Genomic DNA, 130144 nt, shown 5'->3' with positions numbered 1-130144 from the left:
AAACACAGCAGAATAGTTATATAACAAATAATAACACTACAATAGAAACAACCATGTAGTGATGCTAATTCCAACTATTCTTAGGTACCTCCTGAGTGACAAGCACAGCACATTAAATACATCATTGACCTAATTTAATATTTACTACAGCCCTGTAACTACTGTTATTTCCCACTATGGAATGAGGAAACTAATATTCAGTGAAATTAAATAAATTAGCCAGTCATATGGCTGTTAAATAACAGAGTTGGGATTCAAAATCTCATCTGTCTGAATTCAAAGCCCATCTTCTTTCTGTAATGCTCAGCTGAATTTCTCAGAAATAAATCACTTGTATAGTTGTATTTTAATATTGTATATTCAAAGGAAAAGAAGGGTGCAAGATAAGAATTCCACAATTTTAAATGATGAACATTGAAATTATATATTTTTTCCTGCTTGGAGGGCACTGTCTACTGCTATTGATTCTTTTTTCAGAAGAATGAATTTCCTTTCCTTCATTGTTAACAAACCTAATTCAGCCATGACAGGTAAGTGACTTAGCCCCAGTTAAAGTGAGAAATGCAATTGAAACATTTAACAATGAAAAGAGAAAAAAAAAAAAGAAAATGTGGTTTCTTCTCACAATGATCATCAGTCTCTACCATCTAAGGATCTATGTCAAGCTGAGAAAATTCTCCCAGTCAGTTCAGATATAGGACTGCATAATGAATTTCAGCACAACCCCATGATAATGAGATTGATGCCTTCTTTACAAAGCAATTTACAAACTTTCAGAGATAATTTTGGTTTCTGGATGTTGAGGTTACCATAAACTGAAGGCAAGTATACTTTTCAGGTGACACTCCACAATGTTCCATCAGAATGATGTAAATTTATTTTTTAGAGATGATCAATCCCTAAATTGTCAAAAGTTGTTTTCTAACAAGTTTTCTGTAGAATCAAGCACTGTAGAATGCAAGCAGGTGGGGAGTAAGCGGCACTATATGTAAGGGCACTGGGAACTAGATTTCATGGTACATATTTCTCTGCTTCCTTTTCTGAGACATATCTAAGAGGTTTCATCATTTTTGTCCAGGAAAAGGAAAAGAGAAAAATGTTCTGGTTTTCTTTTTTCCTATTGAATGTGGCAAACTCATGTTCCCTCAACACTGAACTCAGATGCCTCCTGGAATAACGTTTTATGATAGGCATAACAACTCATATTAGGTAGCAACAGGGACAGTGCTAACATGCTTTATACCAGGAATGAAAAGAGGCATAATGGTGGCAACATGATGAGTAGTCTTGCAACACAAACCTAAGAAACAAAGGTACTAGGAGTCACTTTCCTTCAACCTTTATGTTGTTTCACATGCTCATTGAAGGGTGACACTAAAATGGATAAAACACTGATATCTCTCTAAAACAGGAGCTGCAGTCTCTCGTGGTGATGATAGAATGTTTATTCATTGAAATTTGTTTCTTCATGTATCTCTAATTCAGTTTTACTCAGCCACCTGCACATTAACCACTGTTTATAGGATAACTAGGAAACATGACACTCAGAGATACACAGAAAGTAATTCTCAATTCATAGAAGTCATTTCAATAAAATTAAATAACAATAAAATAATGATAGTTAGATTTCCTAATATAAAATCTGTGTTCTAAATATATTTTAAAGCCATATTCTCTTACTCTACACATTGCTATAGTCTGTTCTCTAATCTCTCACTAACAACACCATCTATAGCAGATGGGGGCCGATCTTGAAGCATTATTTATTTAACTCATTCATAATTTTTACTGTTGCTGTTTCTAAAAATAAAGAGCTGAGGAAACTTAAAGAACATTTATATATAATATGATACGAAAAAATTTTAAATAATGTAGAAAAGACTTCCATTTCTGGCAGCATGTTTGATTAGGTATACTGAACAACCCTCCTTATCAAAACAAATAAAATATAAAATATAAATATATTGCTGAGTTGGAAAGAAAGAATGGAACCGATAGATTTATAAACCCAAGTAGAAGCAAGACCTCTAACAAGGGAGTGAATGCTAACAGCAGCTTTGCCCTGAGTGTTTCTTCTTACACTGTGATGACTATGGGCAGAAGGGCAATGGATATAAAGCCCAGGACCAGCCCAGGTGAGGATTCCAATAGAAGACCCCTGCAAAAAACTGGGATCCCCAAAGTCTACTCTCACTATAAAAGTAAATGACAGACAAAGAGTAAACTTTAATGCATACAAATTTTTAAAAAGTGATTTAGGGGGTTGAAGGATCCCAGGATGGAATGCAAAATGTGACATTCTAACTGTATTATAAATGTATGAAAGAGGTAAGGGGAAAAGGTACTGATCTAAGTAACTTTGGGTATGAATAGAAAAAGGCAAAATTAACTGTACATAAGTACTGTACTCTAATTGATAAAGTTGTTTTTCAGAGGATACAGGTTAATGCTTCCAATACTGTGATACCTGTATACTTATGCAGTTGAGTAATTAAGTAAATAGATGGTGGATGGTGGGAGCCAGTTTTTTCCTGTTGGAGTAGGAGTTTACACATAAGCAAGGAGAGGAGGTTAGAATGATCCACATAATAGGTTAGTTGGAGATTACAATGGGAACTCATGTTTAGCCTAATAAAGAAACAAATGGTTACATACAGAAGCATTCATAGATACTTGTAGATATAGACATTTATAGATATAGATGAGCCTGGAACATCTTATAATGCCAGAAAGTCATGAAGTGCTTCAAAAAAACCCAAAACTAAACTAAACTAAAACCCACAATGATGAGAGTATGTCAAAGGGACATAGAAGTTAACTGAAAGAATTCCCAATGGCCAAAGCTGGAACAATTTGAGAAACAAACTAAATAAAAAAGCTTTGAATTATAATTCAAAGTATACAATAAATATCCATGAGTCCATACAGATATAAATAAATGATAGAGATGAGACAAAACTTCCATGCAGAGGAATTTCAAATAATTTATATAGAGACCCTACCCTTAAGGAGGTGATGGAGCAAAACTCCTTACTCCTTAAGTGTGAGCTCTACATAATAACTTCCATCCAAAGAGCACAGAGTGGAAAGGGAGGGGAGAGTAACTTTACAGTGGGGAGACCTGACAAACACTATCTCAATCAGGTGACCAAGATCAACACCCACAATCATAAACCATGTTGACAGTAGGTACCCTTGATACAACGTGATGAAAATGGCAGTTTACTTCTGTGATCTTCTTCCCCCAAACCCATAATCCCAGTCTAATCATGAGAAAAACACAAGACAAATGCCAATTGAAGGACATTCTACAAAATACCTGACCAGCACTTCTCAAAACTGTCAAGATCATCAAAAACAAGGAAATTCTTAGAAGCTGTCACAGCCAAGAGATGCCTAAGCAGACATGATAACTAAAGGTAATGTGTTATCCTGGGTGGGATCTTGCAACAGAAAAAAGGATGTTAGGTTACAACTAAGGAAATCTGAGTAAAGTACAAACTGTAGTTAATAATAATACATCAGCATTTGTTTATTAATTGTAACAAATGGACCATACTAATAAAAGATGTCAATAATAAGGGCTATTGGATGTGGGGTATATGGGAACTCTCTGTATTATCTTCATAATTTTTCTGTAAATCTAAAACTATTCTAAAATAAAAGACACTTATTTTTGGTCACAAAAATGGAACAGCAGAACACATACCTATCTTAACTTTGACCCTAAGTGAAGGAAAATTCTTTCTCTGGAAATTTATATCATAAGTTGTCCCTACACTTATTTTTCATTCATTTATATTACCTGTGTTGTCTTAAAAATCTCCTGTCAAGGGCTTCCCTGGTGGCGCAGTGGTTGAGAGTCTGCCTGCCAATGCAGGGGACACGGGTTCGTGCCCCGGTCTGGGAAGATCCCACATGCCGCGGAGCGGCTAGGCCCGTGAGCCATGGCCACTGAGCCTGCGCATCCGGAGCCTGTGCTCCGCAATGGGAGAGGCCACAACAGTGAGAGGCCCGTGTACCGCAAAAGAAAATCTCCCGTCAAAAATTTAATATAAAATAATTTGGGGTTGGTTATGCCGTAAGGCAACTCTCAAAAGCAAATGCAAATCCTCTGGAAGAATTTAACCTCAATTCTAGCCTCAAAGATGTCCCAGAAATAAATGCCCCCCCAAATTATCTTATAGTCAAAACTCATAAAACATACAAGAAAATAAGATAACATGATAAGAAATAGCAGTAATAGATCCCAACATTTCAGAGATTGGAATTATAAGACACAGAATAGAAAATGACTATGATTAATATGTTTAAAAATTAAAAGAGAAACCTGAATACTTTGACAAAGAAATGGAACTTATAAAAAGTGACAAAGATGATTTGTGAAATAACCAAATTTCAAATTCAACAAATACTTCTTGAGTACCCACTAAATGCAAGGGCATGTACTAGATACTTTCATATATAGTATCTATTTTTATTTTCGTAACAACAAATAATTCTACTAATAAGTACTAAAGTTGTAAACCTTCATCTTAAAATATTTTCCAATATTTTGTCTTTTCCCTATAATCTGGAAAATTTCTTCTGATCTATTTTCCAGTTCACAAATTCTCTCTGTGCCTGTATCAAATCTACTATTACACGCATCTGCTGTGTTCTTAATTTTTGTTATTAGTAATTTTTTTAGCTTTAGAATTTCTATTTGGTTCCTTTTCAAATACGCCAAGTTGCTTTTTATATTTAGCACTCCTTACAGATTTTTCAATCTTATTTTTATTTCTTTAATCATATTATCCATATTTTTATAATCTTTGTCTGATTCCAATTATAAATCTTCTGTGGTTCTGTTTCTGTGGTCTGTACTTTCTACCAGTTTTCCCTGATGGTATCTTGTTTCCTGGTCCTAGATTATATTTGCGTCTGTTCTGCTATTTGGGAAATTATTCTTAGGAAGAATTTGAGGCCTAGAATGATTTTAATCTTCACCAGAGAATATTTTTGCTAACTTTCTCCAGGTGTTTTAATCTACCAGTCCAACACTGCCTTATCCATGCTCAGAGACTGAGATTGTCCTGAATTACTTAGGTGATCCAAAGCTGGGCTGCAGGTTAGTGAGAGGACTGATTTATTTCCACTTCCCATTTTCCTGAGGGCCAAGCTCTTTGGGATTCCAGCTTAAAGGCAGAGGGTATTTATTGACTCCTTATCTGGGGTGAGCCCAGGCTTTGTCTTTTGGCCGCTTTGCTTCCCAAGACTACCAGAACTGCTGCTCAGTTTTGTGGTTATTCCTTCCAGAACATCGAATGCCTTCCAGGCAAAAGCAGCATTGAGCTCTGGACTCACTTCTCTAGGTCCTTGCCTTTCTTCGATTTTGACCCAATAATTTCTCACTATCATATTAGCTCGAGACCTGAAAGGTTTTAACAGAGATGAGCTTTTGGAAAGAGTTGACCCCTGGCTCCAAATTTGTCTTCCCCGTTGGGAAACTTTCACTTCAGTATTAACCCTGCCATGCCTGATTCCAGGAAATAAGCTATTCCACCCATGAAACTTTAGCTCAAGACTGTAAAAAATCTTTGCTTCCCTTTAATATCCAAGAGAGGGTTACATTTTCAAAACCACAAAGCAAAACACTAAGGACCTCTAAGAAGGAAAACTATAGGAAAAAATCATGGTAGCCATTTTCCAAAAAATTTAGTTTTGTTTTCTGAACCTAAAATGAGATCCGGTGTTCCTAATTCCCATCAGGAGGACGTGCTTCTGTGGCACCTGGGCCCCTGGCCAGCCCACACAAAGAGGCCCTCCCATCAAACCTGAATTGTCTGAATTCTCTTTGGAGAAGCAGCCCTGATGAGGAGAATTGACAGGACTGTGAGTCATGATGCAGTGAAAGGCCTCACCCTGCCTGGCTAAGGGGCCTAGTTATGCTTTGCTCCAATCCCTCTCCCAATGCAGAGAAGGTTAATGAGGATTTTGAGGGAGGAGACTTTCATAGTCCCTCTCAAATCACACCCAAATTACTTAGAATCTCTCTCATTGTATGACCCTTCACACTTAACAAAGGGCTTTAGTACATTGACCAGGCACCCGTATTCCAGGGATATGCTGTCCAATGTGGTAGCCACCAGTCATGTGTGGCTATTGAGCACTTGAATATGGCTCTAGGAACTGATCGTGCTGGAAGTAAAAACTACACACCAGATTTTGAAGACTAAGTATAGAAAAAAAGAATGTAAAATATCTCAATTTTTTATACTGACTCTATGTTGAAAACATATTTTGGATATGTTGGGTTAAATAAATATGCTTTTCAAATTAACTTCACCTGTTTCTTTTTACTTTTTAAGTTTGACTACTAGAATATTTTAAATTACATGGGTGGATAGGTGGTATGCATTATATTTCTATGGGCCAGTGCTGTCTCTAGGGTGGCCTTGGTTCTAAAGACCGAATCTCCTTTTCCTGAATGGCTATTTTCTCAACTGGAATATGCATTGAAGCATCTCCAGAAAACTCCCTCAACCTGCTTCCACTTATAGAAGTGGCAAGATACCATAAGGAAAAAACCTGGACTCTAATCTCTATTTTTGTCATTAACTAGAAATAAAACTAGTCAAATCATTTTAATTCTTTGGGTCTGAGTTTCTTTATATAAAATGAAGGGTTGGACTAGGTGCCCTTAATGAATTCTTCCAATTCTATGGTTATTTCATAATTATTATTATTAAAATTTTTTTCTAAAATATTTTCCATGCATAAGGTAGTCATAACTTTTCATTGTAATATATATATATAATTTTTTAGCCTTCTTTTGAAAATGATATAAAAATAAATATTCCCATGTTGATAAAAAGACAGACATAAAGATAATTTATATAACCTTCCATATATTAAAGTTGTATGTTTGTTTTCTGTACTACTATTATAAATTTTGGCATGAAAACTGTTTTGTTAATGAAGGTTTTTCAATGTTTAAGGTTCAGTCTATAATGATTATTATGTATTCTACATAATTCATCCCTTAGTTTTTCTTCCAAACACCATCCTCGATCCTCTCCTCATCCCTTTCCAAACAATTTCACCTGAAAAGATCTAATAATAGGTACATTTCTGGGTAAATTCAAGGCTTTGCAGTTCTTACTTGATGGCGGGGAGTCATGGAGCAGTGAGGAGGGGGGGAGGGTAGGTCTTTGCATTTTAAGTTTTAAGTCTCACCCTGAAATGAAACCTTTATTCCTATTAAATTGAATGGGGTATTTCTATTCTGTATTGAAATTTTCTTTAAATCTGTCATAGTATGTGAACTCTCACATACCTATGCTTTGCAAGCCCTGCTCACATTCATTCTTTCTTGTGAAAATATGGCTTTAAATACATCTACAGTTACCTGTGCAAGATTCTGACTGCTAAAGAAACCTGCTCAACCTTAATTTTAGGACAGAGTTTGAAGAGCACTGGATTTGAAGTAAGATGATCTTGGTTCATATCTTAGCTGCACTTGAACTAGATGAATCCTCTTGGACAAAATTTTTTTATTCTCCCTAAACCTTAGGTTCCTAACATGCTAAAAAGAGCTACAATAACACCTGTCACACTTGTGTTGCATGGTACATTTTGAGCATATAAGGAACTAATGAACATAAAAGTACTTACCAATGGTAAAGAGCTACACAGCAAGAGTGATGTTGGGCATCCTGAAACTTCATTAAATTTCATTCCTAGTTCCATTTTCCCTTCCTGGGGTCAGAATAAATACATTGATCCATTCAGTTTAGACAAGAATAGAGAATATGACTAAGGTTTACAGAATAATGGAAGGTCTCAAGTTAAGATAAAATGATCACTTTCTTCATTCAAACATAATGAGAACTATGAAACACTTATTAGCACTAATGACCTGAGTTACTTGACACAATTCATCTATGAAACTCAATTTGTCGAGAAACAGCAAATGTTATTTTGGAATTTGGATGGAGGAATTGAGGTCAGTATTAAATTGATAGCCATATTAATGTAGCAAATTAATGTTAATATTATGAAAGTGGAGTGCAAATAAAAGATTTTAAGAATTAGGAATTAATCGACTGAATGTATTGCAAGGAATTCTGTCCCTAAAATAGATGCTAGAATATTTTCCAAACACAAAATCTAAGTGCTTAAAATATCACTCGTGGTATCAGTAGAAAAAAAATGGGTATATATATATGTGTGTGTGTGTGTGTGTGTGTGTGTGTGTGTGTGTGTGTGTGTACGTACAAGTATTTATGCATATATTCTTTCCTATCATTTCTTTGAAATCAGAACCATGAAACAGAGCTTCTGTCATCAGTTATACTTGGAATTTGGTGAAAAAAAGAAAGAATTTGGAATCAATCACTCTGAGTTCCGTCCGTGTTCCCCCACTTAGGAGGTATTTCCTTCTCCCTAAAAGGGAAGCAACACTATCTGCTCCGTCTAACTCGCAGAGTTGCTCTAAGGACCCAATGCGCTGGATGGGAAAGACAGGTACAGTTGCTGCTGAAAGTAAAGCTCTTCCTAGCTGGGGCCACTTTGGTGACTCGAAAGGCAGCTCTCTTTGCCGTAAGTCTATTTCTTTTTCGTATCATTTCAAATGTGGGTAAGAGGAGGGGGAAGCCAGGGGGATTTAAGGAACCTGGATGCAGAACCCTCCCTCCCCCCAGCTGTTTACACTTTGTTCCCTTGTTATTTCGTTCATTCATTCGACAAATATTTCTCGGATCCCCGTCGAGTGCCGGACACTCTGCTAAGCGGTGGGAGCCACAAAGTGGACAGCACCCAGAATGTGGTCTCGGGGAGCCCTCCGTCTGCTGAGCAGACCCCACACGCAGAACTGCAGGGCGGCGAGGTCCCGGGTAGCCCGGCAAGGCGCGGCAGCCGCGGCCTCCCGCGGGTCAGCCCGCCGCGCCGCCGAGCCCATCCCCCGCCTCACCCCACGCAGCAGCGAGTTCGGCCGCGTCCCCATGGCAGCCAGCGGCGGCTCTGTGGAGGCGGCGGGCCGGGAGCGAGAGGCCGTAACGGCCTCGGAGGCCGCGCGGCGGGCTGGCGGGCCCGGGCGGCGGGGCCCCTCGGGGCGGGCCGGGCTGGCGGTGGCCCCGGCGTTCCTACTCTCGGGGCTTCAGACCTCTCGGGAGAGCGCGGCGCGGCGCAGGTAACCCTCCTCGGACCCTCGACCTTTAGCCCAGCTTGCCCAAGAGGGGCGGGGGACCCCCAACAGACAGGCTGTTCCGCGGAGGCTGGCCTTGAACCCTCCCGGGGGGCGCGGGCTGTGGGACGGGTGGAGAGAGGCTCGGACTGACCCTGTAGAATTCAGAACAGAGATCTCCCTAAACTGGAAGGTCTGTGTTCTAGTTGTGTGGCTTTGGGCAAGTCACTTGGCTCGTCTGTGCCTCAGTTTCCCTGATGTTAAAGTGAGGGATTTGAGAACCTACAAAATGAAATTATTCATCTGAACGTACTGGTCAAGTTTTCATTGCCCATTCCTGCTCCTCGCCCTTCTGCTCCACTCGCAATTCCAGGGTCTCTCTTTAATCCCTTTGATTTGAGAGGGACTTGAGCCCGCCTGTCTTCCTCCTCTTTCTACCATCTTGAATGCTGTTTAACTTTTATTCAGAGGAGTCAAAGTCCTTTTCAATATTTGTCCATTTATCCTCATAGATTTTTTTCTTTTTAATTAAAACTACGTTGCTGGGAAAACCATTTTTTTTTTTACTTTAGGAAGTACTAACATCCCTATATTGTCAAAAGGGTGAGCAGGTGCCCACAGAGCCACTGAGGAATTGTTAAGATTTCTATTTTTCTATTTTTATTTTCTTTTTCTATTTTTATTTTCTATTTCTATTTTTCTATTTTTAGGCAATTTTACGTTTTTTGTCCTAAATCTCGTGGTATATTCATTCTAACTAAATCCAGACAGGACCAAAGAAAGAATCTACTCAAATAAAGGCAGACCTTTAAGGGAACCACCAGGAAGGAAAGCTTGAGTCCCTTCAGCTGGGACCCATCTGGAGTAGGAATTCTGTTTTACTCATCTCATGTGTTGGCACTTTGCAAAGTACCTGGCACCAAGCTGTTGTTCATTAGATAGTGAATGAATGTTCACTTCAGTCAGTAGCATCTATTTCAACCCATCACTAAGCCAGTAAATGCATGGGGCACACACACTCATGCAAGTTTCTACGTTTTGTGGAACCAAGAGTACTACACTCAGAAAAACTCATATAACAACATGGTTTGCCAGTAGCAAAATTTTCTTGTTTTATAGGTTAATAAATGTAAGCATTTTAGGAATCTAGATCATTTTTTTCCTCCTCACAGATTAAAAATCAAGAAATACAAACCAGATGCAGCAGTTTCTTGACATGGAGAACCAAGCCCATAATACAGTGGAGTAAGTGCTGAGACATTGCTTTTTAATTACGTTGGTACTTAATTATGCCAAAATCTCCCTGATGATATGTGAATTTTGAAATTTAGTATTAATAGAGGATGTACCAGTTATTTTTGGTGAGGAGGTTGGGAGAAACTCAAGTGACTTTAATTAAGAATCTATAGTTTGAGTCTTTCCAGTTTTAACTATGGATCTGTAGTCAAAAATCACCATTTTCCAACTTTTAGTGAAATTTTCCAGTTTTCTAGGGTGATGGATGCCCACATAGGCCTCATGTGCTCTTGGGTTTCCACAGTGCAGCAGCTCCTGGCCAGCTTGCTCCTTTCCTGCTGCATTGAGTGTCCAAGCATCCCTCCAGGCTTGCCCTTAAGGCTGAACTCAAAACGTAAACATAGCCTCAAAACAGATTTAGCTCCTCAAAACTGCAGCAAGAACTGGATATTTTACCAAACGTTTCAGGAAGAGATAAGGAATAGAGTTTGTATGGCATTTGCCAGTGTAAAAAATTAAATTCTTTTTGACAAATGTCTGTCCTGTCCTGCCACCAGCACCATAAAGGTTTCTCTTCCTACTGTTTCATTAGCCAACTGGCCACTGGCTCACCCTAGAACTTAGGGAGTTGAGAGGGAGTGGAGGAAGTGGGAGAGGGATTGGGGATAGGGGTGATACTATAGTGCCTGATCTTGACTGTGACTCACTTTGGCACTAGTCAAACTCTCCAGATATCTTACTTTCAGTTATTCTGCTCAGACTGTGACTTTGACATCAGGCTAAAAGCTGCACAATTCTTAAACTTCTGCATACTCCTTAGAACAGCCCTGCTAGGTATCATTCTCATTTTACCTGCTAGGTATCATTCTCATTTTACAACTAACAAAATGGAGCATATTAGTTAGAGTATAGTCTAAGCTCTTGTGACAAAGAGACCCCCAAATACAGAGGTTTAAAAAAGATTGAAGTGTATTTCTGTTTCGTCCACAAGACCAGAGATGAGCAGACCAGGGCTGGTAGGGCAGCTCCACCATTCTCACTACATGGTTTCCAGCTCTGGGCCTGAAGTGATTGCTTTAGCTCCCACCGTCATGACTGTGCTCCTGCCAGAGGGAAGGGGGAAGGGCAAGAGGAGAGAGTAAGACCCGTTCCTCTTAGGAGTATGACCTGGAAGTGACAAGCCTTGCTTCTGTTCACTCCGCATTGGCCAGAACTTAGCCCCAGGGCAAGAGCTAGCTGCAAGGAAGGCTGAGAAATGCAGTCTCTAACTGGGCAGCCATATGGCCAGTTAAAGCTTAGAGGTACTATAATAAAAGGACAAAGAATGGATATTGGTGAACAACTAGCAGTCTCTGTCACAGTGAGTTCAGAAAGGTAGAAAGAAAGAGAAATAAAGCAGGAACTTGGCCCAGAATACACAGCTGGTTTCTGGAGAAGGTAGGATTTGAATTCAGCAGATATGTCTGGCTCCAATCCCAGCATTTTGCTACATTAGAAATGGATGGCAAAAAGATGTGGGGAGCATCCTGCCTGGAACCCATAGCAGAGCCAGGGTAGGGTTCTGAATTGAGCAGGTGGTAAGTCCCTGGTGTGAAGATGGCACTAAGGGCTATGATGCAGATTGAAGGTCTTGAAGCTAAGGTTGGGTACCAGATATCACTTCACTCCTGCAAATCTGAGGCATGGAGACTGCTGTTTCTCTTCATTCTTTTGGAAAAAAGTATGGAGGACTGAATGTATGCCAGGCAAAACACTAAGCTCTCTGACTCATACAAAGACCGTTAAGGAACAAACCTTAAAGAACTTAGTATTTAGTAGGGAGCCATAGAGCTCATTTGGGTACAATGTGATTACAAACCAGAAGTGAATGAGAATTACTGGAGGTTTCCATGAGAAAGCCACCACTTACAACAGCAGACATGGGACCAGACCTTGTCGACCTTGGTCTCCAAAGAATGGAGAGCCGGGTTGGCTTTGCCTCTGTCCCATGCACTATTGAGAAATATGTAAAAATTTAGATCATGAAGATGATAAAACCTCACTCATCACGGATTTGTTATATGCTTATCAAACTATGTCACCTATATACACAGTAGTGATTTGTGGAGCAACCTTCATTTGACGAAGATTTCATTTATCTAAAGTCTACAATGAGCCATTCATTGGTCTAAGCACCAGGAAGACAGCAGTGAACACACTAGAGCCCGCTCCTCCAAGGGATTTTTACATTAGTGGGAGAGACAGTGGGAGATATCAACATGTTTCATATGTGATATGAAGAAGAATAAAGCAGGCTGAGGATGAAAATGGGGTGGTCAAGCAAAGATTCCTGGTAAGGCAGCATTTGAGCAGAGCTTATGTCTGGGAGAAGACGGTTCCAGACACGAAGAACAGAAAACACAAAGGCCTGAGGTGGGAGCATTTACACAGAACATTTATGATGTGGGTGAGTCATGATTCTCTGACATCTAGGTTATAACAGGGTCTGATTTTTATTTATCCAAGATTTCTCCCAATAATAGGTGTTTGTGCCATAATTATCAACCTAAACTTCTAAATGAAACATTTATTTATTTATTTTTGTCATGGGGGTTTTTTGTTGTTGTTTTTTATACATCTTTATTGGAGTATAACTGCTTCACAATGCTGTGCTAGTTTCTGTTATACAACAAAGCGAATCAGACAAGTTTGTCCTTTTTGTTTTCAGAGTGTATGCCCAGAACATAAATAACTATAGAATGAATAAATAATCTACTTTTATTAGACTTTTTAAGAGAACCATGTCTACATTTTACTTTGTTTTTGTTATTCATGAATTACTGCTCTTTGTCCTTTTATGTTTTATTTTACTTATCCTGTCCTGATTTTTGAGTTGAAAAATATGATTCAGTTATTTTCATGATTTCTGGATTTCATGATTTCTTTAAATAATACAAGCATTTAAAGCTAAAGTTCCTCTTGGGCTCAACTTTGCTGCAGGCCATAGAATTAGTGTTCACACTCTCATTTTCTAAATTGTCTATTATTTCAGCTTTGATTTCCTCTTTGACTCGAGAGATATTTGGGAGATGTAACTTCTGGGGGTGGGGTTTAATTATCTTTTTATTATTACTTTCTAATCCACCTACATCCATGGTCATAGAATATGACCTATATGATAGTTCAGTTTCATTAAGATTATTCTTATGATTTATTACATGATCAACTTTTATTAATGTCCTTTAGGCATTGAAAACAAATGTATATTCTCTTTTGCTTAAGAAAAAAGGTTAAAAAGTTATACATATATAGCCAAACTGTTTAATTGTTATTATTATTATGTTTAAATTATGCTTTTCAAATCCATTATTACCTTTTCGTCTATTTGATCTGTCACATTTTAAGACAGATCTTTACTATAATTGTAATTTTTATCCAATTCTTCTTTTATTTCAGGCAGTTTTAATTTTATATGTCCAGTGTTCTGTTGCTCAATATATTGAGGTTCATGGATGTTATATCTTCATGGTATATTATATGGTTTAGCTTCATAGAATGTCTCACAAGTATAAGTGAGTGATTTTTATTTGAATCCTACTTTGCCTGATATTGATATTGCCATCTCTGCTTTCTTCTTAATTTGCATTAGTCTGTAATAGCCTTCTTCATCCCTTTTATAAAGGAAAAAATTCAGTCTTCTCATTCCTTTGTAGGGAAAAACCCATTTCTTCCCTACTGTGTCTTTCTTCCCTGTGTGTCTCCTTTACCTTCACAGAGAACACTTCACTTCTGGTCACCAAATGTGTGGAGGTTTTTTCCCCCACCAAGCAATTCTCTGGGACACCAGCTGGGTGTCCTGCAATTCAGCTCAGTTCTGACACTGTCTACCTAGAGACAGCACCAGATCCCACGGGTTGAGGGTTTAGTCCCACAAGACTGCTCACCACCCTCTTCAGCTCCAGTTGCAAGCCCAGGTTGTCACCTGTGCTTCTGACCAACCAGTTACAGATCGGAGGTTCCAATAGCCCCTCCTCGGATTTGATTAATTTGCTAGAGTAGCTCACAGACTAGGGGAAACACTTAACCTTTAAACTCTTACTTTCATCCAGCTTGTTAAAGGATACAGATGAGCATCCAGATGGAAAGGATGCATAGTGCAAGGTATATGGGGAGCGGCATGCCACTCTCCCAGCACCTCCACCTGATCACCAACCCAGAAGCTCTCCAAACCCCATATTCTGGGGATTTTTATGGAGGCTTCATCACGTAGGCATGATGGATCACTAACTCCATTTTCAGACCATCTCCCTACACAAGGGAATGGAGGGGGGAGAGGCGGGGCTGAAAATTCCAAGTTTCTAGTCATGACTTGGTCTTTCTGGTGACCAGCCCTCATCCAGGAGTCATCTAGGAACCTGCCCAAAGTTGCCTCATTAGAACAAAAGACACTCCTATCACCCAGGAAATTACTAAGGTTTCAGGAACCAAGGTCTAAGACCAATATTAGAGCAAGAGATGCCCCTAGAGTTCTTATCACTTAGGAAATGACAAGGGTTTTAGGAACTTTGTGCCAAGAACCAGGGGCAGAGACCAATACATATTTTCTATTCTCCCATACCCTTGTTTGCAATATTTTTTAATATCATATTGTGTCTCTTATAAGTAGCATATGGTTAGATTAATGTATATATATACCTCAATTGGAATGTCTTTGCCACTAAAAAGAGGATTTTATGATCATTAATATATTAACATTTGACCCTTTGCTTTGCCAGCATTTGCTAGGCTTATCTAGTTTTCTTTTTTTCTTAGAAGTTCTACATCCTATTTTATAAGTTTTTAATTTACATTTTTTACAAATTTTTTTTTTTTTTTTGCGGTACGCGGGCTTCTCACTGTTGTGGCCTCACCCACTGCGGAGCACAGGCTCCGGACGCGCAGGCCCAGCGGCCATGGCTCACAGGACCAGCCGCTCCGCGGCATATGGGATCTTCCCGGACCGGGGCACGAACCCGTGTCCCCTGCATTGGCAGGCGGACCCTCAACCACTGCGCCACCAGGGAAGCCCAACAAATATTTAAAATTTGGATTTCTAGTCTGGCTTCCCGAATTTTTAGTGTAACTTTGACCTCCCTCAATCCTATGTAAGACTTCACCTTTAGTACTGTTTTTGCTTCCGCATTCCCTTACTTCACCTCCAAGAAATAATCTGGATTTCTAGTCCTGATTTCTATTAATTTATATATAAATGATTATATATAGGATAATGTTATCTATTTTATTCCTCTTTTAAGAATCCTCTTTAACAGCTGTAAATTTTATTGCATCGCTTATTACTATTATATAAAATTTTCCCTGTTCTTAATTTAATTTATTTAAAATTCATTTTTAATTTGACTGAAGTACTGCCTTAGGTAATCTTTTCATAAAAATGAACATAGGTAGTGTACTTCTTAACTTCTTTCGTGTCCAAATGTCTTATTTTTACCCTTACACAGGAACTCTGTAACAGTCATTACTCCCATGGTCTTGAAGTGTAGTGTTGAAGATGGAAAGTCCAATGCCAGTCTCATTCTCTCCTCCAGGTTTTGTTATCCCTTTCTTTTTCTTTTTTTCATATCTGGAGGCTTATGGGATTTCTTTTTATCCTTGAAATTTACAAATTTACCAAGATAACTTTCTAGGTATAGATCCTTTCTCAATAATCCTTCACAGCATTTGGTGAACACTTTTATTACTGAAGATTCAAATCTCTTCAGCTCAGTGAAATTTTCTTCTATTCCTTTGATTAGTAATTTTCCACCATCTTGTTCCAATCTACTAGAATGCCTACATCTTTTTCTTTTTTTCTCATAATTTCCATCATTGTCTTTTTTGTTCTGTGTTCTGGAGGAATTCCTTGCATTTTGTCACTTTTATTTCAGCAATGATTACATTCTGGTTTTTTATTGCTTCTCTTGAGATCTTTAGTATTTACAACCATGTTTTTATTTCCAATACTTCTTTTTTGTATGTTTATTTCCTTGTTCCTTTTACATAGTAAATTGCTTTTCTGTATCAATGCAATACACCCTTTGACTCATTAAAAATATGAATAAGAAGTGTTTGAAATTATCTCTTGCTTCTTATATTAACTCCTTTATAGTCAGTCATTCTGTGGGTGTGGCTCCAGTATATTTCTCCACATCCTTCAATTTGTGCCTCTTTCCAAACCCCAACAATTACTCCACGGTGCTGCCTTTCTCCCAGCCTCTGCTACTCTAGAAGAGAAATCAATTACGTTTCCAGAGAAATCATTCCACCAACTACAGTGCAGCTACAGCTCCCTAAGGGCTCAGTATAACCACCATCCAATGTGCTGTGCAGTCTAATATATTTAAGATTATTAAAGCTTATGTTTAATAAACTTATCTCTGAAGGTCATTTCTAAATAGGAATTCCACAAATGCACTGAGCAATGCTAAGGTCAATAAAACACAGAGAGTCCCAAAATTTCTGAATTCTGGAGTGATGTTTTGAAAAATGTCATTTTCCTTGTACAATATAAGTGGATGCACATATGATGGATTTTTTTCTTTAAAATATCTTTTCTAACTGAAAAACAATATTTATCCAGATTTTCCTTTACTTAGTTACTCATGTATGTAATTTAAAAAGTCATTTGGTTCTTTGTCACTGTTACCAAAAAACAGCAATCTCCTATTCCTGCTCCAGTTTTCCACTCCCGAAAGGCAACCACTTTCATTTCTTTTGGCTAATCCTTTGATATTTATCTCCATATCTCTAAAGAACATGCTTACATTGCTACTTCTTGATTTTTCAGTTTTGGTCACCTCGTCATCCCTGCTACACACACACACACACACACACACATACACACACACACACACACACACACACACACCATTCCTCCGTTCTCTCAATACACTATAATTTTGGTTGGATCAATATTCTGTTTGCCTTGTTATGACTTTATAAATACCTCTACCTTTATAAATACTCTTCACCTCTGAGCCATATAGTATACTGTGATTACTCTTCCTTTCCTGCATGTTTTGTTTTTCCTGGAGCTAATACCTCTAGTATCTTAATCATAAATTTTTTGACGTTTTCTTCTTTCTGCGTAATTTTCTTCAAACAATGTCTTTCTGTGTGTATTTGACCTCGCTGTGTGAACTGCTTCCCTCAGATGTCTGTGATCTCTGACTGCTTGCTCCTATTTGAGAGTAATGGCATTGGAAGCTGATGGGAAGATCCAGTGTACAGGGGTAGGGCTTGTTAATAGTGGTCTTCACTGTCTGATTATCAGGGTAGTCTCTTTCCTTTGTCTCAGGCTGATCAGTTTCCAGAGAACGTGATTCGAAATCCTCCTGCTTACAGGGTATAAGTTGGGCAGCCAGCGTTCACCTCCTACTTCCAGAAATATCTAATGGGTTGCTTCTTGGCTTTTTCCAATACCAGCTCCCATTTTTTTGTCCTGTAGGTTTAACCTTGTAGGTTAAAAATATTCCTTTGCTTTATTTTAGTAGGATTTGGGAAGGGAGCAAAATTTGCATGTTCATCCACCTTCAACCAAAAGTCTCATTTTCTCTACTGAATCATTTACTCTTTATTCTGTGACTTATATCTGAGTCATTGATCTCACTCATAGAATCTTGTAAAATCCTTCCTAAAATCTAGGTACTGCTACATGATCTACCAAAATGTTTTTATCTGCTGTGAAAGTCATATTTTCAAAGATCAAGGCAGATGAATATAAAGCACATTCTCACATCTGAATTCAGAAAACTCCTTTAAAGGAGTACTCTTCTATGTATACAACTTTCTTTTTTTTTTAACGTTTTTATTGGTGTATAATTACTTTACAATGGTGTGTTAGTTTCTGCTTTATAACGAAGTGAATCAGTTATATATATATACATATATCCCCATATCTCTTCCCTCTTGCATCTCCCTCCCTCCAACCTCCCTATCCCACCCTTCTAGCTGGTCACAAAGCAACAAGCTGATCTCCTTGTGCTATAGGACTGCTTCCCACTAGCTATCTGTTTTACATTTGATAGTGTGTATATGTCCATATATACACTACCACTCTCTCACTTTGTCCCAGCTTACCCTTCCCCCTCCCTGTGTCCGCAAGTCCGTTCTCTAGTAGGTCTGCGTCTTTATTCTCATCTTGCTCCTAGGTTCTTCATGACCATTTATTTATTTAGATTCCATGTATATATGTTAGCATACGGTATTTGTTTTTCTCTTTCTGACTTATTTCACTCTGTATGACAGACTCTAGGTTCATCCACCTCACTACAAATAACTCAATTTCGTTCCTTTTTATGGTTGAGTAGTATTCCATTGTATATATGTTCCACATCTTCTTTTTCCATTCATCTGTCGATGGACACTTGGTTTGCTTCCATGTCCTGGCTATTGTAAATAGAGCTGCAATGAACATTGGGGTACATGACTCTTTTTGAATTATGGTTTTCTCAGGGTATATACCAAGTAGTGGAATTGCTGGGTCGTATGGTAGTTCTATTTTTAGTTTTTTAAGGAACCTCCATGCTGTTCTCCATAGTGCCTGTATCAGTTTACATTCCTACCAACAGTGCAAGAGGGTTCCCTTTTCTCCACACCCTCTCCAGCATTTATTGTTTGTAGATTTTTTTTTTTTTTTTTTTTTTTTGCAGTAAGCAGGCCCCTCACTGTTGTGGCCTCTCCCATTGCGGAGCACAGGCTCTGGATGTGCAGGCTCAGCGGCCATGGCTCACGGGCTTAGCCGCTCCGTGGCATGTGGCATCTTCCCTGACCGGGGCACGAACCCGTGTCCCCTGCATCTGCAGGCGGACTCTTAACCACTGCACCACCAGGGAAGCCCTGTTTGTAGATTTTTGATGATGGCCATTCTGACCGGTGTGAGATGATATCGCATTGTAGTTTTGACTTGCATTTCTCTAATTATTAATGATGTTGACCATTCTTTGATGTGTTTGTTGGCAATCTGTATATCTTCTCTAGTGAAATGTCTGTTTAGGTCTTCTGCCCATTTTTGGATTGCGTTGTTTGTTTTTTTGATATTGAGCTGCATGAGCTGCTTGTAAATTTTGGAGATTAATCCTTTGTCAGTTGCTTCATTTGCAAATATTTTCTCCCATTCTGAGGGTTGTCTTTTCATCTTGTTTATGGTTTCCTTTGCTGTGCAAATTTTTTTTAAGTTTCATTAGGTCCCTTTTGTTTGTTTTTGCTTTTACTTTCATTTCTCTAGGAGGTGAGTCAAAAAGGATCTTGCTGTGATTTATGTCACAGAGTGTTCTGCCTATGTTTTCCTCTAAGAGTTTTATAGTGTCTGGCCTTACATTTAGATCTTTAATCCACTTTGAGTTTATGTTTGTGTATGGTGTTAGGGAGTGTTCTAATTTCATTCTTTTACATGTAGCTGTCCAGTTTTCCCAGCACCACTTACTGAAGAGGCTGTCTTTTCTCCATTGTATATTCTTGCCTCCTTTATCAAAGATAAGGTGACCATATGTGCATGGGTTTATCTCTGGGCTTTCTATCCTGTTCCATTGATCTATATTTCTGTTTTTGTGCCAGTACTGTATTGTCTTGATTCCTGTAGCTTTGTAGTATAGTCTGAAGTCTAGGAGCCTGATTCCTCCAGAATCCAACAGCACATTAAAAGGATCGTACACCATGATCAAGTGGGGTTTATCCCAGGAATGCAAGGATTCTTCAATATACGCAAATCAATCAGTGTGATACACCATATTAACAAATTGAAGGAGAAAAACCATATGGTCATCTCAATAGATGCAGAGAAAGCTTTTGACAAAATTCAACACCCATTTATGATAAAAACCCTCCAGAAAGTAGGCATAGAGGGAACTTTCCTCAACATGATAAAGGCCATATATGACAAACCCACAGCCAACATCGTCCTCAATGGTGAAAAACTGAAACCATTTCCACTAAGATCAGGAACAAGACAAGGCTGCCCACTCGCACCACTCTTATTCAACATAGTTTCGGAAGTTTTAGCCACAGCAATCAGAGAAGAAAAAGAAATAAAAGGAATCCAAATCGGAAAAGAAGAAGTAAAGCTGTCACTGTTTGCAGATGACATGATACTATACATAGAGAATCCTAAAGATGCCACCAGAAAACTACTAGAGCTAATCAATGAATTAGTTAAAGTAGCAGGATACAAAATTAATGCACAGAAATCTCTTGCATTCCTATACACTAATGATGAAAAATCTGAAAGTGAAATCAAGAAAACACTCCCGTTTACCATTGCAACAAAAAGAATAAAATACCTAGGAATAAATCTACCTAAGGAGACAAAAGACCTGTATTCAGAAAATTATAAGACACTAATGAAAGAAATTAAAAATGATACAAATAGATGGAGAGATATACCATGTTCTTGGATTGGAAGAGTCTACATTGTGAAAATGACTCTACTACCCAAAGCAATCTACGGATTCAGTGCAATCGTATCAAATTACCACTGGCATTTTTCACAGAACTAGAACAAAAAATTCACAATTTGGGCTTTCCTGGTGGCGCAGTGGTTGAGAGTCCACCTGCTGATGCAGGGGACACGGGTTTGTGCCCCGGTCCGGGAAGATCCCACATGCCTTGGAGCAGCTAGGCCCGTGAGCCATGACTGCTGAGCCTGCACGTCCGGAATGGGAGAGGCCACAACAGTGGGAGTTCACGTACCGCAAAAAAAAAAAAAAATTCACAATTTTTATGGAAAGACAAAAGACCCCGAGTATACAACTTTCTTAACCTTTAGAGTGTCCTTTCCCTCTGAGGCCTATTCATAATCACAACTTTATTTACCTGTTTCTTATGAGTTAAATACAGTTTTAATTATAATTTGTAAATAATTCTAATATAAGTCAATATATGTTTGTAGTTTAATAAATTGTCATGTATTATTTTTGCACATTGAAAATTATTTTTAATTTGATTGATTCTCGTATCTGAGTGGCCCAGACTATACCCCATTATTCTCCCTCCCTCATAATTTATCCCCCACAAAATACACATATTCCTCTCCAGAGTAATCAAATTTAACAAGTTCTAGTTTCTTGTTTCTCTGAGGAAGCAAAGTGAAGTGGACCTAGGGTAGAATTCTGATCTCTCAGACTTTGAAGTTAGACCCTGAAGTGTTAGCACAATGCTAAGTGGTTGTAGGAATTCACTGAGTGACTTTGAAAGGAGGGAAAGACCCTTAGGAAGAAAGGGGAGGGAGTGAGATAGAGGGGAGGAGGGAGTGAGGGAAGAAAGAAGGGAAGAGAAAGATTCCTTTGAAAGACTCGTTAAGCTGCTATTAAGTTAAGGCAAAGATTAAAGATTACCTCTGTGTAGGATAGATTTGCACGTAATTTTTACAGGACAATGTTTACAAAAGGTTGGTTGTATTAGTTACATTTTTTAAAAAATGAAAAAGAAATAAGCCATGATATGTGTAAACCTAGGCATGTACATCAGGATCCAGGCACACTCACCCTGACCTGACATTGCAGATGCTCCGTGGTCTGGCACTTTAGAACCACTTGGAGCAGTTGCAAGCCTCTTGTCAGAGCATTGGTGAAACAGAGAGGTGTTAAAACATGAAAATGATAGAAACAGGAGGAGCTCGTTAGTTCTCTCCCCTGCGGCGGAAAAAGCAGTTTCACTGGACCGTAGCTCATGTAAAAGCTATGTACAAAAAGAGCATAACAGAGCCAGGTGCACTATAGAATCATGCAGTGAAATGGCTTCCAAATTTTCTCTAAAAAAGAGAAAAGCAGAAATGCAAATATCTTGTGATAATCTTATTTTCAAATTATGAAAATACTTTTAAAAAGTTCAAGAATAGGAAAAAATGGGTGGATCAGCAAAACAGCTGACTCATGAAGGACAGCTGGTCAGAGTACAGATGAAGTCTGTACCATTCATATAAGAAACTGAAGTGGGATATGAGGCACATTTGGTACTGTGGCCCAGGGACCCTGGAATACGCAAATCTTGCCTCAGATCACAGACAGTCTCAGGGAGATACATACATACTTACGATGGCAAAGAAAAACAGACACTTTGAGCAGTGAATGATAACGAGGCCACCCACTTCCCACAGTGTCCATGGGGGCCATGAGGACACCCCTGCCCCTCTCAGCCATGGTGGTATTGGCAAAGGACTAGTGGGGAGCCTGAACCCCTCCCCTGGCCACCCAGCAGTAATGAGGAGTCCCTTCTCCCAAGTAGCAACAGATGCTTAGTCAAGAACGTGGATTCCACCATGGCCTGGCAGGAGTGAGACAGCGCCCCATCTCTCTGATGGTGCATTCTCAGAAAAGGCCTGTTGAGCACAAATTTTATAAAGGACCCAGAGTCTCATAACACAATACCCAAACAGATTAGGGTTTTTATTTTTCTGCAGGTTGGCAGTTCAGAGCTGACACTGGCTCTACCATACCATCAGGGATTCATGGAGCTTACAGTGCAGTGGGGGGACAGATTTTAACAGATAAATGAGGGTATATTCTGTCAGAGGGATGGTAGTGACTGCTTTGAAGGAAAATTAATCAGGTTATGGTAGTAGAGAGTTACAAAGTACATCTGATAAGGTGACATCTGAAGAAAGACCTACAGAAAGTGAGGATTCTCTTCATATGTATTCATATATATGAATATATATATGAAATATATATATTCATATATATGAAAATATATAATTCATATATATATATTCAATATGGCCTGGGGAATGGCATTCCAGGCAGAGGAGACAACAAAAGCAAAGGTTCTGGGGCAGGAACATGCTTAGTATTTTCAAGGAACAAAAAAAAGGCCAGTGTGTTTAGAGAGGAGCAAGCCGGGAGGAAGGTGGTAGGTGGTGACCTGAGAGAGACAAATAGAACCAAGTCCTGTAGGGCCTTCCAGACCCTGGTAAAGACTTTAGGTTTCACTTTGTACAATGGGAAGTCACTGGAAGGCTTTGAGCAAAACAGTGACATTTTCTGACCTAAAGTTTTGAAAGGCTCATTCTGGTTGCTATGTGAAGACTAGACCATAGCAAAGCAAGGGTAGAAAAGACAGACAAGTTGAACTCTAATTCAGTGGGAGATGGCAGTGGTTTGGATCAGGTTGGTAGAAATAGTGACAAATGGGGATGTTGTGACAGAAAAGCTGATAATATTTAGAAATCATAGATTGAATGTGGAGTGTGCAGGAAGGAGATGCGATGGTGGGCTTTTGTCCCACCAATTGGAAAGATAAGATTGTCATTTATTAAAATAAAGAAGACTGGAGAAAATGCAAGCTTGGTTTGAGATGCCTGTTAGCCATCCAAGTAAAGATCAAATAATTAGCTGTATATCCAAGTCTACATGTATCTTTCTGCTTTATCACCCTCAGTGTGTGGCTTTATTGTTTGGCCCCAACTAATGATTGCAAGATGGCAGAACCATCTCCAGCATCGCATCTGCCTTCCAGGAACGGAGCAGAGGAAGGGCAATGGGTAAAAACAAAAGAGAGCGTGCCAGCATTTTATTTGGGATTCCTACAGAAGCCAAAGCCCTGAAACAAGGATTTGGATACAAATAGTTTATTTGGGAGATGAAAGTATGGTCTATTATTTTCCTATGACTGCTGTATAACAAACTCAGTGGCTTAAAACAACTAAAATGCATTTACTCACAGTTCTGTGGTCTGGAAGTCCAAAATCAGTGTCACTGGCCAAAATCAAGGTGTCAGCAGGGCTGCATTCCCTCCAGATGCTCTAGGGGAGAATCCATTCCTTCCTTCTTCAGGCTTTTGGTGACTGCCAGCATTCCTTGGCTTGTGGCTACATCACTCTGATCCTTAAGGCCAGCATCTTCACATCTGTGTCTGATTCATCTTCATATCCCCTTTTCTTGTGTGTGTCAAATTTCCCTCTGCCTCTTTCTTAGGGCCCACCCAGATAATGTAGGATAATCTCCCCATCTCAAGACACTTAATTTATACAAAGAACTTTCTTCCAAATAAAATAACATGAACAGGTTCTGGGGACTCAGACCTTACATCTTTGGTGGCCATTTTTCAGCCTATCACCTGTAGGGTTGGGGAAGTAAAACAAGGAAAGGCAGGTTATCAAACCAAGTACCATTGAGGGTGACTGGAGCAAAATCCTGATGGGGAAACTCTGGAACCCTGTATAAATCACACTCCTCAGAGTTCTTCCATCCAAGAAGCAAATGAATGTTTATACACCAGTAACCGACAGTTATTGGTTGAAGGTTGCTCCTGGGACGGCTTCAATTCCCTGTCACTGCTGGCCTATCACACAGGAGGCAAAGAGGACTCCAGTAGCAAGAGAAGACACTTAGGCAAAGAAATGCAGGTTCTGTCCACTGGAAGTCAGGCTGAGTGCCCTGAAGTGGTAAGTGTGAGAGATGTGTGGGACACCAGCAGCAACTGCTGTGGCCTTCTTTTCAACAGCTTCACGGCAACTTCCGCTTACATTTCATAGGCCAGATTTTGTTACATGGCCTTGCCTAGCTCCAGGGGAGACTGGGAAATGTAGTTGTTTTTTTCACTGGACACATTTCCACACTGAATAACATCAGAGCTCTGTTGGTATGGAAGAAAGTAAAGCTGGATGTTGAGTAGGCAACTAGCCACATAGGAGATAAGGATGGAAGCAGACAAGAGATAAGGATGACTCAGACTAGGGTTTTATCACTGGATATGGTGAGAAGTAGTCAGAATTTAGTATACTGGAGGCAGTGCCAATAGGACTATGGTTCTGGGGTTTGAGGAAAACCCAAATCTAGAATCATGAAGAGTTTTTTATCTTGAGTAACTGTAACTATGGTGCCAATTAAAGAAATGGAGTGGACTGGAGTGGGAGCAGGTTTGTGGCACAGGGAGTCTAGCATTCTGCTTTGAACTTGTGAAGATTGAGATGCCTATAGACACCTATGGGAATGTCAGTGTTGAATAGGTAGTTGGTTAGAGAAGTCCGGAGCTCAGCAGCTCAGGCTGCAGATACAGATTTGGAAGTTATCAGAACAAGCTGGCATTAGAAGTTTCATTAGAAATTTCTAACATTTAGGGAACAGTATATTTCTTAGTTTTCTAGCATTGGAAAAACAGATTTTATCAGTGTTTGCCTGATTCTTCACTGTTAGGATCCAGTGAAATAGCCGGCTGTAGTTTTAAATAGAAAAAGGGTAAAGTGACTGTCCTCACATGTACTAACACTGCAGTCTCTCATCAGATAGACCTTTTGGCAGGAGGGAATTTTAATTGTCTTAAGAGATTGGCTTATAGAATCCATACTTATGGTTATTAGTGGAAGTCAATAATTAAACATTTAAATGTTTAAATAGTCAAAAAAATTACAAAGGGTAATTATAGATGTTGAAAATGGGATAGCAATATACGTCAGATACAAATTTGATTTTGGGTTCATACTTTTTCAGTGGCTTTATAATATGTCCAGATTTGCTTTAGTTTCAACCTCTCCCATAGGCTTAAGAAAAGAAATATAAAAAAACAAACAAAAAAATCTAAGCTAATGCGTGTGTAAATATTTATTTACTATTAATTGTATCCTATGTTTGTATGTATTAATATGGAATCATTTTTCAGATAATTATTTATGCTTCTAGATGATTGTAGAAATCACCCTGAAGAAAGAGGGTTAGTGCTTGCTAACATTTCACTGTCTCCTTACCTCATTCGATCTGTGAACCAAGATGTTACTCAGAATGTGAATAATTATCATAGAAAAGTTTCAAGAAAAAGTTTATCTGTAATGTAGATCTTTAAACAGAATTTCCATTCCCTTTAGAACATAAAAAAAATGAGATTTTAAATTTGTATGTACCTAGAATTCTTATAAAACATTGATAGAGACTTGAAAGCTATGACATTGCATTTTCTTTCTATAAACATCTTTTTTTGATGATTATAATGAAGGCTTTAGAATAAGGCCTTTATAAGTACAGTTAAGCATGCTTTATTGGAATAGTGGGATTTACACCTCCTCCACATCCTAACATTAAGCTTATCACAAATGAGAGCAAAGAATGGACTGAATATGAGCCACCATCTCAAATATGCAATAAGAATAGGCATTGCAATGCTAGTATGTCAGCAAACACTCATGGTGACAGTAAATAACATTTTTTGGACAACAAAAAAAAGTGCTTGAGAAAAAGCTACTTTTAACTATAATTCAATAATTAATTTTGAACAAGGACAACCATGAAACTATGACCTAAAAATCATAAAGTGATAAATCTTTCATTTACTGTTTTAGGAGAGACAGTTGACTAAAGAGCAGGCTGACACCACAGACATGTCTACAAAAGTGAGTTCTAGGAGTTCTGCTGGAGTCTCTCTCATTTGATTCTAATTATGTTTCAGGTGTAGTACAGAATGTGACGTGCAAATAGGATTTGTGAGCCACCACAGAAATGTTCAATTCTATTTATTTATTATTATTTTTGAAACTGAAAAAACAGTTTATCCATTTCTCCTACCTCCACCTCTTGCCTCTGGCCACCACCAATCTGTCACCTGTATCTATGAGTTTGGTTTATATATACATATATCTTATATATATATATATATCTTAGACTCCACATATAAGAGAGTACATATGGTATTTGTCTTTCAGTGTCTGACTTATTTCACTTAGCATAATACCCTCAGGGTTCATCCATGTTATTGCAAATGGCAAGATATCACTCTTTTATGTGGCTGAATAATATTCCATTGTGTGTGTGTGTGTCTATACACACACACACATATACATACATGTACCACATCTTCATCCATTTATCCATCAATGGACGTTTACTTTGTTTCCATAACTTGGCTATTGTTAAATAATGCTGTAATGAACATGGGGATGCATATATCTTTTCAAGTTAGTGTTTTCATTTTCTTCAGATAAATGCCCAGAGGTGTAATTGCTAGATTGTATGGTAGTTCTAGTTTTAATTTTTTGAGGAAACTTCATACTTTTTTCCATAAAAACTGTACCAATTTACATTCCCACCAACAGTGTACAAGTGTTCTCTCTTCTCCACATCCTTGCCAACACTTTATATTTCTAGTCATTTTGTTAATAGCCATTCTGACAGGTGTGAGGTGATATCTCATTGTGGGGTTTTTTTGCATTATGTTTAATGATTAGTGATGTAGATTAATGATAAAGAGCATTTTTCATGTGTCTTTTGGACATGTGTATGTCTTTTTTGGAAAAATGTTTATTCAGATCTGCTTTTTTTTTTGCGGTATGGGGGCCTCTCACTGTTGTGGCCTCTCCCGTTGTGGAGCACAGGCTCCAGACGTGCAGGCTCAGTGGCCATGGCTCACGGGCCCAGCCGCTCCGTGGCATGTGGGATCTTCCCGGACCGGGGCACGAACCCGTGTCCCCTGCATCGGCAGGCGGACTCTCAACCAATGCACCACCAGGGAAGCCCCAGATCTGCTCATTTATTAATCATATTTTTTTGTATTGAGTTGTATTAGTTGTTTATATATTTTGGATATTTGCAAATGTTTTCTCCATTTTCATTTTGTCAATGATTTCCTTTGCTATGCAGAAACTTTTTAGTTTGATGTAGTCCCACTGGTTTATTTTTGCTTTTGTTCCTTGTACTTTTGGTGTGAGAATCAAAAAATCATCGTCAAGGCATAATGTCAAAGAGCTTTACCACCTGTTTTCTTCTAGGAATTTTATAATTTCGGGTCTTACACTCCAGTCTTTAATCCATTCTGAATTAATATTTGTGTATAGTGTAAAAGTATTAGTCCAGTTTCAATCTTCTGCATGTGGCTGTCCAATTTTCCCAAAACCATTTATAGAAAAGACTGTCCTTTCCCCACTGTGTATTCTTGGCTTCTTTGTCATCAATTATTTAGCCATATATGCTTGGGTTTATTTCTGGGCTCTTTATTTTGTTCCTTTGATCTGTGTGTCTGCTTTTCTCTGAATATCATACTGTTTAAATTACTATAGCTTGTAATGTAGTTTGAAATTAGAGAGTGTGATACCTTCAGCTTTGTTCTTTCTCAAGATTGCTTTGGCTATTTGGGGTCTTCTATGGTTTCATACAAATTTTAGGATTATTTGTTCTATTTCTGTGAAAAATTCCATTGGGATAGGGATTTTGATAGGGATTGCATTGAATCTGTAGATTGATTTGGGTGGTATGGACATTTTAACAATATTAATTCTTCCAATCCATGAGCATGGAATATCTGTCTATTTATTTGTATTGTTTTCAATTTCTTTAATGTCTTGTAGTTTTCAATATACAGGTCTTCCAACTCCTTGGTTAAATTTATTGCTAGGTATTTTATTCTTTTTTGATGCAATTGTAAATGGGATTGTTTGCTTAATTTCTCTTTCTGATAGTTCATTATTAGTTTATTTAAATACAACAGATTTTTGTATATTGATGTTGTATCCTACAACTTTACTGAATTTATTTATTAGTTTTTAACAGTTTTTTGATGGAGTCTTTATACTATATATATATATATATATATATATATATATACACATATATTGACAGTTTTACTTCTTCCTTTCCAATTTGGATGCCTTTTATTTCTTTTTCTTGCCCAATTACTCTGGCTAGGACTTCCAATGCTAAATTTAATAAAAGTGGTAAGAGTAGGTATCCTTTTCTTGTTCCTGATCTTAGAAGAAAAACTCAGCTTTTCACCATTCAGTATGATGTAGGCGTGTCACATATGGCCTTTATTATGTTGAAGTACTTTTGTATGTCCCCTCTGTACCCACTTTATTGAGGGGTTTTGTCATAATGGATGTTGAATTTTGTCAAATGCTTTTTCTGCATCTATTGATATGATCATATGATTTTTATCCTTTATTTTATCTATGTGACATATCACAGTGACTGATTTGTGGTTGTTGAATCATCCTTGCATCCCTAGAATAAATCCCACTTGATCGTAGTGTATGCCTGTTGAATTTGGTTTGCTAATATTTTGTTGAGGATTTTGCATTTGTGTTCACCAGGTAATTTTCTTTTCTTGTGACATTCTCGTCCGGGTTCAGTATCAAGGTAATGCTGGCCTCATAAAATGAGTTTGGAAGAGTTCCCTTCTCCTTTTTTTTGGAAGAGTTTGAAAAGGATTGGTATTAATTCTTTGAATGTTTGGTAAAATTCACCAGTGAAGCCATCTGGTTCTGGACTTTTGTTTGTTGAGAGGTTTTTGATTATTGATTCAATCTCTTTACTAGCAGTCAGTCTGTTTAGATTTTTTATTTCATTATGATTCAGTCTTGGTAGATTGTATACTTCTAGGAATTTATCCATTTCTTCTAGATTGTCCAATTTGTTAGTGTATAATTTTTCATAGTAGTCTCTTATGATCTGTTTATTTCTGTGGTATCAGTTATAATATCTCCTCTTTCATTTCTGATTTTGAGTCCTCTCTTTTTTTCTTGGTGAGTCTAGCTAGAGGTTTGTCAATTTTATTTATCTTTTTCACAGAACAAGCTTAGTTTCACTGATCTTTTTTTATTGTCTTTTTAATCTCTATTTCATTTACTTCTTTAATCTTTTTATTTCCTTCCTTCTACTAACTTTGGGTTTTGTTTGTTCTTTTTCTAGTTCCTTGAGGTGTAAAGTTAGATTGTTTATTTGAGACTTTTTTTTTCTTGAGGTAGGTATTTATAGCTAAAACTTCCCTCTTAGGACTACTTTTGCTGCATTCTATAAATTTTGTATGTTACATACCCATTTTCATTTGTCTCAAGGTATTTTTTACTATCTCTCTTTATTTCGTCTTTGAACCTTTGGTTATTCAGTAGCATTTCGTTTAATATCCACACATTTGTGAATTTTCCAGTTTCCTTGTATAATAAATTTATAGTTTCATAACACTGTGGTCAGAAAAGTTGCTTGATATGACTTCAGTCCTTTTAAATTTAGTAAGACTTGTTTTGTGACCTAACATATGATCCATGTACACTTGAGAAGACTGTGTTTTTGTTGCTTTTGGATAGAGTATTTTATAAATATCTATTAAGTCCATCTGGTCTAATGTGTTGTTTAAAGGCTGATGTTTTTTAATTGATTATCTGTCTGGATGATCTATCCATTAATGTAAGTGGAGTATTATAGTGTCCTACTATTAGTGTATTGCTGTCTATTTCTCCCTTTAGGTCTGTTAATATTTGCTTTATATATTTAGGTGCTCCTACGTTGCGTGTGTAAATATTTACAAATGTTATATCTTCTTGTTGGATTGACTTCTTTATCATTATACAATGCCCTTTTTTGTCTCTGTTACAGTCTTTGTTTTAAAGTCTATTTTGTCTGATAAAAGTATAGCTACTCCAACTTTTTTTTCAGTTTCCATTTGTATGAGATACCTTTTTGCATCCGTTCACTTTCAGTCTATGTGTGTTCTTACATCCTAAATGAGTCTCTTGTAGGCAGCATGTAGATGGGCCTTATTTTCTTATCTGTTCAGCCACTCTGTGTCTTTTGATTGGAGAATTTAGTCCATTTACATTTAAAGTAATTAGTTTTTTTAATTTTAAAAATTATTTTTATTTATTATTTATTCATTTTGCCTGTGCTGGGTCTCAGTTGTGGCATGTGGACTTCTTGGCTGTGACATTCAGACTCTTAGTTATGGCATGAGGGCTTCTTAGTTGCAGCATGTGGCTTCTTAGTTGTGGCGTGCGGACTCTTAGTTGCAGCATGTGAACTCTTAGTTGTGACATGCATGTGGGATCTAGTTCCCTGACCAGGGATGGAATCCAGGCCCCTGTGTTCGGAGTGTGGAGTCTTACCCACTGGACCACCAGGAAAGTCCCTAAAGTAATTATTAATAGCTGTGCACTTACTGCCATTTTGTTAATTGTTTTCTAGCTGTTTTTACAGTTCCTCTCTGTTCCTTTCTTCTTCTCTTCCTCTCTTCCTTTGTGATTTGATGACTTTTTTTAGTGGTATGCTTATATTCCTTTATCTTTTGGGTATTTACTATAGGTTGTTGCTTTGTGGTTACCATGAGGTTTACATGTAACAATTGCTATCTATAACAGTTGATATAAAGTTGCTAATAACTTAAGTTTGATACCATTGTAAAGCTCAACATTCTTACTCTTCCCCTTGCTGCATTTAATGTTTTTGATGTCACATTTTACATCTTTTCATCTTGTATATCCCTTAATTGTTGTAATCATAGTTATTTTTACTACCTGTTTTTGAATCTTCTTACTAGCTTTATAAGTGATTAACTCACTACCTTTACTATATATTTATCTTTCCAGTGAGATTTATTCTTTCATATGTGTTCTTGTTATTAATCAGTGCCCTTTCTTTTCAGCTTCAAGAAGTTCCTTTAACATTTCCTGTCAGGCCAATTTAGTGGTGATTAACTCCTTTAGCTTTTGCTTTTCTGGAAAATTCTTTATATCTTTCCTGAATGATAACTTTGCTGGTTAGAATAGTCTTGGTTGAAAATTTTTTTCTTTCACCACTTTGAATATATTGTGTCACTATACATTTAGTAGAACTAAATAATAGTAATATAACTAAGACAGATAGTATGTTAATACATTTTTAAAATGAGTTTTATTAGAATATTTTGAAAAAGGTAAGACCTGATAAGATTGCTCATCAGCCTTTTGGAAACTCATTTTCTTAGGCTTGTCCATGTTGCATGAAATAGTGTCCTCTTTATTTTTTCTCCCTGCTTCCCTTCCTCTCTCCCTCCCCTTTCTCTGTGATGACTTCTATATTTGTTTTTTAAGGCAAAGCCCCTCTTCTCTCTCCCAAGGTGAAGATCCATTTCTGTCAGACATCTCTCATGTCCTAAACTGAACTCATTCTTTTTTTATTTAAATAGACCTGTTATCCCCTTCTGTTTTCCAGACTGGTGATGTATATTAGTGCCCCTTTCTGTTTTCCCCTTCTGTTTTCCAGACTGGTGATGTATATTAGTGCCCCTTTCACTTTTAAAATTGTCCTGGGTTGGATAACAAATCATGTGGTCACCATAGTTATCTGTCTGATGAAGGTCTGCCTTTTAAGAATCAGCACCTGGGCTTCCCTGGTGATGCAGTGGTTGAGAGTCCGCCTGCCGATGCAGGGGACACGGGTTCGTGCCCCGGTCTGGGAAGATCCCACATGCCGCGGAGTGGCTGGGCCCGTGAGCCATGGTCGCTGAGCCTGCGCGTCCGGAGCCTGTGCTCTGCAATGGGAGAGACCACAACAGTGAGAGGCCTGTCTATCACAAAAAAAAAAAAAAAAAAAAAAAAAGAATCAGCACCTAAGCCCATTGTTAAAGGACTTTGGGGTGACATATATTACATGTATCTTACTCTAGCCCCTTTTACTCTGAATGACTCTCTCCACATTCCATTCCCCTGCCCTTTCCCAACACACTTGCCACTACTGCCTCCATTTACAACACCAGCTTTCTAGTTTGCTCTCTCTTCATCTCCAAATAATGATGTCCTGATATTTTAACTCTAGGACCCCCAGACTGATATGTTACCCTGCAAGTCTCAATGTGCCCCCTCCTTTCTGGCTTAATGCATTCAGACTGCTGTCCTGACCTCAGGATCTTTCTCTTGTGAATTGCTCCCAAGGATAAACCCAATAGTTAGGGCGGGGGTTTACATGTCTTAAGTAGTGTTATCCAGCACAATCCAACCAGTCTCCAATGCTGAAAGATTCAGAGAACTTTTTTTTTCTTTTTTAGCTCCTCAGTCAACTTTTCTAAACTTGGAATAATAAGGTCTACTTTATGGGATGTTATGAGGATTCATGACAGGAAGTACAGGAAAGTAATTAGCATAGTGTTAGTCAGCATTTGACTAAAGGAAGAAATAAAAATATAAATGATGTACTGTCCAGTTATGGAGGAGGCTAAACTAAGCCTTTTGTATTTTATTTTAAAGTTCACTAGATTTTGGAACAGATATTGATACTGAGACAGCTGAACTGCTATTAATTATCTCTGAGAAACTGAAGAAGGGAAAATATACTACAAGATTAGACAATTGACTTTCAAAAGGGAGTATTAAATATGACCAAAAGCTGAATTTGATGTAAAAGTGTGTTTGACTGAATCTTAGGTAAGACTCTGGAAAAGATTATCAGTGGTTTGTGAGCATCCAGAAGAGGAAGCAGTGGCCACCAGGACTCAGCGTGGATGCGCCTGGACCACTGCATGCTAGACCAGCCTTGCTTCAAAGTGCAAATATGCTGGTACATCAGAGAACATATAGACAGAGATGTACTTGGGCTTTGGCATATTTTATAGGGCTTTTCACCACATATTTTGTGGGGGAAAAAAGTAAGGTTAATTAAGTGGATTAACATCTGATTATAATAAAAGAAATAATCAACAGATCACTGTGACCCTGAAGGGCTTGATAATGGAAGGCCAGAGGGCTCTGTCCTGTCTCCTGTCCTTTATGACATTTAACAATCACTTGAATGAAAAAAAACTGTATATGTAAAACAAGTAATGCTTATCAAATCTGCTGTTGACACAAAATTGGGAGGTATAGTGAATATATTCTCTGACAGTACCAGGATCACAAAGTATATGTTCAGGTGTTACCTCTTTTCAGGAAGGCTTCTGTGATAGTCCACGCTGTCCAATACCCAAGGGGTATTCGGGCCCCTCCTTTCTGTTCCCAAAAGAACTGTATGTATTCATCAATCTGTTACTGTACCTGCCTGCCTTGCAAGTCTTCCTGTACACAGGCAGTTGGTCTTGTGTCTCTATCTTCCTAGTTCCTCTCACAGTGGGGAGAAGTCACCTGTGAATGTTTGCTTCCTTAAAGAATCAGTGATGACAACCTACATCGAGGCTGAAACTGTAACACTGAAATGTAATGAAAATAAATATAAATCCCTGCCCTTAGAGCATCCCCCAAAATGAAACAATCACAAGATAGTGAGTAGGTGGCTCTACTCATAGCATTCATGAAAAGGAAAAAGAGTGTTTAGCAAGAAAAAACTCGCCTTAAAAGTCATATGATATCACTGCTTTACCCTTCCCCCTCCCAAATTCAAAGCTAAGGTGATCTTCATCTGCTTGAATGAAAGTATGTATCACCTAAAACAAAGGATGTGAGAGTCCCTCTCTGAGCTAATTAGACCATACCTTGGGTACCATGTTAAAGTTCTGAACAATACATTTCAAGGAGGAAATCGACAAACAGGAAGGAACTTGTTCAGAGGAGAGCCGCCAGGATTATGAAGGTTCTGAAAATCTTAAAATAGTCATTCATTTCTTCAACTAATACACAGTTCAACAACTGTATATTAAGCATGTAGTATTTCCTAGACAGTATACTAGGTAGTGAATGGTAGAGAAAAAAAAAATCTCTACAAGCAATTGAAGGAAATAAAGATAACTTGTGAAAATAAACAAAGACCACCCAATAAGAACAAATGAAGGCTATTTATTCAAAGATTTCTATAAAAAGGGAGTCAGCTATCACTTGCATTTGGCAGACTCAAAGACAGGCAGGAGAGTGGGAAGGCTTAACAGTGAAAAACCAGAAGGCTTCAGGTATGCCTCAGCCCTAGGCTGTCGACATGGGGAAGCTAGAGGCAGGATCGTTAGAAGCAGGGCCTCCTATGTGATTGGTTTGGGGAACATATTTGCCTTTCTCTGGTTGGTCCTGAGTTGGAAGTGGAGGCAAAATTGGGGAAGCTGTCAGTCATTGACCAAGTCTTGACCATTCTAGGACTGTTGCTGCAAAGGTTTTGGGTCAGAATCCATTACCGTATATTCTGGCATTGTCTGTTAGTATGTTCAGTCTCAAATATTGAACATTGAAAAGACTCAGGGAGAATCTGGAGGTACACTGATAACTGTATTCAGCATATTGACAACTGTATTCAAGTATTTTATAGTCTACAGTGTTGAAAAGGCATTTGTTCTCAATGGTTACAATGGATCAAATTAGGACCAGTGGATGAAAAAGTTCTTCAGTATAAGAAAGAACTTTTAAAAACCCACTTCTGTCTAGATGCAATCTCAGACAGTGGTTACCTGCTAAAGGAAAAGTTCAGACCTAGGCTGGGTGACCTCTTGGCAGCGATATTACAAAACAGATCACAAACTTTGGCATGCACCAAGTGGCATGTACTTGATACCTTTGTTACTAATGCAGAATCTGGGCTCTGTCCTAGATTTGCTAAATCTGATCAGTGGGGTATGATAGATGATTCTCTCCAGAAACATTTGTGGAAGGTATGCAAACACTGAATGGGTAGTTGGACTAGATGACTTGTAAAAGCCCTTCCACCTTGAAGTCTAATATTCTGACTTTTGCATATCATAGTCATAACCAGGAAATAAACACTTTGTTCACTTATTTAACAATACCAATTGAGTAGCTCATATTATGCCACACTCTACTTTAGGCCTATATTTTAATTCTATTAGTATGGTACATTCCTATATGCCAAGGAGATAGTAATGGAAAAAACTCGTTTGTTGACTCTTCAGAGATTTATTGAGCATCTGCTATGTGCTGGAGCACTGTGCTAAGCCTTGGGGAGATGGTGATGAACAAGACTGATGTAGTCCTTTTTCTTTCAGAGCTTACACCAGCAGAAAAAAATAGACAAAATGTATTTACAGTAAAGGGTGATACATGTTGTTATGAAATAAAAATGGTGTGAAAACCATTCTTTTCGTTCTGTTTTTTTTCCCCCACATCAGAACTCCAACCAAAATCCAATCAAGTTTTTTATAGACGAACTAGTATTTCCTTTCCTCAGACTTGTTTTAGGTTTTAAATAAAAATTGAGAGCCTTTGGGCCTTAGCCCAGGAATGTTAGAAGACTTAAGAATGGCGTTTTGTACTTAAAACCTCTGTGGTGTCAAAACTGGTGAATCTGCTGTTGAATAAGCCAATCAAAGGGACATCTCTTGTTCAGGATGATTCTGGGTACTTGAGAAAGGGATTCTGGAAATTCTGAGTTCTTTGAGTTCAAATACCTATTTCTAAACCTATTGCAACAGAGCTAATTTGTACTACATTTTTCAAGCAAGTTCTTATGCAAAACACCATGTCTTTTGCTGTGTGGTATACAGGAAGGAGCTTAATTAAGATGGGAAGCAGCCGTCTAAGATCTAGTTCTGGCTCTTCCATTAATTAATGTGTGACCTTGATGTCGCTGGGCTTCAGTTTTTTAAAAATGCTAAATGATCCTTAATTAGCCCTAAAATTCTGATTTGGTGAAACTAAATGGAGGAAATGATGTCTTTTACACCTGCCTCTCCTGCCTTCCTCCCAGCTACGCAAATATATTGGAAGCCCTATCAGCACCATTGAATGGATACTGAAGTAACTTGCTTTTCTCATCTGGACATTTGTGTGTTCTTTAAGCTGAAGTCTGAGGCCTCAACATCTACCTGCTTATCCAGGCTGAATGACTGGATTTATACCAGGTCCTTGCGGAATGCTTCAGCTTCTATGAAGGAGAACCCTGCCCTGGGAGCACTTAGCAATCTCTCCAACTCTCGGTCTCTATAATTCTAGTTATCATCAAGCGTCTTGTTTCAAACACAGTAGACCTTCCTAGACTCAAAATATTACCACTTTTCTGACTAATAGTATCCCCATTGTCTAAAATCTTACATTACTCTGCCCACACCTGCCCACTTAGATTCCTTCCAAAGAGATACCACCAGCCAGATCACACCAAGTTTCTCTCCCGAAGGAGCAGCAGTGTAGCCCAGATAGTACATTTGAATCTGGTCCTACCTAGCCTGGGCTTGTTCCTCTCTCCCTGGCAGGCACAATTGAAGCCCCAGCTGACCTGCCGTCAAACCTCCTCAACTTATGATAAGCACATAGGTATATGTATATTTACATGTAAGAGCATGGAATCATTTTTCATAATTAGAATTTTCCTTTGAATCAGCCAACTCTAAAATTAATTAATTTATTTATTATTTTTAAACTAACTTTCTTTATTGTGACCTTATTTCTGATGTAATCCACACAATATTTTTTCATTTTAGGACTCCCTTGTCTAAGTCAAAACTTTTGGGTCAGGGAGATCCATGCATTACCACCAGTACATAAGAGAAATGCAGGCAGTGACTTTATCAATATATTGCATTATATTATGGCAGCAACTGTACTTTTTAAAATGCCTTTGAAAAGTATGTACACTGTTAGCTCTGAAATTAGCTTTTAGTTTTAATTTAAAACGTTAACCTCTGGTTTTCGGAATTCTTCCTATTTAAATAATTGAACAATTTGAGGAAATAATGATCAAGCTATTCAAAGCAAGACCGTAATTTTTCTTGTTCTCACATTTCACTCTTTTTAAATGTATTTTACTTTTCTACAATTGCCAGAGTTTCTCCTTGTGAGGCTGAGCTTCAGGAATTAATGGAACAGATTGACATCATGGTAAACAACAAAAAACTGGATTGGGAAAGGAAGATGCGGGCTCTGGAGACACGATTAGATCTTCGGGATCAAGAGTTGGCAAGTGCACAAACTTGTTTAGAACAGAAAGGTCAAGAGGTACTGCAGAGATGTGTTAATAAATTGTTAATTCCTCAGACTGTTATAAATAGTATTTGTCCTGTCCAAATATATTTTTCATTACACATACTTTTTATCAGGCATCAGCAATAGTATTTATAGCTTGAAATTCTGTCACAGTGTGCTAAATGTATTCTATCAAATAAGCGGCAAACAGAGCTTAAACTGGTAGTAATTTGCCAATGCAGACAGAAATAGAGTCTAGTCAATGTCATCTAGGAAAGTGAACAAACATTCAATATGTATGTGAAATAAATGCTGTTTGCAAGCAAAGATGTCCGTGCCTTTGCTGCTGTAGAAACAAAGTAGTCAACAAAGCTGTACCTTTGGATGAGGCAGAGTTCAGGAGCATTTGCCTTTTCTCATCTGCTAGAAAAATCTTTCCTAAAAGAAGTAAAAGGTAAAGCCTTGATTGCAGAACAAGAGAGAAAACAGTTTGGTGAAGGGAGTGTGTGTGTACCTGGGCGCCCACTTGGGAGGAATGCCCTGGGCCCCGGTGAAGGTGCTTGTGGCCAAGCTGGTGATGGTAGAAGGTGGTCTGAGTGCTCTCGGGCCTGCAGAGGAGTTCAGGAAAGGCATACGCTTCACCTGATGTGGACTTTCATGTCTGTGAATTTTTCTTTGGGGTGAGGCATAAGAAACATGTTTACTGATCACATGCTAATAACTAAAACATCAAGTCAACTTGTTCAGTGGCCGTTTTTCTACCTCTAATGGCCTCTCAATGGAACTTAGTTTTTTGTCATGGTTAACTAAGTTAATGTTTGGCCTAGTTAGTTATCAATAGAGGCAGGTCATAAGACCTGACATATGGAAGGGACTATTTTCTCATTTTTGTACCTGTCACAATACAGATGTGCGAGCAGGGGCCTCGCCTACTTTTTAAGCAGACAAATTCTGTAAGCCAAATCCCTAAGAACTCCTCTTAGACATTTTTCTTTTTCTTTTTAATTTGTTAGTCCTTATAAAAATGTAACAATTATTCCACAACACCACTAAAACAGAGCTCCCATTGAAGGTAGTAGCACCTAAAATAAAGGCTGAAGTGTGTCTGCAGGGGTTCTGCCCCAGGAATGATGACATAAGCCTCCCAAAAAGATAATGCGAAGTAAATTTTAAATCTTGCTTTAGAATGTGCCAGCGAGAAGGATCTTTTGTCAAACATCCATACCATACTGTCTTAATGTGTACCCAGTGGAATAGTGCTAGCTACATTTGGTTTCTGTGAATTTAATTATTAATAACTATTCTAAGAACCACAGTACAAATATTTATTCTTGGTACAGCAGTTTTATTTGAACTGTACTCCTCTTTTGTACATTTTCTGATTTTGTCAGGCAAAATTTAGAAAAATTAAATTTTATTCTTAATTCAGGTGGGGTTACTTAGACAGAAGTTGGACAGTTTGGAAAAATGTAACTTAGCAATGACTCAGAATTACGAAGGACAACTACAAACCCTAAAAGCTCAAGTAAGGAAACTTATTCCAATTTAATATTATATGTTTTGGTATATGTTTTGACCTATAAAATTGTGTTAATTTTGTTAAAATGAATTATTTTTAGTACAAGCAAAAGTTCTAGTATTTCAACTACAGGTTATATGTTTGGCCCTGTCTTTCATTGTTTATGTGTATTGATTTTGTCTCTTATTAGATTGTCAGCTCTGTATCCCTTTAACTCTTAGCACAGTGCTAGACTAATGGCTTTCTATTTATCAAGTGATTAGTAGGTTAATTATATCATGATAATTAGCTTTGTGAACAACAACAACAAAGTATTATCTTTTGTAGTCACTACTTCCTAATAGGGGTGTCCTTTCTTCTATGGCAATTTAAAATATGGAGGTTTGCTATTATGAAATAGATATTTGAAAGAACAAAACTGGTCTTTATTGCTATATTACTGGTAGGGCTGTTTCATAAATGAGAGGGCTTCTGCATATATGATGAGAGGGATACTGATTTCTTTCTGATTTATCCCTATATTATACTCCCCACTGTGCTAGGAAGCAAAAAGTCTTCTCTTTCTTCCCACAGGTGACACATAGGGCAATAAGCATCTGAGCATCTCAGGTCTCATAGGTACTGTATCCTTGCTTCACTTAGTAAATTAATCAATGGGAAATATGGTTTGATTATGAATTTTACTTTACAACCAGCTTTCTCTGGAGTGCAGAGATTTCACAGATGATAATATAGTTAAAAGAGCCCAAAGAAGTTAAAGTTCCTCCTTATGTACCTTTTTAGGGAGGTGATCAGCCATTACAATAGGAATATGAAGCATTTGATTCCACTTAATGGGTATGATCTTACAAGACTAGCTCTTAAGTCTACCTAGATATTTTGCCTGCAATTTAAATAGCTGCTGCTAGATGGTAGCTTGAATTACAAAACTTTATATGGGTTTTCCTAGTTAAGACTCTAAGCATTTAACACTTAAGTCAATCAACCTTACTTTTTCTATAAAGATGAAGCTCTAACATAGCAACATAAATATTGAATCACTATAATTTTTCAGTATAAACAAAGGGATCACAACCTGGAATAAGTTTGAAAAAATACAGAAATCTAGATACAAGTTAAGTACCATCTCTAAATTATATTTAACGAGTTCAGCCGTAGCTTACCAGATCTTTAATTTCTGGATTTTTTTTTCATGTCTGTTGTTAAAAAGTTTTGGGCTTGTTTACAGGCACTGAGCAGTCATTTAATATATGAATCCTTGCCATTTGATGCTTTGCAGCTCTATTTTATTACTCAGCTGCCAGCTAGCCAACAAATGTCTTTACGGCAATTTTCACAAAAATTTGTTCTGTGTACTAACACTGAGAGCTTAGGAAATGCTATTTACTCTTCCTCTTCTCCTGGACATTCACAGTGCATAGTAGCGTATTACAGGCTGTGAGAAGTCTTGCTTTAAAAACATCCATTTAGCCTTTTTAATCCATCATTTTTCAAACATATTTGACCATGGAACCCTTTTGTTTTTTAAACTAAAACCAACTAACACCATTGCACAGCTACAATGTAAACACCATAAACAGGTATTTCATAGAATACACTTTGGAAACACTACATTGTTGTTGAGAGAACAGCCATATGCTTCCGCTGCAGTTTTCTGCCTCTCTTTTCTTCTCTGGTTAAAAGAAAGGAAAGGAGAGAGTTAGGGGGGGAAGGCAGAAGAGAAGGAAGAGGAAAGGAGGGAAAAAGAGAGAAAAAGAAAAGTACTATGTATTTGACTTGGTTTGCATAATAACTAGTAATATGTCATTTTTCTAACCAGAAAATGATATCTTGTGGCAAACATGCTTTTGTTGCTGCTGGCTCACTCTACTGCTTCTTTCTTTGAAATTCCTCATTTCTTTACAACCTTATTTTCCTAAAATTTCTTAAGGGTACATTTTACCACACTCTGCCTTAAAAAACTCAACTCTGTCAAAACTTCCTTGTAGAAATTGCTTCCTTTTATAAAATGGGATGTTTTCTTTTCCTTCTAACCATTATAAAACTATAATTATATATATATATTTGAGATTTCTACTTCTGGAAAGATGGAGTCAATGTACTTTCCCCTATTCTTCCTGCTAAATGGAACTAGAAATCCTGGGCATTATTTATAAAACAATAAGAAGACTCTGAGAAGTGGAGAGGAAAGACAGACCAACTAGGACCTTGAGACCCAAGGAACAACATGGTGGTGAGTTCCTGGAATTTCTTTTTACCTCTTATATCCCAGACTGGATAACAGAGAAGCCAGCAACCCAGACACTCCAGTGGGCACAATCAAACAAAAAGAGCCCCAAGGAAAGCCTGCTGCCTACAACTGAAAAACCAGAAGAACAGACAACCTACCAAGATTAAACACTTTTAGATAATAACTGCTTGACACTAGCCAAAGGCCACAGAATAAGACTATGGCTGCAAACCCACTTCACCAGCAGAGACTGAGTGGACAGCCTCGGTTCCACCCTTACTATCTATAATGAGGTAGCTCAGGCCCCAACCTGGATGGAGTCAGAGAAGACTGAGTGGAAATCCAGGAGTTTCATCGCCACGGGGTGTCAACAAGGCCCTCCCCAGCCCATGGTGTCAGTGGAGACCATGTGGAGAGCCTGGACTTCTCTGGCCATCTGGTGGTGATGAGGCAGCCCTCCTCCTCTTCTCTGGAATGGTATCCAAGGAAGCCTAATGAGGAGTCAGGACATTCACCACCTCTCCATAGTAACAGGGCTACGCCCCTCACTACAGCATCATTGAAGGCCGTGTGAGAAGCAGTAACAAGGCACCTATGCCCCTCCAATCAAGGTGTTGTCAGTGGAAAATGTGGGGAGGCTGAACTCTCACTCCCACTCAGCAGTAATGAGGAATACCTCCTCCCAGTTACCAGCTGAGGCCAAGTCAAGACCTGAACTTTCCCTGCCAGCTGACAGCAACGAGGCAGCATTCTATTTTTCCCTACTGGGATGTTGTCAGAAAAGGACTGCTAAAACACAATATTTAAATAAAATCTAGAGTCATGTAACACAATACCCAAAAATGGCCTCAGTTAAAAAATCGCTCATCACACCGAAGACAAGGAAGATCTCAACTTGAATGAGAATAGGCAATCAAGAGACACCAACACTGAGTTGATATAGGTGTTAGAATTATCTGACAAGGAGTTTAAAGCAGCTATTATAAAAATGCTTCAGTGAGCAATTACAAACATCCCTGAAACAAATTAAATTAGAACGTTTTAGCAAAGAAATAAAACTAAAGAGCAAGCAGTTAGAAATTTTATAACTGAAAAATACAATAACCAAACTAAAAAAATTCAATGGATAGGCTCAAAAGCAGAATGGAGAGGACAGAGGACATAATCAGTGAACTTGAACATAGCAAAATAGAAATTACCCAATCTGAATAACAGAGAGAAAACAGACTAAAAGAAAATGAACCTCAAGGACCTGTAGTATTATTACAAAAGGTTGCAAAATTGTATCATCAGAGTCCCAGAAAAGAGGAGAAAAAAGGGTAGGACTGAAAAAGTATTCAAAGAAGTAATGACTGAAAAGTTTCAAAACCTGGCAAAAGATGTAAATCTACAGATTCAAGAGGCTGTGTGACACTCAAATATGATAAATCCAAACAAATCTACACCAAGACACATCATGGTCAAAGTTCTGAAAACTAAGACAAAGTCTTGGAAACAGGAAGAGAGAAATAACACTTTGCCTATATAGAAAAGCCAATTCAGATAATGGATTTCTTATCAGAGACCACGGAGGGCAGAAGGAAGTGGAATGTTTTTCAACTGCTGAAAGAGAAAAAGTGTCAACCCAGAATTCCATGTTCAGAGAAAATATCCTTAAGAATCAAGAGGAAATTGAGAAATTCTCAAATGAAGGAAAACTAAGAGATTTTGTCAGTAATAGATCTGCTCTAAAAGGATAGCCAAAGGAAGTTCTCTTGGTAGAAAGGAAATGATAAAGACTTTTGAGACATCAGGAAGGAAGAAAAAAAATGGAAAAAGTGAAAACATGGGTAAATGCAATAGACTTTACTTCTCTTGAGTTTTCTATTGATAAATTGTTTGACAGCTGAAGCAAAAATTATAACAGTGTCTAAAGTGATTCTTAATGTATATTGAGAAATTTCTTAAAGACAATAATGTTAGAAATGGGTCATGGCAAAGGGACATAAAGAGAACTAAGATGCTGCACTTCACTTGAATTGGTAAAATGTTGACACCAGTAGATTGTAATAAGCTATGTATCTATAATATTACACCTAGAGCAATAACTAAAAATGCTATACAAAGAAATACATTCAAAAATACTATAGATAAATCAAAATGGAATTCTAAAAAATGTTCAAAGAACCTAGAGGAAGTCAGGAAAGCTAAAACAGAGAAAACAAAACCTGGATAACAAACAGAAAACAAAAAAAATGTCAGGCTTAAACCCTAACATACTAATAATTACATTAAATGAAAATGGTCTAAATACATGTGTTAAAAGATAGATTTACAGAGTAAATTTTAAAAATGACCAAACTATATGCTGTGTTCCAGAAACTCACTTCAAATATAACTACATATGTAAATTGAAAGTAAAAAATAGAAAAAACAAAAAAAGATAGAAAAATATATACCCTACAAATATTAATCAAAAGAAAGCAGAAGTGGTGCCAAAGTAATTCAATGGAGAAAAAATAGTCTTTTCAACAGTGACAGGACAACTGGATATCCACATGAAAAAGAATTAAGTTCAACCCTTACCATAGACAAAAATTAACTCAAAATGGATCAAAGACCTAAATATAAAAACTAAATCTGTAAAACTCTTAGAAGAAAACATCGGAGTAAATCCTCATGATTTTGGATTAGGCAATGGTTTCTTAGATTTGGCACCAAAAGCACAAGAAAAATTAGGTAAACTTGATTTCATGAAAATTTTAAAAACCTTTGTGCTTCAGAGCACACCAAAAGAAAGTGAAAAGACAACTGACAAAATGGGAGAAAACATTTGCAAATCATATATTTGATAAGGGACTAGTGTCCATAATTTAAAAAAAAAACTCTTACTAGTCAACAGTAAAAAGAAGACCAAATTTTAAAATAGGCATAGGTATAAATAGGCATTTCTCCAAAGGAGATATATAAATGACCAATAAGCACATGAAAAAGTGCTGAACATCATTAGTCATTAGGGAAATGCAAATCAAAACCATAATGAGATACCCCTTCACACCTGCTAATAGCTATAACCAAATGATAGATAACAGCAAATGTTGGTGAGGATATGGAGAAATTGGAACCCTATACATTACCACTGGAAATGAAAAATGGTGCAGCCACTTTGGAAAACTGTTTGGCAGTTCCTTAAAAAGTTAAATTTAGAGTTTCCATGTGACCCAGCTATTCTACTCCTAGGTATATACCCAAGAGAAATTAAAACATATATCCACACAAAAACTTGTACACAGATGTTCATAGTAGCATTTTTCCATAATATCCAAAAAGTGGAAATAATCCAAGTGTCCATCAATTGATGAATGGATAAACAAAATGTGGTATATCCATGCAATGAAATATTATTCAGCCATTAAAAGGAATGAAATATTGATACATGCTACAACATGGATGAACCTTGAAAACATTATGCTAAGTGAAAGAAACCAGACACAAAAGACTACATGTTGTATGACTCCATTAATATGAAATGATCAGAATAGGCAAATCTATAGAAACAGAAAGTAGATTAGATGTTGCCAGGCCTTGGGGAAGGAGGAAATGTGTAGTCCCTGTTAATAGATATAGGGTTTCTAACGGAGGTGATGAAAATATTCTGAAATTAGATAGTGTGATAGTTATACAACTATGAATATACTAGAAACCAATGAAGTATATACTCTAAAGGGTGAATTTTATAGTAGGTGAATTATATATCAATTTTAAAAACAATGTGAGAAGGAAAAAGGAAGCAGCAATGACTACATTACTGTCAGATAAAGTAGACACAATTGTTCACAGCTTTACTTATAATAGTCAAAAACTGGGAGCAACCAAAAACGTCTCAATACGTGAATGGTCAAACAAACTGTGGTTACATCCATACCATGGAATAATACTGAGCAATAAAAAGGAATGAACTATTGATACACTCATGCACATATTGTACTGACATCAATTTCCTGGGTTTGATACTGTACTATATAGTTCAATAAGGTGTAAATATTTGGGGAAACTGGATGAAGAGGACCCAGAACCTCTCTGTAATATCTTTGCAACTTCCTCTGAGTCTATACTTATTTCAAGATAAAAAATAAAAACAAAAAAACTTGTTAAGTTATTTAGAAATTTCCTATCAACAGATGTTGATAGACCATGACACTTATAATCAATTACTTGAAGGTAGAAGCAAGAAAAAAAATAATACAGAGTCTAAGTTATAACAAGAATTACTGGTAAGAAAAAGATCATATCAAGCTTGATATTTAATTTTACTTAAACTTATATCAACATGAATAAGTGTATGTTGTTTGTATCTTTTAAATTAAGTCCTCAGTTTTCTTAAATGGAGTATAAGTTGGTTATTTTATAGATTGAGTTACTGAAATTAAAATCGTCAACACAAGATGTCACTAAATAAAAATAAGAAAAAAAATTGGTTGTTTTAAATTTTGAGCCTTGCTATATATGGTTAAGACAAAACTGAACAAAACATTTTATCAAGTGAATCGCTGTTTAACTGTGCAGTTAATGAAGTTCCAAATTTACATGAAAGCTGAATTGTGTTCAGCTTCAATAATTTAGTTTTAATAACTAGTTCTATCTTCACTAATTGGAACATTTAAGCTTTACTGCATTTCCTAATCGTGACTTAAATTTTGAAAGCGGTACACAAGAAAAGAACTATCGTGAAATCGAGTTAGAAATAACCAATAGTAAAATGTTATCATTCTGTATTATTTACAGTTCTCCAAACTAACTAATAGCTTTGAAAAACTGAGATTACACCAGATGAAACAAAATAATTTTCGACAAAAAGAAGTACCACACGTCAAAGAAGAAATACCCTTTGAACTGAGCAATTTGAACCAGAAATTAGAGGTGAGCTATATTTTCTTAGTTTCTCCCTGTGTATTGAGATTGGTTTTTGTTGTTGCTGTTGAGGGCTATTTGTCTCTAGTGTACACAATGACATGTACCGCTGTGGTAACAAACTCCATTAGAAATCAACTTCTCATTGAATATATTTTCTTAGTGCACCTTCCCTTCAGGCACTTAGTGAATTAAAACATCACTTCGATTTATACATCTTTTATGTGTATCAGCATTTTTGGAGAGCAAAAAAAAAAGTTCAAAGGAACTGCAGATGTTGAGTGAAATTGAAGGACATCCCTGGGGTCACTTAAAGCGAGTGTCTAGTAAATCTTTTAATGGCTGTTTAACTATTAGGTACTTAAATCCCAAAGAAGCCTCATAGCAGTTTTCAGAACAGAGCTTGTAGTTTCAGGATCTTTTCTTTGAAGAGGTAGTGCCACTTCAATATAGCTACCCCATGTTACCCGGAACTTCTAAAATCTCAGTCCCTATAAAGGTTTACTATGGCATAGATACACTTATTTTAATGCCCTTAACTTTCCAACCTTGGAAAAAATAAACCAGCTCTTTTTCTTCCCTGTGCCCTTGAGCATTCCTGCTACTGGTCACATAACAGCAAATAGATTCTAGTATGAATCCCTGTTCTCTAACCTTAGCTAAATTCCCAGTGCTGCTCAATCATTGTTTTTTAATTGACCTCAAGTTGACCCCTATCATGTTATCCCAGTCATTTTTTTTTTCACTGTTCTCAAGCCCTAAACCCCAGCTTCTCCCACCGTCAGCCAATGATTTCAGTTTCTTCTACTTTGTTAATAGGTAATGGTTCTGTACTTCCCAATCACCCAGGTAGAAACCTCTTAGGAATCTTTGATCTGTTCCTTTCTCTTACTCTCATATTCCAGCCCAGATTTGCCCCTTTCCTTTGTCTAATGCCTCTTATCTCTGTCTTTCTCCTATCTAATTGTCCTTGCCCTGTTTCATACTTCTTCATCTTTATCATGACTCTTCTTGAGTCCTTCTCAAACTTTTCCTCCAAAATATTTTTAAGAGCAGGAAAAAAAAAAAATCTGGAATCACAGTCCTAAAACCAGCCTATTGCAAGAACTTTGTTGGAAGTCTTTGGTTTTAGTTTTTAAATTCCTGCAAATTTTATATTGTACTGAATAATAAATGTACCTTCTTTTAAATACAAAATTACTACCACTGAGTAAGGTTGACCCTCTAGGAAAATGCACTGTGTATAACTCCCTGGCTCTTGCAATGGTGTAACTCGACTGGCTTCTGAAATATTCTGGTCTCACAGAAGATGCCCAAAGATTGCGACATAATATACACGAGCTTTCACTGAAAATGCAGTTAAGTCACTGATGTTCCATTTGATTGACTTCTCATGGGGATTAGTGGGAGAATTACATTCATATAAATTGTTTGGACAAAGAAAAAGCCTTAAATTAAGTACTTTGTGTGTATACATTTTACATTTAGGGAGCTAAATATTTATATAAAATGTATCTCATGAAATTATAGTGGAAATTAGTAGCAAAGTATGACTTGATATGTTTGTACTTATACAAACATTTTTAAGCACACTATGTAGATACAGTTTAATCTACTTTATTACAGAAATGCTTCATGTACCTGTTTTTGCTTAGAAGCATCTGAAAAATTAATGTGTAGGAGATGGGCTGTTCCAGTTTTAGTCTACATCTAAGCATGTTTCTCCTTGGGGACAAACATTTATACACTGGTACAGCGATCGAGCAATGGGAAGCAGCTTGCTATAGTGGAAGAACCTGACAGTTTACAACTTGAAATAGGACCTGACTGACTCATTTATTTGCCCTGTGACCTTTAGACAAGCTGTTAACTTCACAGAGATTACAGTTTTCACCAATAAATGGGGGCTAAAAATATAAGTGACATTGTGGTTATGGAAGAAAAAAATATATGTGTGTGTATGTGTGTCTAGATGCACACTCAAGCATTTGGGGGTAAAAATACATGAAGTCTGGAAGTTGCCTTAAAATACTCCAACAAGAATGGGTGGAGCGATAGATGAAATGTAGATGGACTGAGTTGACAGTAGTTAAGCTGGGTGAAGGCTATATGGGAATTTGTTTTACTCTCTACTTTTATGTAAGTATGGACATTTTCATACTAAAAAGTTAAAACTATCTTGCAAGTGGAGGTTTGTAGAGTCCCTGATATACAGTAATCACTAAAGAAATGGTCATTCTACCTCTGAAGATTTCGTAGAGGGATTAAAAACTATATATAATAATATAGCTTCTGCTAGAAACTTTGATTTTAATGCCTCTGATCCACTCTCAAACTTAAAGACCCAGAAAAGGTTTCTAGCTGTGGAAAACGTACTCTAGAGGTTTAAGCAAGTGTACAGAGCCTCTGGAGCTGGAGCCTGGGCCAACACCTCCAGTCTCTACAAAATCCTCATAAAGCTTTTCTCTGTCTTTGCACGGCCCCATGACTGCTGGAGATATTGTGCTTACTTGTTTGCTGATCTTGATTTGTTTTCTTTTTTTTTTTTTTTTTTTTGCGTTATGTGGGCCTCTCACTGTTGTGGCCTCTCCCGTTGCGGAGCACAGGCTCCGGACGCGCAGGCTAGCAGCCATGGCTCACGGGCCCAGCCGCTCCGCGGCATGTGGGATCTTCCTGGACCAGGGCACGAACCCATGTCCCCTGCATCGGCAGGCGGACTCTCAACCACTGCGCCACCAGGGAAGCCCTGTTTGCTGATCTTGAAATCAGTACATCTGTAAGACCGGGGAAGCCAAGACTGTTATAAGGACCAGCCTATATGTTTGTGACACACATTTTTAGCCTTGTTTGGCCTCATTCTTGGCCTCATTTCTACCTGTTGTAGAATTTGTAAGGAAGTGAGGCTGATGTTCCTGCCTCCTCCTAAAGCATGCTGGGAAATATTTATTGTCAAGATTGAGATTGTTGGGTGTTAAGTATTAATATCATTGAAAGATATGAACTGTGCAAGTCAACCTTGCCCACATTTTGACTTCTGACTCCAAATACTCCTTTCTAAATTAAACAGCAATTTTTTAATCCACCTTGTACTGATTTGAAGTGTACCTAGTTTTGTAAATTTGTCACTATTTCTGAAGACCCTGTTTTCATGTACCTAATTTTAAATTGTCAAATGTCAGAATCAAAATCAATAACTTTAAATGAACTGTCTCCATTTATCTTAATAAATATGGTCTATTTATCAGGGTATTATTATATATTTAAAACAGGGTCTATCTATATTTCTCCATCTTTCTTACCACCACACAATTTCAGGTCACCTTTAATTACTATAAAAGCCTCCCAATTTATAGCCTTCTTTCACTGATTATTTTGGGACTTTTGGATTTATAAAATGAAGATTTCCCCAAATATTCTTTAAAATCATTTCTCTATAGAAAATATGAAATGCCATATTCTCATTTTAAGCAAGTTGTAGCTTTCATTCTCTAAATTAATATATTTATTTTCCAGCTAGCCAATCCAGTCATTTCAACCATCTTCAAAACATCGCCAATCTCTCTAGCCAAATGAACTCTTTTCCAATTGACATATTATTAGGGATGGCTAAGATAATCATGGCATCATCTGCATGGCTTTTATGTGGCACTATTATTGTACTAATAATTTACAATTATTTACATGTACATTTCCCTACTTTATTTTATATATAAATTGAATTTTTCTTTCAAAAATTTGTTTCTTTTAATCATGAAATATTTCCAAATTCTCCTCTCTCCACAGTACCTGCTGGACACTAATACTACTAATACTACAATTAATACTACTGAGCTGATAATTGGAAACATCAATGCATTCATGCCATGTATCTACATTCAGTAATATATCGCTATGGACTAAGTAGCTATAGAGTTTGTTTCCAACCACATTGTTTTCTTTGCAAAATTTAGTGAGAAATGTTTACATTTTTAGAAATATTAATACCATGCTTTTGTTTGTACATCCCTGTACGTGGTGCCTGGCACTTTGTCATGCACTGTGAGCAATACAAAAGTAATGAAATACATAGTCCTTACCCTTAAGTTGCTTACAGCCTGGACAGAAAGATGAGATATGATGGCCAGCCCTAGGCAAAATTGAGAAGCAGTGAAGTTTTCTCTGGGATTCCCAAAGCCACATTCTTTCCTCTTATAAATTTGTGAACAGATAACCAGGCTCCGTGAAGACACTACTTGAGCAAAACGGTGAAGAACTGAGAGCATGCTGTATCAAGTAGTTCTACCACTTCTTCCCCAGCTTAGCCCAGTTGGTACTGCCTAAAGGAGGCCTGAGATGGTTGTTCTGTCTGTTCTCAAGAATGGGTCAATCTTGGCTTCACCTGGGATAACAGTTTTGAAAGCCACAGGGGACAAAGTCACTAAATCAGTCCAAGCCCCACCCCCTCAAAAACAAGAGAGCAGGTTTGGTGACTGAGTGTAAAGAATGAAAGAAGGGAAAAAAACTTCTGGTGTCAGCTCAGGAAATAGAAAGGAAGTACTGGTTGATGCAAAAAATTGTTTGAAACTCCGCTATTTGTTATCAGTATTTGTTATAAAAATTTTTTTATATTTTTAACAAACAAAAATCCTTATTTTTAAAAAGATGCAGTAAAGGAACTATACTCCAATAAAAATTAAAAATAAAAATAAAGTAGCGGATTCAATTCCATACTTTCCTAGCAAAAATTAGAAGATATATCTATTACTAAATCCAAGATGAGTGATTTGATACTTTTTTGTTTTCCTAATGGGGAAAGAATGGATTTACTTTTTTTCTCAGAAGAAAGATGTACAAATGAAAGAAGCCCTGTTCATTGTGCTTTAAAATGAATAATTTTTTCAATTTATATTTCTCTCTCCACTTTTTAAAGGAATTTAGAGCAAAGTCAAGAGAATGGGACAAACAGGAGATACTATATCAGACTCATCTGGTTTCTTTAGATGCTCAACAAAAAGTATTATCTGAGAAGTGTAATCCATTTCAGGTACATTATCTAATACTATCCTCTAAATCAGAATAAATTAGAAGTTAAATACTATTACTCTCTTTACCATTCAGCATGTAATCCTTCTACAGATACAAATGCCAACTAAGGGAAAATAACCAGAGTAGGTCCAACACTGGGTAGAGTTACAAGTGCGTGAAATATCTGTAATGGTGACTTTAGTCTGTATGTCTCAGAAGGTGGTGCTATTAAAAGTCTCCATTGTTATTATGTCATTAAATAACATGTTTTTGCATGCCTATGAGCAAGTCATTTAGAAAGTCTTAAGATTGCTTGATCCTGGCACTCTAGAACCTTACAGCCTAGACACAGATAATACATGTACAGGTTTACAGATAATTAATGACAAGTGAATGAAAAGGATACAAATCCTTTTGGAGGTCGAAGGAGTACGAGAAAAATTTGGACTGACATAGTCAGGAAACATCCTCCAGCAGGGGTGGGACTAGGCCTGGGCCTAGAAGAAGAATGGCTATATTTTGAGACAAGAGAGAATGTATTCCAGGTGGTGGAAATAACATGAGCAAAGTCACTGAGGCAAGAGAGCAAAAGGCAAATTCAGGGAATGGAAAGTGGGCCAATTGGCTGGAAGTCCATGTGGGAGGTGAAGGGGCAGTAGGCGGGAGGGAAGGCTGGCGAGTTGGATATTAGATTGTAATAAGCCTTAAAGGCTTACCTAAGGAATTTTGAATTTTTATTAAAGCTGGTAAGAAACACTTTTGTTTGATATATACTTATTTTTCATTCTTTCTTTAAGTTACTTGAATTATATGTTATACATGTTCCCTGAATTCAACAATACAAAATAATGTGATGTAAAACTGATAGCCTCATCCTCTATTTCATTCTTATCCATTTAATATAAACACTGTTAACAATTAGGTGTTTATCTTCACATACATTTTCTTTTGTTTGTACAAATATGTAAATATATGCTTGTGTGGAAATTGTATATTTTTCTTTTTTAAATTTTGCTTTTTTACTTAATAAGCCATGAATAGCCTTTTGAGTCACTACTTAATTAAAATATTTCAAAGTATATAGTGTATATATATCATATATACCATAGTATATCGCAGATGTACCATAATTCTTTCAATCATTTCCTTATTAACTAACACTCAGATTGTTTCCAGTTTTCTGCTATTACAGTAGTGTAACAAATACCCTTGTATGTACATCTTTAAATACGAATACTTTCGTTTTGTTAAATAAAAATCCTAGAAATGATCGCTGAGCCAAAGGGTGTGTTCATTCAAAATTTTAATAAATATTAGCAGATTCCTTTCTTAAAAATGATAGTAATTTATAATTCATGAACAGGCAACAAGACTACCCCTACTCTCACCAGCATGGACTATCTGTCTTTTGATTTTTACTAACTTGATGGACTAATAGTAACCTTGACTTCATTTGCTTTACGTTTCTCTGACTACTTGTAAGGTTGAGCATCTCTTCTTGTGTTTCTCAGCCTTTTTCATTTCCTCTTCTGTGAATTGCCTGTGCATAAACTTTGCCCACTTTTCTTTTGTGTTGTTTGTCCTTTTCTTATTGATGTGTAGAAGTTTTTGTACATCAGAAATTACCTTTGTTATACATGTTGACAACTTTTTTGTACAATCCAGATTTTTTTAATTTTGTTTATTTTTTTGTCATAGAGACATTTTCAGCTATTATGTAATTGAATCCATGCTTTTTTCATATCTTCTATATTTTCTTTTTTGCTGAATAAGAATTCCCTAGCAAAAGCCATCTACTCTCCTCTGCATCTTTGCTCTGAGGTTACACAGATATATTTTCTCTTTATGCCACCTGAAATTGAGGTTTTAGAATAAACACAAGACTGAATTATGAAGGACAAAGCTTCATTATCTAATAATATATTTAAAGATGTTTTACTAATTCTTTTCTATCATTCTTGAACTTTATGTAAGCTTAAATACGATACTCTTCACTTAACTGACACAATTTTCATATTTCTCAGAAACAGGCGCAAAGTTACCAAACTCCCCTAAATAGTAAAAAACAGGACATAGAAGAAGACAGCAGCTCTGAAATTCCTTGGATATGCGAACCAGATACCAGTTGTGAAACCAATGAAAGAGATGAGTTCATTATTGAAAAATTAAAATCAGCTGTGAGTGAAATAGCGCTAAGCAGGAATAAGTTACAAGATGAAAATCAGAAGCTCTTACAAGAACTAAAAATGTACCAAAGACAGTGCCAGGTAAGGATTTATTTGTTTTTCAACTGTTATAGCCCATGAGTTGTACAAATGATGACTCAACAGGCATGTGGATTAGAAAGCTAATTTTTTATTACATATGTAAATTCAGCTCATATTTCCTCTTAATAAGTAATTCTTACTTGATGAGTAAGTTCAGTATTCCCGTGGGTACTTTTCCCCACTAGGTGCACTCGGGTTCTGCAGCGACGTGATAATAAATATTACCAGTGCAGTAGAACAGTGGTCTCTCACAGACCTCTCTTCCTAAAAACCATGGCCCTTTAGCCACACCACACCCTCTGTCTCCAGTGTTCATTCTCTCTGACACTGTGCCTCTTTGCCTCTCAGGAGTCCTGGGCTGGAGACCCAGGAAATGATTAAGGGTTTGACAATCTAATCACCTCCCTGAGAGGCATGAGGGTCACTCCCTGTGATTTATCGCCATTAACCTTATCATAATCGTTTACCAAATAGGAGGTAACTCCACCTTGGTAGATGTGATGGATGGTTTTTCCAAGGATTAATTTTTTTCTTAACTCAAAAATCTTTTTTTTTGTCTCTCTCTTGGAACCGCTAAGAAGGTTATGCAGCATTCATCAAAATTGATCATTACCAATTTCTCGACTAAATATGTATTTCTTATTCATGGCTCTCCCAGTTACTTGAGACGTTCTGTGGTTTTCTCTCCCATTCTAGGTCTTATCTCCCACCAGCAAACATTCAGCCTCTTTCTACTGATTCCTCTGTGTCAGTTGGCCCATTTCTTAGTCCCACTCTATTCCCTCCTCAGGCTGAGGTCACCTTTCCAGGTCACTGCCTGAGCAGACTCCCACTTCTCTAAGATATTCCACCTCAGGCTCTTCTTCCCAGGGTCACTTCTTAGTGTTGGGCCGACTTCTCCTTCCCTCCTTCTGCCACATTGTATGTGGGATTACGTGTGGGATTCATCCTTTCACTTCTTTCTCTGCCAGCATCTATCTTCTGTGTTCCCCTGTCCCCACGTTGGCAAGGGGACAGAGCACAGGCTCCCGGCTTCTCCTATCCTGTGGCATTTCTACGAGAAGTACAGCTTCCCACCCCAAACTCCAGCTTTGTTTGGGGAGGGGGTGTTATTCCAATACAAATGAGAAAGCAGATGTACACAAACCAGGCTAAACCACAAATGCTAAACACTGAGAAAGTCATACGTCTTCTAGAAACAGAAAAGTTATTGATGATGTTTTCTCTGGATTCACTAGAATGTAAGTGAGACGAGCCCCTCCTCTTCTGCTCTAGAGCTTGTCCAGGTGCTTTCTAGTGTTTAGCTCGCCATCAGCCCACCAGTCCTGGTGGAGCTGGGTTTGCGTGACTGCTAGTTCTGACAGGCTCCCCTTCCTCCCAGGGGCTGCTTCCCCTTCATCCCCCTGGACAGGGGCCACGGGTCACACCTCTGGCCCTGATTTAAAGACGACTTAAATTTACATTTTGCAGCTGTCTTTATACTGCTAGAGGCTGCACCAGGATCACAAGGGTTCACCTGCAGAAAAAAAAAAGCAAATTATTCTGGAGTATGGTTCACACACACACAAAAAAAATATATTATAGTTCTAATGAAAAGATTTTTGAGAAGTAATTTGCTTCAAAAACTTCAAGGTGTCTAAAAGCTAAGATTTCTACTTCCAGGAAAACACTAATTAATTTTGATGCAACTAGGAAAAAATGCTGCTTTTGTTTGGCCTTTTCCCTGTTTTACTTCCAAATTTTACTTACGTTTCATTCTTTTGCTTTAGAATAAGTATCAATTATTTACTGCTTGATAGCTGATTGAGGGTTCAAACTCTCTGCTTCTCTCAAACCATTAAGCAAATTTCTAACTAAACAGATGGGCCTCAAACTAGTTTTACAAAATTTATATTTTACCAAATGGGAATAATTAGAAGTGAATAATCACTGTAACCAGTGCATGTATTTAGAAAGAAGTTTCTCTTCTCGTTTTGCAAAACTGTCATATGATGGTGTTCACGTCTTGCACATGAATATAAAAAGACAACCATTTCAGTCTGAATTACTGTCACTTATTGTATATAAAATTCTCTTTAGCTTACAACACACTTTAATGCCAGCTGCATCTGAATTTTCACACGAATCACACCTTCTCACTTGTCTTTCCACAACCTTGAAATGTGTCAGCATAGCTATTAATTCCATTGCATATGTTTATTTACTGTGCTGCATTACTCACGTTTTGAAAGTGTACAATATTTCCCATTGGCAGTTAATGACAGAAATAAATTGTTCTGCATTTTTTCTAATATCTATGCCAAAAAAATGGACATTTTTCTTTGCTTGTTAATATGTCATTAAGGTACTAGAGCAGCACTGTCCAATAGAAATATAATGCAAACCACAAATGTAATTTAAACTTTTCTAGTAGCCACATTAAAAGACGTAATATGAAATGGGTGAAATTAATAGATAATTGTAATAAACTTTATGTAACACAGCATATATCCAAAGAGTTATCATTTCAACATATAATCAATGTAAAAAATTATTAATGAGATATTTTACATTTCTTTTCATACTAAGTCTTCAAAATCTGGTGTGTATGTTACACTTACACATCTCAATTTGGATGTTTAGTATTCACCGGAAATTCCCAATCTGTATTAAGATTTCATAAAATTTACAGTTAAAAAAGTAGAGATTTACATACCCAAGTTGTTCCAAGCAAACTTGAAAGTGTTCCAGTAACTGAATCAAGTACCAAAGAATCATTTTTCCTGAATATTTGCATCCACACTGACAAATAATTATTTGACTTTTATACAAAAGCATGCTAATTTTAAATCACCTAATCTAAGTTAAATCACCAATTCTTGTGTCAACTCAGTATTATTAACATTGAATTCAAAGGGATATTACACAAGTCAAAAAACAACTCAATTTATCAATATCAACAAAGCTTATTTTTTTGCACTTTCTAATCAATTTTACATAATGCTGTCAATTATAATTAAAAACTTTCACATATTCCTTCATGTTAGAAAAACCTGTCAAATCATTATTATTGTAAAAGTTTCAATTCTAACATAAATTCTTCTACCTGTGCAGCTAGATCACAAAGAAGCTTTTTTTTCCCTTAATGATATCTCCAAATGTCACTCTTTTTTTTTTTGCGGTACGCGGGCCTCTCACTGTTGTGGCCTCTCCCATGGCGGAGCACAGGCTCCGGACGCGCAGGCTCAGCGGCCATGGCTCACGGGCCCAGCCGCTCCGCGGCATGTGGGATCCTCCCGGACCGGGGAACGAACCTGTGTCCCCTGCATCGGCAGGCGGACTCCCAACCACTGTGCCACCAGGGAAGCCCCAAATGTCTCTCTTTTAGGTATTATTTTCTAATTACAGTACACAAATAGACTCCATTATTATCACATTTTACAGAATTCCATGGTGACACTACATTTCATTGTCCTGGAGTTAGAGCCCTTTTGTACCCCACCCCTTCCCCAAGTGAAGGCAGGCCCACTCTTCTACATGCAGGTTCATGTTAGATTGCTCCCTGGTAGTAAATCTGCAATGCAGGGAGCCGGGAGAGTGCCTTCCTCAATTGGGTAAAGTAATCGATGAAATTCACATCAAGTTAATTTGTCTTTCTATTTGCTAATCTATTGTTTCACATTTCTTTTGTTTATTTTGGAATTTTAACCTCATCTGAAAAATCCCCACTGTTTGAGACAAGGACTTTATCCAAACAAGTCTGTTAGGTCACCTATTTGAATATATTTTCATTCTTATTTCCAAATCAGCCAGGAATTTCTGGGGCTAAAGTATTGCAGCTAGGTCTTTTACTGAGCCCAGGTCTCTAGGTCTCCTGGAAAATAATACATTATATTTAAGACTTTGGTAAAAAAAAAAGAAAGTTTATCTGGGAACCCATATGTCCTATACTGTCTACATGATTATAATTCTAAGCTGTGAATTTTTGCGTAAGAATTAATGAATAAGAAAACGTATGTCCACGTAAAAGCTTATACATGAATTTCATAACAGCATTATTCATAATAGTTAAAAAAAGGAAATACCCAAACGTTCATCAATTGATGAATAAATAAAGTGGTATATCTATACAATTAAATATTATTAATAAAAAGGAATGAAGTACTGATACATGCTACAACATGGATGAACCTTGGAAGCATTATGCCCAGAGAAAGAAACCAATCACAAAAGGCCACATGTCATATGATTCCATTTGTATGAATTGTGCAGAATAGGTAATTCCATAGAGGCACAACATACGGTAGTGGTTGCCAGGGGTTGGAAGGAAGGGAAAATGAGGAGTGGTTGCTAATGGGTATGTGGTTTATTTTAGGAGTGATGAAACTGTTCTGGAATTAGATAGTGGTGACGCTTGCACAACTTTGTGAATATTCTCAAATCCCCCGAACTGTACACTTTAAGTGGGTGCATTTTATGGTATATGGATTATATTTGAATGAATCTATTATTGATATATAAAGCATTATTGAACAAATGATTTTTTGAAAATATCAACAGTGTTTTTTTACAGCCTTTATTAACAGTGCCCTCAGAACAACACCCCCCCCCCCAACTTTACCGATAAGCTACAAGTCTGCTTTACTTATTTTGCACGAAACAATTATTTTTGCGTCTTGAATGTTCTAACTGAACTAGTAGACAAAAGATCTGGATTTTTCCATTCCAGAATCTGCAACTTATGAGCTATGTAACTTTGGACCAAGTCCGGCCCTCAATTTCCTCATCTATAAAAATGGCGATGGATTTGACGACTTGGGTCATCAAATATATTAATATGTTAATATGTTAATATTAATTACATTAATAAATATTCATTTCTCTGTGTAATTGAGTGGAGGAGACCTGTTGATATGAAAGGACTCTTCCATTCCTCTCTCCCAGAGAACAGCCAAGTTCTGCTGGAGAAAATCACTCAACAGGTCATGGGCACAAACCTCAAATGAGTGTCAACATTGCCAGGAGTCCTACTGTGTTGCTCCAAACAACTAACTCTCCCATGCCCATTGAAGGCCATCTCAAACCTTCTCCACTCTCAAAAACCCCTCCCCTACCCCCACCTCCACCTCTCCTTCCACTGACCTGACATTGCCTTTTTCCTTCACAAGGAAAATAAAAGCCAACAGGTAGCCCCTCTCCTAGCTCCCCATTTCCAAATGCATATACGTGTCTCCATTCCATCTTCCTTCCTTCTTTCCTACTGCAGGAGCAGAGGGACTCTTTTGCTTTAGGCAGTTCTTTCACTTGTGCTTTGGGACCCACCCCACCTACCTTCTCAGGAACCTGACACTGTTAGTATTACCCCTTCTCTCTCCCAACTAGATCCTTCCCAACAGCTTCTAAACTTGCTCAAGTCCCTGCTATTAGCCAAATAAAACACTGGGCTCACAGGATTGCTGGTATTTCTAGTTACCAGCTGAAGTAGGGCTACTATTGGGCAATAGTGGAACCGTAAACCACGGTTTATAATTCACTTTGTTGGCCAGCTTTGAAATTAGATTTTTCTTGGCTATTATCTTATTTAAATTAGGAATTATTTGCATTCATTCAAATTTTATGCATTGATATTTTATTCATACTTTTATGTTTCCCTCTTTCATACAGTATGGCCGTATTTGGATGCTTCTTTGTCTTTATCACTAGACTGTAAGCTCATGAGGACAGATCCTGTGTCTGTATCCTCAGTGCTGAGCATAGAGTAAGAGCTCAGTAAATATTTGTTGAATAAATGAATGAAATTCTGTAAGACAGAGATAGCAAAGGATTATATATCAGTTCATTTGAAATTAGGCTGCTTCATAGGTGTTAAATATTTTTAAAAGTATTATACATCATGATATCCAAACGTGAGGACTGAAATTTTTTGATGTTTTTATTTAGGCCATGGCAGCAGGACTCTCAGAGGTGAAAAGTGAGTTACAATCACGTGATGATCTCTTGAGAATTATAGAAATGGAACGATTGCAGTTGTACAGAGAATTATTAAAACTAGGAGAGTGCCAAAGTGCTCCAGAAAATAAAAAAAGGTATATTTTTATATTCAGCAGCCTGAGAAAAACTATTCAAAACATCATGTTTGAATATTTTTAAGAGTTTTATATTTGAAACTAGAATTAAAAGTCAGTTTTGTATTAACATGCTGTTAATTATTAGGTAATATTAGATATTAAAAATAAAGTTAGTGGGGGCTTCCCTGGTGGCGCAGTGGTTGAGAGTCCGCCTGCCGATGCAGGGGACACAGGTTCGTGCCCCGGTCCGGGAAGATCCCACATGCCGCGGAGCGGCTGGGCCCGTGAGCCATGGCCGCTGAGCCTGCGCGTCCGGAGCTGTGCTCTGCAACGGGAGAGGCCACAACAGTGAGAGGCCCGAGTACCGCAAAAAAAAAAAAAAAGTTAGTGATTATTTATCTTCAAAATCAGTATCTTTACTCACCTAGGGAATTATATCATGCTCTGATATGTGGATATTTATGTGTCATAATGAAGTCAGAGACTTTCTTAGAACTTTATTCTTCAGAATATCGTAAAAACAATAGTATAGAGCTGGTATTTAATTATCAGTGTTGGTAAATAAGATTTATTCCATATTTTTCAAATATTTTTATTTTGTTGGCCTTAAACCTGTTACTAACTTTTCACTCATAAATGTTGTATTTATTTTGGCCTCCACACTCACCACCGTGTCAGTTCCATTAAGGGTTTTGTTAGACCAGACTTTTTTTCCCTTTTTTAAAATCAGACAGATATTGTGTACTACATAACCACAAAGGAAATGGAACTTCAGAGGATTATTAAATGTTTATGTTTGTGAATAGACAGTTTGAATGTTCTAACTATTCACTGATGTTCTAATTCTCATTAGAACTTGAATCCTTCATACATCTGAAGGCGAATGCCAGACCAATGATAGGATTTTAGAAACTGAATAGCCAAATGGTAAGGGATATTTTATTGAAGGATAATTACATTGTTTTAAAGGCAATAATTATTTCTTCAAAGTTGTGGGATCTGCTAGCATTTCTTTGAGGTCTACGCTTAACAACAAATGGCAAATTAAGATCCGTAAAAATGACCTACTGTGCATCTAACCAGGGATGGTAGAATGCCTGTTAGCCAGTTAGCATTATAGAGTGCTCAGATATATAAGCTATATGTCATCACCACTGATCATTAATAAATCCATTGGAAATATATTATTATGTGCAAGGCACTGTCCCAGTGTGGTGAGTTGGTGAGAAATGTCTTTGCGCAAGGAATGTATATGCCTAAAAACGTAAGAAGTTTCCTACAAGAGCAAACCATTCAACCCATGTCTAGCTCTGGTTTGTGAAGAGCATTGTAGGTATTTTCTCTGGAACTTCCTCACAAGGCCAATGCTGAATTCCAGACATTGCCAACTGTCCTTCAATACATGATTTAATCTAAAATCTTGCCGTTATTCACATATTTGGCTAATACGACTCTTCGGGTATGCCTGCTTGCCATCTTCTATTTAAGTTGGTATATATTTTGGTCTCCAAGCTACATCTTTCTAATTTGGAGGATATTCTTCAGTTCTAGTATTCTGAGATTTGATGAAAAGATAGATATTTAACTTTTCACAGCTTCCATTGTATTTTAGACTTTGGGCAGAGTCTTCTCAGCCTTCATCTTTCCCACTGAAAGTTTCTAATTCTTTTAGTTTGTGCTCATATGAGCATGATTCTATCCTCTTTATTGTTTTGGGTTTTTTTTAAATTTAGACTCTGTTTTGTCTTTACAGCTGTATTAAGGTGAAGCAGCCATGGCTAATGAGTGTAGACACACAATAGCTTTATAATAGTAGCATTATAATGTGTTCATTCATTTTCAGAACATTTCTCCATAATGCTAAGATTTTGTTAGCTTTTTCTTGTCTTACTTATAGAAACACCTTGGGCTGATATGTTCTGAGAGTTATAAAAATAATTTCTACATTCCCTTCTTACAAGATAAATGATAGTTCCTTTATATCTTTATATTAGCATGATTATTGTTTTCTTCTTTAAACTTGTCCACATTAAAGCTTGATGTTTGTTCCATTCACTTACTGAAATTTATAAGGTCATTATGAGCTTTTACCATTCAGTTCAGCATTCCATTCCCTGAATTGCTTAGGAAGAATTAAAAAATTAGGAAATTTCATTTTTCACCTTTTTAAAATCATAGCAAATAAGAGAAATTTAAGATGGATCCTGAAATAATGTTTTAGGAGAATATTGGATAAAATACAATATATTACTGAGTGGGAAACAAAAGGGGACTGAAAAATAATGTGTTCAGTACATTCTAATTGTACAGGAAACATGTATGTTTTTATACACATATGCACAGGCAAAAAAGACAATTAATATACACAAAAATGCTGACAACAGTTTTTCCTAGATGACAATTTATCGCAGTATATACTCTGATAAACTGTTTTCTACACTTAGCATGTATATTTGATAATCAGAATAAAAGCAGTCCAGTCCAGACATATGTACCTCAGGGATATCACTATTAATTTATACCTTTTAAAAGAGCCCTATATTTTCCATCTTTACATTAGTTATTTCTCTATCATTACTCAGATTTTGTTGTGTTTGAATGTGTGGCTTAAGTTTTTGATTTGTGGAACTTTTTAAAAAGCTCTTTGGAAATCTAAAATTATGCTCACTTATAGGTGGGTACATTCCTCAAAACCCCAGACTCTACCAGGTTAGTCCAGCAATAGTGGAAAGCATGTTTCTTTTCTTGCCTGGTTATCTTTATTTTTCTGTTTTAATGTTTTTTTAATTTTACCAACCTCCCTGATGTGGAAGTGAACATTACCTGTTTCTAGTTCTCCAACCTTCCTATGGAAATGGTACTTTTTATACTAGTTTCTGCCTTTCCTCTCTAGTGTCCATATATGGTTGCTATTCCATTTTATAAATTGAGCAGCCAAAAAATAGACATATTTGCACTCTCTCTGGGTAGCCTGTCAGATTTAATCATTTTGAATCACTTTTACAGAGTAGCAGCTCCCCTCGGACATCTCCTGACATAGTTCCTTTCCACGATGTAGAAGCAGGTCAGGTGTATTTTCTTTTTTAAATTGGCTCCCAAGCTATTTTATTATACCAAACAGTCTTTTCTTCTTATCCAAAAATCTTATCTACATATGCAAATCCAGTATTCAGCCAATTTTTAATGTATAATTGAAATTCCATATTAATAACTAGGTTTTATTTTTTTCACTAAGACTATTTGCACTCAGTTAAATATGCAAATACTTATGGGACCTGAATGTATTAGAACTTGCCATTTCTGTAACTAGAAATGTTTCCAGCAGACTAATAATCTATCTCTGCATCCTATGATGGCCTAAATTAACAATATAATCACAACAATTTATCAAGTTAAGCTTAATTTTTACTCATTATAATTTGTAGACTTGAATCATCTTATTCACCATCTATTAAAGAATCAGAAAAACAACGGAAAGAGCTGTTTGCAGTGACCCCAGATCAACCAAATCATGAAAAAGAATTGAACAAGGTATGGCAAATAATGAGCTTTGTTCTTACAGGCAGATCTGAGGTCTCTGAATACAAAGGGGGAAAAACATCTTCCCTCTCACTCCGTTCTTTTTTTTTTTTTTTTTTTTTTGCGGTACGCGGGCCTGTCACTGTTGTGGCCTAGGCTCAGCGGCCATGGCTCACAGGCCCAGCCGCTCCGCGGCATGTGGGATCTTCCCGGACCAGGGCACGAACCTGTGTCCCCGGCATCAGCAGGCGGACTCTCAACCACTGCGCCACCAGGGAAGCCCCCACACTCCCTTCTTTTTCCTTCTGTGTTTTCTCCTAAGATAATAACCTACCAAGCTGCTAATTCTGACACTCCTCTGTGTGATGCTACAAGAAAGACAAACCTTAGTTCATCACTCTGCTGCTGGGAGACTGCCCAGGAAACACAGAGGGCCTGTGGCTCAGTGCAGGGTAGCTGAGCGCAGGAAGTGTGAAAGCAGAGGCCTGCACTCAACCACACGCTAGGTGCATGAGCTTTGGGAAGTTGCCTATGCGAGCTGCTTATGTTTCTCATTTCTAGGATGGGGGTGGGATAATTCGCCCTACCTCATAAGGTTGTGATGAGGATTAAACAAGCTTAAACAACTCTTGCCATGTGCCAGAAGCTGTTCTAAGGGCTTAACAAATCCTAATTCATGTATTCCTCACAACCATCTTATAAGGTAGGTACTAATGCTACCCTCTTTTACATTTAAGGAAACTAAGGCACAGAGAAGGTCAGCAATTTCCACCAATATTATATAACTAGTAAGTAGCAGGGGCCGGATTTGAATCCAGGCAATCTGGCTCCAGAATTCATACTCTTCCATTAAATCCATAAAATAATGCAAGTAAAGTGCTTAAAACGGGGCCTACCTAGCTCAGAGGAAGCACCTAATAGATGTTGGCTGCTCTTGTTATTGGTGACACCCACATTTTGTCATTGAGCACCTAACATGTGCCAAGTACTCTGCCAGGAGCTAGGCAGCTACAAAAACTGTCTTCTCTTCTTCCTCTAGTCAAATTCAGTAGTGGCTTTCCCATGAGTTTCTCACGACTCCTACCCACTTCTCTGGTCTTTCAAGTTTAAGGATTACACAGAATATTCAATGCTATATAGTCTAAACAATTGTTAAAAGCAGGAAAATACTGGATGTGGCTTTGAATTATCATCCAGTGCCCAGCAAAGTGCCTGACACACAATGAGAAAATAAATATTTAGAGAACAAATTAATTAATATTAAGGCTGAAGTCTCCCATAATTGTATAGGGTCATAAATTCAGTTGTTTGTATAAATTAAACAAACATTTATTGAGTATCTAGTAGGACTGTTGCTGTACTGCTTATTTCTGTAGGAAATATAATAATGTAAAAGCCAAATCCCATCTCCTGAAGAATTGACTGTCAGGCAACTATTAAGTGTAGAAAAGGTGTTATGAATTACTGATCATTTTCCTTATATTTTTCACATAATCCCATGAAACTTATTTTACTGATATTTTAAAATATAACTTTAAAAACTGTTCTTGACTGGAGTCCCCAGTGAATACATTATGATAAAAGGTTGACTAAATCCTCCTAAAGTATAGTTACACCGTTCTTAACCTCATAGATTTAGGTAGAGTAATAAAACTTAGAAGGAATCTACTGATTTTGCACAGTTTTGATGTGGAGGGAGAGACTGCAAGACACAAATCTCTTTACAGACTCTGGGAGACCTCTAGATAATGCATTGCTGTGCAGAAAAGGTAACAAATGAATTGTGTATAAATAGCTATAGTTTCTGGGAAGTGTTTGTAGAGAGCATTTTCATTCTCTTGTAATAAAACCAACAAGAGCCATGTACTATGAATCTTGCAAGTGTTTTATTTCTTTCTCTTTTGTCAATTATAGAATGATTTTTAGTAACTTATTTTGTGATAAAATTGACATTTTTAATAAAGCCAAAAGTCATTTACAGCTAGGTAAATTAATCTCATTTAAAAAGAAATTTTTCAGTATAGCATGTTTTAATATCTAAATGTTGTAAAAATAATGAAAATAGTTTACTCTTTCTTCATGATAATATATTCATTTTCTTCCCACATTTTAAAAATACCATTTTAAGAGAACATGTTAAACTACACCATGGGGATGCAATCAGCAAAATCCAAATTGGGGCAAATGATAGAACAACCCCATTGTTCATCAAATAAACTGTAAGAGAAAAAAATTGAAGAGAGAAGATGGGAGATGAATGGAGATGTATAATATTGTCCTGGGGTAAGGGTATTTGTACTTCAGTCTCCTAGTCTATGCTTCTGCTCTTAGGAGCTGGATAACTTAGACCCAGTCAGTTCCTTTCCCTATGACCCTTTGTTTTTCCATTTTTTTAATGATGGAGTTAGGCCATGTGATTTCTAAGGTTATGTCCAACTCTGAAATTCTAAAAATTTTGGTAAAAAGAATAGACTCAGATGAGAGATTGATGGTATAAATCCTGAGGCTGGACCATGGTTGCCTTACTGACCTGAGAACTTTCCATGTTAGGTCATCCCACTCTGGCTTTTTTCCAATGTGGGAACCACGTTCTAGGGCTATGCTCACAGAGGTTACATAGAACAATGGTTAAGGACCTGGAATCAGACTGCCTGTCACCAAGAATGTGACTGTGAACAGTTATGTATCTTAATTTTCTGATCTGGAATATAGAGTCTGTGGTGATTAAATAAGACGATGTATGCAGAGTACTCAGAACACACACACACACGTGCACACGCACATGCATGCACAAAGAGAGGCTTTAAAAAGATAGGTGCCAGGGGCTTCCCTGGTGGCGCAGTGGTTGAGAGTCCGCCTGCCGACACAGGGGACACGGATTCGTGCCCCGATCCGGGAGGATCCCGCATGCCGCGGAGCGGCTGGGCCCGTGAGCCATGACCGCTGAGCCTGCGCGTCCGGAGCCTGTGCTCCGCGACGGGAGAGGCCACAACAGTGAGAGGCCCGCGTACCGCCAAAAAAAAAAAAAAAAAGATAGGTGCCAATCGCAATGTGTGGACCATATTTAGATCTCAATTCAAATAAGCAAACCTGCAAACCATTCATTACACTTCTGATACAATTTTAAATTTGATAGTGCCTGGATACTGTATGATATTGAGGAATTGTTGTTAATATTTTTAAGACATTATAATGGTATTCTGGTTATGTTAGAAAAGAGAGAGAGCACACCGCTATTCTTTTAGAGATATATCCTGAAATGTTTAAAGATGAAATGAAAAAAAAGTTTTTGAAGTAAGTTCTGAGGGGTAAATTCATATAAATCTCTTTGTGAATGGCCCCTCCTTAACTCTCCAGCCTTACTTCTCACAACGTGCCAAGTCCCAGCCACTCCAAGCTCCTTTGGGTTCACTGAGTGTGCCTTCTCCATCTGACCCCGCTCCTTCACTGCATTCGTTGCCTGGGAGCTCACCTCCATCTCTCTCTTCCATCTGGCTTCCATTCATCCTTCAGTATTCCGTGTGATGTCCCTTCCTCTGGGAATCCTATCCTGGCATCCCCAGGCTGGAGTAAGCACTACTCCACTACATACTGCTGATATCAGTTGCTACACTGTGTTCTAACTGTTTATTTTCCTGTTTCCCCCGATGGACTGTGATTTTTTTTTTTTGAGACCGGTAATTACATACTTTATCTCTGATCCTCAAGAATTAGAGAGAGTGAAAGATTTCTAGAAAGACGGGAGGAGGCTGGACTAAGACAGTGGTAGTAGGAATGGAAAGCAGAGGTGAGATTTAAGAGAGGTTGAAATAGAAGGGACAGAATTTGCTACCTGACTTGATTTGGGAGGATGAGGGAGGGGAGGAGTCCAAGGTGATCCAGAGGTTTCTACCGTGGAAGGTTTAGCTAAAGTTAAGAATATGAGACTCCACCGGCTTAAGAAGTGTAGGTGATGCTTTCTGATGGACACCTTAAGTTTGAAATTTATTGTAACAAGATTCTTAAAAACATAGTGTTCAGTCGCAAATAGTACAGCATGATTTAGTCCAAAAAAGCACTGAATTTAGATCCAACAGTCCTAAGTTCTAGACCTAGCTCTGCCAGTTAATAGCTTTATGAATTTGAGCAGGTCACTTAACCTCTCTAAGCCAATTTTTTTCTCCCTAAAAAATGGTTCATCAGCCTCTGGGCTGTGGGTCCAGTGCTCTTCCATGGCACCAAATCCGGAGTGGTGGTTTAATGGGTATCAAGTAAGTTACACGAGATGAGTGAGTTCCACAGTCTGCTGCACAACACAGTGCAACAGTGAACAGTAAGGTATTATGCACTTAAAAATTTGTTAAGAAGGTAGAGCTTGAGTGAAGTATTCTTACCACACGTACACAAAATTAAAACAACAAAGGGACACAAAGAAACTTTTAGGTGTAATTGTCACGTTTATTTTCTTGATTTTGGTGATAGTAACACAAGTGTATGTCCAAACTCACCAAATTTTATCCATGAACTATGTGCAGTTTTTGTATAGCAATTATACCTCAGTGAAGCTGGGAGAAAAGTGCTTGATAATACTTTCCCCACCTTCCTGTCAAAGTCGTCATTAAAGTGGTATCAGTAGTTGGTGATGACTTACATACAATAGAAAATAGAAGTGAAAAAAAAATTTTGAAATTGGAAGGAAAAAGTCAATGAATCACTACTGTAAGTATCTTTTTCATTTAGCATTGATCAGAAAAGGAGGGTAAAGTGAGGTCTGGCAAAGTTTTAAGATAGGATGGGAAGACCGAACATGGCCAATAAAACCTTTTAGCTGCTGTATAAAGGATTTGTTACTATTTTCTGGAAAATATCTGCTGCAGATAAGAAGCCAACTCTATCAGGAGGAAGAGTACCGTAGCTCTGAGCAGGAAAGAATGAGGAATGAAATCTCTGACCTAACTGAGGAGCTTCATCAGAAGGAAATCACTATAGCAACTGTCATGAAGAAAGCTGCCTTTCTGGAGAGACAGTTAAAAATGGAGTTAGAAATAAAAGAGAAAATGTTGGCGAAACAACAGGTATGCAAGCGGCAGGAAGCACCTGTCCAGGTCACTCTTGCTCAGTGCAAATAGTCGCCTTCCTTATTGATTAATAAAAGGGTTGTATTTCTTGTATTGTTTCTGAGACTAACGGCACAGAAATGCTTTGTAGAGTCACATAAAACCTTGGTGAGATAATGCAAAGTGTCATCAAACAAGAACCAGGGAAACAAGTGACAGCACAAGAAAATTTCTTTAAATCTCATGCTAACATTTTCTAGTGACCCATATTCTGATCACCTCCCACAGCATGCTCTGGTCAAAGATTTCTTCCTGAATTTGTTTTCCATAGTTCTCTTCTATTAACATTTGTATCTTAAAAAAAGCTTCTACTCCAGCTTTTCTTGGACACTTCCCACTCCCATTTCATACCTTTGTTTTAGAGTTTTAAAAAATGGACATGAAACACGAAGATTACTTCATATTTACTGAACATTCACTCAATGCATAGCTTGGTTCATGGGGAAAAACAGCCATTATAACGTTCTACTGTTAAAATACTGCAAGTGACTTCTAAGTCTTCCCTCCCTCCCTCCCCTCCTATTCGTTTTGAAATTCCCTCAGTCCCATACTCATCATCAAACTGGTGGCCTGCTACTGAAAGTATAGGGTTTCTCAGTGTTTTTACCCCAAATATAGAGGGATTTTTAAATTTTATTTATTCATTTTTATACAGCAAGTTCTTATTTGTTAGCTATTTTATACATATCAGTGTATATATGTCAATCCCAATCTCCCAATTCATCTCACCACCAAATAGGGTTTTTGAGAGCACCATTCAATAATTTTCTAGGCATATGAGGGTTACTTCATAAATAACAGGGCTATTTCAATCCTGAGTATTGTAAAAACAAGAAAAGATTCTGCCTTTGCCCAATTATAAGCTTTAAACTGTGATTAATTTGTATAATATTACAGGAAAACAGCATAGATAGGACAATAGCATTGGTTGCACCTGTAAAGGAAATGATATTTTTACAGGTGTTAACAGTGATCTGGGTAGTTGGATCACAAATGATTTTTAGTTTCACCTTTATATTCTATATTTTTAGATTTTTGTCAAGGAGAATATATTTTGTAATTTACAAAAGTAAACCTTTTTAAGGGAAGTGTTTTATATGGAAATGAGCCCTAGATAAATAAAAGGGCAAATGCTATGTCTAAGTGCTCTTAAGTAGAAGAAATTAGGGAAAAAAATAAATGAGGAGACAAAATGAAGTTGTCACAAAAAAGAAGGAAATTTGGCAGAAGTATCAAGAAGAACAAAATTAAACATGAAATCATATTTGCGTATTGTAAAAATTAATCAGGTCATGAACAAATTTAACGGACACTATTATTCAAGCATGTTTTTAAAACTGTAATTTTTCTGATGGTAATTTGCATACCATAAAAAAATAGAAGTGAGAAATGGAATTTTGGAATAGAAAAGTATAATGAATCATTATTGTAAGTATCTATTTTTAATTTAGCACCAATCAGAAAAGGAGGGTAAAATGGGGCCTGCTGAAGACCTGAGAACTGAATGAAAATACCTGATTTATGATGATCCTGCCTAAGAAGTGTTTCCCTTCACTACACTTTGAAAATATTTACATTAACAAAATAAAATTAATTTTCATAGAATTGTGAACTTTTATTATGAATTTTACATTCACTTTTAACTACTAATCTCCTTTCAGGTCTCAGATAAGAGAGATAAAGCTGTCAGAACTGAAATCACACACCTGAAAGGCATGATGGGAGATTTAGACCCTGGACGGTACATGGTAATATGCTGAAATCATTCAGTAACTTGAACAGAGAGATTACTTAGTTGGTCAGGATTCACCCAGACATTCTTTACTGAATGCTTCCCACATGTCAGGCATGCAGGAGATGGGGTGGCAAATTATCTTGCACTTAGATTGAATTTACTTTTATCCTCAGGCTAGAACATGTGAATTTCTAGTTTCCTCCCTTGTTCTTTTCTTGCATTGGGCTCAATTCTGATCATTTCCTCAAACACACTACTTCCTTGCTTTTGCTCTTGCTGTTGCCTCTGGAATCCTACATCCTACATGGCCTGACTCATGTGTCAACTTTCCCCTTGATGAAGCTGCTCCTGAAACTCCAGTCAGAATAAATCATTCCATCTACACTTGGTTTGTATTTTGGGTCCAACTTGTTTCATAGCTTATCACTTCCCCACTGGATGGTGAACAAAGACTGTGCCTCACTAATGTGTGTATCAAGAGTACCTCCCAGCGTCAGGAGTATAGACAGTGTTCAGTGAATGCTGGTTGAATAAAGAGGATGGATCAGTGAATGACTGAGGACTGACCGTGTGGTTTCAAGCAGTGTCTTTACAGGTTCACACAAGGCAACTTAAAACAGGTTCTGTGCCTTTCATTTCAAATGTTTAATATAACAGTTGAGGGTTGGTTTTTTTACATGTAAAATAGAAGAACTTTTATTTATTGAATTAATGAAATACCATTGTTACTTGTCTACCATTTATTTGCTCTGAGTGAAAATTCTGAGATAAAATAATTTTCTGCCATGCAGGGAATAGAGGGAATCGAGTACAGCAGGTGCTTAACCTGGCCTCACGTTCCTCAGCTGTAAAGTGAGGAAGTTGGATCGGGCATTTTCCAAGGTCCTTTCTTAAGCCAGGATATTGTATTTCTTTTTTTGTCAGTATTTTATTTTTGCTTTTTTAATTGAAGTATAGTTGATTTACAATATTATATAAGTTACAGGTATACTACATAGTGACTCACAATTTTAAAGGTTATACACTATTTATAGTTATTATAAAATATTGGCTGTATTCCCTGTGTTATACAATATATCCTCATAGTTTATTTTATACATGATAGTTTGTACCTCTTAATCCCCTACCCCTATCTCTATATCTGTGAATCTCTTTCTTTTTTGTTATGTTCACCAGTTTGTTGTATTTTTTAGATTATACATATAAGTGATATCATACAGTATTTGTCTTTCTCTGACTTATTTCACTTAGCATAATACCCTCCAAGTCCATCCATGTTGTTGCACATGGCAAAATTTCATTCTTTTTTATGGCTGAGTAGTATTCCATTGTGTGTGTGTGTGTGTGTGTGTGTGTGTGTGTGTGTACCACATCATCTTTATCCATTCATCTGTTGGTGGACACTTAGGTTGCTTCTGTATCTTGGCAATTGTAAATAATGCTACTGTGAACATTGGGGTGCATATATCTTTTTGAATCAGTGTTTTTTGTTTTCCTCAGATACATACCCGTGAATGAAATTGCTGGGTCATATGGTATTTCTATTTTTAGTTTTCTGAAAAACCTCCATACTGTTTTCCACAGTGACTGCACCAATTTACATTCCCATCAACAGTGTGTGACAGTTCCCTTTTCTCCACATTCTCAACAACATTTGTTATTTGTGTTCTTTTTGATGAGAGCCATTCCGACAGGTGTGAGGTGTTATCTCATTGTGGTTTTAATTTGCATTTCTCTGATGATTAAGAATGTTGAGCATTTTTTCATGTGACTGTTGGCCATCTGAATGTCCTCGTTGGAAAAATGTCTATTCAGTTCTTCTGCCTATTTTTTGATCGGGTTGTTTGTTTTTTTGATGTTGAGTGTATGAGCTGTTTTTGATATTAACCCTTATTGGTCATATCATTTGCAAATATTTTCTCCCATTCAGTAGGTTGTCTTCTCATTTTGTTGATGGTTTCCTTTGTTATGAAAAAGCTTTTAAGTTTAATTAGGTCTCATTTGGGGTTTTTTTTGCTTTTATTTCCTTTGCTTTAGGAGACAGATCCAAAAAAATATTGCTACAGTTTATGTCAAAGCGTGTTCTGCCTATGATGATACTATATTTCTGTGATAGTATGTGCTTGTTCTCCTAATAGTCTGTATTCTAGCATCATAGAATAGAAGCATTCTGCATTCTTCTTTGGGCCTTGTTATGGGTCCTGTGATTGGAGTATAAATGGATAAAAAGTAAAGTGTGTGTGATTTGCCTGTCTGTTACAGAAAATCTTGTAACACAAGGACTTTTTTTTCTAAACTGGACACACGAAAACGTTATTTAGGATCCTGCCCTCATCTATGTCTTTTTCTCTCTCAAATAAATGGTTTTTATGTTAATTTTTTACATTTCAATCTGGATTTTTTTTTTTTTTTTTTTTTTGGCGGTACACGGGCCTCTCACTGTTGTGGCCTCTCCCGTTGCTGAGCACAGGCTCCGGACGCGCAGGCTCAGCGGCCATGGCTCACGGGCCTAGCCACTCTGCGGCATGTGGGATCTTCCCGGACCGGGGCCCGAACCCGTGTCCCCTGCATCGGCAGGTGGACTCTCAACCACTGCGCCACCAGGGAAGCCCCCAATCTGGATGTTTTTCGTTGTGTATTCTGCTTCGTCACAGCCCCCACTAAGCCTGCTTCACTCTGGCTCCTGTAGGCATTTGGCTTTGTTCATTTACTGGTTTTCATTTTTTTAAGAAATAAAACACATGAAGATGTGTAAAGAAGAAGCTAATTATCTCTGCTCCTATCCCCAATTCCAGTTTGGACTCCAGAGGTATTCAGTGCTAACCAGCTAGTGTGTAGCATTCTATAACTTTTTCCTTGCTTGTGTACACACTTAGGAGGGATGAGCTGAGTGTTGTTTTACAGAAATACATGTGTAATACATACATAATTCTAAACTGCCTTTTGACTGTGTATCACGGACAACTCTACAAGTCAGTAGAAAAACACCTTTTTATTTTTCTTAATTTCTTAGAAAAAATAAATGTATGTATACTCATGTAAGGTATATACAAATTTTAATGAATTGAAGAGTAACTTACACACTAGTGATTTTAGTGCAGTCTCTCTTTTTCTCTTGCTTCTCCCCTTCCCCTTTCCTCCATTTCTCTAGCAACCTCCTAACCCATCCACCAGATAACACGTTAACTATTCGCTATGTATCATTTTGTGTTTTTCATACATGTTTGTGTGTGTGTGTAGTCATATACCTATTTAGGGGTTTTAATTTTTTTTTTTAATGGATTAGATTTTACACACTTCTCTGTGTCTTGTATCCTTTGCAGATCCTATGTCAACAAGTTTAGGTCTTATTTGATTGTATAGAGTAGCTTAATAATATCCCATGATGTGAATGTATCAAAAGTTATGCAGCTATTTTTTCAGAATTATGGTTGACCCTTGAATAACGCAGGGGTCAGGGGCGCTAACTCCATGCAGTCAAAAGTCTGTACATAACTTTACAGTCAGCCCTCCTCCATATCTGAGGATTCAACCAACTCTGGGTCTTGTAGTACTGTGGTATGTATTTAGGGGAAAAAATCCATGTATAGTGGGCCCACACAGTTCAAACCCCTGTTGTTCAAGGGTCAACTGGAATTCATTCATAATTAATAACTGTTTCTAGATTTTTACACAGATACACAATACTGTCAAAAAGATCCTTGTACATACATCTTGGAATAGCTTTCTGAGAATGGAATTGCCGATTCAAAGAATATGTTTTAATTTTAAAATATTTGTTGTCGAATCATATTTCTGCCGTCTCTGTATGAGAGTACCCTTTTCTTTCATCCTTAGTGGAAATAATAGGTGTTATTGCTCTTTTATATTTTTGTCGGTCTGATGGGTGTAAAGTGATTTCTCAATAGTAGTGTAATTTGCATTTCCCTGACTACAGTGAGCATATTTTTGCGTATTTATTGACAATGTACTATAAATTCGTTATATTCTTTGCTCCTTTTTCTCGAGCAAAACTCAAACTCATTTTCTTTGGACAATTTTTTCTTGTCAATTTATAACAGCATTTTTCTAAGTTTGTTGTTTCTAATTTTATTTATGATATCTTTTTATCATACAAAAAATTTTAAACCTTTATTTGTCAAACATGTACATCCTTTTGTTTATAGCATCTGAATTTCCTTCCTTGTGTAACGTGGTTCTTCCAACTTCTAGACAATACATATAGTTTACTCAAAGATCTTTATATTCTTCATCTAAGTCTTTAATCCATTTGAATTACACTTTTGCATGTGACGTAAAACAGGAATCCGATTTAAATTTTTATATAAATATTAAGCTCAGTTAATCCAGTTTCTCCTGATAATTTCCTGTTGGATTCTATTTGGAATTGAATTAAGTTTATATATTATCTTTGAAAGAATTGGCATTTTTATAATAGTAAAATTTGCCATCCAAGAATATGGCATGGCTTTCCATTCCTTCATCTCTTATTTTATGCTCTTCAATAAGACCTTACAATCATCTTTGTATAAATTCTGTGCCTTTCTTTTTAAATTTATTCTCAAGCATTTTATAATTCTTGTCACTATTGTAAGTGGAATATTTTCCTTTTTCCATATCTAAAAACTTACTGCTAATATAGAAAAAAGAGCCAAATTATCTTTTAATTTTAGTAGGCATTTTACTAGAGGTTCTTAAGTTTTTTGAGATATGCAGTTGTCTCAACAAAAATAGTTGTATCTCTTCCTTTCTCCTGTTCATATCAGTAATTTTTGTCATATTGAACTTGCTAGCACTTCCAAGAGAATATTAAATAATAGTAGTGATTGTTGACAGATTTGTCTAATTGATGAAATTGTTTTAGAGTTTTACTGTTTAGGATAATATTTGTTCTTGACTTATGGTCTTTATTTTGTCTTTCTATTCCTAATTAGAGTTTTTAAGATTTGCTGCCAGTTTCATCAAATGCCTTTTCAGCATATGTGACATCATGTAGTTTTTGTCCATTAATTTGTTGATGTGTAATAGACTATGATTGACAGATTTGCTGATATTGATCCACCTTTGAATTCCTGAAATAAACCTTCTTGGTCATTGTATTCACTTTCTAGTGCTGTCATAACAAAGTACCACAAACTGGGTGGCTTAAAACAATAGAAACTGTTGTATAGTTCTGGAAGCTAGAAGTCTAAAATCAAGGTGTCAACAGGGCCATGCTCCCTCTGAAACCTGTGTGGGAGGATTCATCCTTGCCTGTTTATAGCCTCTAGTGATTTGCCAACAATCTTTGGCAATCCTTGGACTGTAGATGCATCACTCCAATGCTTTGTCTTCACATGGCCATCTTCTTTCTGTTTCTTCATATCATCTTCCCTCTGTGCATGTTTTCCCGGTGTCCACATTTCCCTTTTTTATAGAACACCTGTCATACTGGATTAGGGTCCACCCTAATGACCTCATTTTTTATTTGATTACCTCAGTAAAGATCCTGTTTACAAGTAAAGTCCCATTCTAAGGCATTAATAATGGTTAGGACTTCAACATATCACAGTCATACTCTAACAGTTTTGATATATTTCTGGATTCTATGTGGTAATATTTTATTTAGAAATTAAGATGTGTGTGTATAAATGAGATTTGTATATAGTTCTCTTTTGTCTTCCTTGTTATACAGCTATGCTGGCTTTATAACATAAATTGGGGGCTTTCCATATTTATGAGCAGTCTAGCATGGTTTAAATAATATTGGAATTACAGTTCTTTAAAGGTTAGAAGGAGCTTAGCTATGAAACTGTCTGGATGTTGAACCAGTGAAGATAAACCATAATGGAAAAGAATATAAAAAAGAATGTATATATATGTAACTGAAGTTTCAGCAAAGTAGATTTTCAATTACCTTTCTATTCTCTTTCAGGGTACCTGGTATATTCAAATTTCACTTCTTCTTAGGTTGTTTGTGGTCATTTTTATTTTTCTAGGAAATTTTTCCCCATTCCAGTATGTTTCCTTGTTACCAAAGGGAGTAATATCCTAAAGTTCTTTGCATCTCTTCTATATTCTGTATTTGTTTCCTTTCTTAATTCTAAGTTTGTATAGTTTAACTCTCTCTCTTTTTTAAGTCTGGCACACAGAATCATTGCTTATTTTATTAGTATTAAAAGTATTGACTTTGGATTTGTTATTATTTATTCTTCCTAATTTCATTATTACTGTCTTTTATTAATTTCCTCTTCCTGATTTGTTTTGTTGTACTTTGTCTAATATCTTAAGATAAATACTGAATTTCTTAATTTTATATCTTTTTCTTTAATTGTAAGGGTTTTTAAAGCTCTCTGTGTTCCTCTGGATATAGCTTTTGCTGCATCCCATCAATTTTGCTGTGAAATGTTTTCCTATATGTTTCTCTTCAAATGCACTCTGCCCGTCATAGAGTGGGCTTGGTCTCTGAGAACTGGACGATCAGGCACACCCAAGAGGGCTAATATAACCCAGCCAAGCCCCTCCTAGGTTACGTGGCCCTGCTTGCTCTGAGGGAGGGAAGGAGTCTTCACCAGCTTTCCCTGACAGGAGCCTCACTCACTTAGCTCAGGAGCAGAAGGTTAGAAATAAACATGGTACAGGGGAGATGCAGCAAGATGCCAACTTCCAAGTCTCCCTCACTCCTCAAAACAAGAATATTAGAAAATATATATCCCACAGAGAAGTTAGCACTCAAGTTTTAATGAAGTTAGTCAGCTTCACATTGGTTTCTTAAAGCTTTCTTTTGTTCCCCCCTAGATTTATTAAGGTATAATTGACAAGTAAAATTGTTTATATTTGAAGTATACAATGTGATGATTTGATATATATACATTGTGAAATGATTACCACAAATTATTTAACACATCCTTCACTCACATAGTTACCATTTGTGTGTGTACGTGGTAAGAACACTTAAGATCTACTCTCTTTGCTAATTCCCAATGTACAATACAGTGTTATTAACTATAGTCATTATGCTGTACATTGGATCTCCTGAAGTTTTTCACCTTATAAATGAAAGTTTGTATTCTTTGATTCAACATCTGCTCATTCCACCCCCCCCCCCAGATAGCCCCTGGCAACCACCATTCTACTCTCTGCTTCTATCAGTTTGACTTTTTAAAGAATTTCCACATATAACTGCAATCATACAGCATTTGTTTTTCTCTGTCTGGATCATGTCACTTAGCATAATGTCCTCCAGATTCACCCATGTTGTCACAAATGGCAGGATTTCCTTCTTTTTATGGCTGAATAATATTCCATTATGTGGAATTTTCTGTGTCCATTCATCCATTCATAGACACTTAGGTTGTTTCCATATTTTAGCTATTGTGAACAATGCTGCAATGAACATGGGAGTGCAGATATCTCTTCAAAATACTGATTTCATTTCCTTTAGATATATACCCAGATGTGGGATTGCTGGGTCATATGTTAGTTCTATTTTTAATTTTTTCAGGAACCTCCGACCAGTTTTCCAGAGTGGCTTCTCCACTTTATATTCCCATCAGCAGTGTACAAGAGTTCTCTTTGCTCCACATTCTCACCAACACTTGTTATCTTTTGCCATTTTGATACTAGCCATCCTAACAGGTGTGAGGTGATATCTCATTGCGGTTTCGATTTGCATTTCCTTGATGATTAGTGATGTTAATAACTTTTCACGTGTCTCTTGCCATTTGTATGTCTTCTTTAGAAAAATGTCTATTCAGGCCCTTTGCCCAATTTTTATTGTTCGTATTTTTGCTGTTAAGTTGAATGAGTTTGTTATATATTGTGGAAATTAACCCCTTTTCAGATAAATGGTTGGCAAATATTTTCTCCCATTCCATAGGTTGCCTCTTCACTCTGTCGATTGTTTCCTTTGCTGTGCAGGAAGCTTTTCAGTTTGGTGTAGTCCCACTTGTCTATTTTTGCTTTTGTTGCCTGTGCTTTTGGTGTTATATCCAAAATATCATTGCCAGGGCCCATGGTAAATAGCTATTTCCCTTGTGTTTTCTTCTAGGAGTTTTACAGCTTCAGGTCTTACATTTAAGTCTTTAATCTATTTTGAGTTAGTTTTTGTGAGTAGTCTACGATAGAGGTCTAGTTTCATTTGTTTGCTTGTGAACGTCTAGTTTTCCCAACAACACTTATTGAAAAGACCATCCTTTCCCCATTGTGTGTTCTTGGTGCCCTCGTCAAAGATTAGTTGACTGTACATGTACGGGTTTATTTCTGGGTTCTCTATTCTGTTCTGTATTTATCGCATGCCACAGTCACCACAGAATGTTTTCATTCATTCTATAAATACTTATTGAATGTCTGCTATGTGTCAGGCAGTATGTTAGGATTGTAAGTCAGACTACATCCTTGAATTCATGGAGCTTAATATTAGTGGAAGGAGACATACATTAGTGGATACAGACAATTAACTAGATAGTTATGCTAAAGAGTGATAGGAAATTGCAGAGTGCAGGGGGCTGTATAGGGGTTACCTAACCCAGTATGGGGAGTCAGAAAAGGCATCTGAGGAATAATTAGCCAGACAGAGTGGTGGGAATGAGTCATGATAAGGTAATATAATGTACAGAGACTAGAGATAAAAAGTCAGGGAGACTGGTAGAACTGTATAACAACAAAGAGTTGCTGTTCATTGGGTGTTTACTACATGCCTTGCCCTCTGCCGAATACTTTACGTACATTAGTGTCTACATCCTTATACCGTGTGTGTATGGTAGGTATTATTATCCCCATTTCACAGAAAAAGAAATGAAATCTTTAAGTTTTTAAGTAATTTGCCCAAGATCACATAGCTTGTAAGTAATTTGCCCAAGATCACATAGCTTGATAACTCCAAGTGCATGATATTAACTGTTATTATATCCCGTGGTTCTGTTTCTTCTGTTTTCTTCACTGGCTCCTCACCCTTCTTCCTCTACTCATCCTTTAAATTTGGCCTTGGCCCTCTGCTTCTCTGGCTGTGTACTTTCTCTTAAAGGATAGAGATAACGTCAGTTATCTCTTCTGGATCATAGAATGGCTTCCAAGTTGGGCACTTCTCAGACCAGATATGCTTTCTTTACATAAGCTTTCCTTGTAGAACATGTGCTCAATTTCCCATAGGAAGTCAGAACTCTTCACATTCCACGGCTTCCTTAATCTGGCTCACCCACTTTGTTTCCCTGTAGTGACTTACACAAAGCCTCCACTATAGCTAGAGTAGCTTATTCTCATCTGTGTGTGTGATGCTCATTTCTCATGTTCTTTCTTATTACCAGGCCTTTGCACATGCTTTTCCTTCTACCTAAAAATCCCCTTTCCCTACTTCACATGGCCATGCCCTATTAATGTTTCAAGTCTCTCCACATAAATTTTACGTGTTATACGAAATCTTCCCTGATTTTCCTCTGTTAAGAGTCCCTCCTCGAAGCCATCATAGCATCCTTTACTTAACACCTATCGTACCGCAATATTAAAATTACCTGTTTCTTGTCAGCTACCCATCCCCTTACCAGTAGGCTCACTGAGGGCAGTTATGGTCCTAGTTTACCATTGTACCTCAGCACTTACTATAGTGCCTGAATATAGGAGGCACTGAAAAAATCTTCTGTTGGATGAGTGAATGAATAAATGAATGAGTGAATGATGAATTAATTAACCTATTATATGTCCTCCACCTTTCCTTTACTTTACGAGAGTAAAGACATACCCTTTTCTTTATTAAATCCTACCAGTCCCGGGCTTCCCTGGTGGCGCAGTGGTTGAGAGTCCACCTGCCGATGCAGGGGACACGGGTTCGTGCCCTGGTCCGGGAGGATCCCACGTGCCGCGGAGCAGCTGGGCCTGTGAGCCATGGCCACTGAGCCTGTGTGTCCGGAGCCTGTGTTCCGCAATGCGAGAGGCCACAACAGTGAGAGGCCCGCGTACTGCAAAAAAAAAAAAAAAAAAAAAAAAAAAAATCCTACCTGTCCCTTAAGGGACTAGATTAAATTTTATTTCCTCCATGAATTCATTTCCCATTACTCTAGGGCCCATTTAGTTCTCCTGTCTTTGACTTTCTTTAGCACTTAGTTATAACAGTTTGGAATTGTCTACTTTTATTTTTTTAATTGTTTAGTATGGGTATGTTTTGTCTTATCAGTCATAGACTTCTTGAGGGAAGAAGTGGACTATGTTTTATACTTTTTCTTCATATAGGGTTTGGTATAGTGTAGGGCTCAATGAATACTTGCGGATTTATGGGACTCACCTGTAGTCTAAGAAGCATGAATAAGTTATCATGAAAATCATTTCTAATATCATTAAAAAGATCACTGAAGCCTTGTCTTATCTCACTTTCTGGATGACCTCAATCCCAATAATTGTTGACGTTCATTGATTCAGAAAACATTTGAGTTCCTACTTGGTGCAACATAATTTAACACATAATTATACCATATCTATATTATTTACTATTTTTTCATACATGTTACTTTAGCCTACTCAATTTTATTATATTTTCCATAAAGGCAGAGTCACTTTTGGATATTTGATTACATCTGGAGAACTTAGCACACACACATATATATATATATATATATATATACACACACACATATATATGTGTATATATATATACACACATATATAATATATATATACACACACACATATATATATATACACATATATAATATATATGTCTAAAGATGTGTTAATGGGCTATCATAAAATGGAATGCCATTGATGTATAGCCTTCAATGTGATCTTATTAAAATAGCATTTAATCATATATATTTTATGTAACATTTTACTTCATATAGGAAGGTTATTTTAATTGAAATGTACTTGACATAAAATATGTTGGTTTCAGGTGTGCCTCATAGTGATTTAACATTTGCATATATTATGAAATGACCACAATAGTCTAGTAACCATCTGTCCCATATAAAGTTATTTCAGTATTATTGACCATATTCCATATGCTGTTTAGTACATCCCATTGCTTATTTATTTTATACCTGGAGATTTGTACCTCTTAATCCCCTTCACTTATTTCACCCATCCACCCTTACGCCCTCCACTCTGGCAACCATCAGTTTGTTCTGTGTATCCTTGAGTCTGTTTTGTTTTGTTTTCTAGATTCCACGTATAAGTGAGATTATATGGTATTTGTCCTTCTCAGTCTGACTTATTTCACTTAGCATAATAGCCTCTAGATCCATCCACTAGATCCACTTGTTGTCCCAAATAGCAAGATTTCATTTTTTTTTAATTATGGCTGAATAATATTCCATTGTATATATACACCACCTCTTCTTTATCCATTTGTCTATTGATGGACATTTAGGTTGTTTCCGTATCTTAGCTATTGAGTTAGTGTTTTTGTTTTCTTTAGGTAAATACCCAGATGTGAAATTGCTGGATCATATGACAGTTCTGTTTTTAATTTTTTGAGGAACCTCCATATTTTTTTCCTTAGAGGCTGTACCAATTTATATTCCCACCAGTAGGGCACGAACATTGCTTTTCTCCACATCCTCACCAACACTTGTTATTTTCTGTCTTTTTTATGATAGCCTTTCTAACAGGTGTTAACAGATAATCACATTGTGGTTTTGATTTGCATTTCCTTGATGATTAGTGATGTTGAGCATCTTTTCATGTATTTTAGTCATCTGTATGTCTATTGACATCCACATTTTTTAATCAGTTTTATTTTTTGATGTTGAGTTGTATCAGTTCTTTATATATTTTGGATATTAACCCCTTATCAGATGTATCATTTACAAATATCTTCTCCCATTTGTTAAGCTGCCTTTTCATTTTGTTTATAGTTTCCTTCCCTGTGCAAAAGCTTTTTAGTTTGATGTAAACACACTTGTTTATTTTTGCTTTTGTTTCCCTTGCCTGAGGAGACAGATCCAAAAACTATATTACTAAGACCACTGTAAATGAGTATACTGCCTATGTTTCCTTCTAGGAGTTCTTTGGTTTCATGTCTTACATTTAAATCTTTAATCCATTCTGTGTTTATTTTGTGAATGGTGTGAGAGTAGTCCAGTTTGATTCTTCTGCATGTAGCTGTCCAGTTTTCCCAACATCATTTATTGAAGAGAATTTTTCCCATTGTATATTCTTGCCTCCTTTGTTGTAGATTAATGACCATATAAGTGTGGATTTATTTCTGGGCTCTCTAGTCTGTTCCATTGATCAATGTACTATTTTTGTGCCAGTGCCATACTATTTTGATTACAGTAGTTTTGTAGTATAGTCTAAAGTCAGGGAGCATGATATATCCAGCTTTGTTCTCCATTCTCAAGATATTTTTTGGTTATTCAGGGTCTTTTGCATTTCTAAACAAGTTTTAGAATTATTTCTGCTAGTGCTGTGAAAAATACAGTTGGTATTTTGAAAGGGATTGCATTGAATCTGTAGATTGCCTTGGGGAAAAGGGTCATTTTAACAATATTAATTCTTCCAACTTATGGGCACAGTATATCTTTCCATTTGTTTCAGTCATCTTCAATTTCTTTCATCAGTGTCTTATAGTTTTCCAGGTATAGGTCTTTCATCTCCTTAGGTCGATTTATTCCTAGGTATTTTATGTTTTTAATGTGATTATAAATGGGAATGTTTTTTTAATTTCTCTTTCTGCTGGTTCATTATTAGTGTATAGGAATGCAAAGGATTTCTGTATATTAATTTTGTATCCTGAAACTTATTGAATTCATTTATTACATCTAATAGTTTTTTGGTGGCATCTTGAGGGTTTTCTATATATCGTTTCGTGTCATCTACAAACAGTGACAGTTTTACTTCTTCTTCTCCAATTTGAAATCCTTTTATCTGTTTTTCTTGTCTCATTACTGTGGCTAGGACTTCCAGTACTATGTTAAATAAGTGGCAAGAGTGGGTATCCTTGTCTTGGTATTGATCTTAGAGGAATTGCTTTCAGCTTTTCACTGTTGAGTATGATGTTAACTGTGGGTTTGTCATATAGGGCCTCTATTATGTTGAGGTATGTTCCCTCTATGCCCACTTTCTGGAGAGCTTTTATCATAATGGATGTTGAATTTTGTCAAAAGCTTTATCTGTATCTATTGTGACGATCACACGACTTTTATTCTTCAATTTGTTACTGTGGTGTATCAAATTGATTGATTTGCAGATATTGAACCATCCATGAATCCCTGGGATAAATCCCACTTGATCATGGTGTATGATCTTTTTAAAGTGTTGTTGAGCTAGATTTGCTGGTATTTTGTTGAGGACTTTTGCATCTATGTTCAGCAGTGATATTGGCCTGTGGGGGGGGTGTGTGTGTATGTGTATGGTGTCTTTGTTTGGTTTCAGCATCAATCTGATGCTGGCCTCCCTCACAGAATGAGTTCAGAAGCATTCCTTCCCCCTCAATATTTTGGAATAGTTTGAAAAGGATCAGCATTAACTCTTCTTTAAATGTTTGGTAGAATTAACCCGTGAAGTTGTCTGATCTTTCACTTTTATTTATCGGGAGTTTTTTGATTACTGCTTCAATTTCATGACTGGTAATGTCTGTTCATATTTTCTACTTCTTGATTCAGTTTTGGAAGATTGTACATTTCTAAAAATTTATCCATTTCCTCTTGGTTGTCCATTTTATTGGTGTATAATTATTCATAATAATCTTTTACAATCCTTGGTGTTTCTGTGGTGTCAGTTGTAATTTCTCCATTTTCATTTCTGATTTTATTTATTTGGGCTGTATTTCTTTTTTTTCTTTATGAGTCTGACTCATTTTAAAAGTTTATCAATTTTTTATCTTTTAAAAAGTTTATCAATTTTTTATCTTTTAAAAGGAGCAGCTCTTAGTGTCATTAATGTTTTCTATTTTTTTAGCTTCTAATTCATCTATTTATGCTCTGATCTTATGATTTCTTTCCTTCTGCTAAGTGTCGGTTTTGTTTATTCTTCTTTTTCTAGTTTCTTTAGGTGCAAGGTTAGATTGTTTGGGATTTTTATTGTTTCCTGAGGTAGGCTGGTATCACTGTAAACTTCTCTCTTGGAACTGCTTTTGCTTCATTCCCATAGATTTCTAATTGTGTTTCCATTTTCATTTGTCTCCAGATATTTGTATTTTCTCTTTATTTCTTCAGTGACCAATTTGTTGTTTAACAGCATGTTTTGTTTTGTTTTGTTTTTACAATTTTCCGTTTAGTTATTTCTAGTCTTATAGTATTGTAGTCGAAAAAGATGCTTGATATAATTTCAATTTTCTTAAATGTATTGAGACTTGTTTCTGGCCTAGCATGTGATCTATTCTAGAGAATTTTCCATGTGCACTTGAAAAGAATGTGTATTCTGCTGGTTTGGGATGAAATGTTTTGTATGTACCTATTAATTCTAACTGCTCTAGTGTGTCATTTATGGGCAGTATTTCCTTATTGATTTTCTATCTGGATGATGAGTCCATTGATGTAAGTAGGTTGTTATAGTCCCCTACTATTATTGTATTACTTTCACTTTCTCCTTTTATGTTTGTTAATATTTGCTTATGTATTTAGGTGCTCCCATGGTGGGTGCATATATATTTACAATTGTTATATCTTTTTCTTGAATTGATCCCTTTGTCATTATGCTATGTCCTTCTTTGGCTCATTATAGTCTTCGTTTTAAAGTCGATTTTGTCTGATGGTATTGCTACCCCAACTTTCTTTTCATTTCCATTTGCATAAAATACCTTTTTCCATCCCCTCGCTTTCAGTCTGTTTGTGTCTTTAGATCTAAGTGTGTCTCTTGTAGGCAGCATATATATGGGTCTTGTCTTTAATCTGTTCAGCCACTCTGTATCTTTTGATTGGAGTGTTTGGGCCACTTATATTTAAAGTAATTATTAATAATTATGTTCTTACTGCCATCTTGTTCATTGTTTTCATAGTTCTTTTTTGTTCTTTTCTTCTTCTTTTGCTTTTTTCCTTGTGATTTGATGACTATGTTTATGATGATTTCTTAAGTTCAGATGCATTTTGACAACTCTACATTTTTACTCCCCACTCATGTTTAATGTTTTTGAGGTCATGTTTTATATCTCTTTGTTTTGTGTATTCCTTAACTATTTATTATAGATATAGATGATTTTAATACATTTGTCTTTTAACCTTCTACTAGCTTTACATATGTAAAGCTGTACATCTTTACATATAGATGATTTTAATACTTTTGTCTTTTAACCTTCTACTAGCTTTACTACCTTCTGTATGTTTGCCTTTACCAATGAGAGTTTTTCCATTCCTAATTTTCATATTTCTAGTAGTGACCTTTTCTTTTTGCTTAAGGAAGTCCCTGTAACATTTCCTGTAAATCCGGTTTAGTGGTGCTGAACACTTATAGCTTTTGCTAAAAGCTTTGTCTCTCCTTCAAATCTTAATAATAGCCTTACTGGGTAGAGTATTCTTGGTTGTAGGCTTTTCCCTTTCATCACTTTAAATATATCATGCCATCCTCTGATGGACTGCAAAATTTCTGCTGAAAAGTCAGCTGACAGTCTTTTGGAGTTCCCTTGTATGTAACTAGTTGCTTCCTCTTACTGCTTTTAAGTTTCTCTTTACCTTAATTTTTTTCCATTTTAATTATAATGTGTCTTGGTGAAGGCCTCTTTGGGTTCATCTTATTTGGGACTCTCTATGCTTCCTGGACCTAGATGTCTGTTTCCTTCCCCAGGTTAGGGAGATTTACAGCTATTATTTCCTCCAGTAAGTTCTCTGCTCCTTTCCCTCTCCCTTCTCCTTCTGCTACCCCTATAATGTGAATATTAGTATCCTTGATGTTGTCCCAGAGGTATCTTAAACTGTCCTCATTTTTTTAAATTATTTTTTCTTTTTTCTGTTCAGGTTGGGTGATTTCCACTACTGTCTTCCAGTTCACTGGCCCATTCCTCTCTATCATCTAATCTCCTATTGATCCCTTCTAGTGTATTTTTTCAGTTATTGTATTCTTCAGCTCCTTTTGGTTCTTCTTTGTATTTTCTAACTCTTTGTTAAACTTATCACTGTGTTCATCCATTCTTCTCCTGAGCTCATTGAGCATCTTTAAAATCATTGCCTTGAACTCTTTATTGGGTAGATTGCTTATCTCCCTTCACCTACCTCTTCTACATATGGAATATATATCTCTCTCACCTCATTTTGCCTAATTTTCTGTTTGTATTTCTTCATAGTAGGTAGGTTGATTATGATTCCTGATTTTGGAGAAGTGGCCTTATGTAGGAGATGTCCTATGGGGCCCAGCAGAACACTCCCCTCTATTCACCAGAGTTGTGTGCTCTTGGGATGCCTCATATGTGGGCTGCATGAACCCTTCTCTTATGGCATGGCTAACTACTGTGGGCACAGTGGTTGGCAGGGCTGGGCCCTTGCGAGGGTGGCTGCCAGGCTTTGCCTCATGTGGTGAATGCTGGCCCACTGGTGGGTGGGGTTGGGCCCCAGCATAGCTGACCATGGGGCCTGTGGGGCCTGAGGCTGGTTCCAGACCTCTGATAGGTGGGGCCATGTCCTGGCACAGCTGGATGTGCAGCCCATGAAGTCCTGGGACTGATGCCATCCAGCTGGTGGGCAGGTAACCCCTGGCACTAAGAGGCTAGAGGGAGGTCTCCAGAATGGCGCTTGCCAGTGCTGGTGTCCATGTGGTAGAACTAGCTCCCAAGAATGGCTGCCACCTGTATCATTATCCCCAGGGGAGTCCTAGTTGCCTCCTGCCTCTCCAGGAGGCTCTCCAAGATTAGCAAGTTTATCTGATCCCGGATCCTTTCAAACTCTGCCTCTGTGCTGAGACTTGGAGCATGAGAAATTTTGTGCGTTTTCTTGAAGAGCAGAGTCTCTGTTCCCTAATAGCCCTCTGGCTTAACATAAGTCCTGCTGGTGTTCAAAGCCAGACATCCTAGGGGCTCATCTTCCTGGTACAGGACCCCCAGTCTGGGGAGCCTGATGTGGGGCTCAGATCCCTTGCTCCTTGGGGAGGACTTCTGCAATTATGATATTCTTCCAGTTTGAAAGTTGCTGATCCAGGAATGTGGGTGCTGACCATACTATGTCTCCACCCCTTCTACCCGTCTCGTTGTGGTTCTTTCTTTATAACTTTAGTCATGGAAAATCTTCTCTGCTAGTCTTCAGGTTGTTCTCATAGGTAGTTGCTCTATAAGTAGTTGTAATTTTGGTGTGCCCCTGGGACAAGGTGAGTTCAGGATCTTCCTACTATGCCATCTTGAACACATTCCCCTCATAGGACGTTGACTTTATAATTGCTCTCCATTTTTTATATATGAAGATTTGGAATTGACTTTGATAATTGAAATAGTCAAGCCACTGCCCAAAGAGAAAAATCTTGTGTCTATTGAATAATAAAAAAGAATTCAATATGACTCGGCTCTTTAAGCCTTTATAATCTATTATCACCTATTTAGCACTTATCTGTTTAAAGATTAAATAAAGAAAACTCATATCTGCTATATGTTAAAATCCCATAATTAGATAGTTAATTTGCTCTGAAGTCACTAAAATTAATAAGTAAACATACAATTAAATAATTTGTGCTGAAACTTTACCTCGCGCAATAAGAAACATAATATTTACATCATTATTTTTAGATCTTCTAAAATATTTAGTATTTGTATAATATTAAAATAACAATTATTTTTTCCTTCCTAGACAAACGGAATTACTGATATAAAGGTAGGTCATTTCTGAATAACTAGAGCTTTGAGAACTTTTCTGCTTAATTAATTGTGAAACTCCCTGATTATTTACACTTAGGGGAAAAAAAGGTTGAAAAATGACACCCACCCAGTGGTAGGACCTACCCAGGTAGGAACAGCAGCCCTGCACTCAGTTCTAACCTATTGCATACCTGGGGCTGTGACCACCCCCATTTTCCTCTGGAGAATTTACTGTTGGGACTATCCACCTGGTATGTAAGTTGTCCTCCGGTTTCAGTGAGACACTTAGAATAGGAACAGTACTAGCAAGAGGTTTTTTGTGCAAAAACTTGACTGTATGGAGAAAAGTGAGGGGTTTATCTTTATTCTGCTCCTGGGTAAATTATGAAGAATGAATTTTATCATGATAGATTTTTGTGATTCCATATTTATTTAGACCTATATTTGTATTTGTTAAATTTTCTTTTATTTAATGAAGGTGTAATGCAGTTAGATTTAATCAGAACTCAGAATTTATGGTAATTTTTAAGACTAATTTGCCTTTCACTATCCATAAAGTTTGCTAAACAAAATAACAGCATAAAAAATTAGTACCCTCATAAGCATCTAAAAATCCATTTATATACTAAAAATTAATATAGTAACCTTAAACTAACATGATTAAAGCCAGTCCTTCTGTAGAAGTACTTTGTTAGCCTAATTACTATTGTAGAATACACAAGAATTTAAGAGAAAAAGTACACATACAAATTACTATCATTCAGACGGTTCAGCAACTCAACTGGCCTTGAGCCAGTGAGTTCAAGTAAACAGGCACCAGCAGGTTTTTCCGTTTCAAGAAAAAAAGTCGAAAGAAAAAAACTATGAAACCGTAAAATTTGGGAGGAAAAAAACAAGAAATTGAGATAATGGGCCTGTAAAAGAACTGATCAGCAGTACAGAGGTAAAGTTTAATCAATGCATGATAACCATCTAGTGGAGGATATATTTCTGAAATCCCTAGAAAAGTATTTAGGAAAAAAATAAAACGAGAGAGCCCCAAAATGTTGTCCAGGAAACTGGAAAACGCTTTTAAATACAAATCGTGTAAATACATTACCTGTGTAATTCTTTCAGGTCATGCTCACAACACATTTAATTTTGGTGCATTTAGAAAATTCTGGGCTTTTAAAAAAATCATTACTATCATTCTTAATTACTTTAAACCAACACTGGGCCAAAGAGTCACAGATGAAATCTAATTTTATAGAAAATTTTTGAATAAAATTGTAACAGAGCAGCAGACCATCAAGAATTATATATTTTGACCAGTAGATGTCTTTTTAGGAGTAAAATTGTGAATCTTTTCCAAGATGTTTTTCAAACAGACCTGTGCGTATGAGTATTCTCCTTATGAGTACAAATTTTATAAGATCTGCCTCCTTTATGTTTATCACAAATCTGCTCTAATTTTAGAATAAACAATCCTTTCTCTTTTAAAGCAGATTATAGATTACTCTTTTATATGCACCAGTGTATCTCAAATGAGCAAAGTTGAGATATACTAAACGCAAGGGCCTAACAAGCAGAGAAATACCTTGAATGGCCCTTCTTTCCCAAAGGGCATCTTGGTCAATAGACATATAAGCATATAACCCTTGCTGTACTGTTTTGAGGACACTTGATCTCCTGGAGCACTTTTTTTTTTCATTCAAAAGTAAGATCTTTCTAAAATTCATAAACTTCTATAATACATTAGGCAGTAAACAAAAATTTTAATAAACAGACTTTGCCTGTGAAGCAAAAAATAAGACAAATAGGTAAACATTTTAAATGCCTAATATATATTTCTATACTTATCAGTGTTGATACTAATATGATAGTATATGAATAATTTTAAATGTGCAATTAGTCAAAAATTTTTGAATGACTTTATGGCATGGCAGCCCATATGAAATGGCACTCAAAACCTTAAATTTAGAAACTTATAAATGAAAGTTCTAAGCCATAATCAACTATAGTCTTATGAGCTTTGAAACATAGACATTTGTAGCTTCAAAAGATATTTTACTCATGTCATGCTTTTTGTGCTAAAATATTATCCTTCTGAAAGCAGAGAGCTATTGTTTAATCAGCAACTACATAATTCATGGGTATTCGAATCATAACACTATAAAGGACTACATGGGGTCATTTAAAGCATTTTCATGAGTTTTCATGTGAGTATATATCCTGTTTTTTAAAATTTTGTGAGAAAAAAGTTTAGGGCTTCCCTGGTGGTGCAGTGGTTGAGAGTCCGCCTGCCGATGCAGGGGACATGGGTTCGTGCCCCGGTCCGGGAAGATCCCACATGCCGCAGAGGGGCTGGGGCCGTGAGCCATGGCCGCTGAGCCTGCGCGTCCGGAGCCTGTTGCTCCGCAACGGGAGAGGCCACAACAGTGAGAGGCCCGCGTACCACAAAAAAAAAAAAGATTAGACTCTCCCTAAGAAACTTCTTACAGCATTTAATTAAAACAGCATCAGGAATCTTTCTTCTTGCTCTAAACCTCTCATTTTGTGATTTAAATATGCTGCTTATTCTTTTATGAAGACATTAAAATTGGGTTGCCCGTGCCAGAGAGTAAAACTTTATCATGTAGCTACATTGCTCAAAACTGTGTGGTATTGGCACGCTCTCAACCAGGATCTAATGATCTTGGTATAGAATGGTCCAGAATCATATCCCAGTCTACATGGATTTAGTATATAATTTGTTGCATCACCCAACAGTGGGGAATTGATGTGTGATTTTCTATAATGACACGTATTGTTTTAATCAGAAAAAAGTCTTTTAAAATTGAAAGCTATGTTAATTCTGGTTCCATTATTAATCAGCACTAGAAGGCATACCCTATAAACACAAAAACTCCTTTATCTAGCCAATTTCTTCTAGCTGCAGAGAACGGTAATGCATGGAGTGAGCCTTTTCTGTACTGGAGCGTGGGCAGTAGTGTGTGCACCCCTTTTACTGCGATGTGTTCAGTGGCAGCTGTCCCTGAGTACCTGTGTTGTGAGAAGGCGGGGGTGAGAAGAGGCATTTAGGAGGCACACAGGAGTAGAGCGACATCACTTGACTCAAATTAAAGGGTCTTTCCAACGTGTGTCCAAACGCACAGAAAGCATGCATCACTTGTAAGTAACAATTTTTTCAATGATAGTTTATTTTATTCTCTAGAGTATGGACTTCACTAACAGGGAACATGCAAGGCATACATCTATTAGCAAACTGGAATATGAGAATGAAAGGCTCCGAAATGATCTTGCAAAACTTCATGCCATTGGAAAATCAGCATGGGCTAACCAAAATACCTACAAAGAAACAGGAAGGTATGCCTATCAGAGCCAAAAAAATAAGGGAAAAAATGAAGACTGGTATGCTGACACCATTACATAAGGACATAAATGTACAGACATTTAAGTGACATTTATTTTTAAATAATTCCAATTATAATTTTATATACTTTCTCTTCAGTTGTTTAACATTTATTTTATGGTGATAATTCAATAGTCTAGATATACCGTTTTTTATATGAAATTCTGTGTTGCCAATAGCTTTCAAAGTATAACAGTGAAATGGGTAGAGTGTTAAAATGAGTTTTCGTCACTTCACACCCTTCTTAGAACCTGATGTGGCATACAAAATATACAAATAAGTAATCTTATTTTTTACGTCAAAATATAGGAAGATAGCATGTCTGACTTAACTTCAAATATATATACACTTTATATTGACACTCCGGCAGTGGTGAAAAACTGTGGTCATTCCATAGGAAAGAATCTATGAATGTGTAAGAGAGGTCTTTTCTGTGTGAAAAGAAGAGTGTGGAAAATCACTATCTGCTGCCCTCATTATCCCCAGGCTCTTTAAAATGTCTTAGTTCAAAATTTAAGTAAATACATCAGCCATAAAATTGGCTAATTTCTTCAACTTTAGTATTTATGGAGTCAGAGCTGTCTCTTTCACCATTTTCCCATACTTGGAAAATGCTCAGCAAGACAAACAAGTTTCTTTTCTACAGGATTTCTCAAAGTCATTAATATTGCTAATTACATTGTGAGTTTCCAGGAACAGGTGTGATGTGCAACATTCCCCAAACTTATTTGATTTATTAACATTCCATGGTGCTTAGAAACGGCAAATTAATAAGTCCAGACCCAACTTCAATACAACTTTTGCTTTGAAGCTCATAATACTTAGCATGAAGACTTTACATATTGTTTTCATAAATATAATTAATATTTGCAACTTCGGGAAATTCACTTAACCTTTGTTTTCCCATCTGACAAATACAGATAATAGTTATAGGGGTTTTCTGAGGATTATAGGAGAAAACATAGTTCCATGTAAAATATATAGTCCCCTAAATGTTAGCCATTATCATTGATGTTATTATTACCAACAAAATTGTTAGTATTTATAATAATGTTAATACTGCTCCAACAACTCACAGTACCTAAAAAGTATATTATTTTGGTGGATAAACAAATGGCTGAATCTGACATTTCCTCAAAAGATAGTCCTGTTGGGGAGGAGTGATGCCAGGCTTATCTTTATAACTAAGCGGTCCAGTTCTACAGGTAGATAAATCCATAAATCCAGGGGCCGTATTAAAAATGTCTGCTCAGCATTCTTGCAGATGTAGTACAGCTCTCTGCCACTTTCACCGCCCCAGCCCTGTGTGTATGAGAGGGATATATTCTAAACTGATGTAAGAAACAGAAAGCATTCAGAAGTGCTAAAGTAATAACTCCTCTTCAGGTGGTTAGGGAAGGGAATAAGGGAAGACTGGCTGCTACCCAAAACAAGCACTGTGCGTGGGGTGCTGTGATGGGGTGGGAGCAGCAGCACAAAAGCAGTGTGGGGAGGATGAAAGCGGGCACTGCGCCACCAGGGCCCGGTTCTCTGGTGAGCGTGCCCACGTTGACCGGCCAGTATAACTGAAAATCTGTCCAAAGGGGCCTAATCTTGATTTGAGGGTAAGAATGTATTTTCTAATATAGAATGAACGCTTTACAAAGTGCTTCCCTACACTATGGATTCATTTCTCCATGGGTCAACTCACCACCCCATCTGTATAGTTTCTCATTGTAGGAGAAAGCAGGCCCCTGTGTTACAAAGGATCTTCCAGTGTATCTTAGTCACTGGTCTGTGTTGAGTGCCCATTAGATGCACAACACTGTTTCCTATTCTTGCTTGTTGGGAATAACTTTGAAAGCCTTGGATGAAGGTACTAGGTGTTGTTATTTAAACAAAAAGACAGCTACTCTGCTTTTTACTATTTTTAAAGAGTGTTTTTATTGTTTGGATTGCTCCCTTTTCTCTTTGCCAGGCAGTAGGGAATGTGTTAAACATGCCTAACGAAAACAAGACAGTAGGGGACACAGAGAGCAGCATAAGAGGTAAAATGCTCAGCAGGAGACTGTCTTAATAAGCAGTTTGGGTGACTATTCCTGCTGCAAAGCCTTGTGTCCTGCCAGTCTGATTTGTTGAAAGTTTCATTAAATTTGTTTTAATGGCTTGTCTGATTTCAGTGTTCTCCAGTGACCTGATTTTTTTTTAAAAGAAACAGCATTTCAAATGTTCTGAATAAATTATTACCATATAAAACCCACTATGGGGAAAGAGTTGTTGAGAGGCAAGGACGCTGTGAACTCACCAGTGGAGAGCTGTAAAGCACATATCTATTAATTTTAGCAAGTGAAAAAGGCAATGTGCTTTCCTTCCCTCACAGCACGGCTCAGTGAAGTCAAATAGTGAAAGCTGTGTGTATTGATTAGGCAGAAAATAATTTTAAAAAATACATAGTCATATTTACATATCAATGGTTAATGCAATAAGGTCATATTAAGCTATTTTAGAAAGGAAAAGGCTTTTAGGTAAAGGTATATAAAGGTAACGTTCCACAAAATTTTTAAGTCTGTAGTCTAATTTTTAGCCACTTCTTGCTTTTACCTGAGGAAGATTTGTATACTGTATTCTTAAAATAATCTTTTATCCACTTGGAGCTGACTCAGTTTTTGTTGTTGTTTTTCACTCCTGTTAGAAGTGATAAGAAAATTTTCATGCTCATCCACTTAAAATGTGAAGCCTTTTAGGATATTCCAGAGCATTTACTTTCCAATAAGAAAGTTATTCAGCACTTTAAAAAAAATTAATGAATGAGATGAAATTAAATTTGGTGAGGATGTATTAAATGTTTTAAAAGGTTTTTAAAGTTAGAGTTTTGAAGTTTAAGAATCATTTACATTCTCACTTAGAGTAGTGGTATCCAGAGCTATTAATATACAACTAATTTTAATGGCAAATCAGTTTTATAATAAATGGAGCTTTATCTCTATATACGATTCATACTTAAAACTGAATATACGGCTTTAAAAATTATATCCTGTACTGGAAAGGTTTTGGTAATCACAAGCAAATCTAGTCAATAAATTAAAAGTTTGTAATACTAAAAAACCACAAAGTCAGGTTTGTCTTAACCACTCTACAGGATCCCTTGTCAAGGAATGAATAGCTGGTTAGAAGCAAAAAAGTAAGTTGAGTAAGTTTTGGCACCATGGTGTTGCTTAATCAGGAGAAAAACACAGCAGGCGAAAGAGTTCTAGGCCAGGAAATAATGAGTAGTTCATAGAATAAGGGAGTGTTATGTGGAGTGTTAGAAGGCAAGGCTGGAAGCAGGTAAATTAGCATAGTTTGTGCAGGGATCCTGTTCCATGCTGAGGACATTATGCGACAGCCCAAGGAGGGTTATAAAATTAATGGAGGGCCAGGATTGGATGTACAGTCAGACAACTCTGTAAACTGTGCAGAGTTGACTGAGGTCTCAAGCTGACTCCCGTTGGATAGAGTTCTGCTCCCCAGCAAAGCAGCCAGGTCCTGCACTCCTGGCAAAGTAGGCAGAGGCCTTAGAATGGGGGCTGTGGAAAAGCTAATTGAACAGACCGGCTTGTGAGAGTGTATTAAAAGCCTTCTGAAATAATTTTTAAGATAGCTTTTAAATTGATATTCTTAGCGTGTTTTTGCAAGGTAGTTTTATGAAGTATTTGAATAACTGTATTCTAGAAGAACAACTTAGATATAAAGATGATTTAAAGCAAAAGTACTTTACTTCATAATGTAGTGTTTCCTTTCAATTTCTACATTTTATTGATCTTACAATAAAGAGAATGTTCACACATAAATTTTAGTAGTTAAGACCGTAAAATTGTATCTATACATCCAAAGCCAAATGGATAATTGAGATAATTATTTAGATAATTTAAGACAAATAATACTTTCCCTGAATTCTCTGTATAATTGAGATTATAGAGAGACGTATATTTCTTGAACCACTTCTATAATTATCTTATTTTTTCCCCACTGTGCTTTGAAGTATAGATGGTAGCCTCATTCAAATTAAAAGGTTCAGCTGAAGATTCTGTGCAGATGTACTAGGCAATTGTTGTAATTCTATTTGAATTGTGGGATGTTTCATTTTATTGTGCACATCATAAACCATGTTATTTCAGTTTAATTTGCTGTTCTGTTTCCATGGTAATTATGGTTTGGAAGAATGGATTTTAAAAAAAGATCTATTTCAAGATAAGTAAAAATGTAAAGCATGTTGTGTTTGTTTTTATGTACCAATTTACAGATGCCTCACTTGCTTTTTATTGCTATTTGTATGCATAGCTTTGAAAATGTTTGCATAATAAAAAACAAGTTTATATAGATAGTCTTTGGATAAGAACAGAGGAAAAGAATGTAACTTTTTTGAACGGTGTGAAGTTAAAATATGAAGACTTTGAAAATGGTTAATCAATACCTGTGGAGAATTTGAATTATTAGTAAAAATAAATAATTTTAAATTCAGGGGGTTTTTATGTTTTCATGGTCTTTGATGATTTTGATTAAATTTAAACCCCATTTTCATGAATTAAGGTTCAGAAAAAATATTTATCTAGCTCCAAACAGCCCCTACTGTTAGGACCTTTTTGTGTAAAATTTTAGGGTAAGTTGGTTTGTTTCTTTGTTTCATTATTCATTTGTTTAGTCAGCATACCAAAATTTAAAATCTCACTGGTATTTTGTTCAGTCTCATCTTCTACCCCATATCTTAGCACAAACAGCAAATTCTATACTGCGCCTTTCATCAAATTGTGGAGTTCAATTCTCATAACAACCTTTTTTTATAAATGAAAAAATTAAGGTCACAGAAAGATATAGTCACCTGCTCAAGGTCATACAACTAAGGGTGGAGGAGTTCAGGAGATGATGTAAATTGAAAACATGCTATAAATTATTAAGCTCCTTAGAAATTAGAATTATTATTATACAGAGACGTATTAGCATCAAAAAAAAAAAAAAGGAATAACTCTGCTAAGAAAGCCAGTGAGGTTAAGTGAAATAGAAAATTAAAGAAAAAAGAGTACCTATTTAGAACTGTCAAGGGCAGCCGTGTTAACTGTTTTGAAATTTTTCTCAAACTGTTTTAATATTATTTAATTAAATGGCCAAGAGATAAAACAGTAAAACACAGAAAGGGAAAAAACGTAGGCAATAAGAATGGCAGAATATTTTTTAACAATTATAAAAGTTTTCTGCTTCATTATTAATTGTTCTAAGTCTTTTAAGTGGAATAGAAATTATCAGCAAAATTATTTTCCAAGAAATACCCAGATAACAAGCACAAACGTTTTGTTGTGTTTTCCTCACAGTTAGATATCAGAGAAATTTAAATCCTTAGCCCCATAAATAAGCAGGTGTCCTTGGGAGCAATAACGCCAACCAGTCCTTCTCTTTTAGATTTAGCCACGATCGTGAGCCAAACAGAAGTGCAACACCTTCGTTGCCACTTTCGCCATTTCAAACCAAAGAAATGACAAGTCCTTTGGTTAGTGATGATGAAGTATTCCCAATGGTGAGTTGCTGATTATTGGTTATTGTTTTTTTTCCTTTATAGGGTGATTACTCTTACACTGATACTGATATACTGATGTGTACATAGTGGTTAAAAAAAAAACATTGCTCCTTGAATAGGACTCCAAGATGGGTCTTGTGAATCATCTGGCCATGACTACCTATAGAAGGAAAGGATTCATAATGTTTCATGAAGTATTTCACTTCTAGAACAAGCCAGAATTACTGGTGACTTTTTTTTAAAAAAAAATGCAAGTCACCTCTGCACATTCTAAGACCCCTCAAAGATCTGTATATTTTAAAGAGCTACAAGTGATTTTTTGTGCCTGTTTTTTTTTTTTAAAAAAAAAAAAACTCTTTTATTGACTCTGACATACATACAGAAACATGTGCAAATCAGAATTGGACAGCTTGATGAATTATTGAAAAGGGAACACAGCAGTGTAACTACCACCCAAGTAATAAAAAGAGCATTAGTTGTACTCCAGAGGCTCCCTTCTGTGCCCTTCCAGTCACTCTGATTCGCTCCCAAGATAACCACTGTCTTGACCTTTAACTTCGTAAATTAGTTGTGGCCATTTGTAAATTTTATATAAATGGTATTACACTATATGTGTTCTTTTGTATAGCTTCCCTTGCTCAACATTGTTTCAACATTGTTTGATGAGAGTCATCACCCATATTGTTGGCTGTAGCTTATCCCTTTTTGTTTCTCTATAGTATTACATTGTATATAAATACTATATATAATGATAGTGTTATATAATGATACTGATACAATTTATCCATTCTACTATTGACAGATATTTGAATTATTGCTGTTTGGGGCAATTACAAATACTGCTTCTAAAAACATTCTTGCAAGTGTCCTTTGGTGCACATGTGTACATATTTCCATTGGATCTATATCTAAGAGTGGAATTGCTAGGTTATAGAATATGCGTAAGGTCAGCTTTAGCAGGTACTGTCAAGCTGTTTTCCTAACTGTTTGAGTCAGTTCATATCCCTACAAGTAGTGTGTGAGTATTCTCCTTTTCTATATTCTAACAGTTGGTGTTATTGGTCTTAATTTTAACTTTTATGGTCAGTGTGTAGCAACATCTTATTGTGATTTTAATTCTTGTTTCCTGGTGACTCAATGAGGTGAGCACCTTTTCATAAATTTATTGGCTATTTTGATATCCTCCTTTGTAAAGTATCTGTTTGATTTTCTTGCCTAATTTTCTATTGGATTCTCTTTATTCTTCTTGATTTATAGGAGTTCTTGGTATATTCTAGATATAAGCCCTTTGTTGAGTATACGTATTGCAAGTATCTTCTCCCACTCTTGCTTGCCTCTTCCCTTAATGGAATGTTTTGATAACCAGAAGTTCCTAATTTTAATACATTCGTACTTATGAATCTTTTCCTTTATGCTTCATATTTTTGGTGTCCTATTTAAAGCTTTTGCCTGTCCCAAAGTTATAAAAGATACTATCCTATGTTATCTTTCGGAAGCTTTGACTCTTTATTTTTTACTTAAGTATACACCTGGAATTAATTTTTTGCATATAGTGCAAGGTATGACCTCAGTCCCTTTTCCCATGGAAATATTCAATTGAATTTATACATGTTTTCCAGTTCTGTAGATTCTTTGACTTTTCTATATTCAGAATCAAAATAATGATAGTTAGACTTCCTACTTTCAAATCTTTATACCTTTCTTTTCTTCTTCTTGCCTTATTGTACACTAGGACCTCTAGTAAATGTTCAGTAGTAAAAGTGGTATTGCCAGCATCTTTCTCTTATTTTCAATTGCAAAGGGAAAGCATTCAATATGTCATCATTGTACATAATATTTGCTATATATATTTTGTAGGTTCCTTTTAAAAGATTAAGAACGTTCCTTTTATTCCTAGGTTGCTAACTTTGTTTTCACGAGTTGATATTGAATTTATCAAATGCTTTTTCCACTGCTATTGAAATGACCATATAATTTCTCCTTTGCCCTGTTAATGTGGTGTTTTTTTCTTGACGTTAGATTGTTAACCCAACTTTGAATTCTTAGAATAAACACACTTGATTACTGGCTTTGGTCTGTTCATATTGGTTTAGAATTTTTGCTTTATGTTCATGAGAAAAATTAGTCTGTAATGTTTCTTTGTTGTCTTTGTCAAGAATTGGTATCATGTTTTGCTGACCTCATAAAACAGGTGGGAAGGGTTTTAAATTTCATATTCCTTTGTTCTTCCTTTTCCCTGACTCTCTGTGTTGGTTTCTCTGCATAAGATAAAGAGCCACCTCTCCCAGCCTTGAGGAAGTGGTCTCATGTAGGTTAATTTCAGTTTTATTATTTTTCTGTTCTTGGATTTTCATTTGATTTTTCTTTTTAGTTTCCAGTTCTTTGCTGAAATTTTCTACCTTGTGATTTGATTTACTGAACATAATCACATATTTTTAAAAGATATGTAGGTTTTTCACCTCAGAAACTAGTAGTACTCTTAGCAGTTACCTTTGCTTATATTCAAAGTGTATTATGTAATTTTTCAGTGCCTCTCCATGATATAGCACTATTAGATACAAATTATAAAAACAAACAATAACAAAAAATCCCAGAAAATGTTTAAACTGGTTAGGCATCCCATGAGTACTTTTCTGCTTTTCTGGAATCTATCACCTTCTTTGGGAGAGACTGGTAGTAAGATTTAAGCTATTGTGGAAGAAGAAGACGTAAATCCATTAACTTTGGATGTTTTAGAGATCTCTATAGCCCTGAAATGCTCTTTTGTTTCATCTCAACATAAAATGCCAAAATTATCTGAACAGAACAAAATTCCATAACAATAAAGTAAAGTAAATAAATTTCCTCATTTAAGCTAAGGGAACATCTAAGGGGACTTAGCAAATTTTGATCAACAAAACTTTGATCTTTAAGTACTCCAAAGTAAGCACATACTCTAGTCCAGCAAGAGAAAAAAAAGGGATAAACTGCTAAATCCTTCATTGTTCTAATATCAGATGATTTTAGGATTTTAGGATGATTTGTCTCTGCTCAAATATCACCTCATCAGAAACACCTGCACAGCTACCCTACAGTAGCACCTGCCTTGTAGACTCCCTGTCCCCTCATCCTATTTTTTGTTTTTCCATAGCACTTTACCATAAGATATTTTGTTTGTTTGCCTCCCTCTTCTAGAACTTAAGCTCCATTAAAGTAGGATTTTTTTTTTCTATTTTTGTTTACTGTTTTAACCCCAACACCTAAAACAGTGCCTGGCACTAGCAGGCACAAAAAGCATTCAAGAGTGTTGTATAACTTAAAACGGGGTTTCTTTCCACCTCTAAAATTCTACATTATTCCTTTGAGGAGTTCATAACTACAGAGTCAACCAGGAAAGAAAATTCTCTACTGTTGTAGGTCTGGGCACAGGGAACTTAAGATGTGATGGTGGCCCTAGAATTTCCTGAAAGACATAGCCCAGCCCACCGTTCTGGGTCCAGTGATTTCCATCCACTGCTGCATTTTTACTTCTACACCAATACTGCTCCTACTCAGACCACCAGTGACATCCTAGTTGTTAATTAAATACACAGTTTAAAGAACTCATCTTCCTTAATCCTTTTCTCCTGATACTCTTATGTTCTCTGACTTCTAAGATGCTGTTCTCCACTGATTCCCCTACTGCCTTTCTGGTTACTCTTTCCCAGTCTGCTTCCAAGGTTCTCCCTCCTATACCTGTCCCTTAAATACTAGAGTTCATCATTCACTCAGTCACTGATAAAATAAACATGTATTAAGCGCTCACTGTATGGCAGGTTCTGTTCTAAACACATCTTTGATGAGACAGACAAGTCTATAGACTGGTGAAAAATGAGGAGAACTCCATCAATGGGTGAATGGATAAACAAAGAGTGGTATGTATACATGGTTTGATACTATTCGGTCACAAAAAGGAGTAAAGTACTGATACATGCTATAATGTGGATGAACCTGGATAATATTATGCTACGTGAAGGAAGCCAGACACAAAAGGTCATATATTATATGATTCCATTTATACAAAATGCCCAGAATAGGTAAATACATAGAAACAGAATGAAGGTTGGTGGTTACCAGGAGTAAAGGGGGAGGGAGGATTAAGGAGCAGTGGCTTTATGGCTATAGAGTTTCCTTTTGGGACGATGAAAATATTTTGGAACTAGATAGAGGTGTTGTTCATTTTGAAATGGTTAATCTTATTTTATGTGCATTTTATCTCAAAAAAGAGGGAACAGTTAATGACTAGAAACAAATGAACAAGTAAGAAAATATCAAAAAGTTATAAATCCTATAAAAAATGATGAAAAGAAAGCAGACGATGTGATAGGAAGTGATGAGAGTATGGGGGATGACTTTAGGTTGAGTGGCCAGGAAAATGATTACTGAGGAGGGGACGTTTAGGATGAGACCTAAATAACAAAAAAAGATCCAGCCTTGCAAAGATCTGGAAGTAGAGCACTTCGGGCAGAGGGAACCACTGGTGCAAATCTGTATGGCAGGAAGAAGTTTGGTAAGTTTGAGAAGCAGAAAAAGGGAAGGGGGTGGTCTGGAGCTTAGAAGGACAGAGAGAGAATGTAATGAAATGGGGACAGAGAAATAGGCAGGGGAAGTCCAGGTATGTAGAGACTGTAGGCCATGGGAAGGAATTTGGATTTTATTTTAAAGCAATGGGAAGCCATGGGAAAGTTGCAAGTGGGGGAGTATATGATCTGTTTAAAAATTTTTAAGAGATCCATTGGACTGCCAAATAAAGAATAAACTATAAATTATAGATGGGCAAAGGTAGAAGTGGGGAGAACAATTGTCAGCCTATTTCAGTAGTCGAAGCAAGGGATGATGCTGCTGGCTTGGGAACGGTGGAGGTGGAACCACATGTTAGATCCAGGAAATGTTTTGGAGAGATCAGACTTGACAGTGGATTGGCTATGGGAGCGAGGGAAAGAGAGGACTCAAAGATGACTCCTAGGATCTCAGCCTGAGCCTCAGGTAGATGCTCATATCACTCTCTGACATGGAAGGCTAGGAAGGAGCCAGGGTTAGAGGAGAAAATCATGATTTCTAGGTTAGACATTTAAATTTAAAGTGTTTATTAAACATTCAAATGGAGATATTAAATAGGCAATAGATATGTGAATCTGGTAATCAAGGAAGAGATCAGAGCTGGAAATAAAATATGGGAGTAATCAGCATAAGGCTGATACTTAAATCTATCAGACTGGTTGATAATACTTAAAAGAGTATAAATGGAAAAGTTGTCCCAAGACAGAGCCTTAGACCATAACATTTAGTGGTCCAATGGGCATCTTCAAGGAGAGGAGGAAAGTTTGATGGTGAAAGAGGTGGGGTGGGACCCAGGGAGGGATGCGGTTCATTTGTAGAAGCAAAGTCATTAAGCAGGTAAGAAGAAATAGAATCCACAGTGTAGGTAGAAGGAAGACTCTGAAACAGAGTATGGCCTAAAATATGGCTCCAGGTGCAAGTGGTGTGGTGAGATGAAGGAGTTTCCACCTGAGAAAGAGGCAAGGCCACAATGCCATGAGTGAGAAAGTGAACATACTAGGGAAGTGCAGTAGAATGGCCAGGAAGTGCTAACTAACCATTTGAATTTGTGGTCATGAATTTCAAGTGAAACCAGTCCCTACAGTAATGTAATTTCTCCTCCATCCACCTGCCCAGCATTCAGTTGCTCAGGTACAGGCATGGTGCAGGCAGTTTAATTAGGCCTGGGTTTTACCAAATACCTAGGATAAAGCCAGGATATAGGGAGGGACAAGTTGCTGAATGGTTATCATAATGGATATGGAATATGAGCAGAGTTAGAAAAGAAGGAAGATATGAGAAAGTGGGAATACTAGACTAAGGCAGATGGAAGGATAATAGGTGGGTTGCATAAAATCTTTATTAGTAAGTAATGCAGTTATCACTGATGACAATGTCAAGAATATGACCACGGGAGTGGGTGCCTGAAATGAAGTGTTCCCCTACGTTTTCCTCTAGGAGTTTTATAGTATCTGGTCCTACATTTCGGCCTTTAAACCATTTTGAGTTTATTTTTGTATATGGTGTTAGAGAATCTTCTAATTTCATTCTTTTACCTGTAGCTGCCCACTTTTCCCAGCACCACTTATTGAAGAGATGGTCTTTTCTCCATCATATATTATTGCCTCCTTTCTCATAGAGTAATTGACCATAAGTGCATGGGTTTATTTCTGGGATTTCTGTCCTGTTCCATTGATTTATGTGTCTGTTTTTGTGCTAGTACCATACTGTTTTAATTACAGTAGCTTTGTAGTACAGTTTGAAGTTAGGGATTATGAGTCCTCCAGCTCCATTCTTCTTTCTCAAGATTGTTTTGGCTATTTGGGGACTTTTGTGTTTCCATACAAATTTAAAAATCCTTTGTTCTAGTTCTGTGAAAAATGCCACTAGTAATTTGATAGGGATTGCATTGAATCTATAGATTGCCATGAGTAGTACGGTCATTTTTAATATTGATTCTTCCAATCCAAGAACATGGTATATCTTTCCATCTGTTTGTGTGGTCTTCAATTTCTTTCATTAGTGTCTTATAGCTTTTGGAGTACAGGTCTTTTGCATCCTTATGTAGGTTTATTCCTAGGTATTTTATTCTTTTTGATGTGATGGTAAATGGAATTGTTTCCTTAATTTTCTTTCTGATATTTTCTTGTTAATGTATAGAACTGCAACAGATTTCTGTATATTAATTTTGCATCCTACAACTTTACCAAATTCATTGATGAGCTCCAGTAGTTTTCTAGTAGCGTCTTTAGGACTTTCTATGTATAGCATCATGTCATCTGCGAACAGTGACAGTTTTACTTCTTTCCAATTTGAATTCCTTTTATTTCTTTTTCTTCTCTGATTGCTGTGGCTAGAACTTCTAAAACTATGTTGAATAAAAGTGGCAAGAGTGGACATCCTTATCTTGTTCCTGATCTTAGAGGGAATGCTTTCAGCTTTTCACCATTGAGTATGATGTTAGCTGGGGGTTTGTCTGTATGGCCTTTATTAATATTGAGGTATGTTCCCTCTATGCCCACTTTCTGGAGAGTTTTTATCATAAATGAATGTTGAACTTTATTAAAAGCTTTTACTGCATTTATTGAGATGATCATATGGTTTTTCTCCTTCAATTTCTTAATATGGTGTATCACACTGATTGATTTGTATATATTGAAGAATCCTTGCATCCCTGGGATAAATCCCACTTGATCCTTTTAATGTGTTGTTGGATTCTGTTTGCTAGTATTTTGTTGAGAATTTTTGCTTCTATGTTCATCAGTGATATTGGTCTGTAATTTTCTTTTTTTGTGATATCTTTTTCTGGTTTTGGTATCAGGGTGATGGCCTCACAGAATGAGTTCAGAAGTGTTCCTTCCTCTGCAGTTGTTTGGAATAGTTTCAGAAGGATAGGTCTTAACTCTTCTCTAAATGTTTGATATAATTCACCTGTGAAGCCATTTGGTCCTAGACTTTTTTTGTTGGAAGTTTTAAAATTACTGATTTAATGTCAGTACTGGTAATTGGTCTGTTCATATTTTCTATTTCTCAGTGTTGGGAGATTGTATCAATACCTTTCTAACAATTTGTCCATTTCTAGGTTGTCCATTTTATTGGTACATAGTTGCTCATAGTAGTCTCTTATGATCTTTTGTATTTATGTTGTGTTGGTTGCATTGTAACTTCTGCTTTTTCATTTCTAAGATTTGGGTCCTCTCTTTTTTCTTGATGAGTCTGGCTAAAAAAAATGTATCAATTTTATTTATCTTTTCAAAGACCCAGCTTTTAATTTAATTGATCTTTTCTATTTTTTTTAGTCTCTATTTCATTTATTTCTACTTTGATCTTTATGATTTCTTTCCTTCTACTAACTTTTTGCTTTGTTTGTTCTTCTTTCTCTAGTTGCTTTAGGTGTAAGGTTAGGTTGTTTATTTGGGATCTTCTTGTTTCCTGAGGTAGGATTGTATTGCTATAAACTTCCCTCTTAGAACTGCTATTGCTGCATCCCAGATGTGTTGGATTGCTGTGCTTTCCTTTCCATTTGTCTCTAGATATCTTTTTTATTTCCTCTTTGATTTCTTCAGTGATCCATTGGTTGTTCAGTAGCATATTGTTTAGCCTCCATGTTTGTGCTTTTTGCAATTCTTTTTCTTGTAGTTGATTTCTAGTCTTATAACGTTGTGATCAGAAAAGATGCATGATTTGATTTCAGTTTTCTTAAATTTACCAAGGTTTGTTTTGTGGCCTAGGATGCGATCTATCCTGGAGAATGTTCCATGTGCACTTGAAGAGAATGTGTATTCTGCTGCTTTTGGGTGGAATGCTCTATAAATATCAATTAAGTCCATTTAGTCTAATGTGGTATTTAAGACCTGTGTTTCCTTATTGATTTTGTCTGGATGATCTGTCCATTGATGTAAGCAGGGTGTTGAAGTCCCTCACTATTAGTGTATTACTGTAAATTTCTTTTATGTCTGTTAACATCTGCCTTATATATTGAGGTGCTCCTATGTTGGGTGCATATATATTGACAATTGTTATATCTTCTTCTTGGATTGATCCTTTGATCATTATGTAGTGTCCATCTTTGTCTCTTTAACAGCCTTTATTTTAAAGTCTATTTTGTCTGATATAAGTACTGCAACTCTGGCTTTCTTTTGATTTCCATTTGCATAGAGTATCTTTTTCCATCCCCCCACTTTTAGCCTGTATGTGTCTCTAGAACTGAAGTGGGTAACTTATAGGCAGCAAATATACAGGTCTTGTTTTGGTATCCATTCAGCCAGTGTGTGTATTTTAGTGGAGCATTTAATCCATTTACATTTAAGGTAATTATTGATATGTATGTGCTTATTGCCATTTTGTTAATTGTTTTTGTAGGTCTTTTTTTTTTTTTCCTTTTCTTCGTTTGTTCTCTTCTTTTGTGATTTGATTACTATCTTTAGTGTTATGTTTGGATTCCTTTTTCTTTTTTGTGTGTTTATCTATTATAGATTTTTCATTTGTAGTTACAATGAGGTTTTGGTATAGCAGTCTACATATATACATGATTGTTTTAAATTGCTAATCTCTTAATTTCAGATGCATTTTAAATGCCTTGCATTGGTACTCTCCTTCCCTCATGATTACTGTTTGTGTTTTTGTTGTTGTTGTTGTTTGTGGTACGCGGGCCTCTCACTGTTGTGGCCTCTCCCGTTGCGGAGCACAGGCTCCGGATGCGCAGGCTCAGCGGCCATGGCTCACGGCACAGCCGCTCCACGGCATGTGGGATCTTCCCAGACCGGGGCACGAACCCGTGTCCCCTGCATTGGCAGGGAGACTCTCAACTACTGCACCACCAGGGAAGCCCAATTACTGTTTTTGATATCATATTTTACATCTAATTGTTTTGTGTATCCCTTAACTGCTTATTGTGGATATAGACAATTTTACTACTTTTGTCTTTTAACCTCCCTACTAGCTTTGTGTGTGGATGATTTCCTAGGTTTTCCTTTACTGGTGAGGTTTTTCCTTCCATAATTTTCTTGTTTCTAGTTGTGGCCTTTCTTTTTTGCCTAGAGAAGTTCCTTTAATATTTGTTGTAAAGCTGGTTTGGTGATACTGAATTCTCTTAGCTTTTGTTTGTCTATAAAGCTTTTGATCTCTCCATCCAATCTGAATGAGAGCCTTGCTGGGTAGAGTATTCTTGATTGTAGGTTTTTCCCTTTCATTATTTTAAATATATTGTGCCACTTCCTTCTGAACTGCAGAGTTTCTGCTGAAAAATCAGCTGATAGCCTTATGGGGATGCCCTTGTATGTTATTTGTTGCTTTTCCCTTGCTGCTTTTAGTATTCTCTCTTTAGTTTTTTTTCATTTTGGTTACTGTGTGTCTTAGTGTACTCCTCTGTGGCTTAATCCTGTATGGGAGTCTCTGCATTTCCTGGACTTAGGTAACTATTTCCTTTTCCAGGTTAGGGAGGTTTTCAGCTATTACCTCTTCAGATATTTGCCTGGGCACTTTCTCTCTCTTCTTCTGGGACCCCTATAATGTGAATATTAGTGCACCTGATGTTGTCCCAGAGGTCTCTTAAACTGTCCTCATTTCTTTTCATTCTTTTTTCTGTTCGGCAACAGTGATGTCTACTACTCTGTCTTCTAGCTCACTGATCCATTCTTCTGAATCATTTATTCTATTATTGATTCCTTCTAGTGTATTTTTCATTTGAGTTATTATATTCTTCATCTCTGTTTGGTTGTTCTTTATGTTTTCTAACTCTTAGTTAAAAAATTCTAACTTCTTGCTCTGTGCATCCATTCTCCTCCTGAGTTCTTTGATCATCTTTATGATCATTACTCTGAACTCTTTCTCGGGTAGATTGACTATCTCCATATCACTTAGTTCTTCTTCTAAAGATTTATCTTGTCTGGAACATACTCCTCTACCACCTCATTTTGTCTAAGTTGCTATTTGTATTTTTATGTGTGTGGTTGGTAAGTTAACGTTTCTCGACCTTGGAGAAGGCATCCTATGCATCCGAGCAGTGCACCCACGGTATATGCTCTAGGGGTTCCCCCTAAGAGGGCTGGGTGGGTCCTCCTCTTATGACAGGCTATGTGGGTGGTCTGGTAGGCTTGGTTGGCCCCTAGTCTGGTTGGTTGCCAGGCCCTGCCTTGCGCAGTTGCTGCTGGCTGCAGTTTAGTGGGGCCTGGTCACGAGGCGGCTGGTTGTGGAATCCTAGGGGGCCCTGGGGCTCGTGCTCACTGGTGGGTGGAATCAGGGTCCCAAAGACTGAGGCTGTCGCCAACTCACTGGCAGGTAAAGCCAGATCCTGGGGTTAGTGCTGGAATAGTGGCAGGGAGAGCTGGTTCCTAGAGTCTGGCTGCAGGGCCCTGGGATCCCAGAGCTCATTTCAGATCACTGCGGGGGGAGGCAGTTGTCTGTGGGGTCCAAGATGTCTGGAAGGTTGCGTTGGCCTGCTACTGGGCACGGCCAGGGCCCAGCTAGTCCCAGGAGGCCCGCATTGTGGGATTGTAGTTTTCTTGCTTCTGGTGTCTGCTCTGTGGTGGGTGAGGCTGATCTAGAGGTTTGTACAGGTTTCCTGGCAAGAGGGGCCAGTGCCTGCCCACTGGTAGGTAGAGTTGGGTCTTGGCCCTCTGGTGGGCTGGGCCCTGTCTAGGGGTGTGTCCACAGGCAGCTGTGGGTTCTTTAGTCTGTAGGCAGCCTGTCTGCTGATGGGTAGGGCTGTGTTCCTGCACACTTAGTGGTTTGGCCTGAAGCACCCCAGCACTGGAGCCTGCAGGCTGTTGGGTGGGGCCTGGTCTTGGTGCTACTGATCCAAGATGTCAGTTGTCAGGACTGTTCATGCAGTTGAATGTTTCCCGGTATGTCTGACACCAGTGTCTTTGTCCCCAGGGTTAGCCACAGCCACTCCTTACCTCTCCAGGAGACTCTCCAAGGTCAGCAGGTAGATCTGACCCAGGCTCTTATCAAATTACTACTTTTGCCCTGGGTCCTGGTGCACGTGAGATTTTGTGTGAGCCCTTTAAGAGTGAAGTCTTTATTTCCCCTAGTCTTGTGGGGCTCCTGCAGTTAAGCCCTGCTGGCCTTCAAAGCCAAATGCTCTGGGGGCTCCTCTTCCCAGTGCTGGAACCCCAGGCTGGGGAGCCTGATGTGGGGCTCAGGACTCTCACACCTGTGGGAGAACCTCTGCAATATAATTATTCTCCCATTTGTGAGTCGCCCACCTGGGAGGGTATGGGATTTGATTATATCGCAAGTCCCATCTTGTTGTGGTTCCTTCTTTATGCCTTTCATTGTAGAAGATCTTTCCTGGAAGGTTCCAGTCTTTTTCTTCGATGGTGGTTCTGCAGACAGTTGTGATTGTGATGTGCCTGTGAGAGGAGGTGAGCTCAGGGCCTTTCTACTCTGCCATCTTCTTGGCTGGTGCTCTGGGCCCTGTGTCAATCAGTCACTGCCTCTGAGAAGAGGGGGGAATAGTAACTTCCCAGGTGAGGCGGGAGGCTCCAGTTTAGCCACAGGCAGATCTCCAGAGAAGTGGCCAGCTCTGAGCCGTTAGCAGCCAAAACCCGCAGCAGCTGGAGGATAGATGCACCAGCCTGGTGAAGGGATCCAGGTAGAGCACCAGCGGCATCCACTGCGGTCCACTTCTTGAACCACTCAGAGTCATGTGCTTTTCATGTTGTTCATTCCATTCAGGCATAGCTTCTCCAAGATTCTGGCTGGTTATAATTTCTGGGAAAATTTACAGAGGAGGGTTGGTAGAGCAAACTACAGCCCTTGATGCTGTCTCAAGGGCTTGACTGATACTCATCATCTCCTCACCCACTCTAGGTTCCCGCCTCCCTCAGCTGGTACTTCTGTTGGTCCAGGTGGCTTGCCTTGTGGCATGAGCCCCTGGTTCCCGTGCCCTTATCAGGATGTGGTTTGTCATCTACACTTAAATCTGGGCATGAGAGCACCAAAAGACCACCTCAGTGGATTACCCGAGTTCCAAACCTATTCCTCACTGCTTCCATCATGTAGTAGTAGCCTTACCTCTTCATGATGCTTGGGGTCAGTTCCCGCCGCCAGTATAGTCCCTCTTTTCTGTGCCTCTGATCTGTCAGCATGAGGAGGCCAAAGTGAGTAGGTACAGCCAAAGCTTTACGTTTAGGGAGACTCTTACAGTCTCACTTGGCGAGAGGCATTGCTCCTCTGAGACCAAAGACCTGTAGACCAACCAGACAGAGACAGAAGGAACAAGTTCTCCAAGAGGGCCAACAGAGAGTGAAGCCATTCCTACATCCTCCCTTCTGTTCCCAGATCACTGTTACGAACACAGCAGCCTATAACAGCCATTGGTTTAAAGTCTCTACCATACGCTGAAGAATGGCACCCCATCCACGCGGGATATGATTTCCAAGCTAATTCCTCAGCTGTGCCTTCAAGAAGCCTATCAGGCTAGCATCCTCTGGAGACACTTCGTGCTGTATGTGGTAGAACCAGTAGATACCCGGTCACGCCCTCACTGCCATACTCCTCTGCTGTAAAGTAGGCTCGTTTATTATTAATCAGGATCTCATGTCAGTAAATCAGTTACTCTGTGAGCCCTCGGATAGTGGTGCTGACCGAGGCCCTGCAGGCAGGAAAGGCAAATTATAGGATACACATCAGTTCTGGTAAGGATAACACATTGCCCTTTCCAAAGTGTAAGGGACCTGATGTAATCTAATTGCCACCGAGAGGCTGGCTGATGTCCTTGAGGGACGGTGCCACATCAGAAGCTCAGCTTTGGCCTCTACTGCAAGCAGATCAGCCATTCAACAGGAACAGCAGCTAGATGAACCTGGGTAAAAGGGAGATGGTGCTGTTCGGCCCATGCATGATTTCCACTGGAGTGGTCAAGGACAGAAGCTAGATCAAGTCATCCTGTCTACTTCTTAGATGCTCTGTCTCAACCGGGGCGCACTAGCGTGACAGGAACTGTTCTGCAAATAGTATACAGTTTTCTGCAGCAGATGGCATGGCCTTGCTGCAGAATCTCAAGGGTTTGTAACACAACTCCCTGCCGAACCTTGCCAAAGGCTCCACAGAGCACTCTTCTCTATGAGAAATTCGTCTAGTATGAGAGCTGCTAAGTCATTTCACCCAACTAGCAGGACTGCTTTGCCCCCCATTCCCAACTTACTGCAAAGCCCTTTCTTGCTCTGGGCCCTGCTCAAAAACAAACAAAACTGCCTCTGTGTCCACGTAATAAATGAGTCAGGTTATTCCTCCCAAGAGTGGAACATGCTGCCTTCCAAACCTGAAGAGACCTACCAAGCTTTATGCTCCTTTCACAGTGATTAAGAAATGCAAGGTGCATTAATTTGTGCTTAAAAGGAGATGTCCTGACATGTTCCATATCACCAGACACCTACAAACGAAGTGTCAAGCCTTGAATTGCTTCTGGGGTTTACCTTTCACTCTCTGGAGTACCTGTGTCTTTCCAAGCCTTCAACATGCTTGCCAATTCTTGCTCATCAGGGCTTAGCATGATGTTCATGTTACTGTATCATGTTCTATACTCTGCAGTCCGTGGAACGTCCAGGTGGTCCAGGCTCCTTGAGAGTGTATTATGACAGCATCGTTAACATAAAACATCATGTTGGGGCAAGAACATGGATGTGTACTGTCTATCCCGTGAGAATGCTAACTGCTTCTGATCTTCCTCCTTACTGAGTATTAAAAAGAATGCATTTTCCAGATCAACAGCAGCATACCATGTCCCCAAGACTGTGACATTCTACTTCAGTAAAGATGTGATACCTGGCACGGCAGCTACAGTTGGGGCTACTACTTGGATAAGCTGGCAGTACTCCACTGTCATCTGCCACAATCCCTACACTTCTGGCAGAGGCCAGACTTGTGAACTACATCCCCCTATAACAGAGTTCACCTGCATACAGATCGCTGACTCTCCAAACGCTTTATAAAAATCACATTCTTCCCATAAAACAAAAGTTGAAGAAAAGTCTGGGGGGTGCCGCAGAACTAAAAAATGGAAGTACAGATTTCCCCAACTTATTTTTTTTAATTGAACAAATTATTTTGAATGAAACACTGTAAAATTATGGTATCATTGCCCTTTATTCCTCAGCCACACATTGTATGTGTGTGCGTGTGTGTGTGTAAATAAGCACTACACAGGTCACAGTTAACTGAGCACTTCCATACCACATGAAGGGTGGAAGCAGGCACTCATCACTGAAGTGTTCTCAACTGCAGTTGGACAAACAAGATAGCCCAGCATTACGCACCCACCTCCACTATACATCATGCTTTTATCCCACCTCACCTGGCCACCTCCATGCAGCAGCGAGCCCCCTTGAAGCCCAGCCTTAAGTTTCTTTCCTCTATAAGCTTTCTTTGCCCGACTCGACTATACTCTTCACTTGCTGTTTTCGTTCCTTAAGGGTTTCATTAGCAGCAACTGTATTACACTGGTGTAGAGAGTTCAGCTTAAGACACATTATTTCATTAAGAGTTGCAGTGTTCTGTCAGGGGTGAAGCATACCAAGAAATAGGAAAACTTTTTGTAAAAGACCTTGTGTTCCTCATCTAACTTTTCTTTTTCTTTTCTCAGTCGGCCCCAGATACAGCCTTCCCCGCTTCTTTGGCCGCACAGCATTTCTTTCTGGAGGAGGAGAAGCGAGCAAAAGAACTTGAAAAACTTCTGAATACACATATTGATGAACTGCAAAGACACACAGAATTTACTCTTAATAAACACACCAAGCTAAAACAAAACAGACACATATGAGCTTTTAAACTTTTTTATTTGCTTCGCCCACCCCAAGGAAAAAAGCTCTGGCAAAATAGTTACAAAGCTGATTCGTGAAACTGAGAAATTTTGTTCTGTTTTCCTGAGTAAATCATTTCTGTAAGGCAGCTAGAAAATAGTATTTTGTTCAATAAAGCTGTTTGTATTTCTGCATTAACAAACAAATTGTTCAGCTACAGTTACTCTAAAATAAACATGACTTCTCCAAAAGAGATTTTTTTCTCCAGTCTGAGGAATAGTTTGGAATTAAATATGCAGTTTTTTCCCACCTGAATCATGTATACTGAAACCCATTTCCTCTGTAACAACACATGATGAGGGAAAGGGACACGCTATATTGTAAATACAAATGGATCAAGTGCAGCTCTGTTGTACTAGGTTTGAAAACCCAATGATGTTTTGAAATGAATAGCTATGTAAACATCCTAACATTTCTTTTAGGAAAAAAAGATACAGCTTACTGTTGCTGCATTCATCTTTGTAATGTCTCTCTGGTTTTTGTTTGTTTGTTTGTTTTGCGGTACGTGGGCCTCTTACTGTTGTGGCCTCTCCCGTTGCAGAGCACAGGCTTCGGACGCGCAGGCTCAGCGGCCATGGCTCACGGGCCCAGCCGCTCCGCGGCACGTGGGATCTTTCCCAGACCGGGGCACGATCCCGTGTGCCCTGCATCGGCAGGCAGACTCTCAACCACTGCGCCACCAGGGAAGCCCCCTGTCTCTCTGTTTTAACACAAAAGACCTGGAATGTGCTGTTTGCACACTTAAAACATATGTGCCAAATATTAATGCTTTCCTGTTAGTACTAATTATTACTTCATGGACATAAGATAAAGAAACTATAAAGCATTGCTGTTGTTACCTTCTCCTTTGTCGTACCTCTGTTTTAAATACAATTAAAGAATGAGAAATTCTTTGGACTTAAAACATAAATGCCAAGTCTGTAAAGAACAGTAATAGCATGGTGGTGAACAAGGAAACTCAAGTTCCAGATATACAAGCATGATAATCCATCTTTCTTTCTTTAAAAATGACATTTATATAAAGATTACGAAAAATCCCCATGTCATTACTCCAGGTTAAGTCCTACAGTTTTTATAGTTTTCTTTTTCTCTTTGAAGAAACTAAATCTCCACATACGGAAAGATAAGTCACAATGTCCTTAGAGAAGTGTCGTTGCCAAGGGAAATGCAGAGCCCTGTCCACTTCAGCTGAAACAACCACGTGGGTTTGTAGAGCTCTTGACATTTGCAAAAAGCCTTCAGAGAGCATTATTCATTTCAGCCCAAAACAAGTCTGTGCAGTCAGCAAGGCTAGTGTCCTTGTTCCTGGGAATCAAGCTGTTAAGAACTTACTAGAATCACGGTGAGCAAGAGTCAGAAACGCCAGCCTCTGATTCCCAGCTCTGGCTCTTACCACTTCCCAGCATTATGTCTTGTCAGCAAGCAGGTGGTGAGCAGTGCTCTATCCACAGAAGCCATGTTTCATGGCAAAACATCAGAGGGTACAATGACCCACATGAGGAAAATAACCCGTTACCATACCTTTAATTAGAAATTTAGTAATTTCTAGAAATTACTAAAGAAAATAGAAAGAAAATAGAATACTTTTCAGTGTTATCTTTAGAAGACGGGAAGAAAAAGTACGTTTAGGTAAAGGACAGTTCATAAACAAATTCTAAAACCTTTATATCCCTAATGCAAATGCAAACAATGCAAAAATTTAAAGGTACATATCTTTAAAATACACTACGTCTGCATGCTGGATCGAAGACTCTAGACTACAATGATTTTAAAACAACAAAGTCAAGAGAGCCTGAACCTGGAATATGTCCAGGACTCACAGTGCATTTGCCCCTCCAGATTATTCTGTCAAGTCCACAAGCAAACTTCTTTTAAATCACTAGGTTCGGCATTCCTCTTCATACCCACTTTCTTAAAACAGTGGTTTTCAATAGTTTTTGCTTAACAGCAGGATTCAATGTTTGAAAGGAATCATATGCTGAAGCCCAACATATATACAGTCAAGATAAAAAGCAAGCAGCTCTGGTTGAATGTTGAAAGGAGAGGAGTGAGGCCTACCTTCTGCTCCTCCCTTCCCCTCCCCTCCCCCCTCCCCTCCCCCTCCCAGCCCCGCCCCTCTCCCTCCCCTCCCAACCCCTCCCCCCTCCCCTCCCCTCCCCTCCCTCCTCTTCCCCCTCCCCTCCCCTCCCCTCCCTCCTCTTCCCCCTCCCCTCCCCTCCCCTCCCTCCTCTTCCCCCTCCCCTCCCCTCCCCTCCCTCCTCTTCCCCCTCCCCTCCCCTCCCCTCCCTCCTCTTCCCCTCCCCTCCCCTCCCTCCTCTTCCCCTCCCCTCCCCTCCCTCCTCTTCCCCTCCCCTCCCCTCCCCTCCCCTTCCCCTCCCCTTCCCCTCCCCCTCCCCCTCCCAGCCCCTCCCCTCCCCTCCTCTCCCTCCTCTTCCCCCTCCCCTCCCCTCCCCCTCCCCCTCCCAGCCCCTTCCCTCCCCTCCCCGGACCCAGGGAGCTGACAGAGCAGTTGCCCATGTGTTGCTGTGGGAGGGGTCGAAGGAGAGGCAGCTGTGCTGTTACTACCTCAGGACAGAATAGTTTCCTACAGAAACCATGCCATGAAGAGGGTTATAACCCCCTTCATACTACAAAAGTCAGCTTAGCCCATGATTGATCTAAAACACAACGAAAGGAGTAGAAGCAGAGCCGCAGGAGAAGGACCAATCAGGTCACCTAACGCTGGGAGTCAACTCAAAGAGGAGGTGGGACTTGAGTTAACTTTTGCCTTGTAATGGCCTAAATATATACTTTTACTTCTTAATTATCCAGGAGCAAACTGGTTTGAGAATCAACCAAATTTGAAGGAGGGAAGGCTGCTGGAAAAACACAGATAACCCCCAAATGTCAGTTAAAACAAAATGATGGACAGCTCTGGATTATCTGTCAACAGCGCTGCTCTGGCTAAGTGGGACGCAGTCTCCCCAGGACCATGATCCTGAGACAGTGCCCTCCCCTCTGGGAGAGCAATCAGCTCAGCAGCTTGGGCTGCCTAAATAGAGGCCTGCCCTGCGGTGAGTTTGTCTAGATCCCTGCCATGCCTCAACCATGGTTAACCTGACCCAAGCAATCCGTAATCGTGGTTTTAACAGTGCTGTGCAGTTATCCCCTCCCCATCCCGTTATCTCACTTAATGTACATTTCCTCTTTATACATGCGCCTCCAGTCTCTCCAACTGGCCTGAAAGCGCCTAGAAAAGGGGAGTATTAGGCTTCTTTGCCTCCCCTGTGCACCTAGCACAGGGAGGTATTGGATAAGTAGCAGTCAGTGCGTGGATTGAATCCAAACATGGGGAATGCCTTTAGCAAAGGCAAAAAGTAGAGGAAGTTTGAGGCAGTTTAGATACAAGACAAACTATTAGCCATATCAAATTGTCAGCTGCAGAAAGGAGCACAGAACTGTGAATTTGTCTGAATGGTGATGGGCGTGGGGGGAGATTTTCACTTCATACTTGACCTAACGTAGGACCATCTGAGCATCTACACACTCCTTTTATATGTTTTAACTAATGTCTAATAGGAATCTAATATAGAACAGCAGCCATGGTGCTTAATAGTTAGAGCAAATGAAACCATTAGAATCCCAGGATTGTGAGAGGGATTTGGGCCCAAGGACTTATACCCAACTAGCAACTGAAACTGTGTCCTACCCTCCCAATCCCACAGCCTAGAGCATCACCAAGAGCTCAACCCTAAGGGATAAAGCATTCCAAACTGATGAAAGGCTCTTTCCTGCTACAGAGAGGATGCACTCACTGTGCCAGGGATGACAATGAATGCGCAATGGGCCTATGAGTCCTGGCTGAGGGAAGAGCCTGGGGAAAAATTTTCATGACCGCCAGGGACTCCCAAGGCAGGCATGAGGCAAAAACATTGGCACAAGTCACAGAAGCCAACTGGGCAGTGTTCAGAGGCTACCTGCCACACAGCACCATCCTCCAACACGGGTCAAGAGGGGTCACAGTAGCTCATGAAGCTCAATAACAAACAAACAACCAAATCAAACAATGGGCAGAAGACCTAAATAGACATTTCTCCAAAGAAGACATAAAGATGGCCAACAGGCACATGAAAAGATGCTCAGTGTTGCTAATTATTAGAGAAATGCAAATCAAAACCTCAATGAGGTATCACCTCACACCGGTCAGAATGGCCACCGTTAAAAAGTCTACAAATAATAAATGCCGGAGAAGGTGTGGCAAAAAGCGAATCCTCCTACACTGTTGGTGGGAATGTAAAGTGGTGTAAAGCCACTATGGAGAACAGTATGGAGGTTCCTTAAAAAACTAAAGATAGAGTTACCATATGATCCAGCAATCCCACTACTGGGCATATATCCAGAAAAGACAAAAACTCTAATTCAAAAAGATACATGCACCCCAATGTTCATAGCAGCACTATGTACAATAGCCAAGACCTGGAAGCAACCTAAATGCTCATCGACAGATGAATGGATAAAGAAGATGTGTTAGATATATACAATAGAATATTACTCAGCCATAAAGAAGAATGAAACAATGCCATTTGCAGCAACATGGATGGATCAAGAGATTATCATACTAAGTGAAGTAAGTCAGAGGAAGACAAATATATGATATCACTTTTATGTGGAATCTAAAAAAAATGATAAAAATGAACTTATTTACAAAACAGAAAGACTCACAGACATGGAAAACAAACTTATGGTTACCACAGGGGAAGGCAGGGGAGGGAAAAATTAGGAGTTTGGGATTAACGGATACACATCACTATATATAAAATAGATAACCAACAAGGACCTACTGTATAGCACAGGGAACTATACTCAAAATCTTGTAATAACCTATAATAGAAAAGAATCTGAAAAACACATATATATGTTTATATGTGTGTGTGTGTGTATATATACAAAACTGAATCACTATGCTATACACCTGAAACATGGTAAATCAACTATACTTCATTAAAAAAAATTTTTGACACCTCAAAGAAGAGTGGTCACAGTCTTGTGACAAGGAGAAACATGAGTCAGAGTCAGCCAGGTAATTATTGTTATTGTGACCAGCAATTTCATTGCACAGCAGAACTGCCAGGTAACCTAGAACAGCAAGGCTTCAAACAGCAAAGGCTTCAGGAGGGCCAAGCATAGCACAAAGGAGATGCTCAGAGCCACCTAGCCAGACCCATGACCAGGCTAGAAATTCTTAGGTCTTAAAGGTTCCCGACACATTTGGACAGGTCAGATCTGTTGGAGGCCAGGTATTCTCCATGCCTTGACCTCAGGACCATAACAAAGCTTCCGTTTCCTTTTCTGTAGAACAGGCACAATGTCAGAGAGTTGTGAGATTAAAGGCGGCAATACACATAAAACGGTTAGCATAGAGTCCGGAACAGTGAGTACTCAGTAAATGCTAGCTGTGAGCACGTGCCATCCTTGCCCTCTTGAGGCATTAGGTCTGAGCTCAGAAGAGAAAATACCTCTTCAAAGAATAAGACTATCATTTATGGAGGACCATGTGCCAGCCACTATAATATATACTCATTTAATCATTAACAGTTCTATTAATAATTTACAAACCATAAAATTCAGCCATTTCAAGGGTATAATGCAATGATTTTTACTAAATTTACAAAGTTTTGCAACCATTGCCACAACCCAATTTTACATTTCCATCATTCCCCAAAGATCTCTAGTGCCCATTTGCCGTCACCCCCCCTTCCCATGCCCGACCCCAGGAAGCTGCTAAACTACTTTGTCTTTATGATTTACCTGGACGTTTCGTATAAATGGATTCATATACAGTGTGGGTTTTTGCATCTGGCTTCTTTCATTTGGTATGTTTTTGTGGTCCATACTGTAGCATGTATTGATATTTTGTTGTTTTTATTGTTGCTGCTGAATAGTGTTCTGTTTATCCATTTATCTGTTTATCCATTGCACTAGTTCATTGACATCGGAGTTGTTTCCACTGAGGCTATTATGAATAAAGCTATGATGAACATTTACATACAAGTCTGTGTGTGGACATCTTTTTGTTTCTATTTAGTACATTCCTATGAGTAGAATTTGAGTCACATGGTAAATGTATGTTTAACTTTTAAAAGAAACTGTCCAACTATTTTCCTAAGTAGCTACACCATTTTACATTCCTACCAGCAAGGCCTAAGAGTTCCGATTTCTCCATATCCTCTCCCATACCCGGTACTATCTTTTTGGTGAGTCATTTCAGTGTGTGTGAGTGGTATTTCATGCTAGTTTTAACTTGCATTTCCCTAATGACTAATCATGTGAGCATCTTTTGTGTGCTTATTGAGTATTCATGTTTTTTTTGGTGAAATGTCTGTTCAAATCTTTTGCCCATTTTATAATTATTTCTTCTTTTATTGAGCTATAAGAATTCTTTATATATTTTGGCTATAAATGCTTTATCAAATATATGATTTGCATATATTCTCTCCCAGTCTGTGGCTTCTCTTTTCATTTTCTTCATGGTGTCTTTTGAAGCACATAAAGTTTTGAATTTTGATGTAGTACAATTCATCAATTTTCTCTTTTACGGACTGTGATTTTGGCATCAGAGCTAAGAAATATTTGCTTGACTCAACGTCACAAATATTTTCTGCTACATTTTCTTCTAAAAGTTTTACAGTTGCCGGTTTTACATCAGGTTTATGATCCACTCTTAGTTAACATTTTTGTATATAGTGTAAGGGTCTAGACTCATCCTTTTACATGCAGATGGATACCCCATTGTCCTAGACCATTTTTTGAAGACTATTCTTTACCCCCATTGAATTATCTTGGTACTTTTTGTTGAAAAATCAACTGACCATAAATATAAGACTTTATTTCTAGACTCAGTTATTTTCCATTGATCTATATGTTTATCCTTATGCCACTACCACAGTCTTTTTTTTTGAAAACTTGAATTTTATTTTTTTATACAGGAGGTTCTTAATAGTTATCTATTTTATACATATTACTGTATATATGTCAATCTCAATATCCCAATTCATCACAACACCACCACCCTCCTGCCGCCACTTTCCCCCTTGGTATCCATTTGTTTCTTCTCTACATCTGCATCTCTATTTCTTCCCTGCAAATCGGTTCATCTGTACCATTTTTCTAGGTTCCACATACATGCATTAATATACGATATTTGTTTTTCTCTTTCTAACTTACTTCACTCTGTATGACAATCTCTAGATCCATTAACGCCTCTACAAATGACCCAATTTCATTCGTTTTTATGTCTGAGTAATATTCCATTGTATATATGTAGCACATCTTCTTTATCCATTCATCTGTTGATGGGCATTTAGGTTGCTTCCATGACCTGGCTCTTGTAAATAGTGCTGCAATGAACATTGGGGTACATGCGTCTTTTTGAATTATGGTTTTCTCTGGGTATACCCAGTAGTGAGATTGCTGGGTCGTATGGTAGTTCTATTTTTAGTTTTTTAAGGAACCTCCATACTGTTCTCCATAGTGGCTGTATCAATTTACATTCCCACCAACAGTGCAAGAGGGTTCCCTTTTCTCCACACCCTCTCCAGCGTTTGTTGTTTGTAGATATTCTGATGATGCTCATTCTAACTGGTGTGAGGTGATACCTCACTGTAGTTTTGATTTGCATTTCTCTAATAATTAGTGACGTTGAGCAGCTTTTCATGTGTTTCTTGGACATTTGTATGTCTTCTTTGGAGAAATGTCTATTGAGGTCTTCTGCCCATTTTTGGATTGGGTTTTTTCTTTAATATCGAGCTGCATGAGCTTTTTATATATTTTGGAGATTAATCCTTTGTCCATTGATTCATTTGCAAATATTTTCTCCCATTCTGAGGGTTGTCTTTTCGTCTTGTTTGTAGTTTCCTTTGCTTTGCAAAAGCTTTTAAGTTTCATTAGGTCCCATTTGTGTATTTTTGTTTTTATTTCCATACTCTAGGAGGTGGGTCAAAAAAGATCTTGCTGTGATTTATGTCAAAGAGTGTTCTTCCTATGTTTTCCTCTAAGAGTTTTATAGTGGCCAGTCTTACATTTAGGTCTGTAATCCATTTAGAGTTTATTTTTGTGTACGGTGTTAGGGAGTGTTCTAATTTCATTCTTTTATATGTAGCTGTCCAGTTTTCCCAGTACCACTTATTGAAGAGACTGTCTTTTCTCCATTGTATATCCTTGCCTCCTTTGTCATAGATTAGTTGACCATAGGTGCGTGGGTTTATCTCTGGGCTTTCTATCCTGTTCCATTGATCTATATTTCTGCTTTTGTGCCAGTATCATACTGTCTTGGTTACTGTAGCTTTATAGTATAGTCTGAAGTCAGGGAGCCTGATTCCTCCAGCTCCGTTTTTTTCCCCTCAAGACTGCTTGAGGCTATTCGGGGTCTTTTGTGTCTCCATACAAATTTTAAGATTTTTTGTTCTAGTTCTGTAAAAGATGCCATTGGTAATTTGATAGGGATTGCATTGAATCTGTAGATTGCTTTGGGTAGTAGAGTCAGTTTTCACAATATTGATTCTTCCAAACCAAGAACATGGTATATCTCTCCATTTGTTTGTATTGTCTTTAATTTCTTTCATCAGTGTCTTATAGTTTTCTGCATACAGGTCTTTGGCTCCCTAGGTAGGTTTATTCCTAGGTATTTTATTCTTTTTGTTGCAGTGGTAAATGGGAGTGTTTCCTTAATTCCTCTTTCAGATTTTTCATCATTCGTGTATAGGAATGCAAGAGATTTCTGTGCATTAATTTTGTATCTTGCAACTTTACCAAATTCATTGATTAGCTCTACTAGTTTTCTGGTAGCATCTTTAGGATTCTCTATGTATAGTATCATGTCATCTACAAACAGTGACCGTTTTGCTTCTTCTTTTCCAATTTGTATTCCTTTTAATTCTTTTTCTTCTCTGACTGCTGTGGCTAGGACTTTCTAAACTACGTTGAATAATAGTGGCGAGAGTGGACATCCTTGTCTTGTTCTTGATCTTAGAGAAAATGCTTTCAGTTTTTCACCATTGAGAATGATGTTTGCTGTGGGTTTGTTGTAAATGGCCTTTATTATGTTGAGGTAGGTTTCCTCTATGCCCACTTTCTGGAGAGTTTTTATCATAAATGGGTGTTAAATTTTGTCAAAAGCTTTTTCTGCATCTTTTGAGACGATCATATGGTTTTTATTCTTCAATTTGTTAATATGGTGTATCACATTGATTGATTTGCATATAATGAAGAATCCTTGCATCCCTGGGATAAATCCCACTTGGTCACAGTGTATGAACCTTTTAATGTGTTGTTGGATTGTTTGCTGGTATTTTGTTGAGGATTTGTGCATCTATAGCCATCAGTGATATTGGTCTGTAATTTTCTTTTATTGTAGTATCTTCAGCTGGTTTTGGTATCAGGCCTCATAGAATGGCCTCATAGAATGAGTTTGGGAGTGTTCCTTCCTCTTCAATTTTTTGGAAGAGTTTGAGAAGGATGGGTGTTAGCTCTTCTCTAAATGTTTGATAGAATTCACCTGTGAAGCCATCTGGTCCTGGACTTCTGTTTGCTGTAAGATTTTTAATCACAGTTTCAATTTCATTACTTGTGATTGGTCTGTTCATATTTTCTATTTCTTCCTGGTTCAGGCTTGGAAGGTTATACCTTTCTAAGAATTTGTCCATTTCTTCCAGGTTGTCCATTTTAGTTGCATACAGTTGCTTGTAGTAGTCTCTAGGACACTTTGTATTTCTGTGGTGTCTGTTGTAACTTCTCCTTTTTCATTTCTAATTTTATTGATTTGAGTCCTCTCCCTCTTTTTCTTGATGAGTCTGGCTAAAGATTTATCAATTTTTTTTATCTTCTCAAAGAACCAGCTTTTAGCTTTACTGATCTTTCCTATTGTTTTCTTTGTTTCTATTTCATTTATTTCTGCTCTGATCTTTATGATTTCTTTCCTTCTACTAACTTTGGGTTTTGTTTGTTCTTCTTTCTCTAGTTCCTTTAAGTCGAAGATTAGATTGTTTATTGGAGATTTTTCTTGTTTCTTGACGTAGGCTTGTATTGCTATAAACTTCCCTCTTAGAAGTGATTTTACTGCATCCCATAGGTTTTCGATCATCGTATTTTCGTTGTAATTTGTCTCTGGGTATTTTCTGATTTCTTCTTTGATTTCTTCAGTGATTTCTTGGTTATTTAGTAACATATTGTTTAGCCTCCATGTGTTTGTGTTTTTTTACGTTTTTTTCCCTGTAATTCATTTCTAATCTCATAGCATTGTGGTCAGGACAGATTCTTGATATGATTTCAATTTTCTTAAATTTATGGAGGCTTGATTTGTGACCCAAGATGTGATCTATCCTGGAGAATGTTCCATGCACACTTGAGAAGAAAGTGTAATCTGCTGTTTTTGGATGGAATGTCCTATAAATATCAATTAAATCTGTCTGGTCTATTGCATCATCTAAAGCTTGTGTTTCCTTATTAATTTTCTGTTTGGTTGATCTATCCATTGGTGTAAGTGAGGTGTTAAACTCCCCCACTATTACTGTGTTATTGTCAATTTCCTCTTTTATAGCTGTTAGCAGTTACCTTATGTATTGAGGTGCTCCTATGTTGGGTGCATATATATTTGTAATTGTTATATCTTCTTCTTGGATTGATCCCTTGATCATTATGTAGTGTCCTTCCTTGTCTCTTGTAACATTCGTTATTTTAAAGTCTTTTATATGATATGAGCATTGATACTCCAGCTTTCTTTTGATCTCCATTCATGGAATATGTTTTTCCATCCCCTCACTTTCAGTCTTTATGTGTCCCTAGGACTGAAGTGGGTCTCTTGTAGACAGCCTATGTACGGGTCTTGTTTATGTATCCATTCAGCGAGCCTGTGTTTTTTGGTTGGAGCATTTAATCCATTCACGTTTAAGGTAATTATCGATATGTATGGTCCTATTACCAGTTTCTTAATTGTTTGGGGTTTGTTTTTGTAGGTCCTTTTCTTCTCTTGTGTTTCCCACTTAGAGAAGTTCCTTTACCATTTGTTGTAGAGCTGGTTTGGTGCTGCTGAATTCTCTTAGCTTTTGCTTGTCTGTAAAGCTTTTGATTTCTCCATCGAATCTGAATGAGATACTTGCCGGGTAGTGTAATCTTTGTTGTAGGTTCTTCCCTTTCATCACTTTAAATATATTATGCCACTCCCTTCTGGCTTGCAGAGTTTCTGCTGAGAAATCAGCTATTAACCTTTTAGGAGTTCCCTTTTATGTTATTTGCCGTTTTTCCCTTGTTGCTTTCAATAATTTTTCTTTGCCTTTAATTTTTGTCAATTTGATTACTATGTGTCTCGGCACGTTTTTCCTTGGGTTTATCCTGTATGGGACTCTCTGCACTTCCTGGACTTGGGTGGCTATTTCCTGTCCCATGTTAGGGAAGTTTTCAACTATAATCTCTTCAAATATTTTCTCGGGTCCTTTCTCTCTCTCTTCTCCTTCTGGGACCCCTATACTGCAAATGTTGTGTTTAATGTTGTCCCAGAAAAATTGCAGAAGGTAGTGGAACAAAAGGATGAATACGTTGTTCAATCAAGTTCTCGGTGAAAATGAAAAATGTGTCTTTTATTTTTACTTAAAAACCGAAGGCACTTTTAGCCAGCCCAAATATAATCAATTTCTATACATTGGTCTTGTCATCTGTGACTTTGCTGAGCTCATTTATTCTGGGCAGTGGGGGTTGGATGTGATGAATTGGTAGATTGGGATTGACATGTATACACTAATATGTATAAAATAGATAACTAATAAGAACCTGCTATATAAAGAAATGAAATAAAATTCCAATATTGAAAAAAAAAGACTGCGGTAGTGGCATAAGGATAAACATATAGATCAATGGGAAAGAATTAAGAGTCTAGAAATAAAGCTTTATATTTATGGTCAGTTGATTTTTCAACAAAAAGTACCAAGATAATTCAATGGGGTAAAGAATAGTCTTCAACAAATGGTCTGGGACAATTGGGTATCTATCTGCATGTAAAAGGATGAATCTAGATCCTTACACTATACAAAAATATTAAGAATGGATCATAAACCTGATGTAAAACCTGAAACTGTAAAACTTTTAGAAGAAAATGTAGGAGAAAATATTTGTGATGTTGAGTCAAGCAAATATTTCTTAGCTATGATGCCAAAATCACAGTCCGTAAAAGAGAAAATTTTCTACATAAGGATCATGTTGTCTTTAAATAAAGACAGCTTTTACATCTTCCTTTCCATTCTGGGTGCACTGTCTTTTTTTTTTTTCTTTCATACCTGATTGCACTAGCTGGAAACTCCAGTACAATGTCAACTTGAAGTAGTGAAAGCAACCATGTTTTCCTTGTGCCTGATCTTATGGAAAATGTTTCAGTCTTTCACCATTAAGCATGATGTTAGCTGTAGGTTTTTTTGTATATGCTTTTTATCAGGTTAAGGAAGTTCCCATCTATTCCGAATTTGTTGAAAGCTTTTATGATTGGCTGTTAGATTTTGTCAAATGCTTTTTTTGCATCTATTGAGGTGATCATGTGGTTTTTGTTCTTTATTAATATAGTATATTATACAAACTTATTTTTAGGATGAACCAATCTTGCATTCTTGGGACAAATCCTGCTTAATCATAATGTATAATCCTTTCTTACATGCTGTTGGATTTGGTTTACTAACATTTTGTTGAGGATTTTGCATCTATATTCATAAGCAATAATGGTTTGTAGTTTTCTTGTCATGTCGTATCTGGCTTTGGTATCAGGGCAATTTTTATTTTATCTTTTTAATTTTTTAAAAAAATTACTTATTTATTTATTTATTTTCGGCTGTGTTGGGTCTTCACTGCTGCATGCGGGCTTTCTTTAGTTGCCTCGAGCGGGGGCTACTCTTTGTTGCAGCGCGCGGGCTTCTCATTGTGGTGGCTTCTCTTGTTGTTGATCACGGGCTCTAGGCACACAGGCTTCAGTGGTTGTGGCACATGGGCTCAGTAGCTGTGGCATGCAGGCTCTAGAGCACAGGCTCAGGAGTTGTGGCACACGGGCTTAGTTGCTCTGCCACATGTGGGATCTTCCTGAACCAGGGCTCTAACCCGTGTCCCCTGCATTATCAGGCAGATTCTTAACCACTGCGCCAGCAGGGGAACCCCAATTTTTACATCACAGAACAAACTGGGAAGTTTCCCTTACTCCTCTATTTTCTGGAAGAGTTTGTAAAGGACTAGCATTATTTCTTCAAATATCTGATGGAGTTCACTGGTGAAGCTATCTGGGCCTGGGTTTTTCTTTGTGGGAAAATTTTAGTTATTAATTCAATTTTTCTCCTTGTTATAGATCCATTAAGGTTTTCTATTTCTTTTTGAGTCAATTTCGATGATTGGTGACTTTTACATTAAATGTAATCTTTATAATAATCCCTCAAAATAATAATTAGGCCCATGTTATTTTGAGACTTAAAAGATTGAGTGATTTATCTCAGGGTAAGATATCTGGAAAATGTCCAGTCAGTGGGTCTGCAAAGTCCATGCTGCTTCTACCAGGTCACACTGCCTCTAAACAGACATAGGGCTTTATAAGGTGACCCCCAACCCCCAGAGTCACCACTAAAAACAACCCTTTTGTGTGGATGCCTTAATCTATCCACGTTTGGGGTTTTTTTTAAATCAAAGACTTGTGACTCCCTGCAGTACGAGTTGCTGGCAGCAGGGATGCCACCCACAGCCCAGGGTTCTCCCTTCTTTAAAGCCCCATGGAGAATCACTGCCTTAGGAATCCCACTCAGCAGGATACAGGTAAACCCTCTTGGGAAGGCACCCAATGGCAGAGGCTGCACTTAACAGTTTAAACTGATACACCTTCCTCCCCTGCCTGCCAAGGAGGGGAAAAACAAAATATGCCCAAGGACATAAGTGGTTAGACTGATCCACACTTGTTTTGACAAGGACAGTTGACAACTGATAATCAAGACTGCTTCTAGATTAAGAGAAGCCTGATGTGTGACTCCCTAAATTTTGTTTACTCACACAGAAATGATACGGTTGCTCCCTTAACAGGAAGAACCATCAGCGATAAAATTTATTGGCTCTGTGTGCTTCACATGAAATAAAGAACTAGGTGTCTCACTTATCGGGTCAACATGCCTTTTATCAGGGATGGTGAACCGCCTAGAAGATTATTATATAAGATGAGGCCAAAGGGCCCATACTAAGTAGATGCTATGCTGTACTTGAGGAGCGCATAACAGATCTATATCAGAAAATTTTATACATTAAAGTGACAAAATAGAAAAGAACTGAGCTGGCCTTCCCTGGTGGCGCAGTGGTTGAGGGTCCGCCTGCCGATGCAGCGGACACGGGTTCGTGCCCCAGTCCGGGAAGATCCCACATGCCACAGAGCGGCTGGGCCTGTGAGCCATGGCCGCTGAGCCTGCGTGTCCGGAGCCTGTGCTCCACAATGGGAGAGGCCACAACAGTGAGAGGCCCGCGTACCGCAAAAAAAAAAAAAAAAGAACTCAGCTAACATTCTTCCCATTTTGGTATGATTTCTTTTTTGTTTGTTTGTTTCTGAAAATCAGAACAGCTTTGAAATTCCTCATTTTCATCAGCTTGAGGAAAATCTTCCAAAACTCAGTACTGTTTCAGTTCAAACCATTTCCAATCCCAAACATATCTCTCAGCTGAGATAAATTATTTGATGAGTCATTCCCAAATGACTCTGATGGATAAAATGATGAGTAACCAAATTAAAACAGCTCTTTGGCTTCATTTGCTGCATTAAAAGTTTAGCTTATAACAAAAGGTTTTTATATTAACAAGAGTTGCATCCAAGAATTTCAGGAAAATAAATATATACATATATATGTATATGTATATATATGTATACACACAAATGTGTGTATATGTACATAGACATGTATGTATATGTAAGCAACGTATACACATACATACATATATACACACAGTGTTCTGAAAATAATCATCAATAAAATAATAAATGGAGGAAACTTTTGAAGTTGATAGATAAGTTAATGGCACAGATGATTTCACAGATGTATACTTATCTCTAAACTCATCAAGTTGTATACATTAAATATGCACAGCTTTTTAATATGTCAATTATATCTCAATACAGTAGTTTACAAAAACAAGCACGAATCAAGAACAGTCTCAGTGGGACTTCCCTGGTGGCGCAGTGGTTAAGAATCTGCCTGCCAATGCAGGGGACATGGGTTTGAGCCCTTGTCCAGGAAGATCCCACATGCCACTGAGCAATTAAGCCTGTGCGCCACAACTACCGGGCCTGTGCTCTAGAGCCCGCAGGCCACAATTACTGAAGCCGGCGTGCGTAGGGCCTGTGCTCCACAACAAGATAAGCCACTGCAATGAGAAGCCCGCTCACCACGAGTAGCCCCTGCTCGCCACAACTAGAGAAATCCCGCATGTAGCAACAAACACCCAATGCAGCCAAAATGAATAAATTAATTAATTAATTAATTAATTTTAAAAACAGTCTCAGGGCTTCCCTGGTGGCGCAGTGGTTAAGAATCCGCCTGCCAATGCAGGGGACATGGGTTCGAGCCCTGGTCCCTGAAGATCCCACATGCCGCGGAGCAACTAAGCCCGTGAGCCACAACTACTGAAGCCCGCGCGCCTAGAGCCCATGTTCCGCAACAAGAGAAGCCACCGCAATGAGAAGCCTGTGCACCAAAATGAAGAGTAGCCCCCACTAGCTGCAACTGGAGAAAGCCCGCGTGCAGCAACAAAGACCCAACACAGCCAAATAAAAATAAAATAAAAAATAAGTCTCAGAGCTTAGAAAATAAAAACTTAGTTTAGACACTACTTGAATATTAAAAATATGAGGGCTTCCCTGGTGGCACAGTGGCTGAGAGTCTGCCTGCCGATGCAGGGGACACGGGTTTGTGCCCCAGTCCAGGAGGATCCCACATGCCGCAGAGCGGCTGGGCCCGTGAGCCATGGCCGCTAAGCCTGCACGTCCAGAGCCTGTGCTCCGCGAGAGGCCACAACAATGAGAGGTCCGCGCACCGCAAAAAAAAGAAAAGAAAAGAGTACTTTAGGAAATAAAGAATTTAATGGCCAAACATAATAGCTTCATTTTGGAGAAAATGCATTTATTTAATTGAAGACACTATGCTAGATGTATAAGGCACTCCAAATTTTGCGTCTATTATTTAAGCCACCCAGTTTGTAGTACTTTGTTACAGGAGCCCAGGCAAACTAATCCAGTTATATATCCCAGACTTGGAGCTGAAAACGCTGACAAACTTGAAAGGGCAATGGGCCCAAACAAAAAAGCCCCCGCAGAGTCTGCCCTCTCTAGACAAAAGACAAGGAAAGGGGCAGCAGAGCAAGGCAGAAAACGTCTAGACAACAACCGCTCTAATTGAGCCAAACACCACAGAGCAAACTGGAGCCCCTCTCCCACCACACCAGCAAAGGTAGGCAGATCACCTAGATTTCCACCCTCAACCCAAATCCCCCACCAAAGTGGTGTCAAGAAGGCTAAGTAGGGCAGCAGAACAGCAGCACTTTCATCCCCACCAGCAGGTAAGGAGGCATCACCTCAGCAGTACCAGTGGAGACTAATGTGGGGAGCCCCCAGGAGGCAGTAACAAAGCATCCTTACCCTTCTCCACTAGGGGGCATCAGTGAGGTCTAGTGGAGAGTCAGGATATTAACCACAGCTGGGTGGTAATGAGGCCACCCTCCTATGCCCCACAGTGAGACTGGAGTCCATGTCAGAAGCAGTAATGAGGAACCCCTGCCCCTCTCAGCCAGGGTGGTATCAGTAACAGACTAACGGGGGCCAGAACTCCCACCCATCCAGCAGTAACGAGGAGCCCCTCTCCCCAGGTGTCAATAGAAGCTGAGTCAAAAACTGGGGTTTCCACTACCATCTGACGGGAATGACGCTGCACCCCATCTGTGCTCTAACATTGTCAGAATAGGCCCACTGAAACACAAGCTTTAATTAAGATCCAGAATCTCATTATATAATGCCCGAAATATCCAGGTTTCAATCAACTGTCATACCAAGAACCAGGAAGATCTCAGCCTGAATGGGAAAAGACAATCAATGAGGGACAACACGGAGATGACACATGTTAGAATGAGCCAATGAAGATTTCAAGCAGCCACCATAAAATGCTTCAGCAAGCAATCAGAAACATAACAGGAAGAAATGAAAGTAAGGGAAGTTTCAGCAGAGAAATAGAAGATGTAAAGTAAAACCAAATGGAAATCTTAGAACTGAAAAATACCATATCAAATAAAAACTCAGCAGAGGGGCTCAAGCAGAATGGAGGAGATGCAAGAAACAATCAGTGAACAATAGAAATTACCCAACTTGCACAACATGGAGAAAACAATGAAAATTAAAATCAACAGACTCTCAGGAACATGTGAAACTGTAACAAGGGACCCAACAACTGTGTCACTGGAGTCTTGGAAGGAGAGGAGAGAAAGGTCAGGGCTAAAAAAGTACTCAAAGAAATCATGCCTGAAAATTTCCCAAGAGGCTGCGCGAACCCCAAACGGGATAAACCCAAGGAAATCCACATTGTGACATACAGGTGTCTCCTGCTTTTCGCAAGTTTGCTTTAAACCACTTTGCTTCTACAAAAGACCTATGCTAGTACCTGTTTTCACTCACTAAAAGAAATCTGAAGAAAATCTTTGCTTTTATGAAAAAAAGAATTGCTTCTTTGCTTTACACCATTTCGGCTTACAAAAGGCTTCATAGGAACGCTCTACTTTCAGGTAACAGGGGAAGCCTATATTATAGTCAAACTTCTGAAAACAAAACAAAACAATCTTGGAAGCATCAAGAGAGAAACAACACCTTAGCTATAAAGAGAAAACAATTTTAATTAAAGCAAATTTCTAATCAGAAATCATGGAGACCAGAAGTAACTGGCACAATATTTTTGAGGGCTGAAAGAAAAG

At 37.7% G+C, this 130144-nt stretch overlaps 1 protein-coding gene across 1 annotated transcript; it reads left to right on the top strand.

The window, feature by feature from the left end:
• The first annotated feature begins 9052 nt into the window (after nt 1–9052).
• DEUP1 (deuterosome assembly protein 1) lies at nt 9053–112826 on the top strand. The gene is made up of 15 exons (XM_060017233.1): nt 9053–9172; nt 10339–10411; nt 37763–37934; nt 39331–39426; nt 46415–46549; nt 51450–51563; nt 53575–53811; nt 59731–59876; nt 63284–63389; nt 68234–68431; nt 70135–70221; nt 87878–87901; nt 91079–91230; nt 96689–96803; nt 111949–112826. Exons 2-15 carry the CDS (start codon nt 10365–10367, stop codon nt 112123–112125), a joined length of 1806 nt encoding a protein of 601 aa, XP_059873216.1. The 5' UTR covers nt 9053–9172; nt 10339–10364; the 3' UTR covers nt 112126–112826.
• Nucleotides 112827–130144: the final 17318 nt, after the last annotated feature.

This window comes from Delphinus delphis, chromosome 8, assembly GCF_949987515.2.
Source record: "Delphinus delphis chromosome 8, mDelDel1.2, whole genome shotgun sequence".
Taxonomy (NCBI): Eukaryota; Metazoa; Chordata; class Mammalia; order Artiodactyla; family Delphinidae; genus Delphinus; species Delphinus delphis.
The sequence above is the reverse complement of the archived record's forward strand: the minus strand, read 5'-3'. Positions and strand labels throughout refer to the sequence as shown.

What these genes read in the sequence shown, in the direction of transcription:
- DEUP1 (XM_060017233.1), top strand. Translation starts at nt 10,365, where the DNA reads ATGCAGCAGTTTCTTGACATGGAGAACCAAGCCCATAATACAGTGGA. An exon ending in TACAAACCCTAAAAGCTCAA is followed by an intron (nt 39,427 to 46,414) that starts GTAAGGAAACTT and finishes TATTATTTACAG; the next exon opens with TTCTCCAAACTAACTAATAG. An exon ending in TGTACCAAAGACAGTGCCAG is followed by an intron (nt 53,812 to 59,730) that starts GTAAGGATTTAT and finishes GTTTTTATTTAG; the next exon opens with GCCATGGCAGCAGGACTCTC.